Source organism: Chelmon rostratus, chromosome 14 (genome assembly GCF_017976325.1).
Source record: "Chelmon rostratus isolate fCheRos1 chromosome 14, fCheRos1.pri, whole genome shotgun sequence".
Lineage (NCBI taxonomy): Eukaryota > Metazoa > Chordata > Actinopteri > Chaetodontiformes > Chaetodontidae > Chelmon > Chelmon rostratus.
Window position 1 is genome coordinate 4,676,232 of NC_055671.1, and position 137,948 is coordinate 4,814,179.

At 43.9% G+C, this 137,948-nt stretch overlaps 3 protein-coding genes across 11 annotated transcripts; 1 reads left to right on the top strand and 2 right to left on the bottom strand.

Annotated features, from left to right (window-relative positions):
* Nucleotides 1-1,745: 1,745 nt before the first annotated feature.
* Nucleotides 1,746-12,885, top strand: p2rx1 (purinergic receptor P2X, ligand-gated ion channel, 1). Of its 8 annotated transcripts, none has more exons than XM_041952070.1 (14): nucleotides 1,748-2,081; nucleotides 5,511-5,655; nucleotides 7,803-7,874; nucleotides 8,227-8,296; nucleotides 9,491-9,578; nucleotides 9,741-9,821; nucleotides 10,338-10,479; nucleotides 10,634-10,779; nucleotides 11,172-11,262; nucleotides 11,355-11,420; nucleotides 11,513-11,608; nucleotides 12,015-12,104; nucleotides 12,235-12,279; nucleotides 12,374-12,885. In XM_041952070.1, the coding sequence occupies exons 1-14, from the start codon at nucleotides 1,945-1,947 to the stop codon at nucleotides 12,377-12,379; spliced, it is 1,275 nt and encodes a 424-aa protein (XP_041808004.1). In that variant the 5' UTR covers nucleotides 1,748-1,944; the 3' UTR covers nucleotides 12,380-12,885. The 8 variants fall into 8 exon arrangements, 5 of the variants coding, with proteins under 5 accessions (XP_041808004.1, XP_041808005.1, XP_041808007.1 ...); XM_041952071.1 differs by having other exon boundaries at nucleotides 12,235-12,270; XR_006007374.1 differs by having other exon boundaries at nucleotides 1,746-2,081; nucleotides 8,227-8,284; nucleotides 12,015-12,279.
* Nucleotides 12,886-12,970: 85 nt separating this feature from the next.
* Nucleotides 12,971-68,766, bottom strand: camkk1a (calcium/calmodulin-dependent protein kinase kinase 1, alpha a). Of its 2 annotated transcripts, XM_041952455.1 has the most exons (17): nucleotides 68,353-68,766; nucleotides 48,104-48,557; nucleotides 43,478-43,525; nucleotides 41,793-41,846; nucleotides 37,669-37,720; nucleotides 36,599-36,732; nucleotides 32,534-32,570; nucleotides 32,128-32,149; nucleotides 31,274-31,362; nucleotides 29,221-29,420; nucleotides 27,954-28,007; nucleotides 27,583-27,656; nucleotides 23,807-23,894; nucleotides 21,480-21,608; nucleotides 19,936-20,039; nucleotides 18,182-18,229; nucleotides 12,971-17,788 (listed from the first exon to the last, which is right to left on the bottom strand). In XM_041952455.1, the coding sequence occupies exons 2-17, from the start codon at nucleotides 48,434-48,436 to the stop codon at nucleotides 17,716-17,718; spliced, it is 1,539 nt and encodes a 512-aa protein (XP_041808389.1). In that variant the 5' UTR covers nucleotides 48,437-48,557; nucleotides 68,353-68,766; the 3' UTR covers nucleotides 12,971-17,715. The 2 variants fall into 2 exon arrangements, with proteins under 2 accessions (XP_041808389.1, XP_041808388.1); XM_041952454.1 differs by lacking the exon at nucleotides 18,182-18,229.
* A 5,946-nt stretch (nucleotides 68,767-74,712) lies between these two features.
* atp2a3 (ATPase sarcoplasmic/endoplasmic reticulum Ca2+ transporting 3) lies at nucleotides 74,713-119,465 on the bottom strand. The gene is made up of 21 exons (XM_041952992.1): nucleotides 118,978-119,465; nucleotides 106,466-106,483; nucleotides 106,049-106,131; nucleotides 101,151-101,255; nucleotides 99,997-100,135; nucleotides 95,286-95,366; nucleotides 94,920-95,005; nucleotides 94,205-94,669; nucleotides 88,257-88,345; nucleotides 87,063-87,165; nucleotides 86,115-86,246; nucleotides 84,283-84,399; nucleotides 83,952-84,170; nucleotides 82,602-82,937; nucleotides 81,437-81,657; nucleotides 81,141-81,343; nucleotides 80,682-80,767; nucleotides 80,177-80,310; nucleotides 79,483-79,600; nucleotides 78,607-78,724; nucleotides 74,713-78,276 (listed from the first exon to the last, which is right to left on the bottom strand). Exons 1-21 carry the CDS (start codon nucleotides 119,093-119,095, stop codon nucleotides 78,230-78,232), a joined length of 3,018 nt encoding a protein of 1,005 aa, XP_041808926.1. The 5' UTR covers nucleotides 119,096-119,465; the 3' UTR covers nucleotides 74,713-78,229.
* Between the last annotated feature and the right edge of the window lie 18,483 nt (nucleotides 119,466-137,948).

The window sequence follows — 137,948 nt, forward strand, 5'->3', positions numbered from 1 at the left end:
CCCAGTGGAGGTGGTGGGAGGAAGGAGGATGATGGCTCAGCTATCATCACTGATGGAGAACATGTCAGGACACTCTGATACGCTCCTTCAGTAACAGGCTGCTTCACCCACAGTGTGTGAAGGAGAGATCCTGCAGGTCCTTCCTTCCTGCTGCTGTCAGACCTTACCATCACCACTGCTCTCAGTCGACCACACACACCCAAACTGACAAATCACTCATGTGCAATATCAGTGTATACCAAACTGTGCAATATTAATATTCCCTATGTGTAATAATATGAATAATAGAATATTGCCTTCTTTTACTTATTGTATTGTTAATCTCTCATACTTTGCTTTTTTTCTTACTATTACACTGTTGCCTTTACTGCTGTAACACTGCAAATTCTCCTGCTGGGGGATTATTACAGGATTAGTTTATTTCATGTTTTTTTGTTTTCTTACATCATTATTGCCATCCAGAACACCGTCAAGATCAGCTAAGGTGAGCTGCAGCCTCAGCTCGTCTGGAAAGATGAAGCTACTCACCGCAGCTCAACATCTTTTGACATCCTGCTGTAAATGTCAGTCTGATGTTTGCGTTTAATATTAAGACTTTGGGCTTCTCTCTCTTTTCTGGCTCAACTTGAAATTGCCTTTGTAGCCACGCTAGTGATATCATCCTTTCTGGTGGTTGGTCCGTTCATTTGTGGTGATTGCGACATTAAAAGATCTGTGTCAAATACTGAGGAAAAGAATGGATAATCCACAGAATTAACTGTACAATTTCAACTATCTCCCAGCGCCCCTTTAAAAATAGCTATTTCCTGCCAACTGGCACACATTACATTGTGTCTACCAGAGTGTTTAAGGTTATTATTTAGATTGTCATACAGCCTCTTTTTTGCAATCCTTGCAAAAATCCTTACAATCCTGCCAAATCCTTGCAATCCTACCAAATTCGAGGCATTGGCCATTTTGTGGTGATTTCCAGTGTATATTCATATGTCTTTTGAAAAAGGCTTTAACCAGATTTAGATTTAAACATGACTGCAAAATAAGATAATCTCTGGAGATTAGACAGCACTGCACACAAGTGAGAAAATGATTTTTCAGATATAAAAGGGAAACCTTTTATATAATATCCTTAATATTTCAACTTATTCACACTGAAGTGGAAGGATTCACTTTTCTTATGATTTTGTGTCTGCCACTTTCCTTCCTCCATGACTGAAGATTAGAAATGCAAAGCAGCTCTCAGTAAATAGAAAGGGAGAGGGAGAGTGAATTGATGGGTGGGGTGAGGAACCCAAAATGTTTCTCTGTGCCCCCGCACATAATGAAGATAACACATAAGAAGGCTTAATGTCGGCAAATGGAGACATGAGAGTAGGCAAACAAGCTGAACTGCGGCACACACTCTGTGTGTTTGTGTTGAGCTTATGCTGTTTCTGTCTCAGCCTAGCCTGCAGGAAGAGAGCGTCAGGGGAAACGATAAGGTTTGAGGACAAACACAGAGAGGAGGAGGTCCAGCACTCGCGTGGCAGCTGTTGAGTTATTCCAACTATTCCAACTAGTCAAGTCAAGAGTGAAAACTGTCTTTTCTTTAAACCTGTGTGCTGCATAGAACAAAGAAAATGAGAGAAGAGAAGATGCAATGACATGTGGACAAACGGGCATGACTGCAAGGAGAGTGGGAGAGTGACCTGAAGGGAGAGAGAGAGAGAGAGAGAGAGAGAGAGAGAGAGAGAGAGAGCAGTGTGGGAGGGAGGGGAGAGGAAGTCCTACACTTCAGGACTTCTCTCAAGCGCATCAGACGCTACTTCTGAGAGGAGGCAGAGGACCTTTGCCACCAGTGAGGAGCGATCCAGAGGTGACCAGGCGGAGAGGTGGAGCCCCGGTGTTTGTATGCGAGCGGGGTGAAGACGGAGGCCCTCCTGTCTGTGGGTCAGCCCATGAGAGAAGATGAAGAGCCAAATCACCAACGCTCTCTCCGACTTCTTCTTTGAGTATGAGACCCCGCGCCAGGTGCTGGTGAGGAACAGGAGGGTGGGAGTGGTGTGCCGTCTGATCCAGCTGGGGGTCCTGGCCTACATCATCGGGTAAGACCCACACATGAGTTTTGTTTTTTTTTGTTCTAAGGGGCAGCAGGCAGGCTTGGGGGCAGAAAGGGTTTGCATTGTCTTGCATGTTTCAACTTGCTTGCAGTGACACAGTCTGAAGCGAAACGATCTCTCAGAGTGACCCTGCAAATTCCAACAACTGGAGTGGCATAACCATGACGTCATAATAATAATTTAAAAAAACATCTGGTGATTGTGATTGGATTGTTAGAAATCATGATTTTAAAAAAGGCGTACATCTGATTTGACTTGTGGAGGGTCAGAGATACACATTGCCAGGCACTGTTGACCCAGCAAACAAACCAGAGCAAAGCCTGAGTGAGTGATGGCAGAACACATCACTTTTAATATCTGCCCCTCTCAAGTTGAGACAAGGAAACACAGCGTGCTTCTTCACTTACGCAAACTATCACCACACACTTGCTTTGACACGCTGGAGTCATTCCCTGGAAGTTCAGTCTAATCCCACTTCATACAGGTTTCTAGTTTTGCTGGCTTGAAATTACTCACGGACTGTTTGTGGTTGTGCGTGCGTGTGTGCGTGCGTGTGTGTGTGTGTGTGCATCTGCACCTCTGAGCAGCAGAACCTGAGGAGCTGTGTGTGATGAACACGCCGAGGCACATGCTAACACAGATAACAATCAACTGCTGCCCAATTCCCTGCCAAACGGAGCAGAGACATGCTACCTTCTGCTGGTGACGCTGACGGTGGCCAAAAAATGTGATGGAGGAGGACAGTTTTAAGAAAATCTTCTCTCGCTAATGGCAAGGTTGTTTTTCAAAAAAAATAAAAAAATAAAAATGAGAGCCAGCATGCTGATTTAAACTGATTGGAAATGGCTCACAGTTGGTTTCTCTTTGTGGTCCGTATCTCTGGCTCATCGTGGTGCTTTAATGTTGACAGTCCTCTGAGTCAGACCTCTACAAATCATACATGGATGATGATTTTTTTCATTTCAAACCCTTGACAAACCTTATGTAGAGGTAGCTATGAAATGTGGTTTTAGCTTGCGCAGTGCTCTGATGTAAAGAAAAAGGGAACAGCCTGTCAGTCAAAGGTTTGCTCTCTTTTGGTGTTAAAGCTGGATGACAGCGCTCCGTCCTGTCACCTGCCTTTTGCAGCCATCAGGCCACATTAAGGTCGGCGATGGCCACGGAAGGAGATGTGACTGTAAAGCTGTCCGGATCCTGCTCGTCAGGATTCAAGCAGCATGCTTACAGGTCAGAGCAGGAGTCAGCGTGTGTCTCTCAGGCAGCAGCAGTGAACCGCTGAACCACTGGTTGTCTTGTCAGGAATATTAGATTCAGTTTTAACCCGAGCCTTGCCACAACACTGTTGCTATTCTACTTTTTGTACTTTAGATCAACAGAAAATAAAAATGCACTATGGTTGTAGTTATTGGTAAACTTATTTTACAGATATACTTCTGTGCTTTCATTACTTCACCTGACAGCTTTATTCTCACGTAGGAAAAATGATACATCCTTTGCCAGCTAATTTAATTTAATTTAATAGAGACTAGCAGACCACAGCAGCAAACCACAGTTTCTGTTCTTTTAATTAACTCCCATCTCGCCACTTTCAAGCTGACGAAAATGCCAATCCATTGTTTTCATTTCACAGTGATTCATTGAAGGCTGATTTGTTTTATATTCTCAATTGTCTTCACACATAAAAAAACAGTAATCTCTGAGCCACAGTATGGTGGGGAGGAAGAAGAACCCTCCCCCGTCAGGCAGCCTCCTCTGCGCCTCCCTGCCTCCTTCTGTCGGAGCAGATACAGATCTCACTTAGACTGCTGTTTTGGAAGAATCTTCCATTATTTCACGCTCACGAGTTTCCTTATTCCATTAATGTGCTCTATTTTCTCTCCCCTTCGCCTTGAATGTAAGCTCCGACTTGCATAATTTGATCTGCCGAAGTGATAGAAGTTGTGGCTCTTAGCTCACTGTGCATACTTTCTTTCAGCCCACGCTGCGAAACAAGTCGCTTCTCTCCTCTGTCGCTTTGAGGTGCATTCATTGTCCGCAGACAAATGAGCGTGTGCTGCGATACATGCTGTCCTGCAGGCTTTCAGCCAGGGGGTAATTGCTTTTCACAACCTATATAAAGTAGCTGTGCATGAGCAGCTGTGTGTGTCTACATACTGTATCTTCCCAGTGCACAGCAGCTGTTACTCATACCTCCTGGCCAGACACACAGATAGAGACCTCAGTGTGAATCTGGGCTTTGCTTGATGGGAATCATTTTATGTGACAAAGGGCTCTGGTACTTATCCTGAATACAGTCAACCCAACCTAACTGCAGTTTTCCATCGGTCTTATAAATTACTGCCAGTGATGCAAGAAATACACAGAACCTTTGCTAATTAAACAGCATTGTTAATATTGTAGCCGCTCAAGGTGGAGCCAGCTTTGAATCCATCATATACAGTTAGGTAGCTGGCTCCCGACCTGTGGGATCAGGACCCTCCAGAGGTCACCAGATAAATCTGAGGGGTCGTGAGATAATTATGGGAAAGGAAAAAACAAGTCCTGCTACTTCGGAACAGTTAACTAAATGAAGCCACATGTGAGGTTTAAAGGGGAAATGTGTTTTTGGTGGAGCTGCGGCAAACTCATGACAGGCAACAGGCCAGAAATGTTGTGAACCACTGGTTTAATCTTTAGTCACGTGATGTCTTTCATAAGTGTGTCATGTGTTTCCTGTTGAAATGTAAAATCTTAATCTGAAAAGTTACTAGTAACTCTAGCTTCCAAATGAATATAGTGGCATAATAGGCTAGATACCCTCAGTTAAAGTACCTTAAAGCCGCAAAACCTTAAGGTTTTAAGGTTAATTTAATTAAGTGCAACCTTAAAATTGCACTTAATTACAGAAATTAACTTTCGACCACTGATTATCACAATCAGTATACCTGGAAGACGATAGATTGCATCTGTTTTGTACTGACAAACAAGCAAGCTGAGGTCTTCATGTGACTTAGAAACACTGTCTGTGGATCTGCTAATAAGCATTGCATATAAAGCACAACTGTGATGAAGCGCATCATTTACTGAGCCGCTCTCACCTTCGTTAACAGACATGTAACACACTTTGAAACTGGCAAGTAGCCACTGCAAGATAAATACTACTGAATGTGTGAACGCTGAGATTCCATATGTCAGATTGTCCCAGTGGTGTCAAAAGGACGAGAACAACCCCCCCTGACATTACACAACCACGGTCGCTTTCACGCGTGTCCCTGTGAGGTGTGCCGCCGGCATGCGGGATTGCTGAGCAGAATGACGTCATCATCATCACTGAACATGCCCTTGCCTGCGGGGTTGGTTGGATGGTTGGCTGGGCCTCAGTGGGACTGTGGGGTGCTCGCGGGCCTGACAGGATGCTCTCCGTGTCTCTTACAGGTGGGTGTTCATCTACGAGAAGGGCTACCAGTCCACGGACACAGCAGTGAGCTCCGTCTTCAGTAAAATGAAGGGAGTGGGCTACACCAACGTGAACGGAAGCGAGCGAGTCTGGGACGTGGCCGACTACGTCTTCCCTTCGCAGGTCGGTGATTGGTTGGCTGAAGCCTTCCACGCATGCAGGAGCTTGTGCTCATCACGTGGCTCCTAATTGGTTGTTAATTTGTTTTGCACCTGCTGCGAGTCACTGTGCATTGTTTCATATTAAAACTGGGTAGGACTCAGATGTCACGAAGTCAACATGCACAGGCCATGGATCAAACTGTCAGAGTGAGTAAACGTCAGACTGAGTCAGACATGTGACTTACAGTGCTTTCCTCCCTGAAGAAAGCCGCTCACCGCTCGGATCTGGATAAAGGCCGAGGTTTAGTCACGCTTTCAAAACATCCGTGTTGCCTATATTTGATGCCAGATTCTCTCAGTGACGACACGATGTCGGGGTGTCTCCGCGCTTTCCGAAAGCCATTAAGAGCATCCTGTAAAGAACTGAGCAAACAACCTATCAAAAGTAAAACTCAGATATCTTCCTCTGTTTACCTAAAAGGTCGCTGCGTCCTGTTATCTGTGGGAAAGGAACAAAGAGACGCAGTGAAGATTGTCTTGTTTGCCTTGAGGTCTGGGTGTGGGCCTTTTCTAATTCAGAGCCGGTTGGTCACCTGGTTTAGTGTGATAAACCCATCCAACAAGATGAAAAGTCCCTTTAGTCTCACGCTTTGATCAGGAAGGATCAACCACCAACTGACATCCACCTCTGTGTGAGTGTTTCCCACAGTCGGTGTTTCACTAACGGAGCGCATCACTTTGGATGTAGTAATGCTTTAGTTTGAGGGAACCTTCTGCATATGGCCTCTGTGACTAGATATTTAAAGGTCAGCAGCACCAGAGTAGCGTATTGTTGCATCCAGCATCTTGTCTCCTGATTATCAGTGATAACCACCTCACATCAAGTAAATCCCCATGACATAAAAGACCTGAACCGCGGTCAGAGAGTGCATCAAAATATGAGAATGATTTAAAAATAGGAGTTGACATTTTGGGAAATATGCTTCTTCGCTTTCTTGCCCGGAGTTAGATGAGAAGGTCGATACCACCCTCACAAAGCTAGAAACTGGTTAGCTTAGCTTAGCTTAGCATAAAGACCGGGAAAACAGCTTGCCCGGCTCCAAAATCTGCCCCCCAGATTCTCATCATTAGAGAAGCACGTAAACAAATTCACGATCTTCCCAAATTTAGGCAAAATTCCTATCAGGGCTCACAAAAGCTGAAAGGTGCAAAGTAGCTCACGTGGTTGTAAGCATACAATAACTGCAAACAAAGCCAATGCAAAGGTGTGAATAGGTGCGAATCTGCCTGCGGGCGGCATGGAATTAAGGCAAAGCGGTGAGAGAGAGACAAAGGAGAGGGGAGAGAGAGTTTCTGCTGAGTTCAGAGTTCAGTCAGTGGCTGCGCTATCACACACACACACACACACACACAACCACAGACGTGGTCAGTACATCCGTTGCAGCCAGTCTCTGCACAGCTCCTTTCATCCAGGAAGTCCCTGCTCACAGACAGGAAGCAGAACAGCACATAATCCCCCGTAAACCCCAGCCTGTCCTCTCTATACTGAACAATTAAAACATTCAAGCTCTGACATAAATCAATAGTTTATTGCTGTTTTCTTTCTGGCAGAGAGCTAGATAAAAAGATCGATAGTACGGAGGTGGAGCCGCCAGGTAGCTAGCTTAGCTTAGCACAGACTGAGACCAGCCTAGCTCTGTTTTACAGGTGATGTAACTGACAACAACACATAAGGTCTTATGTGTTAATAAGTGAGCTTTTAGAGGTGCTGGGAGCTGTTTGCACGTTCCCAGTCTTTATGCTAAGCTAGGTCTCCAGGCTGTAGCTTAATGCTTAGCACGCAGGTATGTTACATAAGGTATCTTCTTATGTAACTCTGCAGCAAAGCAGAAAAGCTGCTTCCCAAAATGTTGAACTATTCCTGGCTGAAAGCTGGCCTTGAAAAATCTCCATCAGCAACTTTTTTGGGATGTAAAAGTTTTGTGTAGAGATGTTGGTGACATCAGCAGGGTCACACTGGAGTATGACTGGTTAATGTTTGACAGTCTGCCCACAATAAACTTCAGCATGTTGCGTAACTACTGCATCCTTCATTGTGTCATCCCATGGTGTAGATAAGTGAGATGTAAAATAATTTAACACGTTGCCTCATTTAATCCCAAACCTCAGGGTGACTCGTCATTTGTGGTGATGACAAACTACATCATCACTGAGGGTCAGAAGATGGGAAAGTGTCCAGAGGTCAGTGAAAATTCTCCTTTTCCCTTTTTCGTCTCTCCTTCTCCCTCGTTTCTCCCTCCTCTCTGCCTTCTCCCTCTAACTTATACACTTCCATAAATAGGAAAACAACACGGAAATCGTGTCTCATTCCAAGACTGTTTCTGTAATTGGGTAATTGTTTGTCGAGTCTGTGAGTTGACCAGCAGAAAACATACTGGCCTCACGAAGACCTGAACAGTTCCTGCAAAATTTCACAACAGATGCAAAACTCTGTTTTCACAATTTCCCGTTGTGTTCAGGTTTTAAAAGTTCTGCTTTCTTCACGTCCACCAGTCGTGTTCACACTCTGACCCCAGTCTCTTGTGTGTAACAGCTCCAAGGCAAGCACAACTGCAGCTCCGACGCCGACTGTGAAGGAGGGAGTTTCAAACGTACGGGACATGGTAAATCCTGACGGCCCGACAGTGTGTGACCTCAGCAGTCCTCACTGAGTAACTGTCCGTCCGTCTGTGGCCAAATTCAATCAGTCCACATCTTTGGCTTTTTATTATCTTGCTTTGCTTCGCTGGGGATAAAGGCCCTTCTTAAACATAAAACCAGTGACAGGTTCAGGTTATGGAGCAGTGTATTTGCAAAATGGGCTGTGGCTCCGGAGAACTGCTGTAAGATGGACACACGGTAGAAACTAAAATACTCCACATCTGACTCATCCCCGTCGCTGCATAGGTAAACATTTAGACATAGTGATTCATGCAATGCTCTTGTCCAGCACTGAGGGGAAAAAAGGATTAAGATCAACAATCGAAGTCTTAGCAGCCAAACAGATAGTGTGTGTGTTCGTATTACAGCTTGTTGATCATTGAAGCGTGCAAGTAAAACCCTGCCTTGAGCAAGTAGACACACACATGCAAGAGCAGAGGCATGGACGTCACGGTAACCCCTGTGCATAAGAGCTGACTCAGATCCTGAGCACACAGAGACATTAAAAACAAATAACCAAGCAGACAAGAGCTTTTTTAATAGGTCCAAACATATACAGCATCCTCAGTCAGTTCAAAGAGCACTTATATAAATTTATTGTCCTCCATCTGTCCCAGGGTGAAACTCTGAGCCTTTCAAGTCCTCCGCAACCCACATCAACTTCAATAAGGCCAATGTCCGCAAAAGCTTTAGATCTGTCTGTTTCAGACCAGTCAAATGCACCTTGAGGTGCTAGTATCTCTTCAGAGGCGGCGCTCTGTCTCCGTGCTCGTGGACAAGCAAACAGGCAGGCGCCCCTGTGGCTAAACAAGCTGGTGGGCTCCGAAAAGTCAGGAACTGAGGCCGGGTGACCAAACGCCTGCTGGAGAACTGTCAGTGAACTCACCCAGCACACGACGAGAGAGAGTGATAGCAGCGACGTCAATCACATGCAAAGAAACATTGTGCTAGGATCAGGGCCAGATAAAGGAAACGGTTTGGCGCTTGCTCAGCTTCGCTTTAATATCTTGCTTGCTGCGGTTGATGCAAATTCAAGATAAGATGATTAAAGCTTCCGTCTATTTTCTGCTGCTTGAGACACATGCTGTCCTTTTGCCTAATGCTTGCTCCACTTGTTTAGTTTTGTCTCTAATGATGAGACGTGTTTCTATTTCAAGGACAAATGACGGGAGTCTGTGTGAATAGCACTAAGACCTGTGAGGTGCTGGCTTGGTGCCCTGTTGAGGATGATCACAACATACCAGAGTATGTGGAAACACTGAATTATTCATGCTGCAGTGCATATGATGATTGGATTTGTAATGATTCTGCACCATTAAGTGGATTATATAAGAAATATAATTTGTGGTGATTTATGCTCCTCAGCATCCTTGATTTGAGACTCTTCTCTCTTGTGTTTACTTGCAGCCCTCCTCTGTTGATGTCTGCAGAGAACTACACACTCTTCATCAAGAATTCTGTAACTTTCCCCTTATTTGGGGTCACAAGGTGATGGACCTGAATTTAGCTCAGCAAATCTCTAACTAATAAATGAATACATGTTAAAAAGACAGGGGTTGGCATACGTTGTTACAGCTTTATCCTAAATTGAATTACGACACTTCTTAAAGAGTGGAGGAAATAACCCTGATGATGATGTCACCAAGGTTATCTTCAGTTAGGCTTGACACTTCAGTGATTTGACAGAAAACTTGTGGTAAAAACTCGGGTCAGAGAGTTTTAATGATGAGGGAGTTTGATGAGGCAGGTAACATCGAACGAAAATTTTTGCTGAATTGCATCATGGGAATAGTAGCAGCCAGTGTTTTCGGAGCTTGAGTCGCACCAGGAACTAAAATCAGGATATCTTGCCACATTGAATTTGACTTTTTGACTTTTTTTTTTTCTTTTTACAAACAAAAAACAAATGTAATTTGATGATATTACATTTTCCTGGACAAAAAACAGTAAAATATCTCTATTTAGAGTCTAACTGTGTTTTATAACGACCAATTGTGTTTTCAGGAGTAACTTGGTGGAGGGTGTTGATGCTGCTTACATCAGCAAATGCCTTCATAATCCAGAGGATGCTCCACTGTGTCCCATATTCAGATTGGGAGACGTAGTTAAACTGTCTGGCTTCAATTTTGAAACAATAGCCCGAGTGGTAAGTGAGCTGCTGAACACCTTCACTCCACACTGAAGGGACGGGAGTGTTTCCCGGGTGGAGGCAGATTTAATCACAGCTGCACATCTACAGTCTTTTGTGTTGTGTCTCTTGTTATTGTGCAGACTTGTATCTTGTATCGCTGTCCTGACAGGGAGGGGCCATTGGTATTGTGGTCGACTGGACGTGTAACTTTGATGTGGACGTGACACACTGTAAGCCAAAGTACAACTTCCACGGCCTGTACGGAAACCCTGCTGAGACAGACAAAGCCAGAGCTTCAGTGGGCTACAACTTCAGGTGTGTGATGTACCTCAGTCAGGTGTTTCCACACTGCTGAAACACGTCTTGGTCCTACCTTTGGTGCTTTAAGCTATAGTTTGAAATTTTAGGCTGAGAGTTAAAGGAGAAGATTGATATTATTCTAATGTGTGTGCTTTATGCATGAAGCTGCAGCCAGCAGGCGGTTCGCCTAAAGTCTGGCAACAGGGCGAACCGCTGGCTGTGTTTTATGGGGTGTACATAACACCCTGTGTGGGAAATGTAAATATATAACACAACACTGGATGATACCGAGGGAGAGATTAAGGGAGGACATGCAAAGCGCCGCATTCCCCGTTTCTAATCAGCCACACAAATGCATTTGATGTAATATGCTGTGAAAATTTCCATGGCTGGTTTTTTTTTTTTAGGTATGCAAAGCATTATTTGGAGGACAAGGTTCAGAAAAGAACCCTTCTCAAAGTGTTTGGGATCAGGATCGATATCATTGTGCAGTCACTGGTGAGTAATATCTTTTATTTTGTTTATCTGAATGTCTGACTTGAGAAATCATCAAAGGGAATTTTGAATGATCGGCACTCTTTCCTTCACAGGCAAGAAAATTTGATATAATCCCCACGCTGACAGCTATAGGCTCTGGAGTGGGCATATTCGGAGTGGTATGTCGTGCCCCCACTAACGCCTGCTGTAATTATTTCTCGTCTGTGGGATCATTTGCAAACAAACTGATGTCTTTCTGCTTCTTTTTCAGGCCACTGTGGTTTGTGACTTGGTGCTGCTCTATTTGCTACCAAAAAGAGAATTTTACAAGAACATGAAATTCAAATACACAGACACGCACATGCAGGTAAGCTGCGTGACGCACATGAACTGAATATGTGAATTCTGTTGTAATGGAATATCAGTTTGAACACAAGGTGGCAGCAGAGAGGCATTTAAGAATCAGTGGGAGTCCAGACAGACACAGAACAGACATCAGCAGGTCTTAGCTGCTCTGGGATGTGTCCCAGGTGTTGTGAGGGGGTGCCACATACATGAGAACTAGACACTGCACTACAGCACACAGGAGCAGTAACCTTCAGAGAGCACCAGACTAATGCTGTGTTTATTCCCATAACATTGATAGACAGAGCAGGATCATCTGTGCTGGCTTCAGCGCAGCCTTTTATCTGATAGAAGGTGAAATCTTCTCCCATCCCTCCCAGACAGTTTCCTTCTGTTACTGAAACAAGCAGATCGTTTTGTATTTACAGCGTGACAGCGAGTCGCTTGGTTTAGACACAAGCGTCTATTACGCCCTCGAAGCAAATGCAAGACAAGTCCGAGGCACTGACCAGTCCAACGTGAGTGCATGTAGAGGTCTAGACCGTGGACTCGATTTTGTTTTAATGTGTCCCTCCCTAATGAGAATCCCTCTGGTTGTTACCTGAGAGGTCTAAATCCTGTCCTGTGGATTTGACTTTTATCCCACAGGACCCTGACTCAGAGGCAGGTAGCACAGAGACTGAGGTATCTAAAGTAAGGGATTCACACATTTAATAGAACAATAAAGCCCATTTGCTTTGTTTTTTTGTGAAGGCTGATGTCTTATTTATCTGCTGTCCCTGCACAGAAGTGACCTGGGAGCAAACTTACAAGGTACTACTTCCAAGATGTGCAGTACTGGAAACCTGCAAATGCCTGCAACACGCACACTCTCACAAACAAAATGGACTTTGGGGCTGAAGAGGACACAGTCAAATGACATTGATCCACATGTCCTCCATTTCTCCTTGATCTTCAGCAGCATCTTCTACCAACAACGTCTTTGCTCTCTTCAGAGACAGTGACTCTTACTAATCTATGTGGAGCCCTAGCGTAGCTCAGCTGTGTACCTTTTTGGGTGTAGCTCGATTTGTTTTTGTTCACACTTTGGGTGTAGCCTCCGCCTCCTAACTGTCTCCATCTACGTGCAGCTGAAAGAAGAATTTCTTGTGCTGCAGTGCTCCTGTGTGTACACAAATCATCCATTGATTGTCTCTGTCTAAACCAGATAAACACGCTTAACATGTGGATGCGCCGCTGTCAGGGGGACCCGTCCCCAATGTGCACCTTGTGATGAAAGCTGAATTCAATAAAAGATGTACAGTAGCATTACGTTTTTCTTTTGTCTCACGGTGCCAGTGGGAATACGTGAAAGAAAACAAAAAGGATCCAGATTTTGGTTTTTATTGTCTTTATGTCTAGGTGTACAAAAAGCATGCAAAAAATAGCTTCTTTGTATATATTGGTACATATTTACATTGTAACAGCTGCATTCCACGGAGTCGTGCCATGCTTTTATTTTTGTATGCGGGACTTGACACAGACATTCAGAGGAAGAAGACAACACGAGACAGACATCCACAAGCACAGAGACAGCAGGCACCTATCAGGACACACACCATCAGGACAGTCACAGAAGACACACAGCAGCGATCCACTGGTCCCTGACTTCACATTATGTACAAACTCGCTCTCCCACAGTCCTCCTCTGGACATCCTCATGACCTGAAATCATGAGGAGTTAGCCACTGTCACTCACTTCCTGCGCTGCGACGGGGGCAGCCACACCCATTGATTTTCCTTCTGTGTTTGACTTCAGTAGCAACACTGAGCTAGAAACCATTCATAGTGAGCAATTCTCTGCCATGGCTGCACAATCTGGCACCATTTCACATTTTCAAAACAGTATCTAACATTGATCTGCATCTGCAGGGATAGGAACCGTGCTGATTTTTGGATAGCATCTTCAGTTCTCAAGTACCCGGGAATTCCACAAGGAACCGATTTTGCAGCATTGCAAGAGAGTCAGGTGACCACTAATTTATGGCCTTTTAAATGTATCATGTGCTGTCGGACCACCTTCAGATAAAATTCAGTTACGTGCGATCAATGCAGTATGTGCAGATGTCATTTAAATGTAGTGCATTGCATCCAGGAGCAATGACTTTTTAAAAAGTTTTAAATGAACCAAATTTCATGAAAATTAGCAACAATTTGTAGGATGGTGAAAATCTCTGTAGGTGTAAATGGGTCAGCCTACATGAACTGAGTGACAAATCTCATACTGAAGGAGTCTGAAGACTGTTCAGGAATCCGTACATGAACACAGAGTGTAAAGAGCTTTCTAAATGGCCTCGTGATAATGTAATCTGCACCAATTTCTACCAAATGTAAATAAAATCTGTTTAGAAGATGTGGATTAAAACAGAGCGACACAGAAATAGGACATAAAACATAACCGATGCAGAAGTAATAATACACTAAAATAAAGAAAGTTTAAAAATTTAATAAAAGAGGGTTAAATGTCTCATCTTTGAGGGCAGCTAGTGATCATCCATCACTGCGTCTCCAGAGATCTTGAACACAAAGCTGCGTCTGTGCTGAGCCCCGCTCATGTGATGGGCTTTACTGGGTTTTACCTTTATGCATCACTTGTGCAGTAAAATCCAGAAGCCCCCGGCCGCAGTTTCACATCATTCACAATTCAGTTCATTACATGGATACGCACAACAAAAACAGCTATTCAAAACCAATCTGTTTAGTGCAGCTGTTACAGCAGTCTGACTCACACAGGAGAAGAAGTTTCTGGAAAAAGGGAACATTTTGTAGAAATTTTCAAAAACCAAGCAGCAGTGCCGTGACATGCAGATCAAAGAGCAATGCTTGAAAAAGCACAGGAGACCGTGAGGACATACCGATACACAGTGAATATGTTTTTTTTTTTACAGGTGAGCCACGCAGCCTGGAGCCTTGATCAAAAACTGTACGATGTTAAATGGATTGCAAGTACCAGTAGTGTTATATGTAATCACAATAACTTTAATATGTATCTGTAAGTGGAAAAGTGCAAATATTTTAATAGAAGCAGTATTTTAGTGTCTTCAACATGGACAACTAAAACACAGAGAGGGATGAGTGGCCTGCTATGGACGGAGCCAACAATGCACCGACGACAAAGACGACAACAATATTACACCTGTGACACTGACAAACGTCCGTACAAACACATCGATGTAAAGCTGGTGGACATTTAAAAACACCATTCTCATAAGAATAAGAAAGAAAGAGAAAAATGAGTGTTTAACATTTGCAGCAAATATAATATAACCCACCATTTCACACGTCTTGGTTCACAGAGCCCTTCATTGAAGGTTACCCTGCACACACACCTCAGTACCTTCTATCACCTCCATCATCCTCAGCAGAGAGAAGGGACGGAAACAAGCCCACCATTAAATGAATGACCACCGCCCCTAATGTCAAACCACATTTACAACATCTCAGACAATAAGACATCAAGATATTCATTTATCCTCCACAAACAGACCTTTCACCAAATGTTATTGAACAAGAAAATAAAAAGATAGAAAGCTTTACATTATCCAGCACTCACATGATAGTGAAGCTGACATTTTACTGTCAACAGCATGCATGATTTCTGTGTCCCTGCCTCCGAGGGACACAGAGGCTCAATAATAGTATGTGAAATTCAAATTCCACCAATCCCTCTCCGTTCTGAGCTTCAGCTCTCATCCTCCACTGGATGATACCGAGGGAGAGATTAAGGGAGGAAATGCAAAGCGCCGCACTCCCTGCTTCTAATCAGCCGCGCTGGAGACGGCACTGAAGTGGATGTGGAAGCGTTGCTGCTGGTGGCAGCCTGGGCCTAATCATGACATTGAAATGCTCCTTTGCGCCGTGGTTCAAGTGATCAGAGCACTCCGCCTGCCAAGCGCTTTCTTTCAGAGAGAGAGGCCAAGGAGGAGGAGAGAATCAGAATGGAGCTGCGTAAACATTTATCTGAGGCAGAGCTGCTGCGGGGGCAGAAAGTTTGCCTCTGATTTGAGTCGGCGGAGACAAAACAACCCACACGCTCGGCTTTCTTAAAGTTAGCCAACCACCTTGAAAGGCAGACGAAGGACTCAAATCACAAGAAGGTGTTTTTCATTTATCCCAACACCTGTGATCTCACAGGATTAGCCTGCTAACTATCTATCTTATCCAGCTATTGGGGTGAGGAGGGGGGTCAAATCTTATATTTCAGTTCTTAAAATTGTACATTTAATTTGGACCCTTCCTTGACTTAGAAAGAAAACAGCAGCTAATATGTCAAAACATAATACTGGGTTGGAACAACTCAGTCAGCCATTAATAACTAAAAAAGGCCAAGCACAAATCATTTTGGGTGTTGAATCTAATTTAGATTTCATAAATATACCTTTATTATTTCATAAAATATACATTTATGGAATAATACATTACACAAGAGCCACCAACGTGAACATTGAATAGAGGCTGACTTTATATGGCCTTTTTAAAAAGTAGAAAAAAGTGAAGGAGCAAATGACTTCAGGTAGGGACAACGTTTAGTGTCATGGAAAAAACTGAAACAGTGACAGGATTGTCGTCCTTTGCATATGGCAAAGCACACCTTTATGACCACTGTTTGACTATTTGAGTTCCCCTTTTTATCGATCCTGGAAGGAAATACTGAAATACTAATTTGGGGCGTTCAAATATATAAAACCCTCCTGTGTTCTTCCAAAAAAGTCAGTTTGCCCCCAGCAAAAAGAAAATATAATAAAATAAAATAACCCTCTGTCTTTTCTGACAGGGTACAGGTCCTCAGCCTGGACAACTCTGTGCAAATCAAGTCAAATTCTTCTTTAAGAGCACTCAGTGATGTTTAACTTGGTCAATGAGATTATTCATGCCTTTAAATCAGCTCTCCAGCCAAGACTGTTGAATAATAACAAATGCTAATTTGGATGATGAGTTATTTAAAGCAGTAGTTTGCATCCTTCTTTCAGTCTGTTCACACTCGCCATCTAACAACACACACTTCGAAATGCTCCAATTTACTTCACATCTAATCAAAAAGAGACAGCGTTCGAGAACAGAAATACCCAGACAACCAACACATGAGAGAGTGGGAGAAGAAGCGTGAAATGACCCCTAACAGAGAAATAATTACACATCACAATGTGGCAAAAGTTGCTTTGAGATATGCTCAAGCGCAGACAAAGTCGCTGTCCTCGCTGCGCGATCACCCTTCGACAGCTGACGTCCTTTCCTTCCTGTCAGATGTTTAACCAGCCTGGCCAGAGGTCAGTGAAGGCAGCACAGGAACGACCTTCATCACCTCACTCCAAACTGAAAGCTACTGATGGCACATACACAGGATACACAGGAAGAGGGCTGTGAGACGACAACACTGCTCACACCCCATGACACCCATACACAATATTAAAATGACTGCTCATCGATCATAAATAAGAAGCCCTGTAGTTCACTGAAGAGACAACGTGGTGTAATTTACATGCTGACGTCTGTGATGATTATTGAACGGTGTTTTTTTTTTTCTCTTCGTCATGCTGGCAATCACTGTGACAGGTGGCTATAGACGGTCTGATGATGAGGCTTAACTATTCATCATGCAGACGAGTAAAAAAAAAAAAAAAATCAGAGTTTGACAGTTTTTTTGCCACATTGAAGTGTGATGCCAGCTGACAAACATGTTCTGGTCTTTCTCCCACAACAATTATTTGAACTGTTAATTATCCAGAAATTCAGCAGAGTTCCTCTTCTTATCGGTTCACCGACGGCAGTCACACAGTAAGTGGGGGAGCAGTTAAAATGCCTACAGACTCCACATTACAGAAGGAAAAGTGGCGTGAGAAAGCATACTCTGAGGTGAACAGGAAGCAAAATTGAAAGCAAGCCTGAGCACACACATCTGAATTTTAACACAAGCGACATATCCGATTGAAAACCTCGAGTCTCTTCAGTGTACAGAATGATACGCCCGTGGTGCGACTGATTTGAAGGAAACGTCTGGACGACAGGGTGAGTGCACAGCGGCTCGGGCACAGAGACGTGAAGAGGATGGGGTTGAAGACAAAGGTGTGTCGATGGGAGCGTCATTAAGACTCAAGAGGACGGCTCGTCCTCACGCAGGTCCTCCAGCTCGACCTCTCTGGGTCCGTCTCCTGTGCTGCACTTTCTGAGAGAACAAAGGAGAGACAGAAGGAGAGAGAGAGAGAGCAGTCAATGAGCAGCTCGCTCTATCATTTCAGCGAGGGAAGACATCTAAATGATTATACAAGCAAGATTATGCTTTCTCTCTCCAAATGTGGCAGGGTAAGCAGAGAAGCTGTTTTCCCATTTTCATTATGTGATGAATGTTAAAAACACACACAAAACAATGCAACACAGCAGTAAATGAGAGCAGCAGGGAGATGGCAAAACTCTCTGAAATGACAGCTGGGGAGGGGCTGCTCCATCACCTCTCATGACGGGGATAAGCGCGAGTTGAGCAGTCTAAGGTGATGATGGGCGCAGCGGCTGGTGGGTGTTGGACAGACAGCGTGCCAGACTGTATTGCACAAAATGTTACCTGAGTGAGGGGTGAAGTTTTAAAGAGGGCCGGAACGGCCACGAGTCCCTGCAGCAAAGTGGGGAAAAAGATGGAAAAGTCACAGGTGAGAGGGCAAAGGTCACCTCGGTGGGTCGAAGACATGGTGGCTGGTGAAGACGACCTCCCCTTGACACGCCTCACCTCCTCATTAGGAAGGTAAGACGCTACTGCTGACGCGACCGGTCCAGAACAATAATCACTGACAATTTTGATAATTGATTAAATGCTTTAATCAACTTCCTGAAATTACTGTTCGTAAAATGTGAGGAATTTACCTGTTTAAATATAAAATAAATACTTGGGGACTTTGTGCAGACAAAATAAGCAATATTAAAAAAACATTTTTTAAAGGGGCACGCCACCAATTTTACAAAACAAATTGAGTTTACTCCGTTGATGAAAACTGTTCTTTATTGTCTTCTGCTGCCCCAAAGGAGCTTTATCAAGTCTGAAAAAACAACCCTGGTGATGTCATGGTGATGTCATCGGGGTTATCTCTGCTTAGACTTTGAAACTACATATTTGTGACAGAAAGTGAGAATGGGTACTTTAAAAAAGGTGCATTACGAGGCAAGGAAAGTCTAAAATGCTCTCAAGTTGCATGATGGGAAATGTTTTTGGAGCTTGACCCACACTGGAGAATAAATTCAGGATATCTCAACCTCTACTGTTGTGATTTTGACCAAATCATCGGAGTTCCCCATTTATTACTACAGGGAATACTACACTATCATTATCATATGATTATTTTTATTTGGTCGGCTGGGTTTTGACGCAGAGCATCTCTTGAGGCTCTCAGAGGCTGTCCATGTTGTTGTTGGTCCCACACACGTGCATTAATAAGGCCAAAAGGTTGTTGTTTAGGGGCTCCTCCCATTAATCAATAAAAGTTAATATTTATGATTACATGAAGTTCACGAATCAGAAATAGTGAGTTAATGTATGGACTGAACAGTTCAGTTCAGGGCTTGAGTGACTGTGAGCGTTCTTTGAACAAAGCCTTGTTTTTTTTATTATCCAGAAGGGGGCAGTACTGTTTTAAATTCCCTCCACCACCTGTGAAAAAACCCCAACTTTCGCCTGAGATAGCAGCTCTCTGACTGCCTGTAGTGTAACAGGGGAAACCTCGGCCTGGGAGAGGAGAAATCATCGAATAAACCCCTAACAACAGGAGATTACAGTCTTCTTCACATTCAGGCCTACACTGGCTCTTCTTCATTCAAGTCTGCTGGACATAAAACACACATTACTGTCCAAAGGGCACCCACAGTACAGCAGGGAACAGCTACAGATGCTCCAATTTGCCCTTGGCTGCACTGCCCCTGCGATGCTTTCAACCCATAGAACAGAAAATCCAAGGTGCCTGAGGCACTAGTGGATCTGTATCACTCTCCTTCTACCCTTGAAAGCTGAAAGCAACACACAAAGAAACACTTATAAAAGCTGTAAGCTCCGCTGCATACAATGAAAGAATGAATTATGGTGCTATGGCAACCCAAGGCAGCAGCTGCTGCTGCAGGAATGGATGTTAGTTAACCTGATACAGCAGAAAGAGAAGACAGGTGTGGAGCACTGATCCTTGTCAGAATTTCAAGCAATCTCTGCCATTAGAATTGGCCTGTGTGAGGATTTTATTTTTGTTTTTTGTCTTCACGGATGAGATATGCAAGTTTTAAGTATACCATGGCGATTAGGACAAGGATGACTGTCAGGCAGCTGGACTGTGTGCTTACATGAGCAGGCTGCCGGGTGCAGACATGGACCTCTCCTCTCTCCTGCTTGGACACTCAAAAGGGTTACTGAAGGAGCGCTTCCTCAGCATGGCTCTTACCAAGATCTGAAATATTCACAAACACAGGATGGTTACAAAGGTGTGCAAAAGGAAATGCGTTTTGTTTGGAGCCTGTGGTTGAGCACAGGGAATACAGGCGATGGATTTCCGAGCTATGTCATTGTGAGAATTGCACGTACGCGGTAAAGCAAACCAGGACACCTGAGGTCCTTTAGGGACAGCAACACGAGTATTTGTGCTATAAACTGCACAATTCACCAAAGTAACGCACTAAAAATGTGTAATATCCTAAGCAGGAAACCTTAACTCAGAGTGCATACAGCTATTTGCATATATTGATCTTGGCAAAGCGATGGATTTTAAAGAGGTGGTGGATGCTTTTGCACAGAAACTGTGGAGGAAGAAACGCCACTTTTCAGGCTCCGTGATCAATGATTTGGTGATCGGTTTGACGTGCATCTAGAGCTTCAGTGTGGGACGTGGTGACGGCTGGTGTAGACTGATAGCTATGGAAGGAAAATGCATTTTTGTTCCACGTGAAACCCATATACACTGCATGTATTTGAGCTTTTGCAGATATCTAGTGTCTGGCATATTTTGATAGTACAGCAGGAAGGCCATACATGCACATGCTTATCTCCAGAATGTGGGGGCTTCTGTGCTCCAGCAGACAGGAGGCTCATATATACATACATGCTTCTGTGCTTTTAACCTCTGCTGTCATTGGATGGTTTTGGACAGCTAGTCTCAGGTAGCTGCTGATTCTAGCCCTGTTAGCTAGCCAGCGCCGACAGATCAGCATGAGTGCAGTAAAAAAGTTACTTAGCGTCACACACAAATTCACCTCTAAAATTTAATTTTGCTGGTTCCTACCTGCTTTATTATTTTCTTAATACTTCAAATGTCCATATATATGCTATTATCATTAAGCCAGCCCCGCTTCCTCACTGGTTTGTAAACAGGAAACTTGTCTATAGTGTGCTAATTCCAGTCTTGGTGTCTTTATACCTATGAGATATCATTTCAAATGTGGTAAGCTTTTCCTGTTTTTTTTTAAATACATCTTTAATACATCTTAATTTTGTAAGTGAAAGGATCAATGGCATCATAATGGCAGACGCCATGAGGCGCTGCTATACTCTGCTTACGTATGCCACAGTTTGAGCTTGTTTCAAGGGAAGTTGTTCCTTCGCACTGGGCATTCTAGTCTATGTGAAAAATACCTGGAAGTACCAGTGTTCTGTTCACTGGGGCAGTGAAAGTGCTTTTTTTTTTATTTCAGAGTTGAACGATGTTAAGAGGCAACCTTGCCCCCTGCAAAGGTGAACAAGGCGCCTCTGGGTGGCCCTGTTTTGTTACGATTACGGTTAAAAGAGGAGCAGCCACTCTTCAGGCTGCACGTCTCCTGGGAAAGATGAGCACAAATGTATCAATCTGACACAAAAGAAAGTGCTCGGTGAATGGAGGGCGCTCAGGGTGCCTTACCACTGCAGAGAGGCTGGGGACAAACTTGACCGAGTTCTGGATGTCCTCCTCCGTCACCTCCACCACAGAGCAGTGCTCCTCCTCCAGAGGCAAGGGGTCGGCGCCTCCCTGGGTCACCCACTGGTCCATCTAAACACACACACACACACACACATATACACACGTGACACGTGACGGTGTCGTAACACGACGACCCGTGTTTACAGGCGATACACTGCATCTGTGATCCACAATCAGTAAAGTGCAATTATTTGCAACTGATCATCTTTTATTCATGCTTCAGCCCTCATACTGCACAGCATGCATATTTTACAGTTTTACTGAGAATATTTTATTTAGATTCATACTTCAGCGTTTTCTACCCACCAGGCAGCCATCTGTTTGGATTTGTATTGTTATGCTCCAACTGCAAAGACTTCAAAAGTTGCTTGAGACACACAATCCATGACAGTGACCAACCACCCTGCGTCTATTTGTCAGAGTTACTTCATGGCTGCTCACTTTGATTTAAAGTATAAGGCTGATGACATTATATATTTATTTGTTATTGTCAACAAACCTCACAAAAAGACCAAGAACAACGATGTGTTCAGTCTCTCAGTGCTGTCTCGCCCGGCCTGCCTGTGCCTCTCAGTTCCAGCCCATTCATTCCCACTGAAGACCTAAATGGCTCAGTCATTTTCTAAAACAGCTGGCCGCTGCTGATTCCAGCAAACGGCACTCAAACAGGAGTAACTAGTGCATTTGTTAGGAACTATTTTCCACTGGGGATGGTTTTCTTGTGAGTGTTTACGGCAGGAGGACGGTGTTTTCTGGGATTGCTGTAAGATAAACTACAGTGTTAATGTTCATGTTTATATGAAGGAACATGTCACCCGTGTAATGGGTCACTGTTGTGTTCATGCTTTTTAGTAGGACCAGTTCAGTGTTGGTTTGGGTCTTTTCATGGGTTTGACTGACAGTAAGAAATCTAAAACATCTCCAGACTCATCCTTTACAACGTCATGGTGCATTTAAATCCAAGTTGGGCGGCTCTGCCATCCAGCATTCGCACACTATTCTGTTGAAAAATTCAAACTCAAAACACAATTAATCATCAACTATCAATATCTCAGACTGTATTGCTGCGCCTTCTGATTCTGGTAATTCACTTTTCTTCAACATAACAGTCAAAAATTCCCACAATCCTGGAACACCCCAAAACATCTGCTTCAATTAGAGAGCATCGATAGACATGAATGAAAAAGTAAATTGCAGCAATGTATACAGGCAGGATGCCCATATATGTATATATAAATGCATATTTGTTATCTCTAATGGCTTTAAAGGGTTTTACTAAGCTGCATCTTGATGCGTTTGTGTGTGCTCGTGCGTATGCGTGTGTGTGTGTTAGGGCACGAGGATGCGCATAAAGCCTGAAAGCCTAATTATCTCTTGTTCCATAAACACAGAGTCTCTGGTGAGAAAATGACTCACTGACACATGATTAGACTGTGTCATGGAAACAGGGTGGGGAGCGGGAAATGACATGTGTCCATGGCTGGTCCTGAACCTCCGTGCCCCTCTACTCCTGAATTAGTTGTAGCGCAGCCCTCCATAGGGACAAACATGTTTCATCATGCCCTGGAGCTGCGCAGCATGTTTAGTTAGAATCAATGCCTCGTAATTGTATACCTCCATGAGCCAGTCAGGGTGCAGTTTACGTCCATGTATGTCCAGACTCATAATATGTGTAGTGAAGACTCTGAAGGTATTCAATACAATGTACTAATGTCACCAATTCAGCATCCGACCGAACGGAGGTATGATGTTGAATAATGGCCAGAAAAGTGTTTTCACAGAACAGTGTGATTGTGATGTTATGGATAGAAAAATATCATCACTTCATCATTTTATCCTATTAAATATTTGTGTGAAATTATGTCAAGCAGCATGTGAATTCACGAGAAGGGGATAGACATGAGGTCATATTGACCCTGACCTTTGACCTTCAGTTCAACTGCACGTTTGTGCCAAGTTGGAAGAAAATCTCTCAAGGCGCTCCTGAGATAGCATTTTCACAAGAATGGAATGTACATTTGAACCAATGGACAGCCAACAACAGGAAAACATAGCGCCTCCTGCCACGGCTGTCACACCCAGCTGTATGTACCACAGTGAGATCACAGTCTTCTGAGCCAATCACATCAGAGAACAGCACAGTCGTGTTGTCTCTGAACATGAGCAGTGAAATCCTTACCATCATGCTCAAGCTAGCTGCCTGTCATCCTGAACAATAAGCGACTAACCCCGCGGCCCCATCTGACACCTGCTTTGCTCTCTGTTACCTTCATCTCAGGGATGGTGATCCTCGTATCGGGGTTCTTGTCCAGCATCCGCAAGATCAGAGTCCGCAGCTCTTCACTGATCTTTGGTCTGCGTGAAACGAAAAATAACGATTGGAGACGGGTTTGTCTGTACACGTGTTACATGATGAGAGCGCCACAGTCATCCATGGCTCTACTTAGACCACGCTGTTTCATTCATGTTGAGCGTCTTTGTTGTATCACATACTCTAGAACATAGAAAGGCAGACCCAGTGGTCATTAAAAACAGACTGAATCAGTGTTTTCCAACCTTGTGACCACTTAAAACGAAGCTCTGTCGACTTGCAACTGCTTATCACAGGCTGAGTATGTGTATGAGTGATGAGCAATTCAAAAACCAAACAGTGTATATGCCTCCTCAGAGTGTTTCATTTTAATCATTTCTAGACCATAAGAGGTAAAGCTGTCCAGTAGAAAACATTTTGGTCTCAAGTGCATCAAAGAGTGATGTGATTTGGCTCTTATTCTTACAAACCAAGAGAGGACGAGGCTGCACTCTTTCTTCTTTCTTTGGAAATGTTTCATAGGCTGATAAAAGTATGCAAGACCATGCTATGATACATTATGTGCTTTTTCTTCATGTACACAACAACCACATCTATATCACAATAGAAAAAGGGGAAACGATTATTATATTAACGTAGCTATGTGATACGAGAATTCTGATGAGTTTGACAGAGAAGAATGAAACAAAAACATAAATATGCCAATTCTTAATATATATATATATATATTTGCCATTGACAATGTACAATGGAAGTGGCTTATTTTTAGATCAACCTCTATTTTCTCAGTTTCCCAAAACCAGAGACAAATGAACATTTAAGCACAGGGCCTCTCGACTACTTAACTTAAAACAATTCGTCTGTATCCTTCTCTAGGTCATTGAAGATTCTCATGAATAATATAGCATAGGGGAAGCTGTCTTATTGCATGTTTCAGTATACTGAAGCATATATAGTGTTGGATAGGATGCATGATGGGTAGTCTTAATCATAGCTAGGTGTGCATTGAAGTTGTGATGACTGATGTGATCCAGCTCTGACACACCACCTGTGGAGGTCTGCTATAGGTTGATTCAGTGCTCCAGAGAGGGCACTACAGGTGGACCTGATTGTAGCCCCTGTTATCCAGCACTGAGGAGTCACTGCAGTCAGCACACTTCAACCTACAACACTTTGATCAAAGCTACACTCTTTTTGACAACATTTTTTTTATTTTTACTCATACATACCATAAGTCAAAGTTTTGGACAATTTTAAAAAAACAGTTTTATGGTTTTATACATACCAGAATTTGGGCCAATCGGAGCCACATCTGATTATGAAATATAAACGTAATATCAGGGTACAATCAAGGTAAAAGTAAACGGTCCCTTTAAATTTTTTTCAGTGCCTCATGATAACATTTTAGGATGTGCCACGTTGTATGGTGGTTGGAGAGTAAACACAATCCCTATAAAAAAAAAGCCTAGACAGTAGATGTAATGTATTAAATGTCTAATATTAAAGCAAGCGGCATGATATTTATCTCTTGTGTAGTTTCACTTGGAAACAGGACAAAAGTTATGATCAGGTTCTGTGTGCTGTCAGACATAACGTCTCATTTCCTCGCCTCAGAGAGAAAGCTTGTCACTTGTCTCACTCAGCATACAGCTGATACAGATGGTGATGACCTGTGGATAATTTTGGTGCCTATGTTCTTGTTAACATGAATAACTCCCAAACATGCAGTTGCTGATGAAGAAAATAATTGGGTTTCATAGTCGCTGAGAACAATTTATGGCAGTGATTCCCAACCAGGCCTGCTTGTGCCCCAGGGGGTACTTCTGCAGTAGCCTGGGGGTACGTGGGAAGACTGTGGAATAGCTCAAGTAATTTGAAATTAAATAAATAAGTCTGTCTATAATTTTAGACAGCTAAAAGTGATGGGTAAACATTTCAAAGAGTTAGCTAAAAGTGATGGATAACTAATTCCAATAGTTAGCTAAAAGTAATGGACAAAGAGTTCAAATAGTTAGCTAAAAGTGATGGGTAAACATTTCAAAGAGTGAACTAAAAGTGATGGATAAAGAGTTCAAATAGTTAGCTAAAAGTGATGGATAACCAATTCAAATAGTTAGCTTAAAGTAATGGATAAAGAGTTCAAATAGTTAGATAAAAGTGATGGATAACCAATTCAAATAGTTAGCTAAAAGTTATGGATAAAGAGTTCAAATAGCTAGCTAAAAGTTATGGGTAAACATTTCAAAGTGTTAGCTAAAAGTGATGGATACCCAGTTCAAATAGTTAGCTGAGAGTGATGGATAACCAGTTCAAATAGTTAGCTAAACATGAACGCTAAAGAGTTCAAAAAGTTAGCTGAGCGTGATGGATCAAGAGTTCAAATAGTTAGCTAAAAGTAATGTATAGCTACATAGATAGATAGCCAAAAGGGATGGATAACCAGTTCAAATAGCAAAAATGAAAGGATGAACACTTCAGATAGCTAAACATGATGGATAAATAGCTAAAATTAATGGATAAAAGTTCAAATAGGGAGCTAAAGGTAATGGATAAGCAGTTATCTAAAAGAAATAGATGGTTAAAATAGTTAGCTAAATGTAATGGATAAATGGTTAAAATACCTAACATTAACAGATAAACATCTGAAAGAGTTAGATCAGAATAATGGATACCATTACAGGGTTAAAAGCTGTCGATGAGGGGGTTCTTCACTTGGTGAAAAAATTTGGGGGCCACTGATTTACAGAACATTTTGTTCTGTTTAGGACTAGTGCAAGTGAAGTCATTGCTCTGAAATATTTTAAACGGTGACATGAAAACTGTGATTATCAGCAATAATAGATTACCATTCTTTAAGATCCACGAAGATGTAATATCAATGTTGCATTCACTGACACTGATAAAATAAAGTAAGAAACCAATGTATGATAGGAATAGAGGTCATTAGTATCTCAGTGAAAAAATGTATGTGAGCTCAGCCATTTATCACAGTGACAGTAGCAACATTAAGGGAACTACAGTATAATGGCCCCATCAGTGCTGACAACAAAGTGCTGCTAGCGGTCATTGATTGGTACAGTGGGGGGATGATTCCATTAGGTGATGTGTTCAGGACGGGGGTGACGTTTAATGAACGAGCTTCCCGCACAGCCGCTGGGTCTCTTGAGCCCTCTGGGGGAAGACAGTTGTCATTAACATTATGACACCCTGTCCTGACAAATACTCCATGCCATTCATAGCCCCTTCACATGTGCTATGTTTGTACTTCATCAGAGCGATCCCTCAGTTGATCACCACTGCCAGCCACTTCCTGACTTCCTGTCTCCTACTGTTCTCTCTCTTTTCACTGTTATACACTCAAGAAGACCCCCATGTTTTGTTTTGTTTTGTTTTGTTTTTTTGCCTTTCAGGCAAAGGGAAGATAGGGGAAGCAGAATGGCTTGCACTGTATGTGTCCACGCCTCTGATGCCCCTGTTTCCTTTTTCAAAGCTTGTTATGATTACATACAGGTGACATTTACTGCGTGCTGGCACTGGCTGCTGGGCCACAATATTCACGTTTCTGTAGGTGCAATTTGTTGAAAAAAAGGGAGCAAGAGATTGAGATGTAGATGAGAGGATAGCAAACGGCGAAGGCGAGAACGGGTGTGGACTGGAGGTGGCTGGAAAATCACTGCTGTCTCTTTTAATAAAGTAGGAGATGGAAAAGAGCAGGAGCAGGGGTGGACTTACATTTCTGGGAACTCCACAGGCTTGGTCCTTATCTTATTGTGCAAAGCCAATATGTACTCGTCAATAAACGGGCACTGCAGGTGAAGCAAAGGAAAGACAGTAAAAAACACAAGGAAGGTACATTAAATTACTCCTGTGCCAGAAAAGATATATATCCCTAAAGACAACAAAGACAACAACGTTCAAATAAATGTTGCCGCTAGACAGCCGACGTGTCACACATAAAAGAGTCTGATGGTTAATGTACCTACTCCAGTGCTACTGGGAGCAGTTAATGAGCATGACACGAGCACTGATCCCAGCCTTTACTGTTGCCTTTTGTGAACCTGCTGTTGAAAACTGAATAAGAGACAGAAAATGTGCAGACTTACCTTCCCGAAGACGAAACAGTAGAGAGTAACTCCCATGGCCCACACGTCCAGCGCCTTTAAGAAGGTGCAGGTAGTGGCATTAAATGCAACATAGTGGCAAACATTTAGAAACACGCTGCAGCGGTCCAAACGCCTGCTTGCACAAACAAACATTGTGACCTAAATCAGCGCCTGCGGCGATTTTGGAGACATTCTGGGGTTATTTTTTGGGAACGTCTATGAGATACCTTGCAGACGGATGTGTGTGATCAGATCGAGGCGCTGCAGCTGTGCCCCTTAGCCTCTCTCTCCCTGTATGAATATCTCTCCTGGAAATCCATTTCAATTCTTTGATAGATATGAAATGATAAAACTTACCCTCTGAACCTGCATCTGAATGCCACAGAGATTTGTTATCAGACACTGTGCTTTATGACTACCACGTTCTAATGGACTGATGTAATAGTGAGGCAGTTTAAGTGACTTATGAGTGCAAGATATTAAATATTTCACCGCTGATTTACATCAAAATCACAGATGTTGGTGTATAATGGACACAGAGCTCCCTGGAACATGGCCTATACAAATCCAAATCAGGACGAACACTAATCAGAGAAAAAGCAGCAGGCATGATTGCACATATTTCTTGAAAGCTTGAGGACTTAGCGGGCTGAGGCACTTGAATGCCTCTTACATCATTTCTGTCTGCAATCAAAGATTCTATTCTGGCCCCTGTTTTATGGACATACAAGGTCTTTCCTTGAGCAAATTCATCAAACTGCCATTGGTGATAAGCAACGGAGGAAGGAGCATGATCTGAGCCGATGACGTTGGATCAGAGAGGATGTCAGGGTTCTTGGTTGTTAATTGTTCGGAGCTTTCACGTTGCAAGAATGATGGAAACAGGAATTAGATCAATTGTAGAGTCAGGTGGCAATCAATCCAATCGCTATGGATGGACAAACATGACTGATCATTCCGTAACTGTAAAAGTAGAAACAGTACAATGATGTGAAACATTCCCAAATCAATATCAGGAATGGTGCTGCTTTCATGGTTTCATGGCTTCCTAGTTATTAGTACCAGCGAACACAGGGGAAAAGACTGACGATGACAATTTGCTTGTTGGATTAGAAGGCCGGCAAAGGTCTGAAAACTCATCTCGGTTTAAGTCATGAGGTTAAGGCTGCTGTAACCACTACAGTTCAAAGCGAGGGGCACTCACTGAATACCAGACTAGTACAGATAAAGCACTTCACTCTTTTGTATGGATGAAGAGTTAACTCACTTTTCCACTGAAGCTCTTTCGTGCCTCTGAAAGGGTCTCTGGTGCCATGAATGCAGGAGTGCCAGCAGTGCTGGACAGCAGAGCATCATTGCCCTCAAACTGGTTGCTGACCCCGAAGTCCGCTATCTTCAAATGTCCATCGTCCCCCAGTAACAAATTAGACGGCTTGATGTCCCGATGAACAATTTTCTGGTAGTGCACTGAGGATAAGAAAGAGGAGGCTAATGGTCAGATTTTTGAGAACTACTGCAACCTCTGTGTGATCACGATTTCCATTTTGGTATTCTACTCTTACCATCAGTGGGCTAAAAAAATATATTTTTGCATGGAAGTTGCCGTGGAAGCTTGCAGAGTGTATTTTTCTCTTTTAAAAAATAACACATACATTATGTATTTGGCAAAGCTCATGATTATGGCAGTTAATGAATCGCTGCTTTGATCACAAAAACGGTGTGAATACTGTCAACTTCAGTTCATCTAAGACTGGAGGTTAAGTACATCTCTAAACCTTAACGCTGAGCCCTGGACACTTCACTGAATGGGCAAGTGGTGCCTTCTTGTCTGAGGCGGTCTTATTAAAACACGAGGCGCTTGACTTTTTAAAGGCCTTGGCAGTAAAACATCTAACACTAATAATAGGCTACTCAAATGAAAAACACACACAGAATGACAACATTTAGGCTTTAGAAGACATGCTACATGCCATAATAGAGTTCACTCAGAGAAAACCAACTCACATTGACTTCTCAGGGGGTTTGTTCAATATTACAGTACACAACTGATGAAGTCAAAATAAATAGTCATGTGAGTAAATTGTGTGAAATATATAAAAGAAAGAATAATATGGAAAATAATTTAAGAAAGTATTAAAACTTGGCTCATAATTATTGTACTGACATTTCAACATTCTTAATTTTAATTGGACTTTATTTCATGTCACTTTTCATGACAGTGGTGTTGTCATGGCCCTCTCATGTTTCAGCCAATCACACGCTCCGTGTCTGTTTAGAACGCTCCACAACTGTCTCCACATTTAGCCAGTTAGCTTCTGTTAGCCTGAGCAACAACAATATCGAAGTCATTCTGAGTCAACTGACAGTAACGGTTTTGTTAAAGTAACACAGTAAACAAGTCACAGAAAAATGCCAATTATATGAAAAATAATAAAAGACTTGTGAAAAAGGGCATATAATGTTTCATAATGAGGAGACCTTTAATAATGTCTTCAATTGCTTTTACAAATTGTTGATTATTTTATATATTTGACACAATTAATTTGTGTGATTTGTTTCATAATATCGCTTTAGTTGTGTCACATTGAACACTTAAAAACAACATGTAAAACTATATTTTACACGAATCAGCTCCTCTAGCCCACAGTAATGTTTCCAAGAGGGTCAAAAATAAAAGCTGTGCAATCAGAGGAAGCTGGTTCATCTGCCCTGCTGAAGTGCCCTTGAGCAGGAAATGTAGCTGAGCCTCAACTGTGACTCATGAGGTGTAAGCACTCACAAACTGTCATGTGAAAATGCCAAAAGTGTATACTGCTTACTGGCTGTTTCTATTTTCAAGAAGGACCTCAAAGCTCAGAGAGAGGCAGCATTGATCCCTAATCATTAGGCTCACAGCCCAGTGAAATGGATCTAGCACAGCAAATGAGGACGGAGTTGAGACAGTCTGTTTCACTGAACAGAGGCTCAATACTGATCTGCAGCCAGACCCCGGGGGCATGAAATAGAGGGTCAAGAACACTTTGTTCTTTTACATAAAAAAGGAAAACGCTACCATATCACACAGTGCTCCAAATGTTGCTGCTTTTAGACTTCGAGTATCGTAATGGGTATGATAAAGAGGGGTATCTTTAGAAATGGAATTTCTAACGCTTTCCTGGCCGCTAGAAACACCCAATAAAAACCGCATGTAGCTCTAAACGTGGGCGTGGGGGCACCAGAGATTTGAATCACTAAAAAAGCATAAATTAGTTTCACTTAAACGCTCTACAGATACGTTTCATAGACTCAAAGACAGGCCTCGTTCCGAGAGAGATGCTCACAGTACTCGATGCCCAGGATGACGTCTCTGAAGTATAACCTCGCCTGCTCTTCTGACAAAGGACTGTCTGTGGGCACTTCCATCACTGGACTGCAAATCCACGTAGGCGGGCAGTCAGGCGGAGGAACAAACAGACACACCGACAACAAGGCAGACACATAATACTGGAATCACTTTTGAGCCAGCATAATATTAATGATACAAATACAAGTGGTAGAATCAGTTACCGTATTAGTACAAGCTGTATTAGTGGCAGTAGCTGGGGCAATGTAAGCATAAGCAGTAGCAGCATTAGCAGTAGCTGCACTTTGGACAGCGTCTCATGTATCAAAGTACTAGAAAAAGTTGCACGAGCCATATTAATAGCACCTGTATTAATCATCTCAACTGTTTATTATCTCTCTGCCAGGGGCAACACTTTCTCTCATTATGACTAAGCTAACAAATAGAGCATGTCTTCTTATTAAAAGGAAAGCTTAACTTAATCATGTACATAGGGGAAACCAGCTACACCCTCCCACCTCCATATGCTTATGATAACAAAAGGTCTCAGATCATTAGATCAGCACAAATTTTTAGTGGTGTGGGAAGGAGCGGCTCATGCATCGGGACGCGAAACATTTCCACAGCTGACTGCCACTGGTAATAACTGTGAAAGGAGAGGACATTGTGAATCCCGTTGAAGTCTGGGATGGAACAAACACCTGCTGTCAGCTTGGAGTAATGAAGGAGAACGGTGCAGAGAACGAGGCCGGGACGGAGAGACGGGAGGATGAGGAAATGAGGAGGCGAAGGTAGAGGAATAGAGGGGATGAGCCTTGAATTATTTAAAAAAAGGACATGTTCTCTACTCACCCCTTGCGCATCAGCTCAAACACTGTCAGAGAGAGGGAGGGAGAAGAAAATACGTAAGAAAAAACATCCATTCATTCAGCTGGGTTTGACCACTGCTGCCACCTAGGTAGCACCCCAGCATCCCATTATTCAGCTGCAGGAGCATTTAATGAGCTGAATGTGCCACACTAAGCACATAAAGAGCTTGATGCTTCATGCTAACAGGCGTCCTTACTGTGACCTGGCACTGCTGAGGGAAGATTTCTGCATAATGTGTGAACTCTGAGGTGGTGTGGAAGAAGGCAAGGGACGATCTTAGTTATGAGTTCTATGAACACTTCTGGTGGCATATGTGCCGAGTGCCAAAGACTGAGAGAGGCCAAACATAGAGGGAAAGATTTGGACAAAGAAAACATGTTGCGCATACCCATGTGAAGGTTGTCCTCCGCCGGATCATCCAGCACCTGCAACACATAATCAACATGAAGGGAGACTTTTCAGTAGAAAACCTGTGGGTACAGGTGACCATGAGAAATATTTGTCTTTGTTCTCATAAAAAAGCTGCTTGTCAGTCTCAAACACTAGGACATTGGAGGGAGCTGTAATTTAAAGCATCAGTTTTGAATGATTTGTGCAAACTGACAACTCTGCAGTCGACAGTTGGGCAGGTTCATGGCAGGATTAACCTGCTATGGGCCCCCCGGTGCCCCCCAGGTCCTCCAGCTCTCTGTTCAGTGTGTACAGTTTCTCTATTGAAGAACACTACCTGGCTTTAACACTAGATTTTGACACAATAACTCCTCAAGACAGGGTCTCACAGTTAAAAGGGAACTGAAACCCTTTTTCCAGGTCTCGGGGAGTACTACTGTATATGTGAAAATAAAAAAAAAACTAAAATCTATAATGTCTTTTGTGGCCCCTGAGGGAGCAGCTGATAAATTACCTCAAGTAATGTCACTGAGTCAGTGTCAGTTGCATCTGAAGGCTACACGTTTGAAAAAGAAAAGAAAAGAAAAAAAATGTGGAGGTGGAGGAGCCTTATATAAAAATGGACACACATCCCTCAGTATCATTGTCAACATCCCCATCATCACTGTCCACACTCACTGCCCGTTGATGAGACACAACTTCCTACAGCTCAACAGCTCCAAAACTGAAGTGTTGTTAGTCGCACCCCTCATCAAACCAGAACATCTCCCATAACCAGCATTGCTTTCTCTGGCCAGGACATCAAATTATCATCTATTGTCACCAACTTGGGTGTCAGATTCGACCCTCATCTGACCTTTGAGGCTCACATCAAACACCTCTCAAACACTGCTTTTTACCACCTGAGAAATATAGCTCATCCATGCCTTTGTCTCCTGCAGACTGGACTACTATAACGCACTTCTCATCGGGATCCCCAGCAGAAGCTCCTCAACCAATACACCTCAGCACGATCCTTCCACTCCTCCAACACCTACCAACTCCTCCTCCCCAGGACCAAGACCCGCACAATGGGGGACAGGGGATTCTGTTCCGCCGCTTCACGCCTGTGGAACACCCTCCCTGACAACCTGAGGGCTCCACAGACTGTTGAAAGTTTTAAAAAGAGACTGAAAACATTTCTTTTAAGGAGACATTTTAATCTTTGAATTGTCAATGTCTCTTGGCTGTTGTGTTTTTATTTGTTTTTATGGTTTTAATTCCAAATTGTAGCACTTTGAGATTGTTTCTACAATGTAAAGTGTTTTTCAAATTAAATCTATTATCATTATTATTATTATTATTATTATTATTAGGTGGAAGCAAAGAGAGCTTCGCAGACCTCATCTCTGCTACAGTAACAAGCCATGGTCAAGCTGCATTGTGGGTAATGGAGGCACTGTGTTTTGACAAGGATTTTGACAAGCAAAAACAATGTGTACAATAAAAACGACGATGCCTCTGGTTCTGCTGCATCAGCTCTGATGGCTGACGGGTTAATGAAAGCAAGCATTCCCACTGGACTTACATGCTCCTCTGCTTGTGCGAGACAGCTGCTCACAGCTTCCAGAAACCATGGGACGCTCGGTCCATCTGGAGCGTCTGTTTAAATACGACATCCTGGTGAATCTAAATTACCACAGTGAGGCTAAACGTGACACAGTACACACAAAACAAGGGCAGGAAATCGCCTCTGAAGCAGCAGGGACATTATTTACTCGTCAGTTTTGCTCACAGTCAATAAGTGAATGTTTGCTCATACTGTCTTATACATGTTTCTCCCTTTATTCCACATAAAAAAATCTAAAGAATTAAGAGCTGTTGTTGTGTGCAAAATGCAAACCATTAGTAGCCTTGTAATCATATTTGCTGCTGGTGACTAAGATGCATTAAAGGGCATCTTGGCTTATAAGGAAATTGGAGTTTTTAAGTGTCTGCTCTAATAACAACTGCATGCCTTGGCGAGTATGGGGCCGGTTTTACTTTCTCTTCCCAACCATCTGTGACAAATGGCCGTATCACTTTCATCAGTTTTAATCTGTTCCACTCCGTGTCTGCTTTAATGTTTCAGAACGAGAGAGAAAGTCTATTCATAATTAGATGGACTGGACGGCAGCCTCGCAGGAATCAGCTGGAAACCCCTAATGAATGTGATCCTGACCCAAGCACAGCCCATTTAAATGGATGAACAGGGAGAGAGATGGAGAGGAGGAGGAGGAGGAGAGCAGGTTCTCCCACTGCCCACATACGCCCATTATGAGGGTGAGAGCGAGGGCGGGCAAAGAAGGGAAGAGATGAGTGTTTGTGTGTGTGTGTGTGTCTTCGCTGCTGGAGCGAGCAGAGGAGCACAAGTGTTGGGCTTTTTACTTAAAAAACTCTTTTATATTTCTGGCACACTCGATACCCCTGCAAGCCAGACAGCTTTCCTACCGACTGAGTCCCTGAGCTTAACTCCCGACCACGCCAGTGCCCCCGCCATCTGGCCAAAATTGAAAAAACACTCTGATAATATCGCAAGGGAGCAACGGGCATCTTGTGTCGCGGCTTCAAAACCGGCTATCATTTTTCATAAACAACTGCTTCTGTAGAAACTAGAAATCCATCCATCTGTAAATTCTCCAACTCAGCCTGAGAGCACTGGCTAAGAATCCATTCACAGAGTGGGAGCTTTGTCTTTCCACAATTTATCGCCTAAACATCAGAAATGTCCAGTGACAGAAGTGTGATAGATGCGTTGGAGGGTCAACCTATCTCACTTTTCCCCACCTGTTTCCTGGCAGCACTGGGTTTTATCCACCTTTTTGGTTTGATATAAACTGATATGACATGAAAACAAAGTATGAGTCAGGGTTCGCAGCAGGGAAGCTTATCTGAAGATAAGGATGCTGACCACAGCAGCCTTTAAACCTGCTGCGGCTGTCCACATGCTGCCGTCAGAGAAACACTTATGACATGACACATTTCTCATTTAACTCCAGCTACCAGCAAAATGAAAGAGCAGGTGTAGGACATGATTCGCTGATGATGAGGTGGTGTATCTACAAAATGCTGGCAATGCATGGAACTAAGAGTCGACAGCCACGGCAGCAGCTCTGCGAGGCTGTAGGAGACTTAGGCACAAGAGATGCTTGTGTGGTGTTAGCATGCTAACATGCTCACAATGACAATGCTAGCATGCTGATACTGATGGTTCACCGTCTTAGTTCAGCACTGGAAAATGCTAACTTTTGCTAATCAGCAGTAAACATGAATTGCATCTGAGGCTGATAGGAATGTCATTAGCTTTTTTTTTTTTGGGGGGGGGGGGGTCATAAACCAAAGCATTGGACAAAGTATGATGTTGAACTGATGATGGCGCTATATGAAAAAAAAAGATAATGGAATGATGGAAAGTTGGAAAGATTGATCCTGCAAGACAATGAATGTCTGCATAAACATTCATGACAATCCCTGTGTGAGAAAACCATGACAGAGCTGAAAGTCTGGACACTTTCTTTACAATGTTCCCACTGTTTGTGCATAAATGAACATGATATCATCTGTACTGATGTTTCCATAGTGTTTTCACTCAGCAGCCCTGGTTGTTGATGCATGCTGGTAATTGTCTCATAATTGCCCACTTGGTGGGGACAGGCACAGCATTCCTTAAATATTCATATCATCTTAATAAACATAATCACAACAATCATATCCATATCTGCCAATCCAAACCAGTTAAAGTTTCCACAAGCTGTGGCCTTTACTGTGACATCCAATAACTGTTTAGATATTTCAATCCGGACCGATCCGGCTGACCCAGCGACTGACAGTGCCATCGCCAGTGCTCTGCTGCTAGCGTGGCTAAAACCTGCTAACAATACATTCTTATCCAAGTATGCATGAACCAATTCATTCAAAGATGCTCATTCAGAGAAGCCTCATTTAAGTTCACATTGCCTTAACAGTGAAAATACTGCTATACCCGATTTACGAAACATTTACTGTTTGGCGTGCAATAACAACCACAAGATACAGAAGCTCTCACCTCCACCAGCTTGACGATGTTGACATGGTCCAGTTTTTTAAGGATGGCGATCTCTTGGTAGACCCTCTCCAGGGGTCCCAAGAGTTTTGGCTGCTCTCCTTGGGCTGCCTTGGGTCCTCTTGGCGGTGGGCGACCTGCAGACCACAACTTTACTAAATGATTCATTTGATCAGGCAACAGTCAGATACAGATTTTGGGTTGTTCCATTTCCTACATGTATAGTTTTACATCTGAGCAAAAACATATTTAACAAGTAATCCCTTTAAAAGTTCCCTGTTGATGTGACTGTGAGTTTGATTATCTGTCTGTCTGACTCTGCCCTGTGACAGACCCTGGGACATGCTCAATTTGATATGCAGTAATAATGAGAAAATATGTGATAATATGTGAAAAATATCTTGTTCTAACGTGAAAAGGATCATGTAAAAGAGAGAAAAGTTGCCATATACCTTTGCACTGCTTGTGTTCTCTGATGGCAACACGTTTGACTTACAAATGGTAAAGCATAGGTTATAGATGGTTTAGGTTTTGATCTGCCGAGCTCCCTGAGGCTAGCAGGATTAGCAACAGCACACTTTTCTCCATCTTTGGAATAAACCATCTCTCAACCCCGGGACAGGGGATTAGAGTAAATTTCTAAATGTCATTAGAACGACCGTTGCCTATCTAGTTCAAGTTTTGCACAATCCTGAAAGAGGCAGGCAAAACCTTAATCTTTAATGATATATCAAGTTCCTGCTGATTAGCAGTACTGGTCAGGCCTGTGCATCCTCTACATGTCCATCCTGTTGGAGAGTTTTGTAACTTCTGTTCCTCATCACAGTTTTGAAATGATTACATGATAAATAATTTTTGCAGTGAGCGCAGATGATTCCACCTCTCTTGTCAATGACGAATGCTGTCATTTATTCCTTCATCTTACTTTCTCTGTTTTGTTTCATTGCATTTTGGTTGCGGTTGCCCATGAATCACATTCCATTGTAACTGATGGTGGATTAGTTCAACCCAGGCCGACCCTTTTTTCTTCAATTTCTCGTTCAACAGAATGAGCAGAATAGAAGAGAACTTACGTGGAAAACCACACTGCTTCATTAACTTCTTCTTGGACACCACCTTCATGGCCTAGGAAAGAGGAAAATGATTTTAATCATGCAGCACGTTCACATGCGACCAGTGCTGAGAGCACAGGGAAGGCTAAAGAACCAATCATCAGTCAGGTCAGTCTGAGGCAACAACGAATCTTTCATGGAAAGAGCATCTATTGTTTTTTTAAAGACAACTGCCTGTGTGTGTGTGTGTGTGTGTGTGGGCTTGTGGGAGGGTGGATAATGACTCATCCAGAGTCATCAAATAGTTAAAAATTGTCAAGCAACATTTAGAATTATTGCAGCTTTTCCGTTGCAAAGTACATGTCGCCATACAAGCACTCAGACAATCACGTATTCAGTATTATTCTCGACCACATCGGTGTTACATTACACAATCTGGCACTGATGGCGGAGCTCTATCAAAAAGCTACATCTAAAAGCTCCATCCTGACTGTGTAAGTAGGTGTAGGTGTGTCCTCACAGCTTCACTCGCAGTAAATGTGTTTTACCAAATCAGAAGTTTGGAATGACTGTATTTTGCTTTTTCAACAAAGTGTGGCAATGACTGTGGATAACAGATTTAGAAGATCAACCGACACAACAATCAAAAGGTAGCGTGAGTTCAGTTAAGGAGATACTGGTGAGTCGTGTTGATCACAGGCAGCCAAAAGCACGACAGCAGCAACTACATTTTGTTGGCGGTGGAACATGAAAGGGTTCAAGTATGGTTTCAGTCATCGTATCATTCCCTCACATCGAGCCGCTCCTGTAGACAAACATGTCCTTGCGAGTAAACAAGACTTCAGCACGGTGCCTTCCTGTATGTTTACTAAGACATGAAATTCAAAAATATTACAGACAGGAAATACAGGCTGAATGAGCTAACCTTTGTGTCCACCTGGATTAACTACTGTTAGATTAATAGTAGGACTGGCATAATTTGAGAATGGGAATATGCACCATACATGTGCAATGCCAACTGAATTTATAAAAGAGTTAAAATTTTAGCCTCTGATGATAACAAAAGGTTTGGTTTAATACTACAAACGCTCTTCAAGCCGCTACTTAAAACAGAAGAGCAACTGGGGAATCTGTGTGCAGTGTAGCCAAACAATTAATTAATCACATTAAATTACTGCCTGAAACATTTAGAAATGTCTGTCAAAATAATAAAATGTCCACAATGGCCAGGTTTTGTTTGAGTTCAAAAATACTACTTCGACAGACACAACAGCTGAATGAATGCTGCACAGATTTGGTTTACTCTGGCCCCCTAAAGCCGATGAACGGCCTGCCTGATTGACAGGCATCACAATTGGATTCCTGCCTCTCAAGTTGTGAGCACGGTAATTACACGACACAGGACACCGCAACAAACACACCCACCGTTCAAAGACCTTTAGCAATCTGCTGATGTGTTGGACAATAAAACCTGGTTTCCAGCACTCACTGCTAAGAGTTCGTCATCACACTATTTTCATTCATCTTCAAACTGACCACTGCTGCTGACATAAATATGCAGCAGTGTTTTTCTGAAGATGTCAGTGCCTACAGCGGCTACAACTTGATATAAAAAGCGAATAATCTCAAATGTCAATTCTTCTTCACAAACATTCACCACCTTATCATATCTTTTTTTAAAAAACATTTTCAAGCCCAACCAGATAAATGCAGCTGAGCTACTGGAGCGTTCAGGAGCCTCTCTTGTTTAGATATTATGTTTCCTGTGTATCTGTGTGTGTGTGCGATGGTATTTGTGCGTACTGTACGTGGGCTCATGCTGCAGATGCTCTGCGTGCACAATCCAATCAGTTTTGTGTGAAACCAACTCAGATTGCCAGGAAATAGAATCACCCTTCCACGCCGTCATTACTCATCGCCTCTTCTCCTGATTCCTCTCTTTGTTGGTTCAGATGCGTCTGTCATTTCAGCCTGTCTGTCCCCCGGAAGGTAACATTTTCAATCAGTGTCAGCAATCAGCATCAAATCTGACAAGGCTTCCACACAAAGCAGAAAGAAAGATGCAAACTAGAAAGCTACATGTAGAAACATGAGCAGCAAACATGGAAGCTTTATATACTGGAGGAGATCAGCCACCGTAAGGACTGATCCTCCATCTTCCTCTTTCCCTCCCTGATTCTCCTCCTCCGCTTCCTCTGCAAATTCTTCAGTCCTTCTTTATTTCCTGACCCACAGGGCCTCATTTCTTTTGCACGAGGAGATCCTTTACTTTAAGAGTAATCCAGGGCTTGCTGTTGGAAAAACCCCATACAGACGTGGTGGGTGCGGCACAGAAGTTGATGAAGTCTGTTATACAGTGTGTGAAACTGTCAGTATCTTTCCCCGTGAGCATCACAAAGAACTTCCCACACAGTTGTATCAAAACAGTCCTTCAAAGCCTCCCCAGCCTCATGGACCATCTTTTCACTGTGCAAGTGACAGCTGGCTGCTTGTGGACGAGAGGTTTGTACGCAGGCAGGGGGTCCGCCACGATGTGATCAGATCCTCTCAGGAGAAGAAGAGGTGATGAGTTACATGCCTCCTTAGGCCGAGTGGAGGACAGAGAGGCATGATTAAGGTCATCGGGAATAGAAGGAGGGCATGCAGGTGTTGTATCTGCAGCCTGTGTAAGTGGACCACGTCACAGACTGCGTCAGCAGACGGGGGAATATGCACAGCTATCATGATTACATGCGAATATTTCCTCTTTAAATAGTATGGCCAAATGCTAACGCCTAACAGCTCATTGTCCTCACTGCAGGGTTGTTCTTTAATCGTGATGTACCCAGAGCTACACCATCTATTATTACCAAAACACTGCAATGCTCCTTTTCTCTCATCATTTGGAAACCATCCGACGCAGCATTCGAGTCCAGAGTTAGCGCTGTTAGCCACGTCTCCATAAACAGCATGATGTTACACTCCTGGTAATCCCTCCGGTGTCAGTGCTGCTAACTCATCCATCTCATTGGGGAGAGATCTCACACTCCCCATGATGACGGAGGGATGGACTGGTTTGTAATGTCTGCTCTTAGAGCAACATTCAGCCCCGTCTTTTTTTAAACATGGAAGGTGTTGCTGAAAACTGGAGTGCTCCTTTAAGGCTATGGAAAGACTGTTGTTTCAGTCAAATGATGATGTTTCCCTAACCTTAACCAAGCGATGTGAGTTGCCCAAACATAACTCGTGCTGTTGTTGCTATTAATTAATGATGAATAAAATCCACTGTCAGTTAACATTTTGCTAACACAGTCACTATCAACAATTTACCACTTGGCAAATATTATTGTATAATTAACAATGTTTTCTTGTCAGGTTGATTAAAAAAATGCAATCTGGGCAGCATTATGTTCCTTACAAAATGCATTTCCTGTTTTGCTGCACATGGACTGGGTTACATTCTGCAGCATGTCTGAGCAGCTCTGCAGGTCGGCATTATTTAAAGCTCCAGAGGAGATGTTTATATTTCCACTCCCTTGTTATAGCTTATATTTCACTCATCTTATGGGGCTCGCCTGTGTCCTTACATAAATTCTTGTTGTTTACCTTTCTGCATCAGCTAATTTACAGGCTGCCATTTTAATATTGGGTTGTGTTTAGCTTCAAGCTCCTCTGGCTCCGGTTCAAAAGTACATCTTAAACCCATCCAGTGTTGGCAGCCTAGGTCGACATGACTCATCCAAACACTTTCATTGTTGCTACAGTGCAGGGCAGCTTGGCTGCGTGTCTTCAAACATAATACTGTGTACATTTGGAGGGGCTGAGTTTGCAGAGCTTTTACAGAACAAATCACCTTGATGCAAACACCTAGAATGACCTCATCCCTGCGTGCCGGCTCATATCCAGATTCTCCCTTGTGAACTGACCTCAAAGCAGCCACCGGATACATCAAGCAGCACTGCTTTGAAGGAAGAGAATAAAGTGTTGGATGCACCAGAGGCCACTCTCGTTTCTTCCAAGGCAACTGATGCAATATGAGGGGATGGAGCTCACAGCTTGAAAAAAAAAATCAATCAGCTTTCCTGTGGCTGCGTGGCACAGGGACTGCATTTCAGGTTTTAATCAAAAAGACGCTGCTGAAATGTAAGACGATTGCATTGACTTACATAATGTTTGTCATCATCCTCATTGTAGGCAAGTTTGACCACGCCGTAGGAGCCCTGCAATACAACAAAAGAGACTCATTTTCATATGCCAGCCCATGTCTGACAGTTCAGTGCTGCACCCAATGTTTAGGCTTCAGCTCCATGTTAAAACAAAGTGGGTCATCAACACAACTGGTGAGGGACGCTGTTATGTTTCCCAAAGCATCGCTTTGAGAACAGACGGCCGCGCCATACTGACAGAATGATTTGAAGGCAGCACAGTTTCTACTCAAAAACAACATTTTTTATTCTTTGGCAGCATAGAATGGCTCCTCCCACACACAAACACACACACACTGCCCCAGGATGTGTGTTTTCCATTTTTTCCTTGCATAGGTTCTCGATGAGTAACGAAAGTGCTTGAAAAGCTGATGAAACATGAATTACATAACGTGACTTGTATCACCTTCAGTGTCTTGCACAGCCAAATTTGCCAGCTGGCAGATGATAAGGGACTCTGCTTTTATTTTGTCCTTAGAAGAAATCCATTTGTGGGCTTTAGTCAACACATGTAAGACTGTGAATTCTTCCAAATGTGTGTAACGAAGTTTTAGAAATATCAAAACAACGGCTGCCTTAAATCATCAATCAGTGTCTCCTGCAGTTCGTTCTCCACAGTGTTAACACCTATCACTATGTTTTACAATGGAGATGGCTTGATACCACTTTTTCCACTTCTGACCACAAAATTCAGTATCTGTTCAGATGAATATTAATCTCATGCTAATTTTTTCCTCTTTCCTCGATATCTACTACTTTAATATCAAACAATGTTAATACTGTTGATAAACCTTTAAATATCTTTTGCTAAAGATGATATAGAAACACAGCTGTGTGCATGCATTGTCCCATAAATGGAAGCTATGCATTTCACTCTTTTCAGTTTTCATCCCTGTTGCTGCCACACTGAATTCCCTCATGTGTTAACCACAAAAGTGTTTTGCTTTTTATTTCTCCCTCTTTAAAAAAATCCAATCTAATTTTTTTGGTCACACTGAGAGAGACATTTCTATTTTGTTAGCGGCATCTCGGGATGGAAATGTGGGTCTGTTGGTCGGTCTGTTCAACCACTTCAGTTCAGACTGAATTGTCTCTATTAGATTGAATGCCATAAAGTTTTGCACAGACATGCATAGTCCCCAAAGGATGAATCTAAATGAAATTTGTGATCTCAGCTTTTCAACTTCAGCTTTTCAACCTCATGGTGGCACTAGATGACGTTCCCCAGCTGCAGGACAGCCTGCAGTCTCACAGAGCTCCTGCAGGCTCTTGTTTGATAGTAGTATATTAGCATATTTCTAGTGGAACATGGGTAAACAGATGGCAGATGTAGCCAACAAGTAGAAACGTGTAGAAAAAAACATTACTGGACTGTTTTGAACTTGCTGGAAGTCAAGTGGTTACCTAAAATAGTTCCAAAAACAAACCTTCCTGTCAACATCATATAATATTTTACTTGCAAATGTGTACCTGCAAGCCAAGTCTTCTTAATTATTAAAGACGCGTCCAACTTTTAGTGTGCACATGCTGTGAATGAGTTTGAGTGTCCATTTTCTCACTTAACAGATTAAATGAGCAAAGGGTCGATCTTCTCCAAGCTGCTGCTATTTTTCCAAACCACTCAGACTGAAGAGAGGAAAACTCACCTTTCCAATCTCACTCTTCAGCTTATACTGGTTCAACTGGATGCAGTCCTGCGAGGGGGGAGAGAAAAGGTGGGGGAATGAGAAACTAAATCATTAACGTAAACATGTTCAGCACCAGAGAGCATTCTTTCATCATCCACAGCGAGGAGAAACAAGCCCGTCTTTGGTGCAGGAACAAAACGTTCCCGCTGTGTGTGTGCATGTGTTGAAAGGCATTTATTTCTGAGATGTAGGTAACGATGCAGTCTGTAGTTTCTGTTTACCGTCTGCAAATCCATTAGAGTGCTACTGCTTAAATGGCTGATTTGCAGTTCCATAGCAACCACTGCCACAGCACAGAGTCAGCCAGGGGCACGGCAGAGGAGAGCAGACCACAGCAGGACAGAGACGGCGAGGTAGGGGAAGACAGAGTCTGGTGGTGGGGAGCATTTCACCGGGGTGAGCTGAGTGGGGTGCACACACAGCAAAGTCAGCGAGCAGAAAGTGAGCAGTCATGGAAGTGTGAAAAAGGAGGAGATGGAGCTGTGGAAAAAAAAAGCAGCTCTCTCAGCACAGTTGGAGGGGGTGATGGCTAAGTGTGTGTGAGCCTGACCGGTGCCTGAGGCTTGATGCTGGAACATTTACAGGATGAGAGGACGTAGGAGAACACAGATGTAACAAAACAAAAAGAGCTGCACCAACTCATGGTGCAGGGCAGGACTTCACTCGCCACCAGGCAGTGTATTTTAAAAAATATGACACTATATGGCGGGTTACATAATAAGCTGGTTATGTAGCTCATAGTGATCATTGCTGGTGGTGCTGCAGGAGAGGTGAGGACTCTGTTATGCACTGTAGGGTATGATGGTGTGAAGTACTGTGGGCAGGGATTATGATAAAGGGTGAGAGACAGGATAGAAGATGGGGCTTTGGTGGGTGAGGCAACCAGTGGGAACTTGAAAAAAGGATTGCTTTGATTGGTTGAGGAGAGATAAAGAGAGGGAAGAAAATAGGGCGGTGAAGGATAAAGGGAAAGGCAAATGAGGAGAATCCAAAGAAAAGAGCTGCAGGAGGGATTGTCTGAGAGGACTTCCACTGGGTTCACAGTTTGCCGGCACATGCTCAGTGGGCGCTGCACTGCAGTTAATGCTCTGTCAGGGCTAATGGATGAAGAGGGCCATGCAGAAAGCCTTAAATACATCTGCCACACATGCACATGCACATGCATCAACCTGAAATGCTCCACTGGGCGACAATAAACCTCCAGAGGGCTCTTTCGGTCATAATGTTACGTTAGACCACTGCTTCATATTTAGCTCTGCCGTCTTCCCTCAGTATGCAACACACCCATCCCTCCTCTCCCTGCTTCCTTCACGTCTCGTTTCATCCTCCATTATATCGGATCTGAGGCAAATTCTCCATTCATTACCCAACAACTGATCAATACCAGTGCACAACAGATAGATCACTGCCACCGTGCCATTCAAAATCAATGACCATGCATTTCATTCTTATGAGGAATAATGAGCCTGCCTGTCTCAGGAAGAATGTAGTAAAGGAGAATTTGTGTTTGATAGTGTTTAAAGCATGCAAGAGTAATTTTTTTTTCATCAACCTGTCATTGTATGATGAATTTAGAATTTTTGCAAATTGACACTATTGCAGAAGAATTTGGTTTATTCTGTGTCGTTGGATGCATACATCTATGGGTCCGGTGCAAATAGAAGAAATGTGCAGAATGAACTTACGGCACTGGGGAGGAGGATGATCTAAAACAGGAAAGATGACTGCCTCACTTTAATTTTCTAAAGATTAAAATATTAAATGGAAACATGCAGATTCAGCGTCCGGCATCAACTGCTGCTGCGCTTGTTAATGATGGAGATAAGCACATCATTTATTGTTCTAATGTACTTTGAAGATGACTTAACAGAAGCATTCATCTTTGCTCAAGGGGCTGCCAAAGTCAGTGATTTTCACATTTCTTCTGCTGCTAATTCCAACATACAGTTCAGATAAAACAGATACGATGTACAAGACTTTTCGAAAAGAATTTCCAAAAGAGACTCACACAGGTATACATGCGAAACACTCACAGTTCACCGGTATATCAGCTTCCAACATCACCATGGCTACCTCTTTTGCTTACTAAGAAATCGAGGAAAGCTTTTCATTTGAGTCCATTTTGATGCAAGAGCAGAGAAGTCGCTCTGAATACAAAGCGGCCATGAACACAAATACAAGCAGAGAGGGGAATCATCAGCAAAGAGCTGCAAGGGCTATTTTGCAAAGTGACCCTGAGAGTCCTCAGAGTACTGCTGGATTAGGGTAGGGTGGGTGGGTATGACATACTTGAAAATGTGCATTTATCCCCAAATAAGGTTCATCGTGGGATATTTTCCTTGTCTTATTAAAGGTTTCAGGTTTTTTTCCCCCTTTCTCATTACTATTTGATAGTGTGGGTGTTGTAGATCCCTGTCATTAATGGCTATATAAATAACTTGTGCTAATACATGTAACCCTGTATGTCTGGTAAGTTTCCACAGGATTTTCTTAATCCTAACTCACCAAACAGAGATGTGAATGTCTTCTAAAATTCATCCCACTTCCCACAAAATAATACACATTGTGTGTACAAAATACAGTGAAAGATAACAACAAACGCAATGAGAAAATCCGGAGTGAAAACCCAAAGAAGAGTTTCCTGCAACACACAGAGAAAACAAAAGGAGTGCGAAGCTTCTGTGCTTTACTTAAATCATTACATAACACACACAGAGTGTCCTCATGCAGCTTAGTATGAGACTTCCATATGTTTTTTCTCTATAACGGAAGTGGGGAGATAACAGAAACCGACACCAAGTTGGACAATCTGCATGTGTAAGTCGTTCTTGTACATTTTCCCATTGTATTACATGCTGTTATATTAAAAAACAGTGAAGAAACTCAAACTGTCAGTCATAACGGATGCTTGTGCCTCTCTCTCTCTCTGCTGTGTCATGCTGTAGATCCAGCGAGAGCATGGAAATACAAGCAACATGAGTCCTTCCCACGGTTCAGCACGAGAGCTGCAACTCCACTTTCAGATCGGAGAGGACACAATGACAGCTCGGCAAGTCTGTGGCAGCAGTCTGTTAAATTCAGAGGGGCTCCACATCCTGGCAGATGTCATGAATTTTTAATGTTCACTCTGAATTGGAAAAAGTCAGAGGACGGTTTGGTAGTTTTTATAGCTTAGCACACAAAGATGCATGCCTGTTTTCAGCTGCATGTTTTCTATGTCGCATATGTTAATAGTGATACTCGTTATTAATAAGCCATCCACAATCGTCAGCAATGTACACTTTTACAGTAACACTTGCAGTGGATGAGCAAATTTACCAAAATGTTACCAGAATTACTGTTGAGAGTTAGAAGATCAATACCTTTCTCGTAGCTAGATGCTAAATACGAAGCTACGGCCAGCAACCAGTTAGCTTAGCACAAATGCTAGCTGGCAATGTGCAAAGATCCCAGCATCTACCAGCATCTCTAAAGCTATCTAATTAACATGTTATATCTCATTTGTTCACTCAATACAAAAAGCCAAATGTATAAAGCGGCTTTGCAGTTTCACAGGAGGTTGCAGGACTACGTGTGGGACTGTTGATGTCAGTGTCTTTGCTGTCTGGCAGCCTTATTGTAAAGTTCTTAATTAGAGAGCTTTAGAGGTGCAGAGAGGTGGATTTTCTACCTTTGGACGGAGGAAGGCTAGCCTTTTCCCCTGTTTCCTGTCTTCTTGCTAAGCTAAGCTAAATGCAAAGTGGCTCTACCTTTAATTATTTAGTAAAGACAGTAGTATTGATCTTTTCATCTACAATCAAAAAATCTAATATGATTCAATGCAGATCATCGCAAAAATCAGTTATAGAAAGCACCCAAGAAGAGTCGAGGAGCTTTAATTGACTGTTAAAAGATGTGCTGATGCATCAACCAAAATGTCCCACTCAGGAAAACAGGCAGAAATGCTGCACGTGATTAACGGGGGGAAAATCACTGGCTGCTCCCACCCCTCACCTCGTTTATGGTGGATCCAGCAGCACAGTGCTGGCCAGAATGTGTTTAACGTCCGTCTGGCGGAACAGTCAATAGTGCTCTTGTCAAAGCAAATATCTGAACACGACGCTCTCACGTCTCATTACGACACACGTCTGCTCGCAGTGCAGAGCATGTTGTGTCCTTCAGGCTGCACATCCTGAACAGAAGCTTGGCGATGCATTATATATAACATAAACTAGCTAACACACAGAGGCATGTTGGGTGCCAACGGGAGACCAGTGAGACCTTCTCATGCTTCTTTCTTCCTGCCACGTTCACCAGCCTTCTGCTCCTCTTTCTTTGGTGATAATGCAGAGATACTGAACTTATGGCAACTGCTCACATAAGGACAATGGAGCTGCTTTCTCTCTGTTAGTGTTTCACTCCCTGCTATGGTACCACCTGTCACACCCATCTGCACAAATTCATGTCATCATATGACCAAATCAAAGGACTGCAGACGAAGAGAATCTTTGAAGGTGTTTTAGGTGAAACATTCACGCTTTTGGTAACGTCAATGCAAAATTATCAAGGATTATTAAGCAGTATGGATAAAAATGACTTCCTCACCTGAGAGTCTGATATGGACACGCGTTTCGATTCCACAGTGGGCCTACGAGCCACACGAGGGGAGATGTGAGTGTAGCCTCCTCCGGGACCTGATGACAGGTACGTGCCTCTCTCCTGCAGCGACAACTTCCTCCCAGTCAGGTGAGGCCGCAGCGGATGAGTCCTCTTGGCCTGAGCCCCCTCCTTCTGAGCCCCGCCATTCCTCACTCCGTTGGTAGCTGAGCCGTCCGAGTCTTTCGTCGTCATGGCGGCCATGGTGTCCGTGAGACTGCTGGTCTGTTTGTCAGTGTCGGAGTCCAGCCTCTCGCTGCCGGTGTCACTGCTCATAGCCATGGCGGGTGGGAAGGTGGGAGCGGCGCAGGAGCAGGTGGCGGGGAGAGTAATGGGGAGTGCCCACCGGCATCAACGTGACCTGGGCCAGCCTGTGGTCGCAACGGTCAGGGTCTCACCAGAGCTGGAAAGACAGAAAGAGAGGTGGAGCTCAGTCAGCTACAGTAAGACGAGTTGATCTACGGTGTACACACATTTAATCAGGCAGTCATCTTGGTTTCAAATGTTGTTAAATCAACTGGACCGGATTGACGGGTGCAGCCTGTTGTCACAGTTGACAAGGCTACAGCCATGCTAGCTGCTCTGTGAGGATATACGAAGGCACAGTGATGCTTTGAGCTAGATGCTAATTATCAGCATGCTCACAATGACAATGCTAACGATAGCAGGTATATCGTTTACCATGTTTGCTATCTTAGCTCAGCATGTCAACATGCTGACATTTACTAAAGAGCACTAAAAACAAAGTGCAGCAGAGGCAGATGGGACTGATGTTTGGTCATAAACAACAACTGGACAGACTGGGTATAAAGACCGTGATGAAAAGTTGCAGGATCACCAAAGTTATCACAATTCATCCTCTGGGGAACATGAATGTCAGCATCAAATTTCATCATAAACCATCCAATAGGTGTTGAGATATTTCACTAAAAACCACACAAGTCCACCTGGTGATGGCATAAGAGGAAATGTAAAGGGATCACCGAAGGCATTAGGGTCCATCATCTGGGAACCATGAAGACCTATTCCAAATATCATGGTGATCCATCCAGTAATGGTTGACATATTTCAGTCTGGACCAAAGTGGTGGACTGGCAGACACAGCCATCCCCGGAGCTACAACGTGTGGCTAACGATGTCTGCACTTTCCATTACGTAATTCAAAATCATCATTCTGTGGACTAGCTCTTGCTGTTGTCTTTGGAATAATGAAAGTAGATAGAGATGCTAGACCTGATAGCAGGATTTCGCTTAGATGTTGTCTTTTTGTGGTGTTTAAGGCTGTGTTACAGTTAAGGGACACACTTTTCTGAGATTCGTTGAATATTTTAGCTCAATGATATTTGCCTTAATTGCCTCATCATATTCTCCGTCATCATGCTGCTCATAAACCACAACATATAATGACAGACTGACAGACAGATGAGAAATTAAATCAATGCAAAGAAAATCACATTTTTACGTGATTTACATGTGCATTAAATCTGGTCTTGCAGCAAGAGCACGTGTGAGACTGAAGTGTCATGAGCCAGTCAGATGAAGGGGGAACTGCCATCTCTCTGTGTGTGGGTGGTTTGGTGGGTCAAGTTACCGACAGTAGACGTGCACTCGTAAATTGAAATAAATGTCCCCCTGAAAAAACTCAACACAAATGCTGCAGAGCCAATTATGTGCAAAGCTTTCGGTCACATCTCCCTGTATCTCCATCAAACGCTTGCGGGTGGGCTGAGACACAAAGAAATTCACACATCAAAGCGACTGAAGGTATTGTGTGCATACAGTACATGTATACCCAGATATTTAGCAGGATTTGTTTATTGTTCCATACCCCTTTTATCTTTCATGGAAATCAAGTCAGAGGCAGATTGCCACAGACAGGGAGTATCAAAGCCCTCTCGTACATCTGCTTCAGGTTTTGTTCTGCAGATGGTAGAACACAGATATGCAAAGCGAGCCAGTGTCAAGCCATCCAAGGAAAAGGGCACTTAAATCCCTTATCCTCAAACAGCATCCATCTATGTAACAGCAGGAATCAAGAGGAATAAGTGTGGTGGTTGTTTTCTTCCCAGAGGAGCCACCTGGGTCCGCGTATATGACATGAACAGACAACCTGAAGAGAAACAATGGAGCCAGAGACAAAATGGGCCACGTTATGCTATTCCTGAAGTGTGACAGGAAGGTAGAGCTTCATATTCAAAAATAACACAGTGTTCCACTTTGTCCAGGTGGGTCACGCTCATGCATTCATGCACAGCCATGGCTCAAAACCAACAGCAGGGAGGCGCATTTTTAGCCATGCTAGGCTCTAGGGATGGAAATACCGATCTGCTATTCGGCCGGTCCACCACTTTGGTCCAGACTGTGAGTCCCAGAGGATGAATCCTAATGATTATGGTGCTCCAGTGACTTTTCTTCTACTGCTAACATAAGGTTCACAGTTTAGTGATGGGAATTCCCATTTGGCTCAGCTCTTTCTGCTCCCAAACAGCTCTTCATTTATCTCCGCTTATGACTTTCATAGCTCAGCTGACCCTGGCTGGTATGTGTGCTCATATACAGTATCGCCTAAATTACTCAATGGAATTATATTAAACCTTATCATTTCCAGAATGTCGGAATTTACTATTATTCCTGTTCTAAAGGAGCTGGCTCATAAGGTCGATTCGTTCACTAACGACACATCACTATCACACTGTGGTTTGAAGTGAAATAACTCAACATGAAGCTTTTTATGGGCACTCAGGTTCCGCTCAGAGAACATGTGTCCTCCATGATCTTTTAAATAAACTTCTCTTTGTTTAATGCTCTGGTTTACAAGCAAATACCTGCAAAACTACTGATATTCCCATCAGCCTCAGCTGCTGTGCTTAGAGCTGATTAGCAAATGTCAGCATGTTAACACGCTGAACTAAACATGATACCTATTTATCATCAGCATGTTAGCATTGACAGTGTGAGCATGTTAGCAGGCATAAACAATGACGGAACCAACCAATAATCTGGGGACGATTCGGAATCTGAGGGGCCAAATGTTTTGGGGCTTCTGGTGCAGCCACCAGATGTCAGGACACAAGACTTCCTTTTGCAAAAAAGGACAAGTCGCCAGTTTACCAAGTAAAGCTAATAAAAAGAAAAATTAAAATCAGACGATCGCCAGTGGGTTCAAAGACTGCATTCCACCCATATGTTTCACCTCTTTTGCCCTCCACAAGGACTGTTGACCTGCACCACACCAAAGCTTGCTCAAACATGATTGGTCAATACTACTCGGACTACAAGAAGACACCAGAACACTTCCGATACCAAAATGCACACATCTGTTTAAAGAGACTGGATGATACAGACATTAAAAGCAGCACAGTCATCTCACCTGTAATGTAACTGCTACTAATAAATGCTGGTGACAAAACGGTAGTCATAACTCAAGACAAAAATATCTATGAATACAATATTCATACCAGTTAATGGCTTGTCATAAGGAAGTGACAGTGTTTACTTAACGCACGCGCACACACACACATACACACACAACCCATCATCATTTTCCAACCATTTGCATATTTCAGATGACTGTTATTCAATCTATGTAAATTTGCAGAGCAGGAAAAAACCTTTTAACTGGTGGCAGTGAGGGGGAATGCATTGTTTGACTCTGATTCATTTGAGCAAAAAACAAAAAGGAAGTGTCATACTTTACTAATTCTTATCACAACTAGTGATTATCTGTGTCTCAAAACAGGCTGCAGCACCGTTCAGCCCGCTGCATGTGTGAGCAATATCCTGGTGGAAGTGGGAGGCGGAGGAGTATCGGCTATTCATTTCAGCTGCACTGAGACTGTTATTTGTTTACAGAAGCAGGTAACCACACATTTTCATTATGGAGGACGTTTTTTCATTAGGATTAATATTTTCTTTCATGTGCATCTTATTATTTTCCACTGCGTCCGTCCATCTTGTCGTACGAAATGTCCGAGATGAAACGAAACCCCTCTGGCCTCTCTACGTCGCATACAGTGACTGACGTGCTGTCAGAGCAGGTTCAGTTCATGCAACACATAACTGTTCACTGTCTTCCTATAAAAGCTGCAAAACATGTTTTGAAGTTGTTGCACATTTTCTCGAATTTCCTTACAGATGCAGAGCACCAAAAGGACGATATTTCTGGTTCTGCCGGATCGATTTTGATGTCTGTTTTTTTCCATCATGAGCAGTGAGACGCTCAGTCAGTGGAGAACTGTTTTAAAGGCGTGGTGAGTGAAATGATGCCTAATCCTGGAAGGGCTGGTGACTCGTTTAAAAGGCAGCTACAAAGAAAAACTGCTTGGATTTAGATGATTTTTCACCTTTAAATGAAATGAATGAGATATTTTTTGGGGAGTATTTACTTGTATGGTTGGTATATGGTTTGATTTGTGTACACATCTTTACATGTGGAATGACACAGCTAGGTGTGGATGTCTCATGTGTAACAGAAACGGGTATATAATACACTGAATATGAGATTGTTTGACCCTGAGGAACACTTTGTTTTTATGTCATAAATAATAGACACTAGAGGACATTGATTGGCAGCTGTGCAACAGAATCACCTGTTTTGTGTTACATCGCTGCCAGATCCAAGAAGCACTTCCTCGTTTCCCTTTATCAATAGATAAATTCACTTGAATTTAAGAAAGAAGTTAAGTAACTGATGCGTACAATAGACGTTGAATTGGCATCCATACAAATGCCTAACTTCCATATTGTTACGTTACTTCACGAACAGCCCCTAATCTATTTTAGTGGTGTTTTCAAAAATTCTCTCATACATAAATACATAAAAAGTTAAATTCCATGTTTAATAGTCTATGTCAAATTAAAAGAAACTGAGATACACAAGAGGAAATATATGTATTCAGTTTTATCCTGTTAGCAATTAAAATTACTAAATGATGTTTTCTCTAAACAATTTTTTTCTTTGATTATTAAAACAATGTGAGGAAAAAGAAAATGGATAGGTTAAACCAAAGAGAACCTCCAGCGCAGTCTTTTCAATAGCTGGCATCTTTCAACCAGTTTCGATGGAGAGAGGCCTGAGCAGGGCTAATTACAGCAGGAGGAGGAGTGGGCTGAAGAGGGTGAACAAATGAATCCATTTGGCTCCATTAGTAAACCACTTTCACCCTCAACCTGACTTTTATTTGTCTCCGCCATCATTTTGTCGTGTGCAGACGGCAAACAGAGACATCCGAGGACCAAATGAAATGCGCCCAAAGCAAACCATCCATCCTTTATATTGGTCCTGCATATTTTGATGCCTCACACACCCACACACATCAACTACGGTAAATATTCAACGCAGAGCTGAAAGTTGCCTATAGCAGCTCTGACCCTGCAGACCTACAGTGATTTATGTCTTCTGAAAAATACCGTCTTTGTCCACGTAACTGCAGCGTACAGGTAAATACTGAGAGGAGAGAGGAGGGAAGGCTGCATGTTGAAAGCATACCTTTGGTGCTCTCTTCCTTTGATGTTAGAGACAGCGGTGAATTTCTTCTTCACCACCTTCCCTTTTCATCCCAACTACTCATCAACTGTGAAATTGAACAGCTGAAGTGAGGTGAGCTGCCTTCCTCAGCAGGACCAAAGACAATCAACTTTGATTGTTCACCGATTGCAAAAACAAGATCAGAAGACAATCTGCATGCAAAACGACGCTGACCAAGGCTTCTTCTTTTTTAACATTTGCATTTTGCATGAAAAGCACGTTAAAAGGTGTAATGCATGTGATTCTTTCAGGTCTTCTGTGATGTTCTGTGTTGTGAAGCTAATAGTTGCAGACGTACTCTTAATGACAGCATACTATAGAAGTAGAAGCAATTTTGCAGGATTGCTGCATTAAAGTTGCTTTGGGTGCACTACGTCATCTCTTCTCTGTGAGATGTGAAGCTGTGTGTGTTTGATTTTTCCGTGAAATGCACGTTGAACAAAAAGACTGCTGACCTGCACGGTGCACAGGCCTGGAAAACATACTGCAAGGCAACCTAAGCACACTAAGTAAATGTCAGCTGATCAAAAGAAATGAAATGCCTTATCGTGCAGTTGAAAGTACAAGACGAATCTTTGAACTCACTGCACCTTAAAGAGAAGGTCAAATTGTAAACATTTACAGTCCTGCTCACGCCGAGGCAGTGTGCATACATTAGACTGCTGGCTCTGTGTATTGTATTGACTCTGCTGGGTCATTTGCATCTTTGCACTGGTCGTAAGTTGATTTCAGGGCCAGATAGACCGTGGTGACTTCAACAAGACGCTGCACTGCAGAGGCCACACACATCTTTACCTCCACAGTTCACAGCATTAAAAAGAATTGTTGGTCAAATATCTGGAAAAACTGTGTGTGTACTTAAAGTGTACTTCAACTATCAAATTAAATTCAGCTGTACTCTGCAATATACTAAATAGAAAAGTGAAACACATTTAATGTCAGGGTTTGACCAGGATAGATTTTTAAAGAAGACCATTATTACAGGTATTATGTCATTCATGTCACAAATGTGCCCATATGCAATATTTTGTCTTAATATGTGGCCACTTGACTGTGAAGTCAATTGCAAAATAACAAGGACTCAGTGCTCCCAATCCAGTATTCACAGCCTTGGCCGGGTGGAAACAGCATTTATGCAATCAAGCGATAATAAAAATCTCTACTAATGAAATTCTTTTAGGCAGTTAGCATCTTCTTTGTCTTCACTAAAAAAGACACAATTATACTGCAGTCTTTTACAGACTGCAGACCCATTCTCACTGCTTCTTAATGAAAGGCCACAATCAGCCCAAACCAGGAGTCTTCTTCAGATCAAATCAGCGTTTTCCTTCCTGCTGCTCCACTCTCCCTGGCCCACAGGTTGATGGAGCCCTCTCGCCTGTCGCCGTCTCCTGTCACATGTCATCCAACTCAAACGGAGGTTAGGTCACATTAACTGCTGAGAAAACAGAACGCAGGAGAGGGAAAGGTGGAGAGCCCAGCAGGAAGCCTCGGGAACAGCTTGGATTTGCATGGCTTTTGTGTGCACACACACGCACCTGCCCACTCAATACCCCCCCTCCCCATACACACACACACGCACAAGCATTCTTACTGGAACAAATTCAGCTCAGTTAAAACCATTTGTTTTGCTGTGCTGCAATGTTTTAATGAGCAGTAAGCAGTGATTTGTGTGTGTTAGGTGACCGTCCTCCATCATAAACAACCTTTGTTTATGTTGGAGTGACCACGACTCTGGCAGCTGGTGTAATTACAACTCTTGTACATCTTCACCAAAAGAGGTAACTGTGTGATGATACTACAGAGCCACAACAGACTGCTGTTCGCTTCCTGTTTCCTACCAACAGTCCATGTTGGTCTCTTCACTTTAGCCCTGGCTGGTCCCAAACCGTTACCAAGCAGTTCTTACAACCTACACCGTGATCTCTCCCTGAACCGAACCAAGCTGCTTCGCCAAAACCTAACCAAACCTTAAATGACCTCTAGACCAAATGGAAAAAAAAACTGCCGTGTACATCTCCCACAAGATCATCTGAAGTAGGCTTGAGCTGCTGGCCTCAAGCTGAGGAGAGGTGTGGGCTTCATTTGAAACAAGATCAGAAAACACAGTATGTGTCACACTGCAGGGCATCAATCATATATTTTGTCATTTACTTTGGATGACTCTTTTATGTTAGACATATGATGTGAAAACTCCAGCCTAAAACACATAACAAGGCGCATTATAGCTAGGGTTTAGTCCTGTGATGCTACAATGATGATGCTACATACGCTCTTAAAAATAATCACATTAATAGTTCTTAATGACATTAAATATGAGACCTAAATGTAAGACTGTATAGGAAGGAAGGGAAAAGATTGAGTATATACACTAGAACACAATGGGAATATGCAAAAATCAACAACCACCGCCTCAGTCAAAGTGCTAAATACCCAAAGCAAATACAGCCCAGGTCCTGGCTCACACAAAGACTCCATTCTTCATTCTGCAGATGATAAACAATTAAAACTGACAGCACAGGAAGTTCGTGTCTGTCAACAAAACCACCTACACAAAATCTAGCTTTAAACACACAGGCGCAAATGCCATAATTACAGCACTTTGCAGTAGAAACACTTTGCTGTGTGTTCACCTGTCACAGACTAATCCCTGGGACTCTTTAATTCAATCCACGGGATTAACAGGCAACTGTACGAAACACAACTAGCTGTATCCGTAAAACCCCTTAAACACGTTCTTGTATAGCCAATCAATGTGATGTGATGGAGAAAACAGGCAGCTCTGCTCCTCAGGCGAGACACTGGATACAGGCTTTATGAGCAGCAATCAATCTGACCGGACAGAAATACACTCAGGGACAATCCCAACCAAATCCAGGGCCACCCTCTCTGAGGCTGGCTGCCTCGGGCAATAATAAGCCCGGGATTACACAGGATATAAGAGTGCAAACTGGCAAGTTGGATGAGCCAATTATTTCTCCTCGACTCACACTGACAATGAGTCTGCAGCTTCCAGCATGGCTGACCTTCCTGGAATCCTAGAAATGTTGCCTGACAAGGGTCTCTCTGACAGCGACGGCCCAGCCCAGGATAGCCGCCCCCACTTCCAGACAAGGACAGATGAAAACCCATCTGCAGATTTACGTTGCAGAGGATGGCCTTGATGGTGACTCTACCCTCTGTCCTTGTGACCCTGATCAGGCTGTCTGGTAGCTTGACCTGATGCTAGTTGTTCATCAGTTTTTAGGTGTTATTGCAGTAAAGTGTTCATATAGAGGAGAAACACAGGTCAGCCCGTTCTCCATCAAACCTCAAAATTCCCATTCAAAGCTTCACGCTGTGATGATGTGAACCTGCAGAGGATTAATCCGCTGCTGCAGAAAATGAGACTCCATCTATCTTTTCTGTTGGGAGTGATACTCAGCGCCCTCTAAATCCCTCAGAGAGGCAGACTATCCCAGCGATCTCTATCCCCTCTTGTCGCTGGTAGAAACCTGTGGTCATGTGGCCGGCAGGCTGCCAGGTCAGTCATGATGCAGCGAGGCTGGAGCTGGCTGCAGACTTCTCTCCTCTCACTAATTCAGCCGTGCTGAGCAGGAGGCAGAAGAAAGTCCAGCTTTCACTGTCCTTTACAGACTCAACAATAAAAATGCATGCTGCACGAGCAAGGCACGGTTTGGGAGATAAATGTAGGTTATACTTCGAAATGCTAGCATGCTAACATTTGCTAATTAGCACCAAACACTGAGGCAAACACTTTCACACCAAATAAGAGGAAGCCACAAAGTCACCTCTTCATCAAAGGCACAGCTAAAGGTTTTGCACAGACATCAGTAGTGATGTTTGCTGTCTTATGTAATATTCTTTGTACGGGGTTTATTAAAATATCTGCAGGTTTCACACAGCAGCTGAAAACAGACATGCACATCCAATCTGAGAGGAGTGCTTTGGCGATTTTTATGCATGTGGCACAGCATCTGTAACTTCGGTAAATTACTACGATCTCAAACACAGCCACGAGATTGGTAATTAACCTTCTGTGGGTTTTTTTTTTTTTTCATATCAGGCAAGACAATTTCACACAGAGTCTGAGTTTTTACCCTGTGAAACTGTTTAAAGCTGCAGAGCAGTCCTCAGAATGAGAGACATTTTTATTAAAAAGTAAAGTCTGGACTCCATTTCCTCTAGAGGATCAGAATATTTGTATAGTTTTTATTACAGCACGTTTTCAGGTTTCCTGCTTAAATGCAATGTCTGACAATATTTGCAGTAGTGGCATCAGCGGGCGCGTGGAGGCGTATCCATATGCTCAACACACCTACTCTAATCTTCAAAGCAAATAACAAAAAATACGGCAGCGGCTAATGCAAACACATTTGCTGTTTTACTGTTCCACCAAAGACCAGAAAAGAAATATCGCTCCAGCAGCTCGACGAAAGTCTGCAAACCTGTCATCAGTTTTGCAACACAGACATTCTGACCTGTTGGTGGCGCTGTACGAAAAGTCGGGATCACCGCAGTGAAAGTCAAAGCTATATTTAATGGCAATCTGTCCAATAGTTGTTGAAATTTCACTAAAAGTTAGGGGATCACCAAAGAGTCATCCTCTGGGGATCATGAATGCCTGTAAAAGATTTCATGTTAATCCATCCAATAGTTAGTTTGCATCCATATATCTGTTGATCCGGGCTGCAAGCACGCTAGAAAGATGCAAACCAAAACCTCTCGTTAGAAAACTACAGAACAGTCTCAAAGCTAACGCTAAACTGAAACAAATCAATCCAGACGCAGCGTCCACCGGTGGGTCAGGTTCAGTTATTGTGCTTCATAGAGTTTATGGTCAATGATTATCATTGTCCAGCAAAATGAAAACACCTATTTAAATGTTTCCAGTTAATGCTTTCACGTTTCCTGTTGCTTTCCATGCTTGATCAGCCAGCGTGTACATTTCCCACACGGCATGAAAGCATGTTCCACCTTTGCTAAGCCGTGGAAGGGAACACGCTGTCGGCACAGCGAGAGAACCCAGATGTTCTGCCAACAGGTGTTTCACCCTCAGTCTGTCTCTGTGCTTGTTGATGGTCTAACAAGTGTGACCTGACAGGTGAGCGTGTGTGTCCGTGTGTGTCTGTGCGTGTGTGTGTGTGTGTGTGTGAAGATAGATGTCTAACATGGCAACGTGACTAACAAGATGATGGTCACAGTGGATAATGATCTAATGAACACAATTAGCCACATAATTACACTTGGTTATTTAGTTGTTTCTCATTTCTTTATTCTAAATGAAAAAAAGCTGCAGAGTAATCTGACTTAATGCAGCAGTTTGCTCTGTGACTTGGTTTGACCCTTGGTGTTAGTCACATGTTATCATCACTACTTTTTGTACCAGCTTAAATCCTGAACTGTTTTTCAGAGAATCATCACTGCGGTTGAAAGCGGATGAGCAGCATTTTCCTCCAGCTGATGTGCCTCTCACGGCATTTAAAGCATCAAAACAAAATGTGAGGTTTTTTTATTTTTTTTTTAGCTCTTATCTCTTTGGAGCAGGTTCCCAAATGTGCTTTTGGTGGCGGAAAAAAACAAACATGAAACCCCTTTCAGAGACAAAATCAGACTTGAACTTGTGCTCTTTGTTTGGGGAAAGGTCACAGGCAGAGGGCTACGGAGGCATCACCATCAGCGGGCCGCTGCTATCACAGGAGCAAATGTTTGGCCCAGCAGCCCTTTGGTGACTCATCCTAAAAACATTACTCCCTAAACACAGAGAGGATCATTATTCCCATTGCTTACAGATCATTTGATTACAAAACCTCATCTGCATTTCGTTTTATGAAGTCGAGCATATTTGCAGCTTTGGCAAATATTTTTTCATCAAATGTGTCAAAAGTTTACAGGTCAAAGTCAATAATTATATGATCCTAGTTCTAGTGCTGCAACAATGAGCCCATTAATCAATTAGTTGATCGTCTGCAACAATTCTGATCATCAGTTAATTCTAATTTTTCAAGCCAAAATGCTAAAAGAAAACCGTTTTCAGCCTCTTAGATATAAAGATTGTTGTTGGTGGTAAACTGAATATCGTTGGGTCGGATAAAAAACAAGGCATTTAGGATGGTAAATGGACTGTATTTATGTAGCACTTCACTAATCTGACGACCACTCAAAGTGCTTTTTACACAAGTCTGCATTCACACACACACACACAAGCTTTCACACGATGGAATTGAGTTTTCCACAGCAGGATTTCGAGTGTATGCGCTTCACTTTAAGAGACGATTGTGGTGATTTTCATGACGAACAGCATGTCTGACAAAGAGAAAGAGGTGCTGAATAACCCTAACCCTCAAAGCAATGGTTGGCAAGAGAGCCATATTCACCGGACTGATCAGACGGAAGAGTAAAACGCATGAAGTCACTCAGAAAACGACAACGAAACGACGAATTTGGCCAAGGATACTTCCACTTGTAGACTGCCGAGGCCGGGCTCAAACCATCCATCCCACCTTCTGATAGGTGGACAACCGCTGCCCCAAGATATCACCTCAAACAAACCTGGTCAGCTAATTAATTGATAATAAAAGAACTATTAGTTTGAGCTCAATTAATTCAAAGGAGCTCTTAGAAAAATTGCTGAAGACCAGAAATGATTTTAAAAATTGTCACTTCACTTAATTTTATTTATTTATTATTTCGACAACAAGAGAGTTGTTCTGGGATCTTAACTATTCAACTTTAATCTTTTTTGACATTGCAAAATCATTTCATAATCACAGACATGGCAGTGGAACATTCAGTTTGTCCTCTCCAGGAGCATAAAGTGACTACAGTCAAGCAACCTTCGATTTTATACGGTAAAAAATGACTTGTAATTAAGTACACAACAGTCAATTTCTCCATTTAACAGGCTGGCTTTTTACTTTCCCTGACAGCAATTAGTGACTAATGTTAGCAGCTTTTTCTTAGCCCTCATCTGATGTGCCAGTTATGTTATTCCTCCAACAGCGTGAGGGCCAGATTCTTCTTGAGAAAAACAAGAGTTTCAGCCTTCCGAGCTGCGAGCCTCTTTCTCCCTTCATCAATAATGTTAGCTGCAGCACTGAGGAGTCTCTTATTCTCCACCCTGGTGCAGGCTACAAAGAGAAATTTAGATGCAGAAGCCAGGAGAGGGGAGCCAAGGTTGGTCGATTCTCCAGAAGAGGAACGGTTTGCTCACTAAAATAGGTTGCTTTCGCAGAAGGAGAGCGCTGGTGTCAGCTGGCCCGGGGTCAAATTCTGCCTCTCACTCCTCCAGGATTTCATCAAAAGGACTACCAACTCTGCTCTTTCATGCCATTCCATCATCCACACAGACGCCTATTGCAAGGAGGCATGAGCAGAAATAGTAAAGCATGCCGTGCAGAGACGAGGACGAGGAGAGGACCGTCAGCAGACATCTCAGCCGAGGTTTAAGCTCCTTCTCTTTAGCCGGCAGATCGCACTGAAAACACGAACCTGTCTCTGGAGCCTCGAGAGCCCGTTCCTCCCCCAGCAACGTTGTCACTGCTAAGCACTAGCAGACAATCTGCCAGAGCCTCCTCCACCACTACTGCACACATAATTTATAGAAGCGAGGAGGGAGAAAACTTTTTTAAATGCATTATTTAGTGATTATGTTGGCATGGCACAGGGACTACTAGAGAAATTGTGACAGCTGATGGAATAAATTAACGCTAAAGCCTTGCCAGCTACTTACAGGTGGCAACATACATCGACTGTTGACGCCAAAGAAAGGCAGGCTTTAGCTGAACCCTCCTGGGTGGAGGCATCGAGGCCCGGCGTCCTGCTACGTGTCACCAGCTGTGCGCTGGTAGTTCACAGCTCAGTACAGGCTCCTGTTCGTTTAGGTTAACATGTATAATCGCAGACAGAAACGAAGCCCTGACGCTTCAAAGATGAGAGCTACAATTGATTGTCCATCTGTCTCTCACACTAGAAAAAGACCCGACTTCTTGACATTCAGCGGCTGATCAATAGGAACATGACAACCGTGCGACCATGATAATGACTGTGATAACATCGCCATAATAACTTAATTCATCAGAATTAGTTGAGGCGGTATTATGATGTTTACGCTGGGTAACAGAATGCACACTTTCCCATGTTTTTGTGCACATGTTCACGCGTGATGGAACCTGAAACCCAACATGAAGATGTTACAGATTTCTGTACCACCTGAAAGGTTGAATCCAGGATTTTAGACTATATGCAATACATAGGACTCCTAAGAGTTTCTTTATACATAGAAGACAGAGTGTGCTGCACAGCCCCTGTTGTGTGCATTACACACCTGGTCATCATACAAGAACTATCCACATAATTGAACCAAGTGCACCCATGTATCACTTTAATCAGATGTAAACAAAGAAAACACCATCTGTTCATGCATATCTCATTACTACTGCATGTAGCAGATACTTGCCACATGTGGGTTGGGTGGCAAACTGCAAAAAGCCTCCGTGAGCGTGTGGGCATTCACTTGAAAACACAGAAATAAGTATTTCCTATTTTTAACGATTTCTTATTAAAGCTAAAATCAACATCTTCCCGCACATCAGCCCCTCCAGAGGGAAATGAACTGATGTTCCAGCGTCGCTCAGAGGCTAACCTGGACAGGAGGCAGGACTGGCTGTCTGCAGAGGACCCAGAGGAGTCCACTGCGACAAGTGGCCACAGAGGAAAAGCTGGTGTCAGGGTCGGTGGAGGAGTTTTGGAAGGCACGGAGACAAGCCTCTCCCGAGGACTGACGCAAACCCAACCAGCCATCAGCTCTTTCAGTTAGCTCGCCAGCCATATGGAAATAACAGCAGAGCTCTGGGGACACGCAGCAGAGCAGCGCGTTGAGCTGACCGGACGTTTGGATAAGAGGTTGAGAAATTGAATTTAAAGGGATTTACGCTTTATTTGTCTTTTTCTCGGGGCTGGTATATGTCGTACTTTAAAGCCGACATGGCTAGAATAGAATAAAAAGAATAATGTGTGTAGTGTCACATTTGCCTGACGGTGCTGTTTACGTCGTCTTTTAACAAGCCTACAGAACTACCTCGACAGAAGTAATGGTTAAATAAAGAGGGTTTTTTTTTAAATGAGGGCGCAGTTAGATTACTAACACTAACCATTCAATAATAATCATAAAGAACTCACGCAACAGGAAGACATCAATGAACACTTTTTCTTTGTTTTTCTTACAGTTTGGCTGCGCTCTTCCACTAAGCATGCTCTAATAAAAGGAATGAACTGCTGTGGGCTCGTAGCAGGTGTCTTGTTCATGCTGGTGTCTCTGGCTAATGGCAGAAGTGGACGTGAGGTGGAGTGCAGGCTAGCACTTGGATGAGGTTAACTCAAAGATCTGAGAACCCCCAGAGTCCTCACTGGCCGTGCTCTGAATAATGAGGGCTAATATGCAGATGTGGTTGTGCGCCTGGCACAGCAAGAACTAATGAGGACCTGCAAATGTATTCATGCATCCACTTTCTACAAAACTGTAAATTACCTGTCACGCTTCAAGTTTTAATGATTGTTTCTTTTAGTGACATTTGAGTCATATTTGCAATAGCAAATTTGCAATATGAAGGTAAAGTTCAATCACAGCAGGAAGCCTGGTCTCCAGTGACTTTGCCTTTGATACAAGAAGGTTCTCGATACCTCAATATTAATATGCTAGCATGCTAATGTTTGCAGTAGAGGAAGAGTCAGGAGATCACTAAAGTGATTAGAATGCATCCTCTAGGGACCATGAATGTCTGTGTAATCTATCCCATAGCTGAGATATTTCAGCAACAGACAGAAACTGTCATCCACAAGAGGAATTATTATTATCATTAAGGCAACATTTTGTGTCATTTAGCCTTCTACCTTGCCGTTTACCTACTTATCAACCGTTAGGTGAGACACCTGAAAGAGGAGTCTCTTTTTCCAGCATTATCTCGTCTGCAGCTGTTCCCCCGAGGGAAAATTACATCCATGCTGAATAAATGAATGTTGAGGTGCAAGTTATTATTTGCAGTGACAGTTTCTCCTACATGAGTGTTCTCCAGGGGTTTGTGGTTCTGGTTGGTGCTGATAACACGCGATACCTGTGTGGGCAGGGAATAAAGCAGATGACCGGCAGGGACTGACCATCAGTGATTGTGGCACTCTGTACATTACTGCATGTCATGATTTGAATCCGCAGGCGAGGTTAAAGGACTACCTGTTGCTGTGAGTTTTAGCAGTCCGGTCATTTGCTGCCACAAGAACTGAAACAATGAAATAGAGGCAGCGCATGACAGCTACATCCCCCTCCTCTGTACGACGCAGCCTTCCAAGGGCTCAGCAGGCTAGGTTATCCTAGCTTGGTAGTTGTTGAGCTGTGCATGCATTGCTTAGGTGAGGACCTGGTTGCGTCCATCTGGGCAAAAATGATGGGATGCATGCTGTCTCTGAGCTGGAAAGCAAGATAGAGCTGGCAAGACAGACTCAGGCACAACCAGAGAAATGCTCTATTTAAAGGGACAGTCCAGCAGTTAAATACGACACATGCGTAGAACAGTGCTGAACACTGCGATCATGCATATAGATTCAAAGTCGGTCTTTGGCCTCTCATAAATCTGCAGCTCTTTGGCTCTGTTGTTGCTCAGACTTCACCCTTGTTTTCTGATGTTGCCACCACACTTTAACCACGCAGTATCGAGAACATACCAATCCGTCCCCAATATACAGCAGAAAATATGTTCAATATGTCCCCTTTTCTGAGCCCTGTCAACAAGTCTGTCTCTTTTTGTTTGTTAGGTGCATGTGTGCGTGTGTGTTTGAGTGTGTGTGTAACAGGGGCAAAAGAGTCAAAGACGGCAGGAATGAGATAAGATGCAGGTTCAAGGTGACACCAAGGACCAAGACATTATACTACTCAAACAACACTGCATGGCAGCATGCCACGTGCTGTATTGGAGTTTAGTATTTCAGATCTGTCCCAGGTGAGAAAAGAGAGTTTGCAGAACTTGGCTTGTAGCCACGTCCATATCGCTGGCTTTCGTTCTGAGGTCTCTGGCTCTGTTCGGGTTACCTGCTTCACTAAAGCTAACACCGCTGACCCAGACCAGCCGATGTCATGCATAAAGCTGGTTATCACCTGTACCTGCTAACACTGGGGTTATGAGCGAAAGAGGGGGGTGGTTAACCGCGACATTATGAGCTACATAACCAGAACCATGAAAGAAGCAGTAACACTACAACTAGTCTAATAATAAGTCTAATAATCGAGAAATAATTTCCAAATATCAGAGACAAGGCTCAGAATAAGAGTGGATAGCCTCGGCTACAGTGTGTCTTAATGTAACAGTACTTTTGACTGAAGATTTCACCCTTGTTGCCACCAGAAAAGGAGCCACTACTTGTTGCACAGTGCACAGAAAAGCTTTTCCTCTGTCTTTTTTTACCTTGCAGCATGCGTTGTTGAAACGGTTTCAGGAGGCGGCCAAACCAATGAGCACTGTGGTCCAGTATCCGCGCTGGAATCGATCCCGACGACTCTGTGCAAGCCAGTAGTAAACAGCTCCCTGCTGCTGTTTCTGTGGAAATCAAAACCAGCATCACCGGCTCTCACCTGACTGCCGCTCACATTGTGTGAGAGGATGTTTGCATGGAGGTGAGCCTTTCTTAGCCGTCCCAGCTCTCAGCGCAGCTGTGGCATTTGTTAATCGCAATTAAAAGCAAGTATTCAAGTCAATTCATCCAATACTTGTTCAGTCCGGTTTCTAACTTGCTTTTTATTAGTCATGTCAATGCAGACGGAAAGCTTGCCTCCTACACTGCTAACTCGGTGTGTTGATCAACCCTAAAACATACTGCAGGCGCACACGAGAGTGGGTCCGTGAGAGCGGAGCTCCACAGACACCTTGAGAGCTTCCAGGAACCGAAAGGCGATTCCACGGAAGAGGCGACGGATGCAGTACTGACAGCACTAGCTTAGCAAAAGAAACACTCCAGCAGGTACAGCTGCTACTCTTTGCTCACAGCTGCAGGATGAAAGCCTGTCAGACACCAAATAAAGAGCTCCTCGCTGTGAATTCCACAGGGCCGAGCTAGCGTCTTAACACTCCGGACTGGGAAACGCACTTCAGTCGCACATGAAGGTTGGCTGCTCAAAAAACAAAGGAAAATGAAACTGACTTGCTTTAATTACAGGCTGTGTTTGAGTGCACCATTTGTGAAAATTATAACTCTCACCTTTAATGGAGGTGCGTCAAAGCGTCAAACCCTACCAGCTCCTCTGAGTCAAGGTCATCTCAATTTTCATGCAGTCTGAGTGCCTGCAAAACTGTCTTCATGGGCAAACACGCTCAGGCACAAAGACGCATCCGGACGAGCAGCCCACTGATGATGCACTTCACTTGCGGTTGATACATCAAGCAATTACACGTCGGAGAAATCCAAGGGTCTTTTGGTTCGACTGAATGAAAGAAAAGCACTTCCTGCAAATTGTATGCGGCTCTGCTGTGATTTCAAGATCACAAACAATTAGCACGAAGCTTGAGTGTAGGAAATTGCTGCAATAAGAGAAGCAGCAGAGCACCACAGGGTGCACCAGCCTGCACAGACCAGTGGACGAGCAGACGTTCCCTGTTTACTCTCCAGTTCTCAGAGTTTGGCTGTGCTTGACATGCAGTAATACGGGTGAATGATGTCCAGGCCTCCATGTTCAACAGTTCATGCCATTTATTAAAGACACTAATATCATAACAACAAGACACTGAAACCTGCAGACGTTCACACAGGGATACACACACAATGCCGTTTTCTCTCTCCCCCGCCTTCCTCAAGTAATTTCCCAGAGGGGCTGAAGGAGCTGGGAGCTGTTGACGTGTCCTCTTTTTCAGTAGCCGGGTCGTAGCTCTGGTATATTACCAAAGCCCATGTGAAGGAGGGCAAAGGGGGTTACAGCCGTCAGCACATTCAGCAGCAAAAAGTGGGAAGAGAAACAGAAGTGATACTGGTGTGGCTAATTTACAGCATGCAAAGCAGTTGTCTGGAATATGAAACATGCAAACACGAGGCAAAATGACTCAAGACATTACACAAATGTAAATCTCATGCTTTTCCATCAATTTGAGAATTTTTTGAGGATTTCTCAAAGGAAGATCCACCCAGACAAACAATCCCTGCTAAATAAAGAGCTGTTGGTAATGTAGCACACATTTCTGGACACACACTCTGCTCAGACCACAATTTGCTGCAGGATTCAGCAATTGCACAGGAAGAACAGGACAGCATGCAGCCACATGATCCTGGGCTGTAAAGATTGGAAAACCAGTCATTGTCGCTCTTAGTCCTGATACTGGCCTGTCATAATATGTATCACAGTCCCATTTCTGGCAGTAAAAGCTCATAAAGTTGCACACAAAACACAATTTGAACCCATAGGTTGGACTGCAAAGCAGCCTGCGGGCCAATTCAGCCGAGCTCATTTTAAATATTGGCTGTGGGATATTCAAATCATCGTGCTGTCAAAGTCAACTGACCACAGCTGAAACTGGCTCTCTCTTCGCCGAGCAAACGCTGCGCAGACTCTGCTTCTTCTTTCCTCAGACACTACAGTGATCTGCCGCATGTCACCCGCGTCCCAGCCGCTTCTCGAGGAGCCCGTTCATTTTGAAGTCATCCGTCAAGTAAATTCAAAGGAACAAAGCAGCCCTGGGCCTCATGAATGAGGGAGTAAACAGGCTGAGAACAGGGTGAAACAGGCACCACTCGAGGCGGACGTGAAGCCACCGACACCAACTCACTTTCGAGCAGTGAAAACCATGTTCCCCATTTGTTGTTGTTGTTGTTTGAGGCTTAAAACTGAATGAGGTCATTGCACAAATAGGATCAAACTGCACAGGTACAACCACAGTCTCACTGTGTGCTGACCAGCTGACACCAGGAGGCTGTCACCTTCACTGTGGCTGCAACAAACCATCAGTTTTATTATTGGATAAGTCCAGTTCTCTTGAACAAAATGTTAGAAAACAATGCTCGTAAATGCCCGTTTCTTTTAAGCAGAGCTCAAGGGGTCATCTTTTTGCTTGTTTTGTCCAGCTAACTGTCCAAAAGCCCCAAAATACTCAGTTGACAGTATTAAAAACAGAAAAAAGCTGCAGATCCTCACCTTTGAGAAGCTGGAAAGAGCAATGTTTGTTTGATAAATGACTAATCAATAATCAGAAGTGTCAGTATGGATGGATCATGTCAGCACTAGATTGTTAGTGGACTCACTCATGAGCCCAGCACCGCACTCCTCAACAGGAGAGTTCAGCATGAGACCACATACAGTATGAGGCAACGGCTCTTTACGACAGGTGCATGACACAGATCAGTGGCAAATTATTGACGTGCGTGCACGCTGCATTTCAGTGCAGCCTCCGATCCCATGGTGCAAAGTGCGTGCCCGCGCGCGTGTGCAAAGTGGTTCAAATCCGGTGCAACTGCGGAGCATCGACTGTCCCCTCTGAGCAATTCACCGAACAACAATAAAACACGGTGAGCGAACACGTGCGGCGTCCTCCATCCGCATCTGCTTCACTTCCCCGTGTTCCCATAGCCGCCACCGGCCCTGCGAGCCGCCGCTCAGCACGCGCGCACTCGAAATGAGACGATCTTAAAAAGTTTCACTCACCCAAATGAATGCACGGGCGTGTTCGAGCCCCCACCCCTGAACGCGTTCCAGCCCGGGGGGAGGGATCCGGAGGGATGTCCCGTTCGGAAGCGCGGCGCCCGGTTTGGATCACTCCACTCGCGACCGATGGGGAACACGGGCTTCAGCGCGAGACGCGAGGCGGGATCGGGATCAGCTGCTGACCTGAGGTGCGTCCCATGTTTCACACCGTCTCTTCCGGAAAACACGGGCAGAGCAGCCTGCGCCGGCCGCTCTGTTGTCTCCGGTGCAGCCGCAGAGTGAAGACACCCAGCGGCTGTGTGCGCGCGTGTGTGTGTGCGTGCGTGTGCGCGCAGCCCGCAGCTGCTGTTGCACCACTGCAATGTGCACACAGCAGAGGAGCCGCTCACAAACACTTAGTCTGGCTTGTTTGCGCGTCGACGGCGCACGGATAACCCCAACTTTTATTATTCGGCAAGATATGAAGCCACGGGTCCTAAGATCCGCCTGTTTCCAGTTTATGACCGACATCCTGCCTTCATTCCCTGCTCTGTTGCATGCTCCTGCAGCACAGTTTAGGACTGACACCGTGAAGCAGAGCAGTGCAGTGCAGGGTGCTCGATTCTTCCTGTCATAAGCACAGGTGCCACATGTGGAATTCTCCACGCTGCTCCTCCATTAAAGGTTGGATTTAATAGTGAATCCACAGAGCAGGAGCACAGCTAGCGCCTCTGCTGGCCGCTTCAGAGCCTGCTGCCTTGCTCAATTGACAAAATTCAAACGAACGTCCCAGTAATTAGTGAAGATGAGCAGAGGGTAGCAGTCTAATCACTGACTCCACTGTAGTCTGTGCTGAACATGTAGGCAACAAATGCATCGGCTGTGGCCATCAAAATCAATTAGATTGTCAGGGGGGAGTAGTCTAACCTTTATTTCCCAAGGGCTCCTACACTGAACCTCACCTTCAGCAAGACATGAAAGCATGAAGCTCATTTCATGTGACGTTAGATACAGATCAACACCAGACATGTAAAATACTTTGTGTGGATTCATAATTTCTCTAATGTGGTTTCATTTAACCGGTTAAGTTTTTAAAATCGTCTTCTTATTCTGCGTCTGGAGAGTTCGAGTGTTCACATCATCATCATCATCAGTAGAGGTCTGGGAGCACACCCTCCCTGTTGTCTGCCACAGAGGTCAGGCCACTTAAAGGCGACTGTTTCCCTTATATCACAAATGCAGCATGTCTCTTTGCTGCGGCGCTACATCTGCTCTGAGCTGTCTGACAGCAGTGAGGGATCACTGAGGGGAGTACTGCACAGTGTGATGACTGAGGACGGACTATAATCTGCCGCGTGGCACATAACTGATGGCTGTGGCATTTAAAGCAGCCACACTCAAGAGGAAGCGGATTGCGTGTCAGTCGTAGGACCGACGCGCTCTGACAGTTGTGGCAGGCCTGTGTCAACATGCTGCGCTCTCCGCAAACAAACATTTCATAGTTCAACAGAAATCACAATCCTCCTTTAATCCCAGGAACCGCTGCCCCCCCCCCCGAGTGCTGGCATCGTGCCGTTATTGAGTTGATCTGACAGATAAACATTGTTGTTTTTCCTCTTGGCAGCATTAAAAGTGGCACTCAGATAAAATATGCAAGTATGGAAAGTGCTCAATGCAGAAAAATGGCCGGTGTGACTCTCACACTGTTACTCATCGCAGCATTGGATTATTATTACTCATCCAATAACGTGAAAGCAACATTTTGCTGTTTTAGTTGGATCAGGTGGAGCAAATTTCTTCAAATATTTACTGATTTATTCATTCACACATCTTTGTTGTTGGTGCTGTCTGGTGTCTCCAAATGAAATGGAACATTTTCAGCCCTTTTATATATTAATCAATTCATTAGTTGATTGTTTGGTTTGTAAAACGTCAGAAAATCCAAATCCCCCAGTGACATCACCACACTGATTAACAAGCAAACAATAAATACATTCACTATCATCAATCATTACAAGGAGAAGCAACAAATGTTGCTCATGTTTGTGAAGCTGGGACCATTAAATGTTTGGCTTTTTGTGTGAAAAATGATTTAAACAATTACTAAAATAGTTGCCAATAAATTTTCACCTGTGACTATACAAACTGTTGGGTTACCAGAGTCTAACCTAGAGCAAAGCATCATATTGTATAAGCCCATCATTGGCTTTGTACGTAAAATCTCTTTTATTTGTAAAGTAACTCGTAGCTGTAGCTGTTAAATGAATATAGTGCAGTAAAAAGTACAATATTTCCCCCTGAAATGCAGGGAGGAGAGATATAAAGTAGCACAAGAGGCAAATTCTCCTCATTTTGTACTCAAATACAGCACTTGAGTCACTACACGTTGCATTTCACTGCACTGTAGACGCTGCACAGCATCCACACTCTTCATCCTCAGCCAGCAGACAGGCGGTGGCTGGAGCGGCTGCTTGTTGAGAGCACTACACCTACCCGCTCGCAGCCGAGGGGGAAGTTCATTGCAAGTTCATTTAGTTTCTTGGCAACAGCTTCGGGCTCATGGCACAACACTGGGTGACACCATGGGATGAGGGGCAGAGTGTCCTCCCTCTCAGCACAGCCCCCCCACGCCCAAATTTAAAGCATTTTCCAGCCTTTTCTGTCTCAGGGTTCTTTTCTAGATGCGTGTCCTCAGCTGTGGGGCTGTTTGCTCTGATCTGAGTCACAGTGGAGATCAGCCACCGCACAGCCTTGTACGTGCACAGCGCCAGCGGCCACATCAGGCCGGCTCAACGTTGCCGTGGTGCACGACCAGATCGTCATCAAAGACTCCCGCTTGTGTTTGGACTGTATCCTGGTTTCTCAGTCGTGACGTTTTAATGATACAGCGTGTGGGAGTCTGTAATGACACCAGCGAGGCTTTTTTTATATTGTCTGCTACAGAGCCAAACAATTCAGAATCAATGGCAGCAGAAGTCACTTTCAGAAAAGCAGAGAAAAGCGAATACTAGAGAGAGAGAACAGATCCTTTAATATCAGCCTTCTGTCTGCAGACTTCACTTTCCACATGGGGTCCTCTTATTACATCTGCACAATGTCCAGGGGTCACGGTCTTCTCCTCTGTTTTATCAGTGTTTCATCACTCATTTTTGTATGATAAAGAAAAAGAAATAACTGTAGAATCCTTACCAGTGGCGCTTTTCATGCTTTGTGCTCTTGGAGCACTGCTGTCCTGAGTTGCTGTGTCTTTAGCAGAGCACCCATCTCAATCACAGGGAGCTTTGAACCCTGTTATTACAGGAAGTGTTCATGCAGGATGACACTTGCAACACAAAAGATAGACAAAAAGAACCTACTCCAGCCCACGCCTTTGCCCCTGTGTGTGACCTCTCCATTAGTTCATCACTCCACAGAGCAGCTTTCTCAGCTGCTGTCCTCGGCCTGGGTGTTTGTGTGTGTTTCACTGGGACATTGCCCCCGCTGGCTTTCCCTCCACTGCATCCCTCTGAGGCTCGGGGTGGAAATACGGGCTGGTACTAATGAGATCCTCTTCTATTTTCCCTGCAGCCTTTGGGAGCCCACCTTGCGCAGCTCCCCCTGGAGAGGGTGGGTGTGTCATTCTCACATGTGAGATCTGAGGAAGCATGGCTGTGTGGTAATCGGCAGTCAAACAGGAAGGTGTAGGTGCACGCGTTTGAAAATCTAATCTGATCTGGTCTGTTTGATGGAGAAGTCGAAGATCTGTTTGTGTTGGGTTTGTGAAATACAAAACCAGGTCTTACTCCTACTTGAGAAAGGTGGGCACATGCAAAACAACATGACATGACCTTAAAGCCGCATACATGCAGGCAAAGTGGTGTAACACCGCCCCCTGCTGGTTCCAAAGGTTCAATACACACTGCAAACATTGATGTAGTGAACTGCAATAATTTAATTCTTTATCAGTCCGTTTTTTAAACAGAGCTATCTCATGTAAGAAGCATGTTTTTCCTCTGTCTGTGAGTGTTTTCAGCTCACAGTATTCTCAGAAGATAAGTGACTGACTGTGTAAGAATATGAGCAGGTGCAGAAGGTTTCCCTCTAGAACCAGTATGAGGTCACATGTGAAGGGCCTGTACCTGGTTACTTACCTGAATCAGCGTGCAGTAGTATGGTGTTGAATCTTGTGAGCTGGTGATCTGGTCATAAGCTTCATCTTAACATTAGAAAAGCTAAAGAGATGATCACAGAGCTCAGGTGAGGGGAGGAGGGGGAAACCAGTTGAGCAAGTGAATGGGGAAGTTGGCCCATCAGAGATAATATGTTTTGCGGAAGCAGTTTGTGTTTGAGGCACTTCCACATCAGTTGTGTTTCGTGTGACTAACTTTGAGAGGAGAAAAGAAGCGTCACACACTCAATGTGCATTTCTTTTATTCAGGTGACGTCCAGGCCCTCAGGCCTTCTTCAGGACCTGACAGCAGACTCTGATCATCAGTTACCTCTAAAAATGGTCGTCCTTTCAGTCAGTTTTGTGGATAAAAACGTTGTTGCCAGAAAACGGATGATTTTGACAGGAACATGACTGGAATGATGAACAATTTTCAACAAAGAGGACTCAGGAAATCTGGCCAAAATGATGCTACTATCGAAAAAAGAATATATAGACCACATATAACCACCATCAGATGTGCTACTGTTCTGCCTTTGTGAACTGCATGTGGAGCCAGTGTGACACTTCCTTTCTACTCTCAAGCTTTACCCCCTGTGTCATGTCTCTGTTATAAAGTGTATCCCAGTTTGGGTTGGTAGTCTGACTACAGCCAAAGTTACATTCGAGAAAACAGTGGAGACCACACCTAAAACGAGTGGCCACTCCCCGCTGTCTCTGTCTCCATTTCATGCGTCCTCTCGCCCAGCAGCTCCTCTCTTTGAAGACATCTCCTCTGGGAGGAAACAGACAGCTCTGCTTTAAATCTGAGAGCTTTAGAAGACGTACGGTCCCTGAGGCTATTCGCCTCTTGAAGGGTAAACCTCTAGCACTTAAAGGTACGCTTTGTCTTCGGTTTATGGCTGTCTTTGCAATTATTTATGGTATTTTGCATATTTTAACATGTTTATGTCATTTGACTTCAGCGTCTGTTTTATATGATACTTTGTTTGTATATGGTGGATTTCTTACCAGTGCTGATGTGCTGAATGTTGTCCTGAGGCAAATTCTTTTGTTGTAATGGCAATAAAGTTATGTCAAATCAAATCTAACTCAACTTGCAGGTAGCAGGTAGAGATTTAGCTGGTGTGGAAAGCTATGGAGCAGGTAGACTTTTGATTTTCAGTTCTGTTCATTACCACTAAATGTTTGCAGGTCTGAGGCTTGAGTTCATTTATTTGACCGTGCCGTCCCAGATCTTAAAAGGAGTCTGTCAATGTTTTTTTCTTTTAAACACCTCTATGTGATTGTGCTGATTGTATGCACAGTGTTATATTAGCACACAAATGTTAGCTCGTTTCTAGCTTTTCATTTAAATCCAAGTAATCTATTATTTTTTTTTGTGTGATTTTTTTTTAGATGTAGTCTCTTTGATCATGTATCTCCTTTCTGTATGCCTCACGAGTCTTTGGTGTATTAGACTGAATATGTTCTTGTATAATACTTTTCTTTGTGTTATTTTCTGTCGATGGAAAGGACACGTTTTGTCCTCCTTATGTGAGAGGACAGTGTCACCCAGCTGTTCTCTGATTGGGCCAGACTAAGAGTCTATGCAGATGACATCCACCTGTCTGATGATGAGTGATGTGTTGGTGTTTATATATTGCTTCTCCTGCTGTGTGATGTTTATTTGACTGTGCCTGACAAAGATCTCAGTCAGATCGAAATGTTGCTGTTAAATTTCATTAGCTGGGAGCGATCGGCACAGTGTGCAGTCATTTGTCAGACTTCTGCCTTTAGTTGCTTTTTGGATCCAGCAGCTATACAAGTTATTAGTTTGTCTCTCTTTTGGAGGATACACTTTTTTGCAAATTATTTTGGTGTCTGTGTCAATATTCCTAAAACTAACCTTTAAATTGGATCAAAATAATGGAGAAAAACTGTAATAAATGAGACTGCATACCCATCTCTATCGTGATCTTTCTACTGCTGTTCACCCTGGAAAAAGGGTCAGTTTAAAATGTTTCCCCACTTCCCCTTGTGGTAACCAGCCATGCAGATGGCTTCAAACTGAGTGCCCAGATTTTGTTTGTAAGGCATTGAAAAATTATAATAAAACAAAACCTCCCTGTCAACAGTTTTCATTGGGACTATTTCTTTGGTAGAAAGTAGTTCCAACGAAAACTGTTTACAGAGGGAAAAAATAATCTCATGCTAAAAATGATAGATGAAAAAGAACACAACCTCTGAATAAATAACAAGATAAATTATCTTTATTTCCACGTCTTTGTCATTTATAAAATTATGTGTCCACAATTAATATTAACAAGGCAATACAGAGAATCCTTTTAATTTCTCAGAGGTGGAACTCGGGCTCTAGAGACTGTTTACTTGCCTATGCAGACAGAGGAAAGGGGGAACCGTTGGTCAGATGTTACTGATATGAACCTGATCACTCCTTCACCGTTGGTATATATATTTTTACAGATGTAGAGGACTTTGAATTCCATGCTGGAAGAGTTGTCAGACCCAAAAGGATTGTCACGGGTCTCTAGAGCCTGCATCCACACCAAGCCCTTCAATGTACAGTCAGAAACTTCATAACCCAGGATTCATCACTGCTTATCGCTCAGTGTAAACCAGACACAGTTCATTCACAAATTCTTGAACATCCTCACACCGGATAACTATCGCTGACACCATCAGCATCATCATCACTAATTAGCGTAAGCATGATTCTTGTCTATCTTAAACATGGTAACGTCATATTCTTTTCCCTACAGTAAAAGACACAAAACCCCAGCAACTGTAAAAACCAAACGGGAACAACGAAGAAACAACCTTTCTATTCTACAAAACAAAAAAACGAGATCCTTAGATATCATGTGCTCAAAGAAAAATTAAAAAAAATGGTTTCTCGCAAGTCTGTCTGTTGTTGGTAAGTAAGTTTCATTGATGTAAGTTATCAAAAAATTAAATATTATATACTGTATAGGTTATTATTACAGTAACAAGGTTCCATGCGATCATATTCTCATCTTCTGTACAGAGTTGAGGATTCAGTAGTAAATAACAAGGCTATACAGACCTATAGTGCCTGGTGGCCAGAGTGCCAGCATGTTACAGAGCCATGGAGACCTGGGACAGGGACAGGTGGTCTGGACAGAGGTGCCACATTCTCAGGGTGGTGAAAAAAACTTAATAAAGAACTGATGAAATCAGACAACATAACAGCTGTTTCGTGTCAAGTATAATCAAAATCAAGCCGTTATTTATTTGAGATAAAATCCAGCCTGTGGTCTTCTCACATTGTCACAGCCATCAGGCTGTGATGTGCAAAACCTCACTGCAGTTTTTTTTGTAGTTTTAATCAACTTTCTACTTTACTTTCCCTCAATTTGCTTCATCAGTTGAGTGACTTCCTACTGTACACTTCCAAGAGTGACCCCAGAGAGCATGTGGAGCTGGAAATGTCTGGATTCAATGATGTCATGCCATCCATGTTTGGCTAGTTATTCCCTGGAGTAAGAGAAAAATATCACTAAGCAACAAAGCAGACTTTCCTTTAGATTCTGAACCACACTCGGACTGAGATCAGCTCTGGAAACAAGAAAAGGGAGGAAAAAGAAAGATAACTCCCAGATAATTTAATTCAAAGAAAATTGGACAAATATCTTCACCAGGCAACAGGTGCCTTGAAGCTCTGCAATCACACATTGCTTTGTTAAATATATTTGAATTTAATGGAAGCGAGTGAGAGAGCACAGGTTCATGTTTCTGATCCAGCACCTTTATTAAGTTTTCTTTTTGTTTGTTTTTATGTGCACGCTCTCCTCTGTCCTATGTGGAAGCAACAAGAGACCAAACACACCGCTGACCCAGTCCACAGAGCACCAGGGCCCAACACAAAACCCATTATTAAGACTTAAAGACACAATCCAAACCCTGTGGGTTCATTCAGTCAAATACATTACTATTTAGTCATTAGAAAACAATACCCAAGTGAGTCACTAAAGCACTGAGAGAGCAGGAGGAGCTGAGGGAGCAGCGCACAAAGCAGAACAGGCTTCCTATCAAACATGCCTCAGTCCAGGTGGACATTCAGAGTCTTCGAGACCTCAAGTGATCAGTATGGATATGACTGTTAGGGCACGCATGAGTGAGAGCGGTGGTGGTGGGTCAAAGGGTAATTAAAGGTTAGCAGAAACACATTCATTTCGACCACATATCCAATGTGGAGGTGCAGTGGGCTGTGTAAGGCATGGAGTTCAATGTGCTTAATCTATTAATGATCCACGAGCTAGTGAGACTGAGACGTTCAAGCAGTTTAGTTGCCATTCCTTAACTTACTTTAACTACATCATCTGTGCGATTCAACGCCTGAAAGGCCTATGGAGACAAATTAGACAAATTAATTCAAGTAAGGCTATACTGTATGCACACACACACCTTAGCGCTGGTGCAGGGTTAGGACTAAGTGAATACATTAAAGGGAGAGCAACAACATGATGCTCCGAGACAATTATTCTGCACAAAATGTCCGGGAGCTTCATCCTGCTGTTCAGATCTGCATTTCATTTAGATAACTGACAGCTAAAACTCCAATGGCAGCACAGCAGATGGACAGTACAGTGAGGCTAAACAGGACCAGCTGGGTGGACTGGCTGGCAACTACTCTACTGATATGCTGGTTCGGTTGACGTTTGACATTTTTATTTATTTTATTAATTATAAGTTTCTTTTTTTTTTACCAAGTCTGCGAGCTGACCTCAGCTCCTCGAATTAAGAGCCGAAGGAAGCGGCCAAGCAGCGTAAAGCTATTCACACCTTTAGGTGGAGTGACATCTCCACAGCCTAACTAGAGAGCCCGATATTGTGGCGGACCCCCGGGCCCACAGCTGCCTCCTCAACAGAGAGCGAGAAAGAGAGACGGAGAGACGCAGAGAGGAGAGTCACTCTGCAAAAAACACGGTCGACGGGAGTTAGACTTTGTAATGTGGTGAGAGAAAAGACGGAGAGGGACGAAGGAGCAGCTGTGACAAACCGGCCAGAGATACAATTGTGTTGTGCTGACAAGGCCGTGTTCTTGCAGAGCTGGCTGGAACTGAGTGCCAGTAGTGTGGGTGGCAGAGGACGGGGCAGGACCTCCAGATAACGTTACGGTGTGACGGCTCTCCACGCTGGTCAGGAGCTCTTTTCTCCTTCCACATCCTCGCCGATGCTCTTTTCTTACCAGTCTCTTCTCCATGGCAGGCCTCTCAATCTCTCTTTCGGTCTCTGTGCTAACTTCAACCCCCCCTCCCCTCTCCTTCCCTCCCCTTCCACCCGATATTATCAACCTCCACTCCCCTGTCCTCCCTCTCCTTCCCTCCCCAAAGTCCAGTTACTGCACCACTATGTTTGTACTGTACAGTCAAAAAACCAGTGAGCAGAAATCTTTAAAAAGCAGAGCCCCGGGCAGTTTCATCTTTTTCTGCGGTTGTTTCTCGCTCTCGCAACTATAAAGACAGGCCTGTATCTGCCTGTTCACACACACACACACACACACACTGCTCATTTATTCACACACTCGTACAAAGCCATGCTCGCAGGAACACGCATGCTCTCTTTCTTGCACACTCGTTCTCATGCAAGCCACTGCTCATTTCTAGTGGTGGTGTGTTGGACATGCAGGAGTGGGGAATGAGGACAGGGGAGAGAAAAGGCTCCTAGCTCGTACAGGGAAGAGGATAGGCGTGTGTCTAAGTGTGTGAGTGTGTCGAGGGAGAGGTCTTAGTTGAGCTGCTGCCATCTCCTCCGATATTTCTTCTCTTCATCACCTGCCGGGCATAAAAAAAGACACATTTAGTAAACACAATAACTAGTGCCATCAGTCTATAGCTGCGAGTTTCTACTGGAGAGAGGAGAAGGCATGAAGAGGTTGGAAATAGAGTACCTTTTGACAGAAGGTGAGATAAAAGAATTTAGGCTGAATTAGAAGAAGCAGGAGAGAAAAAAAGAGCAGAAGAGACTCGTCAGTAAAATCTGATTGTCAACATCACAAGAACATTCATTGATTTGAATAAACTTCCCCAACTTTAAATCATTCACACTCCTGAATTGTTGGGGGTTGATTCATTGGAAAAGCGCAACAAAAAGGCTCAACATACCTTCTAGATGGTTCCTGGATATATATTTGAGTGCCTCATCCAGGAGGATGACTGGGATGGAAATCTTCAGGACCACGATCCACTGGGACCAGTGCAGGGGGGTCACCTGGAAGATCAACTGAAGGACAGAGGAAATCAAAAAAGTCAGAAACTCTTTTAATGATGCATCTGATGGTAAGCGGAGCTACAGTAGACGCTGTGCAGTGACACCTCGTCCACAGTGGCCCGGACAGCTCAATGCGCTGCAACTCAAGAAGACAAACATCAGCAAAAAGAAGACAAAACACGAGCAATTAAAGAAAACATATCCGCCGACCTGACAACACGTCCACGGCTTTCAGACAAAAATCTGCAAAGTAAGAAAACACAACCAAACATACACAACCAAACCAAACAAAAGCAGAAAGATGCTGCGGATACAGAAAACACGACTAAATATAGGAACGCTGCGGCTGCACAGAGCACAACAGAGTTACAAAACAAGTTAACAACACCAGAAAGTGCTGAACATGCCCACCATATTCAGTGACCCCTGCAAACTTCTGTTGTTTTGTAACTCTTGGTCTGTGCGACTTGGAGGGGTTCTTCTCCGGCTGTGTTTCTGTATGTTGCTACACGTGTTGTCCATCGGGTTGAGATGTTTTGGTCATTTGCTTGTGTTTTCTAAAGTTGCAGCTCTCAGGGCCACTGTATTTTTCTCTAAGGGTGTTTTTTTTGTCATTAGAATCAACTCTCATGTTAACATTGCCAAAGATGGTCATGAATTCGGACCACGATACAATATGTATGAGTGTCATGAGTATGTTTTTCACACAGCTGCCCGCAAAGATACAACTCTGACAGAGTCTACAAAGCGTCCCGTAAATGAGTGCTCACCGGCAGAGGCTCAACGTAGAGGATTAAGAAGTGGAGGGACAGGGAGAGGATGATGGCTCCCAGGAGCCAGATGTTGACCCAGGGAGGCATCCTGACCAGCGACTGGTTCTCAGACAAACTGGAGAGGAGAGAATAGATCAAAACAGGCTGACAGTGGGGACTTAGATGGAAGTTATTCCATCTTGCTGCAAACAACAAAGCATTCTGGCCAGCTGACAGAAGATTTTATCAGTTTCTTGGAAGACAATTATATGACAATGAATGAAATAAGCTGATATTTAATTAGGATGTCTTTGAAATTAATCAAATGTAACTCTGCAAGAATCATTACAAAAAGTCTCTCTCCTTATATGGGCAGTCGCAACCATGTAAACATGTGTCCCCTCTGTCTCTTTCACTGACTGTCTTGGCTCTTCGTTTGAACGTTCCCTTTCTCAGATTCTTTCCTAAATGAGACATCAGTAGCTTCTATAGGGAGCTACTGACAGACTTGCTCCATGAGCAATCCTGGCAAAAACATGAGGAATTTTCCCTTCATACCACTGCTCCTTTTATTTTCTGCCTCCTCAAATAAGCATTATTCCATTTCTTACGATGTGCGGCTCAGCTCGATTCCTTTGCCGCATTAACCAAATGCAGAATGAAAATTTAAAGGGGTGTTTATACCCCGCCATCACAGCAGAAGATGACTGACCTGTTGAGTGCGTTGAACATTTCGATTGTGACCAGCACAGACAGGGCCATGGTGGTGGGGTAGCGGGATTCAAACACCTCACAGTCAATGTTCTTGAACATGGGGTTGTCCTCAGTACACTGCATGAAATGTCTCTGCAGAGAGAGGCAGGCAGGAGTTAGTGAGCGAGTACGTGTGTCTGCATGTGTGTCAGCAGGATGTCACCGGGACCTCTGCGACCTGTTTTGATGGAGCTCAGATCTGATGGGGGAACAGCTGCAGAACCCTGGCCTCGTTCCCACCCTGTGTGCAATCAAACCACATGGGTCTTACTTCCTTTTCTATTTCTGTATCCTGCTGGGATCGCCCCACATTACAGTGTCTGACAGCGGGTAATGTAAAGAAGGCTGTGAGGGGAATATAATTTATACATAAAATCTAATGTATAGATAAAATATAATGGGAAAAAAACATATGCAGGAGTGCAGCAAATACAGACTGAGTAGAACACTGTTCTGCAACTCACCAGCTGATAGAAAGACACTTGTGGGCCATCTTCATCAAACAGGTACCACCATGTGGCAGCTCCGACTGTTCCAAGACCCACATATCCTACAGGAACAACAGCAAGAGACATATGTTTACACCAGATGCCATTTGTCACAGACAGCAGTCAGGCATAAAGGTAGGAAGTCAAAGATTACTGTAACTATACAGATTGATGGTGTTTAGTTCCAGGCAGGAAATTGGTGCCAGAACAACATCATTTTGAGATGCACAAGCATGTGGGCTAAATAATTGCTAAATTATTAGCTATGTGAACATTGCAGCCCGGTCAAGGTGGTGCATGGTTTTGCACAGAAACTGTTAAGGAAGAAATGGCTGTTTTAGGCTCACGTTGTTACTGCGTGCTAATGGCTGTTTAATGAAACGTGTAAGACTTTATTAGGCTCTGATCAATGCTTTGGTGATTAGCTAATACTACCTCCAATGGCCAGATATCTGAAGAAGAGCCAGCCGGAGATGAGAGGCTCCTTAGGGTTGCGGGGAGGTTTGTCCATGATGTCCAGGTCTGGAGGGTTAAAGCCCAGGGCGGTGGCAGGCAGACCATCAGTCACCAGATTAACCCACAGCAGCTGGACTGGAATCAAAGCCTCAGGGAGGCCCAGGATGGCTGTCAGGAAGATGCTGGAGACAGACAGTGAGAAGACATACAAACGTCAGCCGAGGACATGGGACTGAAGGTGCCACATGGCGAACGTATCGGTTTCCGTTCCTCACCAGACGACTTCTCCCACGTTAGAGGAGATGAGGTATCTGATGAACTGCTTCATGTTGTTGTAGATGGCTCTGCCCTCCTCCACGGCAGCCACTATGGTGGAGAAGTTATCATCAGACAGCACCATCTCAGATGCTGACTTGGCCACTGCTGTTCCGGAGCCCATGGCGATGCCAATCTCTGCCTTCTTCAAGGCCGGGGCATCGTTCACACCATCTCCTGTCTGTGATGAGACAAGATTTCTTATGACACTAATGCAGAAAACCTGACTCACAGGACGGCATTTAAATTCCTGATAATGTTACCAATCTCCAAACATTACTTATACGTGCATAAAAGACTGAAAATCAAGAAAGATTTTGTGGAAACTGCAACATTATTGAGAAAATAACAGAGGAATATTTTCTGGAAAGCTGAATAAACTTCTTAGAGCAATAAAAGTTGAAATAACTTCTTTGTCACAAGCCAGTGCTGTGTGCTGCATTAAATGTGACAGAAAACTGTTACTCCTCTTGGCTCATCGTGTTTATTCTTAAAATATGGAGCCCACATTACATTATTAAGGAAGATGATTCTTTAAAGTGATGGCTCTAACAAACCAATGCTGATTGAACATGAACAGCTATCTCATTATCGTTTCAGATCCAGACAGGATTAAACTAAAGCTGAGCAAGTGAGATGTATTAATCTGTCACGGCAGGGCCTAAAGCGGCTTTAGACTGCGGTGAATGGTGGAGTTAGTCTGACAGGCAAATGGTGATATTGTTGTCTCTCTCCCTCCCATCTTCCACCTCGGATCAACCCCCTCTTCTGAGACGCGTGTCAGATAGGAAGCAGCAGAGCGGGCCAGAGATGACAGCTTCTGATAGCAGCGTCTGAGAGAGCAGCCTCAGAGAGACCTGAAACATGTCATGCCCCACTGGCCTCTTCTCAAGCAATCTCTACAAGTCATTCGAATAATGCACAGTTGAAGGAAGGAGAAAAGGCATTTCTTGCCTTGCAACAGGCATAAAGAAATATATAACAAAGGAAATATACAATGCGTGGATTTGTAGGATGCAGAGAAGAGTGTAAAAGTTGAAGGGGGTGCAGGGAGGGAAGAAGAAGTAGTAAGTGTACTGTGTAAGACTCATTAGAGCTGTGAGCTGAGCAAGTTGCACTCCTCACCATGGCAGTGATCTCGTCGAATGATTGCAAGTATCCCACGATCTTAGACTTGTGTGCAGGCTCGACGCGGGCGAAGCATCGCGCCCGTTTGACGGCTTCTCTCTGGGCCTCCGGCGGGAGATCGTCAAACTCGCGGCCCGTGTAGGCCTTTCCTGTCACGTCCTCGTCCTCGCCGAAGATGCCAATTCGCCTGCAGATGGCCACAGCTGTGCCCTTGTTGTCTCCTGTGATCATGATAACACGTATACCTGCCTCGTTGCACAGTTTCACTGACCCTATCACTTCCTTCCTGGGCGGGTCGAGCATGCCCACACAGCCAACAAACGTGAGACCCAACTGAAACAAAGAAAGAAAGACAGAGGGAGGTCAGGTTGTGATTGGACTTTATCTGAGAACAAAATCTCACCTCAGTTTCACAGAAATGGAATTCACCTTTTTTTATTTGTATTGTATTGCTGCAGAAAACATCAAAGATTACGTAGAAAGACTACTTTTAACAAAAGAATGGTTCTAGGGAAGAAGAACCCTGTAAAAAAGCTTTGGTGAAATATGCTCATTTGCTTTCTTTCCGAGAGTTAGATGAAAAGATCGATACCATTCTCCTACTTGAACGTGAAGCTACAGCCATGACACTGTTAGCTTAGCTTAGCATAAAGACTGGAAATGGGGGAAACAGCTAGCCTGGCCATGTTCAAAGGTAAAAGAAAATCTGACTACCAGCACCTCTAAAACTCACTTTACAGAGAGTGTAAGTGAGCGTGTAACATCAGGAACATGCTAGTGGAAGAGAAGCTAGGCCAGACGCAGCATTATGACTTTGGCTCTCTAGAGCTCATTTGACCAATTTCTACAAAAATCAAAGTAACAAAGGGACACGTTGATGGGATTAGACAAACAAGTTATAAGGTGTGTAAAACTGACTTTTTCTGCCCTAGGACAGAGTTGGCCTAGCTGCTATCCCTTGCTTCCAGTCTTAATGCTAACAGATAAAGGTGAATTCAGACCAGAAAAAAAAAAGGACACTTATGAAAAGATGTTTTTAAGAGAGATTTAAAGGAGGATAAGGAGCCTACGACTCTGCTCAGGGAGGTTGTTCCAAAGGGTCGAGGCCCTGACAGAAAAGGCCCAGACATCCTTGGTCCTCAGCCTAGATAAGTGGCTCCAGTTTCATTTTTAGTGGACAGACACTTGGCAAGAAAGCAAAACATATTTTCCAAACTGTCAAACTGTCTCTTTACATTCTGAAAAACTGAGCCATTATTTTAAAAAGGGAGACTTAAATATGAGCCTATTTGAACTGCATGGACCTCGAAGCTAAACATCAGATGCTACCACCGTCCTCTACTGTACCTCATACTGTACAAACTTGGTGGAATTCTCCAAGTCCATGTCTTCTTTGCGTGGTGGGGTGTCATGAGTGGCCAGCGCTAGGCAGCGCAGGGTGTCCCTGCCTGTCCCCCAGTCCCTGATCTTAGACATTAGCTGGTCACGCAGGCCTGGTGTCAGTGTCACCTTCCCCGTTCCCACCCGCAGGTACTGACAGCGCTCAATCACACTCTCTGGAGCACCCTGTGAGGAGGAATGTAGGTGACACAAGAGAAGAATATCAATCAACAGTGACTATGAATGGAAGTGATGAAAAGTCTGTCTGTGCATTTGTGATCGTATTATTCATTCGTGCCTTGATGAACATCTTGCTCTGGGAGCCCGGCTTGACGGGGGTGCAGTAGACTGACATGGACTTGCGATCACGAGAGAACTCCAGGGTGAACTCCTTCTTCATCAGCTGCCTGATCACCTGAAGAGAGAAGAAGAAAGTGACCAGGAGCCAGAGACTGAGCTAAGTAGCTGTAATTTGTGGGCAGCTGTCAGGCTGGCAGCTGGTGGGTGACGGAGAGGTTTGGCTGAGCTACTGATAGCTGAAGAATGACACTTTGGACCAAGCACTCAACCACCTTGTGTGGATGTCTGGCTGCCGCCTCAGTGATGACGTGGAACTGGCTGAGGATGGTTAGCAACAACAACTGGAAGAATATGGAAAACAACAGCAAAATGCAAACGAAGAGGGAGACCAATAGGTTTCCTGTTCCTTACATACTCCATTGCCTGCATTTAGTGTCAAGTCTTGTCCTACCAGTAGGTGTCTCTCTAGTTCAGAGTCTTTGCTGATAATGACACACATGTAAGGCTGTGGATGTCCTGTAATCTGTAAATGTGACAAACTTCTTCTCTCTATCAAACAGGGAGAGCAATGATTTGTCTTGGCATGGTGTCATCTCACCTAAATTGCTCATCTAAAATCTTGGTCATTGGTCGGTCATAATTGGCAGCTCAGGAGATCAAGAAGTTAACTTGAGCTGAAGACACTTTTATCTCAACGGTTCACCCCCTGAAGCAAAACATATGTTTATACAAATAACCCTTCTTTAAATAGTCCTTGAGTAAGATACTAACCCTGACCAGTTGATTCACTGTAGGTCTCTCTGTATAAAACAACACTTAAATGCATATATTACCTGACAAAAATACAGGGCAAACTAGGTCATTATGTTGTCCCCACAGCCAGACAATGTACACTACGCTATCATGAGCACAATATTTTACAGTCTCACTGGCAAATTCAAGCTGAGAAGTGCAAAGCCTGCTGCAGACGTGCCAGTTGTTGAGGCAAACAATACGCTCACTGTCAAGGAATGAATAAATAAAGGTGGAGACTGTAACCCTGATTCCAGAAAAGTTGCTATGCTGTGTAAAACATAAATTAAAAACAGAACGCAGTCATTGACAGTTTCATGAAGCGTTCCTGAGCCCCTGCAGTAATCTCCTTCAAACAATCATGTGTTCACAAAGTGGTGAACGTCCCTCCATCAATGCTTGTGAGCGACTGAGCCTTTCCAGGAAGCTCCTTTCATACCCAGTCATGATACTATCACCTGTTACCAATCAACCTGTTTACCTGTCTGTTGCTCCTGTCCCAACCTGTTTGAAATGTGCCGCTGCATGAAATTCAGAGTAAGCAGATAGTAAGCAATGAAGTTGATGAGGTCAAACATTAAATATATTGTCTTTGTGCTGTTTTCCATTAAGCATATGTCAAAAAGTATTGGCAAGTTCTCACATTCTGTTTGATTTATGATGTACACACTTTTTTGGAATCAGGTTGTATTTAGATCTCATCAGACTTTGTTTTAACACCTTAAACAGCTGATTGGACATGCAGTACTGAAATAGGACTCCACTGATTTAGCATTGCACTCCTCTAACCTTTTCAGATGTGGGAGATATCATAAGTCTACACTACTCACAACAAACCACACTGCCAAGGGTTGGGTCAGAGATTCAGGTGTGTTACTCTGTTAGCAGCTAATGTAGCCTGGAGCAGAGATGAGGAGTGGGCTCTGTGGGATGGGCAAGCTCACATCTCTCTAACTTTACTGTGTAAAATCTGTGGAGTAATGCAGACAAACATCACCTCGCAGGCTCACACACCGCTCCACGTGTACAGCAGCTTACCGAGTTGCAGGAACCGGCACGTTCCACCTTGCTGAGTCCGGACAGGTCAGTCTTGAAGACGTTCATCTTCTCCACCAAGGTGGTGAGAGCCGTCTCTGTGGCTTCACCCACCTTCTCGTAAACCCCTTTGGCCTGGGAGAGAACAAAATACATCAAAACATGCTGCTGAACTGTTTCTCAAACTTGTGACTGAGTCATTAAATTCAGATTTCTTTATAACATTCTGACACCCGTACACCATCTCCATCACTAAATGTGAACAACCCTCTTCAAAGAATGACTCCTGAGCGAATCTGTCAGTCATTCACCTCCGCCTCCGCAAATGCTGAATCATACATTGAAAGGTGTTTTCACGTGTGTGCCCTTGCCAGTTGATATGTGGAGTAGGTGAGATGGCGCAGTAATGGCGTACCACACATCATTTATTTTGTGTGTGACCAGGCATAGACAGCAATAAAACGCCTCGCTCCCCTCCAGTGGCTGCTCTGACCCCTCTCTCTTTGAACTCACACTTGGGCTCTTTATTCAAAAACGTACAAAACTGGTGGCTAAACGACCATTTATGAGAACAGAGACAGTCTGGGAGGAAACATGGGAGTTGAGAAGTGCCTTTAATCCTGGCCTCTCTTCTCAGCTTGGTTACCATGATACCGTGGTGGTGACAAAGAGGTGAGAAAAGCAATCCAAACCAGAGAAAAGCATAATACATCGCAGTAAAATTAGATCAGCTGAAGAGAAAAAGAAGGCTTTCTGTCGTGTGTGTGTGTGTTTGTTACAGTTCTACCTTTTATGGAGTTATTGCAGTGTGTACATACACACACACACATTTGCAAAAAAAAAAACCCCTAACCTACACCATGCTGTACGTGTTACAGAAGGATATTTGCATAGAAGCTTATAAAGGATGTCAGGTAGCTATAAAATGATGAGCATGTGTGTGTTAATGACCTCATTGTAGTCCAGTGAGGAGTCATTGCACATAGAGCACACAGTGGCCAACTCCAAAAGTCCATCATAGTCTCCACACTGGATGGGCCTCTCTCCTTTCAGTCTGGAAGGAAAACACACACGCACACAAACACACACGCGCTTGAATGTCACTCAGAACAGCAAAGCACAAGGGAAAAACACTTCACAGTTGACTACTCCTCAGAAACAGTACTCTCATCAATATGTATGAGTGGGGAAGACATTCAGTTGTTTAGCATTCCAAAGTTGACTGAAGAAACAGTGGTTGTACAGTAGTAAACAGTGTGTGTGTGTGTGTGTGTGTGTGTGTGTGTGTGTGTGTGTGTGTGTGTGTTCGTGACAAGCAGCGCTGATTGCATGACAACCATGGATCCCTTCCTAGTAGAGACTGCAACTGTTGCTAGCGAAGCTCCCACACAATAACCCACACTCTGCTGTTATGAAATCGACAGGTTCATGCAGAGTCAGAATGCTGTACTCACCAAACAGCAAAATAAACAACATGCATACACAACGACCTGTGGAAGCTTTCTCCTACCTAATGACTAGCCACCTACTTCTATTCCTCCACAAACGCATATTTACAAGGTTTAAAAAAAAAAAAAAAAAACAGTCTGATTTGGCAGAAATCAAAATGACCACACAACTGAAAATCTGTTTTTACTTTGTTCATTTTAAGTTATTGCGAAACCTCAACACTATTATAACCAAGAGGGGGTGTAATGCAACAGGAATAAAGTGCGGCTGAGGAGTAACAGTGTTCTTATTTTAACGTGATTGTTACTATAAATGTATGTTTCTTCCAGTAATATGCACACATAGCAATATGCAACAGAAGCGTCCAGGATTACTATTTCCCTGGTTGTCGCTGAAATTGCCATAGCAACACATAAAGGACAGCTAGAGACAGTTTTTGGGATTCATTAGCAGTGATGTAACAAATTTGGACCACAGACCACATCACAGTTTGCTCGACTTCATCTATTTATATTGCATCTTGTTCTGAAATAAAGCACAATTTCAGCTAAGCTAGAATGAGAGATAGAATTACATTTGAGTTCAGTGTAAGATGCTTTGGTAGAAAAGCAAACAGACATTATTTATATAATGAGGTATTCAGGCGGACAGATTTTGGCCAATAAAAGCAATGCATCTTCAAAGGGTGACACTCACATTTGTCCCTCAGGGGCATATGTAGACCCAGTTATAGAGAACTCATGGAGGGTGCAGCTTGAATCTTCCACCTTGTCTGCAATGAACATCTGGAGAGGAGAGAAGACAAACACAGTCCGAGGCAGTATAGTTAGCTAACTGGTCAAAACTGCAGTGACTACAGTACATATTTATTCTGAAGTAAACTTTATTCTCCACAACCCTAATGGACCCTTCTGTGGATTCACTATTAAAGCATGTTGCTTGAGCACTGAGTATTGTTCAGATCCACAAATATACTTTCTCCCACTGTTCATCGTGAAGTCTAGCTCTTCCATTATACATGCAAATATATCTGTAATTTACATGGGTCTTTACATGTAGGAAAATGTATATAAAATGATGCACAGGATATTGAAATATTTCAACTGGCCTAAAATCAGACTATGTGAGACTTTTCCACAGTGGTCACTGAGGCCACAAGTGCTGTAACAGTTATGGATTAATAGTAAATGCTAAAACACAGTGCAACAGTAGAGGAGATTCATTATGTCAGTATGGCAACTCAGTATAGCATTAGCCACTGCAAGCCACTCATGGAAGACCGAGTAAGACCAGAGCAGAAAAACATCGGAGTGTGTTGAATTGAGCAAATGTGCATGTCATTGCTTATGAGTCTATCTTATCACCTGTAAGAGAAAGACTGTGTTATTTGTTCTTTTAAAAGTTACATAGTCACAGATTAAGGGATTAATCAGGAAATCATGGTTTAAGAGGTCAATCTTCAAATGTTTCATCTTGTGAAACTTGGCAGTTCTGAGGTGCGGACATGTCCTTGAGTTTAATCTGCTCACAGAGGTAATATAACAACAACTGAACAACACAGGACTGAAGTGGCGCTGCCATGGTGGCATCAGCTTGAAATTCACACATTGGCCCATGGTGTCAAAACACACTTCCGATAAAGGGCGAGGGCTGTATTTTGTGTAAATAATAAGAAGCAGAACGCCTTGTTTCTTCACTTGCTCCGGATAAATAAAAGGTTGTAAAGCATTATGAAAATCAAATGAGACTGTAAACAGGAAGTACTCTGCTGGTTGGAAAAATGTTCACTGGACAGGTGCAGTTCAATCTACGTGCAAGAGCCAAGAACCTAAATAACTCCATTCCCTCTCCCCCCACTGCAGGCTGTTCCACCCACTGACCACCAGTTTGTGCACCAGTCGCCGTGTTGCCGCTTCTTTCCCCGAGTCTTTACAGTTTCTAAACGCACGGGCGACCTGGGAGCTGCACCGCTCACGTCTTGGTGTAAAGCTTCATCAGTCACTCACTCTGCCATACACACTCCAGTCAACTGCTGGGAAACAAAGCGAGTGTCAGGGAAAGTAGTGAAAGAGATGGAGTCCCAGAGCTGTCCAAAGATTTGCTTTGTTGGCTGCTTTGTTGGCAAATCTTCCTGCTGAAATTCCCCCAGGAAGGGCGATCCACGATGCACTGGTAATACTAACACATGGATAAAAACATGGAGGGAGGGTTGTGGCTGGAGGTTTAAGAATGAGAGATACACCACCAGTCCACGGCCTCTCTGTGAATCTAAACCCCTTACTGAATGACAAATACAATTTACAGTAGGTTAAACCTCCACTGCTTTATTAATATTCAAATATTAAATTCCCTTTTTTGGCCCTTAAGTTCACCAAACAGTAAAACACACACACACACACACACACACACACACACACACACACACACAGGGGAAACCTCCTCTACGACCTACAACGATCTTAACTCTGCTTGCGAGTTCATCAAAACTGACTGATTGAAGAATTAATGAAGCAGCTATTTGGCTAAACTCGATTCTTCTGCCAGTGTGTGTGTGTGTGTGTGTGCGTGTGTGTGTGTGTGTGTCACTTCCTGGCACCCATCAATTTAAAAAGAAAACACATAATCGATGGCATACGTCAGATCAAAGGTAGCTGTTGTCCCTCTAACACGAGCCTAAAAGCTACATTTTAGCCTTTTAATGGCGTAATTATTCCTTCACAACTCTCTGCAACAACAGGATTCAGTTTGGACGAGATGAAAGTGACTCATAAATAACTGTCATACTGAATCATGATTATAGCCTCTGTGAGATTATAGCTTTTGTGAAAACATGCAATTTTGCATTTGTAATTTCTGACATCAGCGGTGTTGACATTTTCCATCATTTACTCCAATAAACAGTGGCATTACTGGGAGGGAGATTTGAAGTTAGAGCTTTAGTTTCATTCACCTGCATAATTGTAAGCACTTTTGTGAGCGGTGTTTTTTTTTTTAATATACAATTTTGAGAAAAATTGTGGCCATAAAAGGTCATTATTAACTTTCATCATTTCAGAGGCAAGTCTGTTCAAAGGTACAATCCATTATGATGAGTCTCACTGTTTTCTGTTCACGCTCTTAACATCGTATAACAGCTGTATTAAGTAGCTAAACTGGAACTGGTAAGGCATGTCCTGCATTTTTACCTTCAGTAATCTTATGACCCTTTGTCAAAACTGAGTTTAAAGACCTAAAATATTTTTGCTGATATTATGTTTGCATGGTGCATATTCTTAAATGTGCACTTAATCAACTTCTAACTGAACTAAATGCACTGACGGCTATTGTTAGTCAAAAATGCATCTACAGAACAAAACAAGGTCATTATGGGAGTTTCTTGACAGCAGATCAGTTTTAAACATTGCAGGACGTAGTGCAACAGTCAGCAGCAGGTACAGTGACCTGTTCGATGACAGGCTGCATGCCTCCATCCTCTCAGCAAGGTAATCAACTTGACTGTGCCTTGCTCACACTCATGACATGATGGAAAAACGCCAATGGCTGTTTGACTTCTCTATTGGAACAGCGTGGGATTGTTTGACTGCACTGTAAACAGATACACCAGTTGCTCCTCTGTTGTCTTTCTCACACAGAGTGTTTGCGGTAGTATCAAACCACAATTGCTGTTGCTACCAGTAAACCACGGGTGTCACCAAATCAATCGGGACTGAATATGAGCAACTTTAAGTTCAAAAGATTAGATAGAGATATATTAGATTACTATTCTGTTTTTATTCTATCGCTGCCTTCTCATTAACAGCTCAGAGCTGCAGCAGAGAAGGGAGCCTGGGTACAAGATATCCTGAAATTACCATCGAATTTCTCACTGACATATGGGCTCCAACCTCACAGGTCTACCCCATTCTTTCCTCTATTTTGTTCACTGACTTTTTATTGTATTTTAGGCCCATACCATCAGGCCTGGTACTCTCTGTTCCACTATTCTACAACAAATCAACAATGACTCAGGAACCAAGTAATTTCCACAAAAGCACATACAGCGCACACACACCAGGGCATAACGAATGAAATAAGGTTGTTCTTTCATCTTTGGTCAGTTTTACTTCACTATCTGATCTACTGTGGTCTCCAAGGAAACAAGGCCCAGTGTGATCCATGTGACTCAGTGATAGTGGCACAAGTTTGTGTTCTTCTACTTACTTCCTCTGAGCTTGTGTGGGGATGAAGGACGAGTAACCCTTTACATGTGTGCATGTGTGGTGTGTGTGTGTGTGTGTGTGTGTGTGAGTGTGAAGGGAAAAGGGAAGTTCGGTGTCAGGATACGGAGGGGAATCCCTGGAAATCCTGCGGAAATGGGGATACCCCCGAGGCAAGGGAGACACATGGCGCTATCAGGGCCACTGGCTGGAGACCAGGCCAAGGATAAGCACGAATGGATAAGCCTGGGCAAACACTGATGTGGGCATTCAAACCTTGATGCACAAAAACTGTAAAAACAGAGCGGTCAGAACGTGTTAGGCAACCATGAAAATGACTATCTCCAGGAAACAGCACGATGAAAAAACTGTAAAGCGGAAGTTTGATTTGTCTTTGTGAGCACGGTTATGTGCCCCCTTATCTCCCACCAGAGAGCATAGAGCAGCAGGCTGGGGAGCAGGGGGGGAGGCAGAGGGTCAATATTTACCAGTCTGCATCGCTCTTTTACTGTGCGGGAGGGTTTCAGGGTTGCGGTGAGATCACTCTGCCATGTCCTTCCTGTGAGAGGGAACTCCCTGCTGCTACGCATTAATCACACAGACACTCCACGTCATCTCGGGAGGCAACGCGAGGGAGGGGCAGAGTAAGTGCCCGCCGTACAGGAAATGCACAGTCCTCTGATGCCAACTGCAGTTTGAACCAGCAAGAACATAACATGTGTACACTAAGACAAAGAAGATCATATAGAGGTAAAAAATATTTTCGCTCCTTGCTTCTCCTGACTGACTGTACTAAGTCATGTCTTAACAGCCAAAGCACCACATGCAGCCTGCAGGAGAATCAGCTCCCTCATTGACTACAGTCATTAGCATTTCTCATTATCCCGCAGCTATCATTTGTGTCCTCACTGGACACCGTAGGCTCCACCCAGGCTCCATTGCACTGCTCAAACATGCTTTTCTTCCAGCCTCAGGTAAAATCAGCTGTAGACTAGAGGTCCTTATGGGTCACAGCACAGCATCAGCTCTGATCACGTGTGTCACCACAGAGTAAAGGATTTTAGGACATCAGGAGCCTGTGTAACAGATTCATGAATGACAATTCTTTTTTGGACTTTTATTCACAGATGTTAAATTTGTTAGAAAACTATTATCTTCTGTCACTACCAAAGTTGAAGAGAATGTTTTCGTCGGTGCAGGAGGTGAAAAAAGCAACTTTATTTTGGGAATTAATCTTCTATGACTTCACATTCATTCTTCACATTATTACTGTATTGCTGCTCTTTTTCGACCATGCGGTGTTCTCGCCCTTATGTGGGCTGTTTGGTTCAACTGCAACTTTGGATCAGGTTTCATCATCTTCAGATCTATGTGGATACTTTCTCAATCGTTTGAAAATAAATTCATGCATGTCATGTTTGGGTAGGTTTTTCTGCGGGTCAGTTTCTGATGGGGTCCCAGATTCTTCAAAATAGTTTTCAGGAAACCTGTTCATGATGTGAAAATTTCTTTTTTTCTTACAAACTATATTAAAGTCTAGCACTTTCTGCATCTAGACTAACGCATGACGTCCATTTTTTTTTTTTAGGCAATCACTGAATGAGCTGCCAACACTGGTGGTACCGGTCTTGTCTGGACATAAGTTTAGTTCTGACTTACTCACACAGGCCTGCACCTGTGAGGTCATTAGCTGAGGTGAGATGGTAGATGTAAGGACAAGAGGTGTTAACTGAGATTATGTGTGTGTGTGTGTGTGTGTGTGTGTGTGTTTATAGAGCTAGAATAGCCCTTAACAGGAGCCAAGACAAACAGCAGTGCTGGCATTTACTTAGCGCTTGGAGCAAAGACGGCAAGCGATCAACACGCACACACATACAAACAGACAGAGGAAAGGGTGAGGCTATTTGCCCCAGAACTATTTGTGAATTGTTGTCGATAAGATTTTTGAGTGCTTGTTGTTAAATGAAATTTATATATAGACCATTTATATGCGGAAACCTACAGAATAGTTCAGGATATGGGTCACTGTATTGTGTTTACTGGGGCGATGTGACATTTTAAAAGCCTTCACAGTGTAAGTGTGAGCTGATCTGGTGATATACTGAAGCATTCTGGGTGCTGCTGGGTCTTGCCAGCCTGTGCTATTCCACCAGCAGCTATCTCAAACCTGCCAAACGGAGGTAAACACCAACACCACAAGGATTTTCCATCCCTCTTAAAGCCCCAGGAAAAGAAAACACAGGCTCATCTTTGTAGATTCACCTCCACAACACCTTTTCTAAGGGAATCCCCAGAGGCTTTCTATGAAGAGGAATCAATCAGCAGGATGTAGAAATTAAATACTTTGGACTTTCTGAACCAGCCGTGTTAAAGGAATGTGGCGGTCTATAGGCTAAACTGTATGCCCAGCAGTCAAAAGCATTTTTTAGTTTCCTGATTGCCACTTACTCTGCAGACGGACATCTGGTTGGTGGTGAGGGTGCCGGTCTTGTCAGAGCAGATCACAGAGGTACAGCCCAAGGTCTCTACCGAGGGCAGACTGCGGACGATGGCATTCTTCTTGGCCATGCGACGCGTGCCCAGGGCCAGGCAGGTGGTGATGACAGCAGGCAGGCCTTCGGGGATGGCGGCCACAGCCAGAGCCACGGCGATCTTGAAGTAATAGATGGCCCCCCTGACCCAAGAGCCACCGTGGACGGGGTCCCCGAAGTGGCCAATGTTGATGACCCACACAGCCACGCAGATCAGGGAGATGACCTTGGAGAGCTGCTGGCCGAACTCATCCAGCTTTTGCTGCAGCGGCGTCTTCTCTTGTTCTGTAGATGCCATCTGATTACGGATCTTTCCGATCTCTGTGGAAACGCCGGTAGCAACGACAACACCTATGGCACGGCCCGCTGCGATGTTTGTGCCCTGAGGAGAAAAGAGAGGGAAACAAGTGCAGTGCAGTGAAGCAGAAAAAAATCTGTGAGAGAAACCTGATCTCTCTGACCAAATCTGTCATGAAATCATTTTAAGACATTTCACCAAACAAGAGAGAAGAGAATTGCAGTAACTACGTGACTAACAGCCAGGGCTGTATAGTTTTATTTGTAATTATTCAAATCTGATAAGAAGGCAGAAGATAAACATGACTCAGAAAGCTGCAGGGGGATGTGCTTACAGAAAACAGCATGTTCTTTTTGTCTTGGTTGACAGCTCTGGGGTCGGGGACAGGGTCAGTGTGTTTGATGATGGACACAGACTCCCCTAAAGAAAAGATTGTACCAGACAATTGTGCAGGATTAGATCTGCAAGTGCAACTGGTGACATATTAGACCAACCATGAGATGTTTCAACAGTGACGAGCCAAACAAAGTTACATTCAGAGCCTAAAGGGAAAACTAAAGTACAATCACAGACAATATCACAGAGACTAAAATTGCAGAATCTTTATGACTGATTGTCTTCGAAGTTGATGCAATAAAGGTGTACGGGAACAGAGCCCTGAAGCAGGATTGTTTGGTGCCTGATGAGAGCTGAGAAACACCTGTGAGGATGGACTGGTCCACTCGCAGCGTTGTGGACTTGATAGAGGTCACTCTGATGTCAGCAGGTACCTTGTCACCAACTAACAAAACAAAAAAGAAGAAAACAGACAGAAATACTCAACAGGCTGGAATTACCAACAAAGAATGTCAGCATACCAAAAGAAAGCAAGTTCAACATGAGTATGAGTCTGTAGCCATGCTAACTGCTCTGTGAGACTGTACCTGCTCTGAACTAAATGCTAACATCAGTACTGTAGGCCAACATGCTCTCTATGACAGTGCTAGCATGCTGATGTTTAGCAGGTATGCTCACCATGCTGGTTTAACCTGCTAGCATGGTAACATTTGCTAATTAGCACAAAGTACAGTTGAGGATGTGGGAATGTCATTAGCTTCGCAGGCATTTGGTCATACGCCAAAGTATTAGACAGTGGTTGAGACATTTCGCTCGAAGGAAAGTCAGGGGCTCACAAAAAACCATTGTGAAACATCCTCTGGGAACCATGACTGTCTACAATATTTTGTGTCAGTCCATCTAGTAGATTGTCAAGCTAGTACAAGCTACAAATGTCAACCCGCTTGCAGCAATAGAGGAAAGCTAAGGGGATCACAAAAGTAGATCAAATTAAACATCCTCTGGGGACCATTAATTTCTGTACAGAATTTCCCAGTAATCCATCCGATAGGTGTTGAATTATTTCAGTCTGGACCAAGGAGGTGGCCTGACTGACCGGCTGATGTATACTGTAATTCCTAGAGCCATGCTAGCATGCTCAAAATTAACACAAGACCATCCCACAGGAGCTAACAGTAGCATGAAGAAAATACAACAAAATACTTCTAATAAATTGGCCCTCTGAAGGTTTGCTTTGAGGTGAAACCTTCAGGAAAGTCTAGTTGTGCTTGTAAGTGTAGCTGCAGGTGAACACTCAGTTACACCCCATCGAGCGTCCGTGTTCAAAAAATAAATCCTTGAGCAAAGAAGCATTGGCGGGTTTAGCCCAAGCTCAGGCTGCAGCCGCAGGTAAACAACAGCTCGATGTAACCTTGATGGAGTCACCGTTTTCAAATGATTGATTATTGCCTTCCCTTTTGTTCTCTCTTCAGCCTCTGCAGCTCTCTGTTCCTCTGGTACACCACTTCCTTACATATGTCAGGCATGAACTACAAATGAAGCCGCAGTGAATCTACAAACTGCATTTCATCTCATCCGCTACAGTCTTGCAGTCTGCTTATTAAGCCTGCATATTAAACTCATATTTCAAAGCCACAGCATTATAAGTATCTAATGCCCCAAAACAAAATGGTTATTGCTTCCTCTTTGTCAGAGCCTGACAATGAACATTTAATGGAAATATTTTCATAATGGTAGGACAGAGCAAGCTTGTGAGGAATGGATCGTTTGATGTAGTCAAAGACGATGATCTCAGAGCAAAGGAGTGGGAAATTGCTCCAAACGCTCCAGACAAATGTAATGTTCTTCACGTGTTTCTTTCCAGCATGACAGACGAGGAAAAAGAGCTGATCATTACTTTGTGTAATAAGCTTCTGATTAACGCCAACTCACAGTCATCAGCCGTCAGTGCTTCTCAATGTTAATCACAGCAACAACAACAAGGGCTCCAAGTGAATCTGCCACGGCTTTGCTTTGGACATCCTGCTGAATTTCTGCTTTTCCTCACTCATGTACTGAAAGACACTCAACAGGCAGCGGGTCTTCTGTAGCACACTTCACCGTGAAAACTTTTCAAAGTGGTTTCATGCTGATAAGTTTCTGAGAGTTCATTTCTTGATCTTTCTCCGCTCCTCTCAGAGCTCCATCATCTCCTCTTGACATTTGCTCAATGCTCTGAGACTGGAGGAGAATTCTTCACAGTCTCTTTCCTGACGGGACGGAGATGGTGCGAGAGAGACGGATGAGGAGGCCGCACTGTGTGGAGCTGAATAGCCTGTACTTCCGCGTTCATATTTCTCTATATTTTTCCGTCTGACACCCATGGGCTGTGAGAGAACAAGAGTGGGAGAGGCGGAGGGGGAGAGAAGTGTGTGATGTGTTTGTGTGGGAGATGGCTGGGGGCTCCAGGTTCACGGTAGCAGGACTGGCCGAGGGCAGAAGAGAGAGGCTTTTCAAACGCCTACCCACAGACTCCTGCTCCCCTATCGAACCTCCACTTTCTGCCACGGCCTCCCACAGACACTCTCCATCTGCTATAAGAGAAATTTAAATCCTAGCACAGCCACGCTGAGTTCAGATAAGCAGTCTTTTAAATACCAGAAATTTGACTATTATTCCTAGTGCTTTGGGCATCAAAAAGCAATCAAAAGTCCTGAAAAAATAGCACTAACCTCACAATTCATGAATAAACTGGGGATCAAAACAAATGAGGTCAGCTGGTTTGGCCAGCCAGAGCTCTCCTTCCATTTGGTAAAGCTGGACTCCTCACAAAATGTGAGTGTCTTGCATAATATACTGGCAAAGAGGTCTTCATTCACGTGCAGGATAACCGTGACTCATTAGTGGGAACGGCTCAGTGCAGGTTTCCATCTCTTTAGGTCCTGAGTAAACCCTCGAGGAGTTCCTGACAACCTGACCGCTGCAGTCACTCCATTTAAAAAACCCAGGAAAGTTCCAGCGGAGGCGGAAATCACAACTGTGTCGTAACCGTGGCTGGCAACACGGGCACTGTACCTATGAGAAGGCAGACGGGCAGCGGTGGTGGAAACTTGAGTAAATATATTTATGTTCTTTTCGCTCCTCAAAAGCACTTGTGGTGAACAGTGTCCTTTTCCGATACCTCCACACAGTTTATTTTACCCCCTAGCATCAAGTTCTCATGGAACAACCACCAGCTAATCTGAAGTACGGGAAAGCCTGGGAAATCAACGGAGGGAAGGAAAATATCTATTTGTTTTCTTTGTCGCCATACCCTTACATGTTTCAGTCAGAAGGGTGTGCTTGAAGATCCCTGACACACATTTTCTAAGTGAGAAGAGTGTGCGGTGCAGCGCCTACCTCAGCTGTTTACTCCTGTTTAAAACTGCTTAGCAACAAGATTATGTCAGACAGAGAGGAGTGCTTAATATATGACGGTGTATATTTTGCAAAAATGAAGCAGGGTGCACACCAATTTTAGACCTCTCCTTTAAGTAAACTTTTTTCAGTTAATGCACTCCGTGCTTAAAACAAGCTGGAGTTCCAGCTTTGACTTCAACAGAGTTTCCCATTTGCATCTAGATCAAATTGTAAAAGACAACGTCCTCGTCTTCAAAGCACAACACTAACAGAGAAAACCATTAAACATGCCTTCTCTCCATAAACCTTAAACAAATGTACTAATGCCAGACCATTTATCAACAGTGTAAGAGGTGCACTTGAAATCGCCTCCTTTCCTCACAATGACACAACCACCATGGACCCACCAGCAGCTGCTGACAGCCACCAATAATATCACATCACTTATTCAAACAGCAGATGGTTCATTTTAAGGCGGATTGCCTCTGCTCCACACTGTCATCACGAGCGTCGTTAAAAACCTCAGCCCCCTATGAACTTCAGCGTCACAGATAAGAGCCTAACGGAGCACGGAGCGTCGTCATGGTGACGCTGTTGGTGTTGACAGTGACGGGGATGGTAGTGGCGGTAGGTGGGGGTTGAAGAAGAGAAGAGCCATTTTAGTGCATGCGACCTGTGTGGGCTTGCCTGCGTCTGGCCGCGTGTGCGCACGCATGTGTGATCGAACACACCGGCAGCAACAAGCTCAAATTCCAAGGAACTGCTAGCTGTCACATAAACATGCACACACAGTGATGTAATTAGACTCTCTGTGAGAGGAAAAGGAAATAATTTAGTGAATCTAAGGGGGGCCAGTCTGCGCAGCTTTCAGTGATAGTTCCTTGGATGGATGATTTCATTTTCATTTTTGAAACCTTGCTGAAATTGAATAGTGCCAAGGCTTCACTGTAACCAACGCAGCATGCAGCTCTGCTCGCCTCTCCGTGCTGTGATTATGAATGAACGCTGTGATCTCTCACACACATCCTGAGCTCTCCCTCCTTTCCCACAAATCACTCCTGGCCAAGGCGAATCGCCAGCCGAAGCCGAGGATTACACCCCGAAAACCGGTCGCGCCGATGGCGAAGCTGCTGCCGCATGCGCGCGCTCACACGTTAACTCTGGCACGCACAGATGTTCTGGAACCAGAGCGACAACAAGGCTATTTTTAGACGAGGCTGCCCACACATGGGCGAGTTTACAGCAGGGGAATTGTGTGTATGTGCATGTAACGTGGGGGAGTGTGAGTGAGGAGCTGACAAACATCCAGCAGAGTCCAGGTGGTGAGTCTGAGAGCATGGAAAGCAAAGGGAAAAGGGGGGAAAGCTGTGGAAAATTAAACTGGGCCCTAAATACAAGGGGTGACCACAGCCACTTACACAAAACCTCACACACACACACAAACAGACACAACTGGGTAGCAGCCCTGGCACCTGCATATCCAGAGAAAAGACTCTTATGTAATGCAGATATTCCAGTAGTGTTTCCAGACTCATGAATGGGTGGCGAAGGTCGTGTGAGTTTGTGTTGCTGTGCATGTCGGAGGCAGCGGTAGCGCGCAGGCAGCTAGGTAACAGCAGCGAGATTCCTCTGGAGGCAGCATGAATTAGTGTCGGTGAGTGACGGCAAGAGTTTCGCCGGGTGCAGCCGCGGCTTACCTGCCACCTCCACGATGTCTCCTGGGACGATGTCTCTGGCTTTGATCCTCTGGACCGCCTTGCGGTTCATGCGGTACACCTTCCCCATCTCTGGTTCATACTCTTTCAGAGCCTCAATGGCATTCTCAGCATTCCGCTCCTGTGTACAGAGATGTGTGCGGGGGGATAAAAATTTTAACTTAAAAAAAGCACAGGTGCACATGCACACACATGCACAATCATGCTTCCATCACTTTTACGTAGACTTGCATTTATTTCCTGGAGACTTACCCTAACCATAACACTACATGCCACCACCCAACCCTCACCTCAACTTAAACCTAAACCTGACCTTATCCGAACCTTAACCCAAGTCTTCACCCTGAAATGTAATGATTTACATTATGGGCAGTGTTTGGCCCATAAGGAAGGTGAGTCCCCACAATATGACTGTGTTAACAGTACATGTGAGTAATACACATCCACACACACAAACATAGATATAGATGAACATACACACACTCAACACCTACTTTTTGTTACTACGTGGAACCTTTTCTTTCATTTTGCCATCTTGGTTTGGAAGCCGTAAGAGCAGAGAGCTTATTGTTGAATAAATCTTTTTTTGCCTGCCTATCTGTTTGACAGCATTGATTTGGAATGAATTAAACCAATGAAGAAAAAGTTAATAGCTGCTACATTCCTTCAGTGTAATGAAGCTTCATTTAGTGTGGAGTAATTGGTAGCTTAGCTCACTGCACTTTCCGAGTAGCTCGCCCACTGGAAGAGCTATCCACTTGCCACACTGTGTCCTAACAGAGTAATACAACATGCCTTCTTTCCCAAAGTGCTGGTGGTCGTCCTGTCTCTATTTTTGACACTTGCATCAAAAGTTCCTGCTCCCTCTTCAGCATGAATGAACCAAAAGGGCATTTTGCACCAGCTCCATGGTTTGTTTATGTTCTGACTTGGAGCACAGAGTCTAGTTCTCCGGTGTCGACACACTCGTCTTATTGCAATGTGCTACTTGGACATACAGATGTTTAGACATCACTGTCTTCTAGGCATCCATAGTCTTTGTAATCATGGGAACACCTTATGGGAAGAAACAACGTTACTCATATCATGTGTATTTGCACTTTACATAGAGACACGGGACGAAGAGTGTATCTCACCTGCCAGACCCCGATAACAGCGTTGGCGATGAGAATAAGAAGAATGACAAGGGGCTCAACAAAGGCGGTGGTTGTCTCCTCTCCCTCCTCAAACAAAGCCAACACCTATATGAACACACAGGACAGACATTTTATACCGCAACTTAAGTCCCACAGTCCAACACAGATCCCAAAAAAGTTGGGACATTGAAGTGAATTGAAAGCAAAAGGCAATTACTTGCAAAATGTGTTTACTAACAGCAGTTATGAAGCTTTCCAGAGCCCATGCTGTAACATGCTTTATGCAATCAAGTGTTGAACCTCACTCCATCCATCCTTGTGAGCGACTGAGCCTTTCCAGGATGCCCCTTCCATACCCAATCATGATACTATCACCTGTTACCAATCAACCTGTTTACCTGTGGAATGTTCCAAACAGGTGTTTTTGCAGCGTTCCACAACTTTGCCAGTGATAGTTGTTTGAAACGTGTGAGTGCATGTCAAAAAGCATCAGCAAATTATCACATTCTGTCACTGCCACGAAGTTTGCATTCATAATACGACTTGGAGTCCCTGAAGCTAGACATTTCAACCACCTATCCATTACTTTTAGCTAACTATTTTCACTTGTTTAGCTAATTATTTCAAACATTTATCCATTAGCTTATCTTAAGCTAATGCTAATAGTTCCAACCATTAACTTTAAGCTAACTATTTTGACTTTTTCTTCAATACTTATAGCTTATTATTTCAACCATTTATCGATTACCTTACCTAAAGCTAATGCTAATCATTTAAACCACTTAATTTTAGCTGATAAGATCAACAATTTATCCACAACTTAACTATTGATCAAATACATCTGTTTAAACAGTTTATTTATTACTGATGTCTAACTGTTCTCTGCTCACTTGCTCACTGTTTCATTCATCCCTTGCAGGGAAATTTCTTTAAATCAACTCATAATTTCCATTTTAATTAGTTGAGCTGCTCTACAATTTTTCCATGTACTCCCTGCAACACAAGTACCTGTGGTTATGAATGGCTGGTCTACAGACTGCAGTAAACCTCTGACCTCCACGGCCAACAGCAGGTGATAAAGTGTGGCTGAAATCATGAGAGATCCACTCCTGACCTGCTGTTTCACGACCCCAGCACTCGGAAGAGAAAGGCTGGGAAATGGCCAGAGGGTTCAGACCTGTTGCTCTGCAGTAAATACAGTCAGAGGCTGCAAACATTTCAAGTGGGAAATGACTGCAAAGCAAGATACTGCAGAGCCTGATGAAAACACAAGAAAAGCTAGTGGACATTCAAAACAAATACAATTGCATGATGAATTGGTCTAGTATGCCTTTCTCTGTTAGTCAGTCGACTGTCATTCATTTTACTTGGTGAGTTAAAATTTTTGAAAGTTCATAATCTCATAAAAATGATGAGAATAAATTAAAATTAAATGAAGGGTGTGATTTAAAGAAATCAATATAAATGAATACATTCAATATATATTTTGGGTAGCCTGGAGTAGCAAGATGAAGCCTGAAATGACAAGGGCAATAAAAATAAATGAAGTCCTGCAGGAAATTAGATCGTTGGGGAAATAAAATCACTGGGATTACACTGGATGAACTGGGCTAATTTTAAACACACTCTTTCTTATGAAGCCCATTTTGTAGCATGCTTCAGATCCAGTACACCAAAGCTCTTGGATGGAAGGAAAATCACACACAAAAGAACATTTACAGAAGGATTTTGTGAGATCTCTCTATGGTGCAGTGTCTCTTCGAAGGACTGTGTACCAGAACACGAGGCTTGAGTGGGTTGAATGACAACAAAGACTGAAATTTACTCTAAATGAAGCCATTTACCTGCAGGTTCAAAGACTGAATGAATGTGGAATGTTAAAGACAGGCATTAAAGACATTTCTAGTCATAGATCCCTGCTTTAAAATAATAATGTCAAGGATCTTCAACCTTACCATGCAATTAAAATCTTAAAATAATATGAGGAGATCATTCTGTTCAAGTGATGCGGAATCATCTCATTTGGTTTTTGTTGTTGACCTATTAGTCAACACATTTAAGCATAGCACAACACACCTAACCTGCTCTTTGCAGACTCAAAGCACATCAATTACCCCTTTTTAGTTTTCATTTGAGGGATGTCAGTCTACTGGTGATGTCAACAACTCACTGATGCCTTACACCCAAAATATGACCAAAACTGACCATACATGATTTAAACCTGCAATAACATTTTGGCCACTAGAGGGAAGCAGAAACTAGCTGTTAACACAACATTGACATATTGTCATCTTCTGATAAAACGATAAAACACTGCCTACAACCATGTTCATCAGCTAGCTGATAACTTTCCATTCTTGGGCAGGTGGGTACAGTCAAACAGCTTCTCACTGTGGCCAGAAAACCAAAACAGTGAGCTGATAAAGCTCTGAAGATCTGAAGGAAACTGCAGAGTCAGGTCATAATTCTTTGTGAGTTTGTTGCTTCCAGCGACCCCTTTCAATTATGTAGTCATGCGATCCTTGTTGTTAATATAAAAATATGATTATAGCTGCTTTAAAGTCAGGCTAGGAATTCCCAAAGCACCTCAGAGATATGTGTCAGGTCAAAATATAATACATGACAAGCTTACAAATGAAAATACTTCTACTTTATTCAATTAAAAGGTCTGGCTGGACTATAGCCAGATATAGTGTGATTACAGCTGAATACTAATGATTCTGCACAGGTGTCAGAGATGGCGCTTACTCACTGAGAGCTGTTATAATAAGCATTGAGGTATGAAGATCATAGCAGAAAAAGCTCCACAGTGCAACACTGAAGCGACTTGATATTTATGTTTCCATTATTCTATCAATGGCAGGTATAGAAACTGAAATTACTGCACAGGAAAAGCAGCAGAGACAGAGGAGGAGAGACAAAGTGGATGTACTTTTCCATGATCTGATGGGGCTTATCAAGTGATAAAAGAGTATAGTCTCCGCAGAGTATTGAGCACCGGAGCGTACGTCACAGCAGCCTGAGCCTGGTCGATAGCTCATCATTCCACATCATTTGGGACGGTAAATCTCCCTTCTGACTGAGCTGAGATCGGAGGGCAACAATGGCAGCCCTCTCAGCGAGGACGATTCAAAAGACACTTCACACAATCAGCACGCATTCAGAGAGGGGTCTGAATACCTAACTCCCACTTTCACGCTGAATAGGAGTTCAAATGGAGAGAATGTGGGGGAAATTGCCTTTGGCAATTTGAGACAAGATTAAGCTCAGCTTCAACACTGGGTTTTGAAATCAAAGCTTCATCACCAAAACAAACCTCTCCTCACAGCGTTCAACGCCGCGCTCCTCACACCCCGCACGCATAACTGAACGCTGAGACACATGCCGACAGATGGCCCATTATATCTGAATGTCTCCGGAGTTTTGGAACATCACGCGGTGCTCGGCCAAAATGGAAAAAACACAATTTATTCATATCAAATTTATCAGAGAAAAAACATGCTTAAGGTCAGCTACTGAAAAAGTGTGTAAACAAACGAGGACCCCCTCAGCATTAGCTCAACTTTCTGTAGTGGTGTGGAAAGCCACATTAAAGATCAGGCCTCTCTCTCCCTTCAGCTCAAGGGGAGGAAGTGCACTGATTGTTTCAGGTGGTGAGGGTGGCTCTCTGTGCGGCTCCGGCTGCATCAAACCCCCACCAGAACGTTGGCTGACTATCAGCGTGTAGCTTCAGCAGACGAGATAAACTGCACAAAGAAATGAAGTGGTTTGACGCACTCAGGCCTTATGAATTAAATTCCCCTCTTTTATTTCTTTTTGCTTTAAATTTGTTGTCACATCCTCTAAATATAAAATATGTGTTTTGTCTGATAATAAGCTTCACTCTCTCATGCAAAGCAGCAGAGAGTCTAATCATCTCAGTTTGAATATATTCAAAATAACAGCCAAATGAGTCCCGGGCTAAGGTTCAACTTTCACTCCAGTTCACCCTGCTGCAGCCACACCCTGATTATACTGGTGACACACGAAACACTGAGCAAACACAAAAGTTAAAGAGGAAAGGAACATAATTCATCAACAAATGTACGCGGTCAAGACAAGCTGCTCTGGAGTGTGATATATTTGTCATTTTGAGTCAGATCAGCTCGCAAGGAACCTCGCTTCAGTGATGGAGCTGAAACCACTCAAGGCAACGATGACATTGTGGGTCTGTGCGGCAGTGGAACAGGGGCCGCGTTCCACTATAAACAACCTTTTTAAAGTAAGGAAAGCCTGATTTACATGAGGAAAAGTGAGCCCACGCTCCAAAGTCCTGCAGTTCCAGCCCACGCCTGCTCCAAGAGGCTCTCACCAACACCACAACAGCTCCAGTAGATATATTGTGTCATATATGCGTTTTTAGAGCAATTTTCCTACTTTCAAAAATAGCAGCAGCAATTCCATCCCGAGACACCGGGGACGTGCTGTAATAGATGGAAAAAAGTTATTATGCAGTCAGGCTTCCCCCACTCCACCCCTCTCTGACCTTCACCACCCTCGAACTGCAACCCGGGTCACAGTTTGAGGCGCTGCGGCAGAGGGAGATTTGATTGATAGTTTTGTTTCCAGTTCGGCAGAAGTGCTCTGCCTGTTCCCCGCTCTGAAAACATATCAACACTGGGTGGAAAAGCCCGTAATACAAATGCTTCCACATGAAAAGGGACCACTGACTGGGCTGAGCAGTGTTCCAACAGGGGAATAAAGCTGCCTAAAGCTAATGGAGCAGTCTGTTTGGTGGCAATTTCCTGGCCAATGCCCAATTGGGGTCTCAGATACCCAGAGGGGTACGTTCGAGAATCAAGATCGAGAACAAATAAGACGAAGGCCGCTGGCATTTTAATTAGCTGGGTCGTACTTACAAAGGAGACACAGGCAGCTAGCAGCAGGATCCTGACCAGGAGGTCCTCAAACTGCTCCACCACCAGCTCCCACAGGGACTTCCCTGAAACAGACACACACACATCACACACCTTTACGCATCACACTAAATGTAATGTCTGAGCTTCCATGGTGAGGACTCACAGTCTACCCTTAAACTTAAGAGTAGAAAGGATCTGTAAGATGTATTGACATTAGCTTTATATGCTGTTCAGAAGAAAGACAATCCTTATATTTTTTAGGAGTGTGGTTGTGTGCCCATGGGCGGAAAGCTGCAGCAGTGTACACTCCCAAAGTCTAGCCCTCGGACTACAGAGACGAACAGATCCTGGCTCAAGACACATAATCAGGTAGTAAAGGGAGGAGGATAGCAGTTCGCTGGAAAAATCAATATTTACCTTCTTCAGCTGGGAGCTCTGTGGATGTCACACCACGCCGGTTGTAAAGGAATCGAATTGGCAGGACGGAGAGAGTGGAGAGTGGGGGGGGGGGGGGGGGGGGTAGAGGGTGGAGGAGAAAGACAAACAGCGGTTAATACATTTGATTAACTCAGCCTGACTTTGAGATGCATGGACAAGAACAAATTGCTCTGCAGAATCGTTCTGCTTGCTTGATTATGGATTAATTTATTGTCTGTACCGGGAACAGACGCACAGTGATCCCAGGAAACCCTGGAATGGTTTTTAAGGTAGAACTTCAGCTGCAGTCAAAACACAGCGGTCATATTTCAACCAACCCTGACTGCGACAAGGAGAAATATGCATTAACCTATGGGCAGCTGCTTTTGTGTATTTTTTGGTGGTATTAAGGCAAAAACTGTAAAATGAAGATAACATAAACTTTATATGCAGCTTAAACTTCGCTTCAGCTGCAAAGAATATGAAAAGCCTTTGATATGTGCTGAGAACAGCCTCATGAAAGTGACATTTGACAAGCCTTCACTGTGTAAACAAATACAATTAATTAAAGAAAGGAAACTGGCGTTCTCAAAGTCACTCTAAAAAGCAGAGACGGATCCATATTCTGACAGCGTTCAGAGCCTTGCTGGTGAGAGCCGTCTGTAACAGCCAAGCAATGTTAGATACACTGTTAAGTCAATGATCACTCACAGATAAAAAGCAAAGCTCTCACTCCCTCGCTGGGAGATTTCAGGTTGATTCTTTTGCAGATTGTGGCCCTCTTTCCTTTCTCAGTGCTGCTCTGAGATAGCTGCATTTCGCCTGTCGAACGTGCTGTCAGTGCACACACACAGCTGTTGCATATGTTTTAACCAGCAAACTGCAGGCTTACAAATTTTCTGTTTTCATGTTTTAATTGTTGGGGTTTTATTTCTGCAGAAGCAGGGTACGGTTTAGACAGGGGTTTGGGAAACAGCATTTCCTGGGGTTAAACCCTCGTTGTAATGACAAAATGGTCAATGCAGGAAGGTTTACCAGCTTCCTTTTAGCTGCTGCTGAATTGTTACTGACTGGAGTAACTACAAATGCAAGGCTAGAGAATGACACAAGTGATCCTTTACAGATCCTCAACTCTGGATGTTTTAAATTCCACCTTCGGCACCTTTTGTGCAGCTTCATGCCAACAGTATCGACTCAGCTGCATAATGACTCTCTCAAACACTGTCAGCAGCAACAAACAGCTTCATAAGACCTAACCAAGGCCTTTGATACCAGTGTGATTGCTCATCTTCTGCTCTTGGAGAGGTTGGCTGAAATCATTGATGGTCCCACAATTCAAATCATCTCTAAAATGGGACTTGATACGTCTTTGATGAAGTGGATGGAGTGGGTCCTCTCGCGATGATCTCAGTGGTGTCAGATCATGTTTCTTTGTAATACAACTTGTTCAGCATTAATCTTGTAAGCTTTTAGAAATCTGTCAAGGCTGCAACTGATCATTTTCATTATTGTTTCATCTTGCCATTTTTCCACGACTGATCATTTGCGCCATCAGATGTTAGAAAATAGTTTGAAAAATGTCCATCATGTATCCCAAAAAACCCTGCTGGCATACTCAATTACTTGTTTTGACTGTCCAAAACACAAAGATGTTTAGTTCATCATAACAGAAGACAAAGAGACAAAGAAAACCAAAAATATGTATATTTTTATACTGGAGGCAATTACTTCTTGGCCATCTGTACATAAACAAATGACTGAAACCATAATATGATAATCAAGTAATAGTTAATGACTAATGGACTAATTATCAGCTCTAAATCTTCCAGGGTCCCATATGATTCAGTGCAGCTTTAAAAAAATCACTATATGATTCCTAACAGGCTATGCTGCCATTGTGTTGCTAAATGTTTTATCATATGGTAGGCACTGTAACTCAGAAAGTGTGCACTTGAACCATCTTAAAATGCCTGCAAACAAACCATGAAGTAGGCCTGAAATGATTGGCCGATCAGCCAAAAAGCTGCTAATTAGCTAAAGCAGAATCAGCAACAATTTTGATAATCAAGTGAGTAATTTGTGAAGCAAAACAGTCATGACTTTTCACTGGTTCCAGCTTCTCAGCTGATCTTTTCAGTTTTATATCAGCGTAAAATGAATGTTAGTTTGGATTGTGAGTCAGACAAAACAAGCAGTGTTTTACTTCAGGCTCTGCGATGGCCGCCTCATTTTCAGTTAACTGAAAAATGAAAAATCAATAGCTGGGGCCTTTTAGAATAAAGGTGAGCATTGTCAGCTTGTCCAGGCAACACTTTTCTTTGATCAGAGCTGTGGTGATGTCATTGGCATTCATGCTGCAGCCCCAGTCTCAAACTTTATTTCCCAGTCTTAGCGGTCAGTGCACTAAAGCCCCCTTCTTGTGCATCAGCATGTGGGCAAACTCCCACAAAATCAAAGCCAAAAATCAACTCGCTGCTCATTTCTTCTGCATCTTGTCATTTTTCATCTGTCATTTCAATAGAAGAGCTGGATTTTTGGGCATTTTTGAGACAAGCTGAGCATCTTATCCACTCTGATTTGATTACCAGAACAAGACACCCACCACATATATGAGTCACCGGTGTGAATAGAAAACACATCAGTCATATTCTAAAAACATTCTAATTGACAAGTACTGTTGATCAGTGTCACCACAATGAGACACAGGCGTGCTTAGTCACTGCGGTTGTCAGGTCCTCATCAAGTCCAACGCAAAGCCACAGCCAAACGGGTCCGATGTGACGAACCGCATCCATCACATCTGAAGAACTTGATGAGAAACGATAATGTTCATCTGACCGGCTAATGTTCTGCTCGATTTGGTGCAGTATCCGGCCATCAGAGCATCTGTTTGGTCATGATTTCGCTCTGGAAACGTGGCCGCTCTCCTTTGAGCTGCGGAAACCTCGTGTTTGTCTGCATGTGTCGACCGGGGTGCGCTACACGAGTGCGAAACCCTGTGGAGAGAGGAGCTGGAAAGAGGAAGGGCCATGACGCGAGCCTGCAGCCTCCTTCCAAAAACAAAAAGCTTGCAGCCGCTCACTTTACGCGTGCCACTGGGGGACTCAGAAATCATTTCGCATCAGGACTCCTGGAATTGTTCAATGGCTTCAAAATGTGCTTTTATGATCTCAAAAGGCAGTGAAAAGTTGCTTGCTAATGTGGTTTGTAATAAAACAAGGGGACGCGAAACGGATTGCTGCAGTACAAACAGGCACCAAAGTTCGTAAACAGGCATTAAAGCCCAGCACTTTGACTTGTGATCTGCCGTGGATGATTTTTGCATAGTCTAGAAAACAGCCTTCTTGGTAGGACTGCCCCTTGTGCAGAGGTTGTCTCTCAGCTCCAGGAAGGACCATCCTTAGCCCGTGTTGTGATAGCTGATGAGTCATTGTGAGTAGCTTTTCGAACTTGCTGTCTGGAGGGTTTTCAGAGTTCAGGTTGGACACGGTTGAACTCTTGGGGGACTTCTGGCTGCACTCTGCCAGCAGCAGCAGCAGAAATGTGGAGAAGTGGGATCTACTGTTTTCCATGCTCCACCAGTCTGACATAAGCCTGTTTCCCCATTACTGTGCCTCCCTGGTTGTATAATGTTTTTATGGCAGACAGGCTGGCTGCGACTCCAGCGCTGCAGACAAAGACAGACTGACTGAGAGGACAAGACGGACAAAAGTGGAAAGAGAGAGGGGGGCGGGAGGAAAGGAGCAAGAGAGAGAGGGAGGGAGAGAGAGACAGAGAGAGAGAGAGAGAGAGAGAGAGAGAGAGAGAGAGAGAGAGAGAGAGGGAGGGAAAGGGCTGGAGGTGTTGAACGGGGTTCCCCGGCTTCCCTCTGCCAAGGATTCCCTTGCAGTCATCTGGGCTGTGTCAACCCGAGGCTTGCCCAGGCACATTCCTGAATACTGACTTCACCTCTCCCTCTCTCTCCGTGTCCCCACAGCACCTCCTCCCCGCCTCCTCCCTCCTGGCCCAGACAATGAATAAAAGAGCTTGTTTACATGGAGCAGAAAAGCAGGCGGCGCGGTGCAGAGGGGAGACACTTCCTGGAGACCGTTGCCAACAACAGCTACTCTCTGCGTCCAGAGAGTCAGGAAGAAAAGCAGGAAACTGGTCGTCTATCTGCTTATCTATCTGCACTGCAGACGCTCTGTTGATAAAGCAGCTTTCACTGAAAGCTCCTCTTACGCTTCTCTTTCTAGTCTAGTCGAGTCCATTACCAAATTACAGCTCAGGTTATTGGGACCCCCATTAAACATCACATCTGAGTGTGGTTAAGCAGTATTAATAAGCCAGAGTTCAGGCCCTCCTGAGCACACTGCAAAACATGAGAAAGTTTTCAGCAGTTACCATGGCAACTTGGCTCACGAAAAGCTCCTCGAAAACAAGCATTTCACAACATAATGTGCCAGTGTCTGTCAAAAATTACCAAGAATAACTGTTATGCAATCAGCAGGGCCTTGACACAGCATGCTCTGACTGCAGGCATCGAAAAAAAACAAAAAAAAAAAACAAAACAAAACACACACATTGTGATGTGAACAGTCTCATTTCTAGCCTCTGCAGGCTGCTAATACACATCTAGCATGCAGGCAAGAAGACACACCTCCAAATAAACAGCCAGCTGCCACCTGATGGAGCGTGAGCAGAGGTAGAGTGGGTGCATGGAGGTACAGTAGTAAGGCTTCAGTAAGTGGCTCCAGATCCAGGATCCCACTCCATCCACTGGCCATGAGGCCTATAAATAGCACGATGAGGTAACCCCCTAATGACATGCTCTACTATAGCTTCCTATATCCGCTCACTCTCCTAATGTATTCTCCCACCGGAAAAGGTCTGAAAGCATTAACCATATCAAATGTGAATTATAAATGTACCCCGTTCTCCTCCCTAACCTTGTTATCTCTGCTACACAGAAGGCACTGGAGGTAGCTGCAGAGGAGACGTCTGCAGCCTGACAAAGCCAATGTTTCGCTCATTTACATAAATGTCAATGGAGGGTTTCCCTTCTCTGAGGAAGTCATACGCAGCCATGTCAAGTGGGTGAGTGTCAGCAGCTATCTTTGGCAGCAACGTGGACCTCTGAGCAGCCACCCTGAGGGTCAGGGAGGGAGCAGAGGAGGAAGTGGTACCAAGTCACTCATCGCTACTCTGCAGCATAATGAAACAAGGACATGAAGGCCCGACCTGCCTACACTACTCCTCAGTCAACGCTGGCCCGGAAACCCCTCATACTGGATTAAAGCTGCCGTACTCAAACACAAGGATCAGACAAAACAAGGCTAAGACTTTATAGGCATGCAGGCGGCTCTGTGAGGCTGACAGTGGTGCTTGAGTGATGTTTAGCAGGTATAATGTTAAAACGTTTAATAAAATGGGGGAGATGGGGGTGTCCTGAGTTTCGCATTTTAACCTGATCGTGCCACTCAATAAAAGGTTCAGGGACAATCAGTTATTATGATTCACCCTGAGGGAAACATCAGAGTCTGAACCACATTTCATGGCACTCCAGCCTCATGGTGGCACTACAGGAAAACTCAGAGGATCATCAACGGCAGCAGGGTGGATCCTCTGGGGACCATGAATATCTGTGCAAAACTTGTCCAGGAGCTGTCTCTGTTACTTTAAACCCACCTACTGAAAGCTTTTAACATGCCTGAAAGTAACTGTTAACATGTTTTTAGAGCTAGTTATATTAATTGTATTAATGACGACATTTAAATGCCCTGCCTATATTCATATCCCAATAAGAGCACAGTACAGTTAACTAACTAACTAGCTATTGGTTAATAGGAATAATAATAATAATGCCATTATTTTTATTTGGGAAATATTTCTACAATGTCACAAAAGGTTTGAGTTTTTTTTGTTTCTAGTGAGTTTTTTAAAACATTCCAGTAGAAAATGTCAAACGGGATTTCACAGGTTAAAAAGTTGTTTTAAACCAATTCACCGCAACAGGATGAGCCTCAGGCTGTAGTAACATCGCCCAACTTACACAAAGCAAATATTTAAAACCTGCTGACACATCCAGACTGACATGACTTTGAATTTAGCGTTTCATACTCTAGACAAAGAAAGGAAGCAATGGCTTCATCTAAGCTAGAGACGACAGAAGACGCTAGAGGAGAGGAATTATGAGATTTCCTGCTCAGAACAGTTCAGATTATTTTAGCTGCTCTGTTTGATTAACCGATCGACCTGTAATTCTCTCTGTGCTGGGAGCACGGGGAGGAGACACCATCAACCGTCGGAGCTGCGCTGAGATAAAGCTCTTTGTGAGGCTGTCGTGTCAGAAAAGGAGAATTAGTTTCAACGTGGAGATTTTATCTCTTCAAACCAGTCAAGTCAGAAACGGACACGTGATTCAGCTCAGTGGCTGCTGCGGCCGCTCATTGGCTGGACCGTTTCTGACATCATCAGGCTGTGGTCAGGGAAAAAGAGACTGGATTTTTTCCTCAGGGTGTATCACAGGGTAACGCATGCTGAAATTAAACTGCAGCATCACTCTCATATTCATCCTGCGAGAGTATCTGAGACATCTCCAGCTACCAAACAGCACCAAACCCTGTCTGACTGAGCAGCCTGTTCTTAACTGCTTAATCTTGAACACATCTAGGTCAGTCTAATGATAAAATTTCATTTGCCACAAACATTTGCACAGCGTAGATTACCTGAGAGAAACTGCTGATTATTCACAAATAAAAGATGTCTGCGTTTATGCATTTACCTTACACATCTGGCCGCTAGCTGCACACATATGCTGCTCGATGCACATTAGATTCAGGCTTAAACAAACGCTCTGACACACCAAATAAGAGCCTTGCTCCACATTCTACCCCTCACAGTATGATGCGTCCTATCAGCGAGTTACAGAGGAAAAGGAAAAGAGCCTGTCAACTGGGCAGGACGTGCACGAGGTGATTAGCACTAGTCGATATCTCGTCAGGGCTCGCTTCCTCTTTAGGGTCACAGCTGTGCGAAGGACCATTTTCTGAACATCCCGACAGGCTAGCCCGGAGAACGGCGCCCGGCCACCCAGTAGCCAATTGAAGGAGCTGAATGCTGTGAAAAATAGTCAGCAATCCCCCTAACGGCCGACTGAAATATCTGTGTTACTGCCGCGCTATTTATAGGGTTGATTCTAGGTTTAGAAACCAGAGCGACACTTCTGTCCAATCAAATGTCTGGTACGGTGCAACTTTACTGATCTGAGCCCTGCAGTAATGGAGGCCGTTCAAACTGCTGAAAAATTCAAACGGTGGTCTTCTTTTTGAAACGGTTGAAAGAAATTCCAGATGCATCCCCGAACACTAGACGTGCATGTCACTGTGAGATATGGTGCCTTTCGTTTTTAGCATGTCCATACAGGATTTAATTCATCTTTATGTGCCAAAATGATATTAAAAGGGACACAATATTCTAGATCCTCCAATGAAAAGACCAAAACCAACAATGAACTGATCCTTCTAACAAGAGTATGTGCATGAAGAAGCCTGGTGTATTGTGTCCCTCTGTGCTAGAGCTCCACTGCTGTCCTACAGCTATTCAGAACACATCAGCGGGCCGCACTGCTGCGCTGGGTGACATGTTCCATTATGACGATGAGCCTGAACTTTAGTCGCCACATTCACTCACTGGAGCTCCAAACGTGCAGCTGAACATAGTCCCCAATAAATGCACCATCTAGTCCTGTCTGTGTCACATTTGCTAACAACCACAGCGCCCAGCTGTTTTATTGAATGATTAAACCCTGTTTTTAAAGCTTAACATCTTCAGTAGGAACAATCGGGCTTGGGGCCACAGACTGCACAGGAAAGTTGGAAAGTAGTGACAGACTAACGCAGTTTTCCTTTTGGAATTTTTCTGGGATTTGTTGACAATAACAAACACATTGTCCTTTAAATCCTCAGAGGCTTCATTTCTTGAACTTTGCCACCTTGGCATAATATGTGAAATTACTCTGCAAGGTTACCAGACATTCATTATTTCAAAGTTAAAGCGACTTCAGTTTTACATTTTAATTGTGTCTTTGTGAAGAATTGAAAAACACGATGGGGGACTTTTATGATGGATAAAATGCACCATGAACCGATGATGGCGTCTGAAAAGGTGTGATTGGTTTGAAAAACATCATTAAGTGCGCATTCAAATTAACTAAAAGAATTTGGAAACTACAATGAAAAAAATATCTGATATTCTCAGTTGAAGAAGTCATTATGAAATAATATTTAATTAAGCTAAATAAAAAGGACATCTTTCTGGTCATTCCTTATTTTTCCAGACCCTGATGAGCTACATGTTACTTTATGTGCAGTGTTTTACACTATACACACATCTCTCTCTGAACACTTTCAGATGACCTCATGTTCAGTTTATACCCTGAAGGCAGCATATGCTCTGCATGCACACAGGCCCCTCTAAGAAACACCCTGAGCACACTTCTCCTCAGTGGACCGGACCGCGTCGTAGCAGAGCGCCCGCGCAGCAGACGGCAGCGAGAGTTAGAGCCCGGTGACTCAACAGCATCTAACCATAAGGGCATGATGGTGAGTGACAGATGCAGAGGTGGGAGGGAAAAAGGCAAGACAAGTGACAAGCTAGAACAGGATCACAGTTCCTTTGAAGGCAGCTGGGCAGGCACACACAGAGCCCACTAGAAGAGGGAAGTGACTCAACACCCCAAGGACTCCAAATTACTTCTCTACAACTTAACTCTCCTGTTTCAGCCCACACAACGCCAACACTGTTACCACAATTCAGCTCTCAACTGGACAATTCTCAGAGCGAGTGACAGTTCAGCGGAAGCCGGCGACCACTGATTGAGGAGTGTACTGCAATGAGCAGTGCTGAGTGTGTCGGTGTACAGGAGGAGGAGGAGGAGGAGGAGGAGGAGGAGGAGGAAACAGCACAACGTCTCTCGTATTTCAAACGCAAGAGCGAGTAAGTCAGGCTGCTTTTATGTCAAGTTGCAGAACAGGAAGAGAAACAACACTAGGTGAGGTTCCACTAGAGGAAGTTGTAATAATTATTTGTGGCAGAAACCAGAGTGAGGAAAGTTCAGCAACACTGCATAACATACCGACGACGGTATCACCGAATAGTCACAAGCAGCAGCGTCACGCGCTCTCAGGATTGCACCAATGGCTGCAAACAAAGCACCTTGCAGGTGTCAGGGAGTTACTGCGATCCCACTTTCAGAAAACAAGCCGACGTGTCAAATACTGAAATCAATAAAATAATTAAAGTCACTTAAAGTCAATAAGATGAACAGAAGCTCAGGGGAGCGTGTGTGCAGAGTGCTGATAGGTTTGTCTTTATTGCCACCAGTCCACGCTGGCCACATCGTCTCTGGCACTGCTGACAGCGTCTGCATCATACTGTGGCTGAGGGTCAACATACGTATCTAACATTAGACACTCTATCACAATGGTGCAACATGCATCGCTAGGTTGTTTAACCTGAATACGTTGCGCAATTGTACTCTGGTAGAGGGTGTGCCAAGAGATACAACAGAGGCTCATTTCCAAGGCTCTCAAGCCCAAAGAGTCACTTATTTAACATTCTTTCATTAATAATGCCCCTTACATAAAACTAGACTTTAAAATCTGAACGTCTGAAGCTTTGACGGTGTCATTCGTGAGATTATAAAGCACAAAATTCACTTAAATGTTAAAAAAAGAAGAGGAATCAATGCATTGACAACTTCTGTGACACTCCTTCACCTGTGCGTCAGCTCTTTTGGGAAAAACTGCTGGCTATGTCGCCTCCACCAACAAAAATAGTTGATTGCTCATGAGGACAATATGCCCTTTCCCTGACACTTTCTAAAACTGAACAGGCTGCGGCTTTGAAATTGGGGTTGTGAGTGCACAGGACACAATCATCAAGCACCGCAAGCTGTAACAGCACAAACATTCCTGGTGCACCCACACACACAGTGTGTGTGTGTGTGTGTGTGTGTGTGTGTGTGTGTGTGTGTGTGTGTGTGTGAGAGAGAGAGAGAGAGAGAGGCCTGTGACATCTTCTACTATATCAGAACCAGCTATTTCACAATGAAGGAGATAAACTGTCTTTTGAATTGAGGTGCATGTCGATCTCAAACGTAACTCAGCAGTATTTTTTTCAGTGTGTGAGCGAACGCTTCAAGCAAAGGACCTGCTGGTGGACCATGAATGAAAGGTGTGAATAAAAGGTCAGCCGCCTCTGTTGTGCAGCTTTGTAGAAAACACTGTCCAGATGTGGCGGCTAAGCGCATTTTCCAGCATCTCAGAAAGGGATCAGAAACTCTGACACTGCTCGCCGGGGTTTTACTATTACAGCACATGAAAGCGCCGACACAAAGCCAGGAAAGCCCGGCCACCGCTTACCTGGCTTTACTTAGAAAAACAACATTTAATGTGCTTTGCTACAACCATGAGCACATTAAAAAGCAAGAATCTGTACTATTAAGAACAAGGTCAAATCAACAAGATGAATCTCTGATCATAATAAGACAGAAGTGCAAAAACTATTACAGACTAATTCATGAGACAGCTTGATTGGATGTTGTCATCTAAACCAGTTTAAGATTAAAAGCCCATAACCAAGCCAAAGCACGTGACCTCAAAGCTGCTTCACCACATGTTCAACTTCCAAGCTATCTATAGCAGTAATGAGGCAAGACTCTCATCATGTTTTAATTGTGGGGTTCTTTGTCAGCTAACAGACAGTTCCTCAGATGTTTCTAGAAACCAGCAGTGATTAAACTCCAGAGGCCGATCAAGTGTGCAAAACCTCCCCAGTCCCACGGAGGAGTGTGATGTCTGACTCAAACGTGTCACATCAGCCCCCCAACCCCCCCCAGCATGTCAGCGCCTCCTCCTGCGGACACTCAGAGCAGTGCGTCGGCGGCGAGCCGACAGCAGATCAAGTCAATTTCGCCTCCTTTTTGCCTTCTCTCGTCCAAACTCAGACACACACCGACTGCGCACAGTGGAGATCTTGTTTGTGCATATGTTGATTTAGGTTAATGACCCCGCTGATAATGAGATCCTGCTAACTGTGCCCCAGAGTGAAACACTGTGCATGCATGTCAGTGGGAGCGGGCTTTGAACGGACGCTCCCTGGAACAAAACACCAAGGCTCACACAGAGTCCCTGCAGTCAACTACAGAGTCTGCGGTTTGTGAGCAGAGGGGAAGGAGCCGTTTAGCAGCCGTACATCACTCTGCAATGACACGTACTAAAACAGTAAACACACCCGAGCCAGTTTTGTGCCGCTTTTTCCCCCCTTTTTTTGGCCTGTGGAGGCTCAGGTGGACGACCCCTATACATTCAGCACCCAAAAGGGGAAAAGGGTGTCCCCTCCCTCCAGCGTTTATCTGTAGTGCACTCGCACGAGGCAGGAAGTTCACAGCTAAAAGCGAAAGAGATGTTATCTGTGGCAAGACGTTGCTTTTTTTCCATGAAGTCATCACAAGCCCCTGGGTAGAGTGGCTGGCTGCAACAAAAGGGCCACTGTTTGGCTGGCACAATGCGCCGCTCTACTCCACAGCTTGGCCACACATGCAAATGACGGGCCAGGAGGGAAAGGTGTGGCGATGTCAGGTCCGAGCTCAACGCGAAAACACTCATCGAGCACCAGCTGGGTGGAAGAGTGTTCTCGGAGGGGAGGGGGGGCTCCTGTGCTGCTAAGGCCACGCAGCTCGAGGGAAGTTAGACGTTCACCTGAAAGACACCTGATAAATAACATGCACTGGTCCTGCTCTGACAGGAGAGGTTAGCGCCATCATGACACGCAGACTTCCCTCTGTCATCTTGTAACCTGAACTGAAAAGTAAAAGCCACGTGCAGGACGAGCTGCTGAAAGTGAAAACAGGTTGTTCAAGATTTTGTTTCATTATCTTCACCAGCTCGTCTTCTTCCACTCCAGTAGCCGAGCCTGCCTGCTCTGCACTTCCTGATCCCTGCATGTCAACCAGGGATGTCTGTCTTCACACGCGCGCGCGCGCGCGCGCGCACACAACAGCAGCACATTACTGTGTCAGTACTTAGTGGGGGCGGGCTGCAGGTTTGTTTTCCACGAGAATAGAGCTTTCTTTAGTGGACTTCACATACTTTCAAACCGGACCTGACATGAGGCGATCTCAGCTCTCTGGATGAATTATTCCACTCGATCCAGAGCTGAATTCAATGAGTTCATTCGCACTGATATCTCCTCTGCCCAGCCGCGCTTCTGTGCGTCAACTTTAACTAGTGTGATATGCAATGAATGACTCCAAACCAGGCGCGTGCATCATGAATGTGCCATTCACATTTCCACTGACTGTGCGCCAGAGGGAATATGATTGCTTTTTACGCGCACCATTTGCAACACACTGACACATAACGGCAGCAGTTGGGTTTCCTGGCGAATGAATCGATGCGGGCTGCGATACGCACCAGCTTTGAACTGGCACGAAGATGCAAATGTGCACACGTATGTACAGAACTACTCACCGTTCGGTCCATATCTCTCAAGATGGACTTTGACTTGCTCCAGAGTCAGCCCAGTGTTCTCGTTCACCCCGAAGTTGTCTAAAACTTCAGTCGCAGATTTAGTGTGCGCATTTTCCATCGTGCTGGACTGGGCTTAGATGATCAGGTCGAAATGCATGTAGTTGAGAAACATCTATTGTGGCAATCGGGAGGGTGTGCGGTGGGGGAGGGAGGGGGGTGAACCAGCAGTAATTTCCACCGATGGACGCCGAGGCGGCTGAGGGTCGCTCGCTCTGCTCTGTCACCTGTCCCCCCTGAAGAAAAACCTCCGGATCCGCGGTACAGACGTTAGTGTTGCTCTGTCGCTCGACTGCCGCTGCTACTTCATCTCCATCTGAAGGTGTGCTGTGTCTGAGCCGGGGCGGACCGCCCCTCGGCTGTTGAGCACTCCCTCCTGCGCTCCCATTGGCTGCGCGTACCTGAGCGCAGGGTTCTGCTGCTTCATGCAACCACCTCAAACGTCTTCCTCTGAAACGGGATGCGTAAAGCTCCGTCACTGCTGTTTGAACTGTGCGGCTTGTTAACTTCAGGTTATTAACGCTGTCACGTGACGTCAGGCCGTTGCTCCTTATACGGAAATTTGCCTCGAAGACTTCGACACAGTCGGCTGCACATCAGCGCCCCTGCAGCTGAGGGACGCACAGTGCCTTGCTCAAGGACGTCATGACAGCAGCAGCGGTTTGAAACCCATCAGCACCCGGACAGCTGCTGCTTGTCTGAGATCAGTCCGGAGCCACACTGATAGTTGCACTAACCCTGCAGCCTTGGGGCCAGTTGCACAAGATTGGGCTAATCTAGTCAACTGGTTTAGTTTTGTAGTTGATTCAAGTCAGAAAAAAAGGCATTTCAGAGAGATAGCAACTCCAAGCTATTTTCTCAGTGTGAAGTTGTCCTCGCAACTAAAAAAAAAAAAAAAGAGGAAAACATGACTTGTATTTGTTGTTTGCTGTAGAGTCAGCAAAGAAATAATGTTCCTAAAGATGTCCTCTAATCACCTGTAGTATAAATTGTCCTTGTAACTGTTACATTTGTCTTCTTCTTATGAAAGAGAAGACGTGTGATCAGCTTGAGCTAATAGCTTTGTCTGTATGTTTTTAATTTGAAAATCATTTACATGCCCTGAAGCACGCCAAAGACAGCCAGGAATTAGTAAGGAACTTGAAGGAAGGAAGGATAGGAAGGAAGGATCTGCAAAGAAGGGACAATCCAGATATACCGAGTTGTAATTTCGGATAATTGGTGTATTTGTGTACCGACAGAAAAGACAGGGAAGCAATGAGCCCTCTACACTAACTGCTGAATCTCTGCATATTTTCTACATGTTTCAGGTAATTAAAGGGAGGGTGTAGCAATTAGTGGTGAGGAGGCTTGTAGCAGTGTTAGCTGTGATGCTCAGTGTTAAGTACAAAGAGAGTTTCTCTTCTGTTTTATAGTTGTCTGATTTCTTACAGAACAGTGGCACAAAACATTCACAACTAACAGTTAAGAACTCAAGTTCTAACTATAGTTTGATTATATTAATTTAAGGAAAATACCAGTGAAACAATGAAAGCAGCAGACTCAAAACAACACAGGCTACAGTGATGCACTCACAATCAGACATGATGATGGTGTCGTCCTGTCGCTGGTGAAGCGAGCTGGGAATTCAGAGCTGCACAATGGCGGCTAAACAGAGTGTCTCAAATTCTGACAGCTGTGTTCTCCAGCCTTGCAGTGTTGACAGACTGTTCGCTCAAGGAGACTTGGCAAGAACATCCTTCTCAAGTCCACTCTTGGCTGCCCTGGTATCGAAAATTTGCCTCTGAGTCCCCGGGACCAAGGCCGAATACCACTGCTTCAAAGCAGGGTCTGAGGCCAGGAGGCTCATTTTCAAACAAAGTGGAATCAAACATGAGCATTATTACTATAAAGTGACCACTGATTGGAAAGAGATTATTTCATGGTCTATCAATAAGAAACATGCAATGGTGGAAGAAGTACTCAGACCATTTACCCAAGTAGAAGTGCCAATACAACAATGTAGAAATACAAGTTCTGAATTCAAAAGTGTACTAAAAATGAGTAAAACTACATATTAGTTGCTGTATTATCAGCAAGATGTACTGAAACTCGTTCTGCAGAAAAATGTCCCTGTGAGTGGTATGTTGTCGTACATTATGTGATTTGATTATCAGTGATACATCAGTGCATAAAGAGCATTGAACCGTCGTAGGTGCTCATGGTGGACTGAGTTTGCACTACTTTATACGACTATAAGTTACTCCTCTCAGTTAGTCCATAAAACTTTCACAACTTTCAAAATGCCACCAGTGGCCATTCAGTGCCACATATAAACCCCCCAGTAACTGCTCCTGGGGTGTTATGATTACATCCAGCTGACTGAAATTATTCATTTTTATGAATCCATAGCTTGAAAGCTCATTTATGCACAAATTCACTTTCCTTGTTTATTGTGGTCCATCGCTCTCACTTTGGTCCATTCTAAACACCTGTTTCAGCCTGAAATACATGAAATTGCAGCAGCAACACATCAAAATGCTCTTTCCTTGTGACTTTCAGCATCCTGCTTGCTCATGTCCGCGTTAAATTGGTGCCTGTGAGCATCAGAAACTAGTGCAGGTCTGCCCTCGGTGTACAGAAAAACACTATTTTACATATCATTTACCCAAGACCCCACTGAGACTTCTGCTTCCTGGAGAACTGTCACTTCCTGGAAAACAGTTAAGGTGACCTCGTGCGACATGTGCAGTAGGCGTCACCTAAACTGTCAACCAATAAAACATCAAACATTTAGAAACAATCCCACCCCTATGATCAAATCAAACGCCCTCCATCTAATATCCTGATGGTTTAAACTTCTGAATTTGGCTGCTTGTGTGGCTGCACCTTCACCTTGTGGTTCGATGATGTAGCATTGTTTGTTCAAGAAACATCATTGTTTCAAAGGCTTTACAGCTTGTGACTGTGGAGCCCCATGTGGAGCAGGCCTTTGGGGGAGGGGCAGATGTTTAATGAATTCACCCATTCATCGCTGACTTTGGAAGAATCAGCCAACTAAATGCAAGTAGGGAAGCAAGTGTTCCAGATTTCCCTTCCATCACTTTATCCTGAGTGTAAGGTTACTGCAGCACAATCTCCCCACAGTATGCAGGCACTGAAATGGGTCCACTGTTGGAGATCATAGGCACTGGACTGGGACCTCGTTGGGCACAAAGTATAAAAGGAACAAGGTGCTCCAATTCTGTCCTCACTCACAGCTGGCCTCTTCTCTCACAGCAAAAAAAGTGTATTTATATCCGGAGCTTACGTAACTTCCAGAACTGCTGTCTGGAGGATGGCAGCAGGCTACATGAAGTTCTTGGATGCTAAGTGCCTACAAGTGCCCTCTCGCTGGCTTTGGAGGTTCTGTCTTTGCCTCTGCGTCAATATTCAGATCCGAATATTTCTATTTTAAAAACCAGACCTCACTACAGCTCTTCACAGATCCCCAGAAGACACTCAGGCTACAACCACAGGCTCCAAATGCTGCTCGCTGCCCACTCTCGCGCAGAGATTAGCGTTAGTCATCATCAGTATCGACTTCTGGTTTGAAGTTCGAACATGTGTGTGAGTGTCCGTGTGCGTGAGCTCGAGCCTTCGCATCGGCCCTTGAGGTGACAGAAACTTGGAGAGAACCCCTTCAACGCCAAAGCTCTCATGAAAAGGAAATCCCCACCCTGGACCCCCTCTATGGCTCGCTCCCTCTTTCCCCCTCCGTGGCACACACTGGGGGACTGTGCTAGCCTCAGCACCAGTCACACAACTTTTTCCACACGGCGCTGTCAGCCTTCCAGTAGCATTTGCCTTCCCCTGTTGCTTGCAGCTTTCATTTGCATGAGGGAAATGAGCTGCCTCCCAAGTGTGTGTGTGTGTGTGTGTGTGTGTGTGTGTGTGTGTGTGTATATATATATATGAATAAAGATACTTCCCTCCACCTTGCACGTGATGCATCACATACCTTAAGTACCTCCATCCAACACAAGGTAGGACATTCTCTTTGTACCTAGACCTAAATTCAGGTTTTTAGATCTAATATGACAACAAGATTTTTCAAATGTGACTCCAAAACAGTTTTCCTAAGAGCACGGTACATCCTGCACTAAAGGCCGGAGTGCCGGGGACAAACAGCTGCTGCTGCCATTGACTTTGAATCAAGGAGATGTGATGCGACTAAAAAAAAAAAAAAAAAAAAACACACAGTCTGGAGCAGCTGTACCTGACAAGCAGCTCAAGTGGCAAGTCAACCCCATACAGCCCCCTCGCCATTAATAACTCTCCCTTCCTTTCTCTTTTCTCCTTCCCCTCGTCGCCATTCAGGGGCTCTGCACATCTGTGAGAAAGTCATCATTTCACAGTCTGGCGCAGCAGGATGCCACGCAGCCTGTCAGCCCCAGGAAGAGAAGGGAAATGTTTAATGTCAGGGGAGATCTGTCGGCTTTTGTGCTGTCTTAATACCAACTCAATATTTTAAATACAGCTCTCGAGCGATGTTTGAAATAGCACCACAAACCATCGATATTCAACATTTAAGAGGCGGCAGGGTACCTTTTTAAGAACCAGGAATTATTTGCGATATGCGATTTGGCTGTGTAATTTTCCCATTCAAGATAGATGGATAAGAGCAACCTGTTATTCACTCTTCGTACCATCTGCCCTTGCAGGAAGCTGGAGAAACGGCACCCATCTCCTGCTTCGTGCTGAAAAGAAACCAAGCATGTCTCCCACCACCTGACCTTGCGACCGTCAGTGTGCTGTAGAGGCCGGTGAAGGGAGTCTGTGCAGCCGAGGAGTTGCTTTTATCCTCTTAATGTCACAGAGTTGCAACGGTTTTGATGTGAAGGATCTTGATGCAGTTTAACACCTTTAATTAGACATAATTTAAAGAGACAAGTTGTCTTATTACATCCAGTGGCGTCATTTTTGAAAAGAAATGTCAATAGCAGACGGAGGGTTCGGTCCTTTAGAAGTTCAAAAACACAGAGTTACAGTTCTTAACTTTTCCATTTTCTTTTGTGGGTGTCAGTTTTCCGCCGTTACGAGTGCCAGTCAATAATTTCAAGGCTCCATTTTGAGGTTGGTTTCCTGTAAGGGTGGGCGCTCCCTATTTGTACTTTGTGTTGAAGATATTACAGCCGTGCAAGTCCAGTCTTGACTTTGTGGTCTCCCACAACAAGAGTGGCAGGTAATGATTTTTGTATCTGACTGGAACTGAAGTTTGTTTAAAGAGCAACTTCACTGATTTTCCACCTCAAATCTGTTTACAGAGACTACTTCTGCATTTGTTAAAAAAAAGAAAAAAAAAGTTGTATAAAGGCTCTGTGGCTTTTTGTGGCTCTGTGGAATGAAAAAGACGACATCTCTGGTTCTGCTGCAACAATTTTCAGCCTGTTCTAAAGTGTCCATCATGAGTCTGAAGTGTTGCAGCGCTGCAATGCATTTTACATGCATTTTTTTTGTGCATGATTTCATCAGTCGCTAAACACGCTGTTTTGCTTCTGCTGAAGCCCTGTCACCTCATTCTGCTGTTCGTAACACGACCAGACATGCACTGAAGTAACATTTCACTCTGAAAGTGATCATTTGAGGCTGCTTTGTGCAAAGTCTCACAGTGATGGAAGACAGGCTTATTTTGCAAACTTTTCAAACAGGCGTGAAAAAGATGTTGAAGTAGTTCAGAGGTTGCGTTTTCAAAGCGAGCCATATCACACAATATGCATCTAAAGTTTGCTAACATTAGCTAAGATTAGCCACCATAACAGTCATTGTGTGAGGCTGTAGCAGCACAACCCCTGATTGTGTGAATATACAGTGTCAAGGATGTGTTTTATTGCTTCTGATTTAAACCATTCGCTTTTGATGGATGAAGAGTTAAATATTGTCCCTTTAACTGCCACTGCACGGGTAATGTGGACAACATCCCTCCAACTAACAAAGTTTTTCGAATCAAACCAGGTTTGCTCGAGGTTACTTTATGTCCATATTTTTTGGTGGGAAACCAGTGTAGTAACAGAACATTCAGCTCAAAGTGTGCGTTAACATCAGGGGTTTTAATAGAGCCGTTTAGGTTAAGAGAGCCTTTGATTAGTGTGTCTGTCATTCTTGCTCCCTCCAACTCAAATAAACCATTTGAATTAATCAGAGCTATTCCATCGGACTTGACTCATGTTGATATTTGTGTGTGATGTGATTAAACTGCACAACCTGTGACAGCCCACTTTTTACACTTGTCACTATTAATTTTCCATCATCCTCAAAGCCAATGCTTTAATTCTGAAGACACACACACACACACACACACACACACACACACACACACACACACGCCTCTTTCCATTGCTTTTGGGAACTTACAATCATTTCCTGGAGACAGATTAAAAAGCCTAAAACTTAATAATTTACATTATGGAAACTTGTGTTTTGTCCCTATAAGGAAGACGAGACCACACAACACGACTGTATGAACAGATTTCTATCCCCACAGCATGAGTAATGTATGACCGCACACACACACACACACACACATTGTCATCATCATCAGCACGTCCAGGCACTCTGTTTGCCACTCAATCATTTTGGGCAGGATGAGTCACAGTGCGATGACGCGGCTCACCCTGTCAATCAATCTGTCTGTAATGGAATCAAACGCTGCATATGAAGCAATTACCCAAGTCACTGATGATGTGTGTTTGATAGGCAGCCCAGTGCAGGCCTTTGCTGACCGCAACACACACACACACACACACACACACACACACACACACACACACACACACACACATATAACCATGTCAGATTGTGATGGAAAAGGACAAGATGGAAACTATGCTCATGACTTGTCATCAGTATCAATAGAACAGGTTGCATGTTCGTCCCACCTGGTCCCACCATGAATTCATGACAACGTTGCTAATTATTCAAAGCAAAAGAGGGTTTTGCTCTTTCTGTGTTTGATATCATTGCTGAATATTTCTCAGTCTGCTTTTCTACTTTCTGACCACTTTCTTCATGAGTGCTTCTTTACTAAATCAGCCACAAAGGCGCACAAAAGTGTATTGAGTATTTATTTAAGTTTACAGAACATCTCAATGTCTAGCAAGAGAGCAGACTAGAAGTAAAGTGGCACTAGGCAAGAGCCGAAAAAAATCCAAAGGGACCATTATTAAATGAAAGGGCAACAGACTGCAGGTTGTTATATTGGATTTTGCCTTCACTGATACACTAACAACAACTCCTAGTAGTAGTCGACGGCCACAGCAGCTGGCTGGAGCCCAGCAGGACGGGAGCAGGAGATGCTGGCAGAAAAAAAAGGCAACAGCACACATACAGCTTCATTCCAGCACTGCATCAGCTCTGTTGAACTGACAACTATGACTGACAGTTAGCATCGTGCTAAATTAGCAGAGCCTGACTTGGGTTAGTGTTTGCATGGTTGCTCTTTGTTTGCCACATATGGTTGGTTCCACTTCACTACAGGCAGATAATTTGATCATCATTAGGCCAATGCATCATTATTTTGAAAACATGCAGCATATATGTCTCCACATTCTTCTTTGATGTATACCCTATAAAGCATGCTTTGCCCCCGCAGACCTTTCAAAAATGTTTTCATGCCTTGGCAGCATTTTCATGTCACGTGCCTGAAGTGGTGGGACAGACATCTACGTCGCATTGTCATAATTCCTGTATCTGTGCCTCAGATCTCAACCCACAATACAGTGAGCCCACAATCAGATCAGTGGTCTCTGAGGCAGCCGTGCTAAATCACTGGCAAACAACCCCGCAAGGCTTTGGTTAATGTAGATGCTACATGCATTTGACTTAAAGAGAGAGAAAATGGATATAAATTAGACATATGTGAGGGAAAATATTTCATATGCTTTGTCCTGATTAATAATTTCCCACTGCAGGCACACAGCTGTATTGAACCTGCTAACTGACAGCTTTGTCTCATGTTTTCTTGTATGAAATCTAAGGTTTCTCCCCCGACACTTCAGAGGTCTTCTTTATTAAAATCTTCTCACCTTAGTCGAAACCTTTGCTGATTACTTAAGACGTTGCAGAAATGATTAACTTGGACCAAACAGTTCAATCAATAACTATAAATCTGAGAAGTTTTTGCTCTTAGTATGAAGCCAAAAACCACAAAAATCTAATTTCCATATGTCACAAAGACATACAGCTTTGAACTGATCCTGATAGAGACAAATGGGAGAATGACTTTTCGCATACAAAATACATTAACATTCAAATGCACTTGATTTTTATAGCAATATTCTCCAGTCTGAAACAGAAACATGTACTCATACTGTATCGCTGCAAAATCTCCAAGTCACCTTTTCAGTCAGTTTTAATTCCCTCTCAAAATTATAGAGAGAGCTATAACTCAGCATTAGATGAAGGAGCGGGACAAATGGACTGCAGGAGACACAGTTCACAAATACAAGATGCTGTACTGTCCTCAGGCAAAGGAAAGACAATGTTGAATAATAAATGCTGGTGCTGTTCCCCTGTCCAGGTGATGGATTGAATTTTGCTCTCAGAATTTGCTCTTCTAGCTTGTCTTAAGCTCCAGCCCACTAATGCTATTAATAGCAGCGATGATGAAGCTCCGAAGGCTCTTTCCATCTCCTCCTGTGCCCCTCAGTGCGGGTTTGACAGGTCATCCACACCAATTAACTCCAGCATGAAATGTACAAGAGCAGAGGTTTCAGAACTTTGGGCTTTGACATGACACTACAGCTGCTGGCATAAATATTCAGACAGAGCAGTGATGAACACATTCACAAGGCGGTCTTTGTGCATCGTTTCTGGATCATGTATACTCAAAGATAGAAGTGGAGTGGATTCCCACCTCTGGTTCTGGTTGTGAAAAGACAGAAAGATTTCCCTACAAATTAAAGAAGGGATGGTCAGAGAGCAAAGAATTACCCCCCTCTCCATGCAATAATAATTGTTTTTCAAAAGTCACTTCTGCTCTAGTGTGTGTGTCCCCTGCCTCTCCTAATCACGTCTCCACACTGATCATCACCAAGGACAGACTGGGCCATTAAAGAGGATCAAGTGCCGGGTCGCCCATTCCCCCAAGGTCTTTTATGTAAATTACCAATGAACATGCTTCTCCACATCACAACAGAGAGAGCACGACAATGACGGAGGCTGTCACTTCCTGTCAGACAGCTCCAATTACCAATCAGTGACCTGGGAAATAGACAATGTGGCTGCGGGCGGGGGGAGACGGGGAGGAGCAGGTGACGCACAAAGCAATGAAGTTAGAGCCGAATTGAAGGAGAGCGCCGGGAGCTGCGGACTTTACTTTCACGTCAGATCAGGGTTTAGGTTGGTTCCGCTGCCCCCTTTGTCCCTGCATGTGACACTCACATTCAGGGAAATGGTAGTCAACGGGTCGAGCTGGTCACTAACTTTATCTGTTTGTTGACTGGGGCTGAGCAGATAGTGTACAGTGAGGGTCTAGAGCTTTCTTGCTGAAAACAATGCTATGAGAGCAGCGAGACAGCAATTCTCTGTCTCTGCAATCACATTACACATAGTCATTTGATCCATTTTCATTATCAAAAAATATCATCAATAGGTGCTTTAAATACAGAAAAGGTGGTTTTATCGGTTTTATTGCTTCTGGCTGACTTACTTTTAACTCCAGAATGTACAAGTGGCATTCACAAAGGACGTCGTTTGAATCAAAACCTTGCAATCACACACACACACACACACACACACACACACACACACACACAAAAACTTACACTCCTGTAAGACAGAACCCAGGGCCTTTTGACACACAGTCTGACACGCACTATTCAAGCTTCCTAACAAGGCAGCATCTCTTATTAGTCTTTGCAAAGTCAAAGTTGCCATGGCAGACAGGGAGACATCCTTGAGCCAGCATCCCAGGGGAGATCTTTCTCTCATAGTGTGTGCATGTGTGTGTGTGTGTGTGTGGCTGCATGTATGCCTGTCTGAATTAGGACTGCTGTGTCCAGCGGTGGCCTGGCTCTCCCCTCCCTCCGAACGTTTTTAATGAGGGACAGATGGCTCCTCACCGTCAGCGCGTCTGCCGCTCATCATCCCTTCATCGGTCCACAGTACAACATGGCCGTTCACATAGGGCCCTCCATCCCCAGTGAAAGTCCAGGGGTGTTGTTTGGTTTGTGGTCAGAGATGAGTAAGGCTTGCAACATGACAAACACTGGAACAGATGGGAGAGCATAGTAACTGCTCAGTTTGAATATCAACACTTCCCCTTTTAGAATAAATGTGTGACCTTATTCAAACGAGCTGAGAGAGACACTCACTTCCTCTCTGTCAGCAGAGCGGGGCTGACGGAGCAGTGCCACTGTGAGACAGGTTTCATTCCAGTCCAACACCAGCAACACCAGATTTCATCACTGAGTTCCCCTGGTCTCATTACGTTTGTGCGACACTGCAACAGCGAGTCTCTGCTGTCAGTTTGTCCCATTGACCTCCATGGAATACTACACAGAGGATGTGCTGTGCATCATGTGATCATTTAATTATTTCTTTGAAACCTTTGAAATTCTTTTACGTTGATAAGGCAAACACAGAGCAACTTGGTGTGGAGCAGGTGGCGTACAGAGTTTTAGAGGTTTCTGTTGGAAAAAGGTTCTCTCTGTGACTGAAAACACCACTGTGAGAGCGGTTAGAGTGAACCAAAACAGTGAAGTTGTGGGCTGCAAAACTAAAACACTCCACAGAGCCGAGGGGAAGTGCACATTCAGGTGATAATTCTCTGTAGGTCTGTCATTACCACGAGCTTCACCAGCATAGCAAAGAGGGGAGGTCCTCACTAACAATTTAAGTAAACAAGCAATCTAATAAATTAATTTACAAGCTCAACATAGCAAACTATGATGTGTGAAGTCAGCAGAATGCGTCTCCACATGCATCTCGAGTGACCGCTTGTGACCGGATCTCATTTCCCTGCTCTGTATGCAAATAATCAGCTTGCAAAGACATTATACTGAGTCTTCAACCCAAACGGAAAAATCAGGCTGAGCGCTCCATGTGCGCTCCATCCATGAGAATCCCTTTTGCCTGTTGTTCTTCTTGCTGTTTTCACACTTTGGAGCACATAACTCACACACCTAACCCTTACACAGAGGACGTCAGTTCAGTAGGCAGTTCTTCAGTGTGGCCCCGGAGAGATTTGCATGCATGTGGCCATGTGCAGCCTAGACCACCTCCAAATGTGGTCTGAGCAATCAGATCTCAATTCATCATCAGTGTGTCTTGGCTGCATTCACATCTGTACTTAGAGCTGTCCACTTGTAAACAGGGCCTACGCCTACCTGTGGCATGAGCAGAGGGTACACTAAACACAATCAAACCTGACAAAACCAAGCTGGGTGCCAGTCAGTGTTAGAAAAATACTGATTGTGGGTGCTTTAAATGCATACAGAGATATTCATTTTGCTGTAAATTCAGCCCAGAATGTACAAAAAAGGAGCAAAGACAAAAATAATAGCTTAGCAGATAACATGATTTGAAAAGAATACAAGTTTGATATATACAGAAAACATGAGGGAACGCCCAAACTTCTCTAATAGTCTGCCCACATCCCAGCTAACCGACTGCTAACAAATACAGATGTGCAGTGACAGCGTTTCAGCCGCTACATTCACAACAGCTTTGAGCCTGAACCACACTCGCGAGGTTTGTTTGCTGCCAGCAACGGAAAGAAAAACAGGAAGGGGAGGAGCAAGGCTCGAAGGCAGGAGGGTCCAAGACGCTGTCAAAACCTGCTGGTGTTCCTCTCACACAATGCAGATGAAAATAGCTGCACTGTGGACGGCATGGAGCGATCTGCTGCGAACAGACACACTATCTGGACTGTGGAGAAAGACTGAAGTGAACCGAGGGCCTCCTTATGCAGAGAGCAGTCGGACAACATACCAACACATGACAAGTTTAGTGTGTAAACAGTGAAAATGTGAGGATAATCTAAGAGATAACAACTCTTTAAAATGTAACAGTACAGTGTGTAGAAGATGATGAGGTAAAACATTAAGCATTTGGTCTTTGCACTGTTTTCAGTTAGTATACATGTCAATCAAAATGGATTAACAAATGATCACTTTCTGTGTTTTCACAGCGTCCCAGCTTTTAACTGAATCTGTGTTTGTTGGGTTGATGGTAATGGAAAAGCTGCAATTTAGGCAACCGACACCAGGTCAAATGGTGTCAAATGTAAAAGCAGTGTGCCTTTAATGCACATAAAACAACCACATAAACAAAAACAAGCCTCCCAACGTGGACTCAGGACAAACATGCAAATCAAACAGGCGTTAGGCAGCACAGGCAGCCAACAAGTGAGAGGAAATGTTTTTTTTTTTGACAGAACATTAACATGAAAAGAGACGTGATTGTTGCTGCATTGTGAAGAAACTAAAAGTCTGGATGTGTATATCTGAGAGAACCATTTTAATCAAATGTAATAGAGTTGAACCTTAAGGGACAACGCAACCTTGAGACTTCTCATGAATAAATACAAACAAACAGACTACAAGGCTGCGAAGTGAAGACAATACATTGCTGAAAAAAATCTCTTTAATAATGAAAGTGTTCCTAAAAGTGTCATATTTTATCTGAAGAACCCCCGTTTCCACTCGCCCGGGGGTGGAGGACGGTTTATCTGCTTGTCATAGATACAACCACTTCCAAAAATCACCATGAAGCTACACTGAATGATTGACAGAGAGGAAACCTCGTTACTTTGGGCAAGTTTAAGCGGTAAGCCATCCATGCAGAAATAAAATATGGAGAATACATTTCAGGAGACAGTTTGTATTTCAGCTAATGTCCAAAATGAATCACTTTGAGAACCGGCTGCTTCGTGAAACCTAATGCTTCTTGCCTTGTTGACACAAATAAAGTTTGGTCTCATTTCTTCAGCAGCCGCCTTGAATGCATCACTCCTGCCTCCCTCTACCTTGTTTGGATGGTATTTTGCTCACATTCAGATCATCTGTACTTTTGTCCATGTATCTAATATGAATAAATGGCTTCCACTGCAGATGCTTTTCGTTCCTATTAAGCTGCTTTTCTCTGAAACTGAAACTCTCACTGTCTGAGCTCCTCAGTGGAAAGAAAGTTTTCATCACACTGATATGTCCCTTTGTTGCTGTTGCGTCTTACACACTGATGTAGTGCACTCTGGAGCCGCTCCACTCACAGTGACAAGGTCATTAACTTTATAAACACTTTTGCCAGAATAATTCAGCTGTAAATCAAAAAGTCATTATCTCACAGCGAAGTGGAATCACAGCCCAGCGGTGGAAAAAGCCTCCCTCTCTTCCCTTGCTTTGGCTTCAGAGCCACCAGTGCATGCTCAGTCATGAATGTGAGTCTGTACCTGCTTCGCTTCTCGATGGCGCCTGTCTGGTCATGCTCGGCTCATCATCGCAGGGATGTTTCCCCTCCTCAGAGGCCTTGCAACACAGTCTGAATTTCAACAGAGAATGTGGGGACGGAGCAGATTATGCACCCTTGTAACGCTTTAATGAGCTGTCACGCCGTCAGCCTCAGACAGATAATTAACCTTGATCATTTGTCATGTCGGGATATCATTGGAAGGCTCTTTTGTGGGCCTCGCTGTGGGCTGTGGAGGAGCCGACGTGCTCACGCTCGTCTCTCTAGCTGACATGCTCGTGTAACCTGCGTGTCTCCTGGCTGCAGGTACGAGGAGATGGAGGAGAGGAAAAAGAGGAGGAGGGGAGCGATCGTGATCGAGGTCAGAGATTAGGCCGACGGATGTTGATTCCTCAGGGAGCAGTGCTGGTCCTCTGGGAAGTCTCATTCTTTTTATAGTCTCGGCGGTCAGGCTGGAGGAGCTGCTGGGATCCCATACAACCCAGCTGACACCTCATTTCTTTTTTCTTTTCATTTCTCTCTCTATCCGTCAAGTCTAATGTTTGTATTTAAAGTACAGCGCTTTGCCCATGACTTTCTCCTATAGTGGCCGGGAGGGCTGCTCAAATAAACACTACACATGTTCTGGCTCTCGCTCACTCCCTGGAGGAGGCAGCTTGGGAGAGTCGCTGTTTATTTTACCGTTATCAGACATAAATGGCATTCATGACGCACCACTCAAGACTCATGCGGCGAAGAATATATCAAGAGGAAGTCTACAAGAGGGGGAAGACGCAGTCACCAGTTATGTAAAGAAATTCACAAACGGAATGTGAGAAAAAGCAGTGAGCATACACAGGAGCACCCGTGTGAGCTCTGTGTGTGTGTGTGTGTGTGTGCATACTGTACAAAGCTACGAGAACAGCGAGAGGCTGCATCTTGTCTGTGGGTGGGACAAGATGAGCAGACAGTCCAGCTTAACAAGCTGTGAGCTGAGCTGGAGCCTCTAAACTCTGGATGGGCTCTGAGGAGGAGGAGGAGGAGGAGGAGGAGGAGGGCTGCATGGAAACACACACACAGCTCACCTCCTGCCTCTCTATATCTCATTCTCTGTTGCACAAGGACATATCTATAAACACTGTAGTTTTCCGCCAAATCCAATCCCATCCTCCACTTATTTGTCCTAACATTCTGTTTGGCATGTACAGTATGAACTGCACAGACCGTTCGCAGCCTTTTTTCCTTAATGTCCTCCATTCTACGAGCCCCTCTTTCGAGGATGCCGCTTTCACACCCAGTCACGATCACCTGTTGTGTGATATTGAATGTTTTATTCCACTACATTTATCTTACAGCTATGTTACAAGCTAATTTTGCAGCTTAAAATTTGACATACAAAACCTGTGATGAGCTTAGAAAATACAATGCACTGCTATGTCAAACCACCCAAAAGTCAGGGCCCAGTCATCATCATTTCATTCATTCCTTTTCAGAATATTACAATCATAGAATATTAGAATATTAAATATCATAATCCAGTTATATGATATTAAAGCCTTAGTTTGATGAGTGTAAGTGTGGCCAGTAAAGGTCACTCACCATCATCTGCTCATAAAATTGGTGGATGATGTTGACAGAACGGGTTGAGCAGCAGTATTTCAAAAAGACTCAATAAACACATCCTGCTCTGTGTGTGTTAACCGTGCTGAGAGACAAAGGTCAGGACGAGGGTTCCTCTGAACATTTCACACAGCTGGCCGTGACTGTTGACTCTAACTGTTTGTTTTCCTTAAAAGTTGATTTCCTCCTTCTGCCTCATTGACATTTCTGGAATCTATGGCTTTGCTCATGTTGTTTCCAGCTCCTTCTTCACTGAATGGTCCATAGTTAGTGTCACACTTGTTTAAATTGGCGTTAAATTGCTCATCTGTGCACTCAAACTTACAGAGAACAAAGAGAACCTTTAAGCCTTCAGTAGGTGAGTGTGAAAACAGCCTTCTAATGTCAAACTGCACAGAGAAACGTCCAAGTGAAGCGAGAAGAAGCAAAACACGTTTTGGACTTAAAGTGGGAAAGAACATTTCCAGTTGTCTTTACTGGGAGAGCTGAAGTTCTGAAGCACACACGCACACACTCTCTCTCTTTCACACACACACACAGACAGACAGACAGACATAGATATGCACACTTGGAAAAGGTCTCCTGTGAGAAAAATGTAAGCCCTGTATTTTTGTTGATCTCCACTGGAACAATCCGACTGGACAGACAGAAAGAAAACAAGGAAACTGTCCAGATCAGCTTTTCTTAACGTGGCGCCTCCTCGCTTCAGCCACTGATTTTCCCCCGTGCACCAGGGAGTTTTGCATTTGTTTTTTGTTTGAATAGGGTTTCTCTTTCTCTGTAGTACAAGGTTTAAAGCAAAATCACTGCAGTGGAGGGGGGAAAGTGCAGAACAAGGAAAGTTCAGGGAAGGTTCAGTTTACCAAACGTGAAAAGAAATGGCACCAAAGACGTCATGGAAAGAAATAAAGGCTTAATAGGCACGCTAATGATAAACTAACTAAAACCATGTCCAGCAGCACAAACAGGCAATCAAATGGGAAGTGCACATTTCCTTCTATTGCTTCGTGGTGTACAGATGCATCAACAAACCTTTTATAATCATCAGAGGAGCCTTGCACAAGAAAGAAATAAAACAGGACTGAAGAGGAGTCTGATGATTGTAGTAGCGATTAGAGTATCATTTATTATCGTCAACAGGTGCAGGATAATATTGTTTCAGCCAACACTTTTAGCAGACAGCCTGCAAGCTTGTCGTGGTTTTCAGGAACCAGCATACATCTCAAACAGCAAATGTGCAGAGCAAACGAAATGCCACAATATCAGCTCCTCGCATCAGATTCAGACAGATTTTTGGCCTGAAATGAAACCAGGTATTACGTAACTCAAAAGATGAAGAGAAAAATCCTTCTCTGATTCACCCAGAGGAGATGTGATGGACACCGTTCTAAAGCTAACTGGAAAAACTCAACTCTAAAAAATGGGCGCAGACGCAGTGTGGGAGACAGCGAGGCCGGCACGTCCCGATGACAGCGTTAATGTGCAGAACACCAGCAGGTTTATTCCTCCAGATGGGAAGCGGCTCAGGAAGCAGTGGTGTGTCTGAGGAGGGGAGAAATCACTCATCAGCGGACCTGACAGTCATCTGCTGTTGCAGGCAGGTTCAGTCCACTCCACTCGCTCTAAAATTGCTGAAAAGGTAAACCAGTGAAGTATGAATAAGTTCCCACTCCACAAGAGATTCAAATATCCTTTGGAAAATGTTGTGTAATCCCACTGCAAAGAGCTTTTTAAGAACTGCCTCATATTCCTTCACTGCTAACCTTTCAACATCAATCTCTTACAAGTTTTATGTTTAGTTATCTGGAATACCACTTAGATTCAGTCCTTAGCAGATCTTTTATTTAACCTGAATGATAATGTCTGCCCTTTTTAAAAAATCTATGTAGGTAACAGCATTAACAAAATGTTTCTGTCATGAATAGAAACAGAATGTGATGATTTGTGAACAGTGAAGCCCCATATTTAATTGGAAATAGCACAAAGACGAATGTTGGAGTGAAGAAATGTGATTGTTTTTGAAAATGAATGGTTGATAAGTCAGGACTGCAGGCAGGTCAGTTTAGCACCTGGACTGTTTTACTGTGCGGCCGTGCTGTTGGAGTACGTGCAGAATGTGCTCTGGCATCGTCTTGCTGAAATAAGTGAGGCCTTCCCTGAAAAAGACGTCGCCTGCTTGGCAGCATGTTCCTCCAAAACCTGAATATATGGTTCAGCATTAAGGTGTTTTCACAAATGTGCAGGTGACCCTAAGCCATGTGCTTTAATGCCCCTCCACACCGTCACGGATGCTGGCTTTTGAACTGTGCGCTGTTATCAAGCTCCCTGATGGTGCCTCCACAAAGAATTTTGTATTTTGACTAATCGGACCACAGGAGAGTTTTCCTCTTGGCCTCAGTCCATCTGAAATGAGCTTGGGACCAGAGAGGGCAGCAGCGTTTCTGGATCTGGTTTATATACAGTTTCCTCTTTGCGGGGAAGACTTCAGCTTGTATTTGTGGCTGCAGCGATGAACTGTGTTCACAGACGATGGTTTCTGGAAGTGTTCCTGAGCCCATGCAGTGATGTCCACTACAGAATCTGTCTGTTTTCAGTGCAGCGCCGTCTGAGGCCTGAAGATCACGGCCATCCAATCCTGGTCCTCGGTCTTGTCCCTGCGTACAGAGATTTCTTCAGATTCTCTGTATCTTTTAATGACATTATGTACTGAAGAGACTGAAATCCCCAGATTCTTTGCAATTTTACCTTGAGAAACATTATTCTGAAATTGTTGCACTATTGCCAGCACAGTCTGTCACAGAGTGGACCCCCTCCCTATCTTTACTTCAGAAACACTCAGCGTCTCTGGGGGCTCTTTTTAGACCCAATCATGTTACTCACCTGTTGCCAGTTAACCTCATTCATTGTGAGATGTTCCACCAGCTGTTTTCTTTCAGCATTTCACAGTTTTTCTAGTCTTTTGTTGTCACTATCTCAACTTTTTTGAAACGTGTTGCTGCACCACATTCTAAATGAGGATACCATTTTCAACGAACAATGAAATTTCTCAGTTTCAACAATTGATATGTTGTCTTTGTGCTATTTTCAATTAAATATGGGGTTTCACTGTTTTGAAAATCACCACTTTCGGTTTCTCTGCTATCCACAGCATCCCAATTGTTTTGGAAAAGGGGTTGTATAAACTCTGTCATGAATGCATGCTTTGTCTCTCTCTCACCTTCCCAAACTCCCTCTGTCTGCCCCTCTGTTTATACCTGTGTGGTCATCAGCTCTGTGCATGTGTGATGCTACCAGTCTTCCAACACCTTTATGAATATGGCACACAGGCAAGAGGGCTGTTTGTGTATGTGTCTTCCATATATGAGGAACAACACACCATATGGACACTTCAAAACATCTGAAAACCTACTGTTTCGCGATGATCTAATCCCAGATTGTCTTCCCTAATGGTGGATGAACAATCCAAAACTTGGTGAATTCATTATTGACGTAGTCTCTGTGACGTCACCGTAGGATCCTGAAGAGCCACGGTGAAGCTCAGTGACAGTCGCTCCTGATGTCACCATCCTGGCAGTGCTGACTCCACTAAACTCCCAGCTGATCCAAACATGGGCAAAGAGGTGGAGCGGGGGTGGAGCAGAGGCGGGCCAAAAGAAGCCCGGTTGCTGAAACCTTGCAACTAGCTGTCACTCAAAGTGACATAATTAGGCATAACTTCAAGCATTCATATAATTCAAACAAGGGAGTTAAATAGTAATTCACCCTCCCGTACAGTTGTCATGAACAGTGACATTAGCTTTTTTGTACCAGGCTGCAAACATGTTTATTCTGCTGTAAAGTTGAGCATTTTAATATGGGGGTCAATGGGGAGTGGCTCGCCTCTGGAGACA

Bases quoted from the DNA above. Each gene is read 5' to 3' on its own strand.
- p2rx1 (XM_041952070.1), top strand. From the start codon at position 1,945: ATGAAGAGCCAAATCACCAACGCTCTCTCCGACTTCTTCTTTGAGTAT. The intron at 11,421-11,512 runs GTATGTCGTGCC...CTTCTTTTTCAG, and splicing joins GAGTGGGCATATTCGGAGTG to GCCACTGTGGTTTGTGACTT. The intron at 11,609-12,014 runs GTAAGCTGCGTG...TTGTATTTACAG, and splicing joins ACACAGACACGCACATGCAG to CGTGACAGCGAGTCGCTTGG.
- camkk1a (XM_041952455.1), bottom strand. From the start codon at position 48,436: ATGGCTATGAGCAGTGACACCGGCAGCGAGAGGCTGGACTCCGACACT. The intron at 31,363-32,127 runs GTGAGTAGAGAA...GTGGATTTGCAG, and splicing joins TTTGAGCTGATGCGCAAGGG to TCCAGTGATGGAAGTGCCCA. The intron at 28,008-29,220 runs GTGAGTTAACTC...ACCTTCTTAAAG, and splicing joins GAAAGAGCTTCAGTGGAAAA to GCGCTGGACGTGTGGGCCAT.
- atp2a3 (XM_041952992.1), bottom strand. From the start codon at position 119,095: ATGGAAAATGCGCACACTAAATCTGCGACTGAAGTTTTAGACAACTTC. The intron at 80,768-81,140 runs GTAGTATTAGCT...TTGTTCCTGTAG, and splicing joins CAGATATCTGGCCATTGGAG to GATATGTGGGTCTTGGAACA. The intron at 80,311-80,681 runs GTGAGTTGCAGA...CTCTCTCTGCAG, and splicing joins AAGTGTCTTTCTATCAGCTG to AGACATTTCATGCAGTGTAC.